Below are 111,125 nucleotides of genomic sequence, written 5' to 3' on the forward strand. Positions count from 1 at the left end.
TATTGTTCATTTTCAATTGTACATTTATACAATATTTGATTATTTGGTTTTCATATCGTCATTTCTATGGTAACTGAACGAGGCGCAATTAAGTTGATCCCCATCTTTGAATAAATATGTTTTCATTTTTTTTTTATTTATTTAATTTCATGTAACAGAAACCTTAGCAAATTAATGTTGTTTTATTTTCAGTAAATTACCAGGTATGAAATAACATGCGGTGATAAAAATACCGAGTTAAGGGGAGAATCAAGAACAGTTGATTTGATCACAGCTTACAGAAGTGGATTACATCCAGAGTTGAGAGAGTAACAACATAAAACTGAAATCTACATACATTGTATGCAAAGCTTTATAACTTTCATCGTTTAAATTCCGAATTTACACAGACCAGAGGTTAAAGATTTTGATACTTTAAAGCTGTATTATGAGTATTGATTTCGTGGTAAATATTTTATTTGGAGGCAAGAAAATGGACGTTTAGTAGGACACCTGTTACAGGAATGTGTCCTTATACTTGATTGGCTGTAAGTACGGGGACAAAGACTTTAAACACCAACGGATTATGTGTGTCGATCTGTAAATAAGCATATTTAAAAATGAGTCTGCTACAGTAACATAGTTGGCGCATATATGCGTGCACATCGAATCCCATACAACTTTCACCTCATTATATATATTAATGTCTGGTATAGTATGTATACACATACCTAATTAATGCCCGCCATTGTATACATATACCTAATTAATGTCTGGTATCGTTTCTTCAAAATTTACAGCTTTTTTAGACCGATTTTTTTTTTAATATGTTTTTTGTATTTTCTTTTTTTTTTCTTGTTGTTTGTTTTATTATGTAAATAAGTCACCCGCTATATAAGAATTCAAATGTATTCTTACAAACTGTGGTAAACCAAAAATTATGAAATATATTACTTTCTTAACTCATGTGTGTTGTTTATATGTTCTTATCTTACATTTCCTTTCCTACCTTTGACATATGCTTTCCTGACTTCTCTCAACCTCCCCACGAGACTGAGTGTTCAAACTATTATTACAAATATGCTATGTTAAATGTCACCGATTGCCCCTCTACATGTAACGTGTTGTTTGATGATCATGGGTAATAATTTAGTTCAGTATCGGGCGGCTATCGGTTGCTTTTACCAGCGTACTCGTGGTTTATTGATATCACAAAAGTTTGTTTTTTATACTAAAACGTTCCATGGTCTCGGTGGCTGCAGAGCTAGCGTGATGTTTATGTATGTAAAATCTACTTTTAGTACTTACGTGTTTTACTATGTAGCATAATAGATAACTCTAGTTTTTCTTGAAACATGTACTACAGCCCCTCCTCCTAATATCCTGTGATGATGTCCATCAAAACCCAGCCCCAGCCCCCTCCACCCCCCCCCCCCCCCCCCCCCCCCCCCTCGCCCCTTATAAAAAAATCTTAAATTTAACTGTATATCTATTTTCCACTTGAATATTCGTAGTCTAAGAAATAAGATATCACCTTTAGAAAATTTAGCTTATTCTTATGATATTGTTTGCGTCACCGAGACTCACCTTGATCCCTCTATTTCTGACGCTGGTATACTCCTTGGGTGGTTATGAGTTAAACCGCAAGGTCCGGGAACCCCGGGAGGGGGGATAGCCGTGTATACATCCAGTCTCTTGTGCACCCGTCGTAGAACTGACTTGGAATATTATATAAAAATACTTCTGTGTACTCTGTATAGACCTCCTAACATCGCACATTCCTTTTGGAATCATCTACGGAATTCCATAGACACAGTTATCCAGGAAACTCCACAAAAAGTATTAGTTGGTAATACAAATGTTGATCTTTTAAATGTAGAAAACACACACGTTGTATATGATATTATCCACACCTTTCACCTAACTAATGTAATCGACAAACCGACACGCGTAGGCCGCACGAGCTCTACCTTACTTGGCCCTATTTTACTCTCCGACACGTGCACATCTGTAGGCACAGTAATTACCAGGACGTTTAAACGAACCATAAGATGTTATAATGAAGCTAATTACGAACTGTTTAATAGTAAACTAGACGATACAGACTGGCTAGATCTATTATCTACGGCGCACTCCCCAGACAGCTTATGTGTTTAGTTTACAGAAAAAAATATTTGGACATAGCTGAGGAGTGTGTACCTACTAAAACCGTTACAATCCGACCTAATGACAAGCCCTGGTTTAATTCTGAACTTCGACGTGAATTAGGAAAAGAGACAGACTTTTAATTTCTTGTAAATCCAATAGCTCTATAAGAAACTTCACGAATGTTCGGAGACAACGTAATCATGTCAATAATCTAAAAAAAAAAAAGCACATCAAAGAACATTTTTATGCGGACATAAATGCCATTTTATACCGTTTTTCTGATTCAAATCCCATATATTTTTTTTTGGGAAAATTGTCCGCAGGTTAATAAAATCGACTGAAAGTGCTAGACTAATACGTATATTATACCACCCTTTGTAAATAATAACGGAAATCTTGTAATGACAGACGTAGATAAAGCCAATGATTACTTTGTTTCCATTTCTATATTGACGCTACAAACATCGACGAGCCAGGGGGTCGATCTTATGACGGACGCTACTATATCAGACATACAATTTGAACTCAATGGCATAATCGACATACTTAAATCTTTAACTACATACAAAGCTGTAGGCCATGATGGAATTAGTTAAAGTATATTAAAAACAATAACACTACAGTCTCTGTAGCGTATCCTTTACCTGATCCCTGATACCGCTTCTTCGACGTCACTGGTTAGCTGATGTCAGTTAATTTTGACGCATCTTGTAGGATTAACTCACTGTTATCCGGTTGCGCATCATAAAAACTTGGGTAAAACTTAAAAAGGTACTTTGTGCCAGTGTCTATTTAGACGATTTTTAAAAACATTTAGAATGGAGGTTTCTACTACTAAACTGGGGAGTAAATTCCACGAATCCACCACTCGTCGACTAGAAATTCCCTGTGTGACTGTTGTTCTGCTCTGTTTTTATACAGTTTTTTAATGTCCTCTGGTGTTCATTTGTGCCAACGTGAATAGCATGTTTTTATCTAATATGTCTAAGGTCTTTTTCTTTTACTACTTTCTGAATTTGCTTACTAGGAGGAAAGTGGTAAATATCATCATTAATATTTAGATACTCATTGGATACTGGTGTCTTTCCAGAACATTGGGAATTAGCAATAGTTATTCCACTCTACTGCCTCCTTTAGTATCTGAAAACTCTTATTATAACTTCCGTGACACCAATAAGAAGCTTTTCTTCTCTCCACCTGTGCCTTCGCTATCTTCTAAGTCACGTGGGTCAGAAACCGGAAATACGTTTATTACGGAAATACGTCATGATGATTGTGACGTCATCTGTTGATATCACGTGTCATCCCTTATCAACAGTACACGCGATCGACTTCAGGCACGATATATTTCGCTCTCATCTTTTTCTTTGATATTTGAAGTTTTACTTTAAAGAATTCCTCAAGAATTGTCACAGATAGAGATTACAAGGTGAGTGACACGTGTAAGCACTTTAGTGCCAAGTTTGACTTGAAATAATTTTTATTAAAACTGTCTTTTTAAATGATGTCGGGGAGTCCACGGGAACGGTCGGAAAGAGAAGCAAGACAGCATTTTAACATTTTTTGTGCAGCTTGATAAACTATGCAATAAACATGCAATTTTAGGCCAAAACCTACTACAAATTAAGTTAAGTTTAAATTTGTTTTTAACTTAAAAAAGACACACATAAAGCAGTGGCGAATACATGATTTTGGGAGGGGAGGGGGTTCTGATCACCATTAGCTGAGTCTTGACGTTTTGTAGGGGATGGAGGAAACACATTTTATTTTTATGAAGTCGTTGTGGTTTGCATGATCTGGACTAAATATTGCCTGCAAGAAAAAGATATATACCAGGTAGAATTCTAGTAACTTTATTTGCTGAACAATAATGAGCTAATTACCACCGAACAGTATATTTATCAAGTGACGTGATTCTAACAAATAATAAGATAATAGACTAGTACAACAATGTAATCACTTATACGTTGCAGCGTTGTAAAATACAAATTATTGAATTATTTGACAATGTATTAAGATTAGCCTGAGTTTGAATATCTTTATTGATTTGCAAAATATCAAAGAGAACGGATGCTGGATCCAAAGATCTGTGAAAACTGTATGAATGTCAAGCAAACGCCAATTACAATACCTTGACTTGACCCTCCATTTCTTTTTATATCTGTCAGTAAAGAATCATTTGATGTAATTCCGTTGACGAATAGTGTTGTGAAACAGCATTGTATTTTACGTACGGTTCCGAGGATGGATTCCGGGTAGTTATCCTCCGGAAGGCCTCGTGCCTTTATATTACCTATGTTTTAGTCCTCAGTTATCGGTTAGACCTCAGAGCAATAAAGACGTTTATTCCTGTCGTTGCTCTTCTGTCTGACAATATCGTCATACAGATACGATAACTCAATCCTGCCATGTTACACCACTCGATTTCACAACAATAGCTATACATAATTACAGTAGGCTAATTATTTGACAATATTATATGTGCATATACTTAAACATATTACTTAAATTCTACAAACATTCCTTTTGAAAATTAATTAAATACCAAGCTGTTATCAATTAATTTGATAAGAGATAACCTTAGCCTTGGAGAAGCACCGCGTCCCCCCATCCCAGCTGGTCACAAAAAAGTACTAACGTCAGTTATGATATGACCTGCTGTCAATCCTTTGTTATTGTTAGGCTAAACAATGTCAATACATACTAGGATTAATACTCAGTAGGAACAGTTACAGATAGAATAGCTTCTTGCGTACGATTTCAGCCAACAACAGTTGATAAACTGATAAATGAAATATTTCATCACAGTATTTTCGACAGAACATTAAATCATAAACATCAGTACTACCATCAAGTAAGCGGAGGATAATATACACGTAATGTTTAATCTCTCTAGTTAAATAATATCCTTAAGCTTCTTATTTCGTATTTCTTAATTCATTTGCTTTGTATTTTTTTTATATACATCCGGGCTCCCCTCTGAATCCACCACTGCAAAGAAAAAAAAAGGAAAAAAAATATTAAAGGAGATAAAAAAATTATGATTTCATGACGCTGGTGTTTTTCTGGAGCCACTTATTTCCTTGTAGCCGTGTCGCATGAGGAATTAAAGAAATGAGATTTTGAATATAAACGTGTAACAGAGCGCATGGTTAATATAATTTAATTCATCGTCTCCGCTACGGATCGAACTCGTGACCTCTGGCTTACTAATCTAACGCTCAACGATCGAGCTTAAGAGAAGATACCAGGGTTACATACATCCCTCCAGGAAAGAACTCGTCCTCGGGTTTCAGGGGTTACAGCGATGCTTTCTCAAGCAACGCTAAGTATAATTCCAGAGTCCGTATATGGCGCCAACGTAACAGGGCGCATGATAAATAAAATCTAAATCGCTGCCTAGGATCGAACTTGGGACCTCTAGCCTGCCTGACAGTCTTATGCTCAACCGATCGAGTTAAAGAGAAGATTCCTCTCTAGCCGAGCGGTATATTGCGACTACTAGTATTTGACAGGGTTACAAATCCATCGCCAACATTCTATCTATGCGCGAGGACGAAGTTGGCAGGGGTGTGGATGACCTATCACGACCTTGTACATTTTGATTTAATATTTTAGATTTACGATGAGATAAGTACGAGTTAAGAAAAGACAATGGCAACCAAAACCCACGAATGCCCCACCAAAAACCACGTGGAAAGATTCGCTTACCCAGACTGGAACCAGTAAGTAAAACAATATGTTGTCAACACAGGCGCGTTGCACACACTCTAGTTATAATGTAAGCTTAATTCGAAAAGGGGAACACGAAATAATGTTTTCGTGTAGATTCAAATAGAATAGATAACATATATGCAAATCTATAGGATGTGTGTCGTTAATTATTCGAGATTATTCTATAATTTTTATTTTTATCATTTTTAACAGATATAATCTCCTAAACAAATACGAATTTCCTTGTGTTTCGAATTTCTCACTGTAGTAAGAGTTACATGTATAAATGTATATATGTTTACAGATAAGTCACAAACAAAACCAGACATATCTCAGCTTGCTGGGTTCTTAAAGGTTAATTAGCGAGTTATTTTCTACAGACAACCTTAAAATTTCATTTATTTGATCCATGCAAGTCTTCGACAAAATGTTTCCCACAAGCGCTTATGAATTATCCATTCATATAATGTATTGACTTTTGTAAAGCATTTCCATCAACACATATATTTCTTGCACCACAGATTACTCAATTTAATCTATACCCTTCTAAATTATATATTCCGTAGAGTTGTAGTTCCTTAACGCAAACATCAACCTGATCTGAATTTGTTTTTGTGTAACTTATTTGTACAGAAATGGTCGTCTTCTGAGACTACCACGGGAACAAATGGGACGAAACCCACCGCTAATAACATGTCCTTGGCAACCAGACCTGAATCACATGCCTCTAACGTCACCATGGCAACCACTGTTACACGTGACACATGCACACCTAGTAATGTGGTCCACACCTCACCTCAGGTATATTTTTAGAGATAAATTTTAACATCACTTTTACTTAATACCCGTCCCATTTTTTTCCACTTTTCATTCTATTTTATTCTTTCAATTCTTCCAATCTTTCATTTTAATTCTATGTACACTCGTTTCTTTCTATTCTATTTTTCCATTCATTTGTTCCTTCCATTCTTCAAAGGCGAGTTCTGGCACCAAAGCAGCATCCGTTCTGAACACGGAACTGACCTTGGTCCAGACACCAAACATGTTGTGTAAGGGTCAAGGTTCATGAGTCGTGTACTTACCTGTTTATTAAACATACAAATGTTGTTGGTTAATTTTGATGTCATATTTTCCCCATTTGTACTGTGATTCCAAATACATTGATACCAAAGTGATTTTAGTTCCTTCTTTCATTTTCTTTTGATTGTTTATTACATTCTACTTTTGTTTTAGCAGTGTGAAAGCTGACAAGAAGTTCTTCCCACAGATCGAACTCGACGGTGATTTTGACAACAGTCTCGATCTCATGGTAAGTGTTTTACATAATGTCGAAGACAGGTCCATGTTCCTCTAAACAATTGATATTTTATTGAGAGAGAGAGAGAGAGAGAGAGAGAGAGAGAGAGAGAGAGAGAGAGAGATGTATTTATTACTGAATCTTTACATTAAATTACACTGTATATATTGCTTTCGTTCCAGGGAGATTACACGCTCACGATAAGCGTCGGCTCCAAGAAACCAACACCGTTTTGCTACCAATGACAGGGTACAAATGTAGCCGTCAAACAGTCTTCTCCGGACAATCTCAATAATGACCATAGCGGTCATTTCGGACTCTACCAACTTGTCAAACACTTCTCTTCTGAGCCGGACCTAATCATGAACATGGTGTTTGGCAATAGTACATGCAGACACAGAAGCGCCAAGAGAAAAAAAATTTGATGTCGATTATTTGGTTCCGGTGTTGTGTCAAGGACATGCTGACTCAAATCTATTACCATCTTTTGATAATTCAGAGATACATATAATTGATGGACGTGGCCATGTTGCTTTAACATACTCAACGAGGCGGTGTGAATGTTGCGTGGTCAGTTTGATTGTGGTCATGAGGATACCCAATGCATTTTTAGAATGTCCATTCACCCATGGTTATTTTGTTTTGCATGTTGCTTGTCTAAGGAAGAAGCTTGTGAAAGTCTCTTGGTGGTTGTTGACACTCAGAGCGGTACCCGTATCGTTTTGATTGTCAGAACGTTCGCCATTTGGCTGAAGCTCTTTCTTACTCTTACGTCAGATATATTTCACTCGCCTTGTTTGTCTGTCCATTCGTCTCTCTGTATGCTTGATTTACTCAGCATGAAGCTCATTTCATCTCTTACGTTCGATATATTTCTGTTTGCCTGTGTGTCTATCCATTCGTCTGTCTGCATGTATGTTGCACTCTGCATGTCAATATTTATATCAGTTTGTTTGTCCGTCCTTTCGTCTGTCTGAATGTTTGTTGTTCTACTCTGCATGTTAATATTTCTATCGGTTTGTTTGTCTGTCCGTTTGTCCGTCTGCATGTTGCTTGTCTAAGGAAGAAGCTTGTGAAAGTCTCTTGGTGGTTGTTGACACTCAGAGCGGTACCCGTATCGTTTTGACTGTCAGAACGTTTGTCATTTGACTAAAGCTCTTTCTCATCTCTTACGTCCGATGTATTTCTGTCGGCTTGTGTGTCTGCATGTTTGTTGTAATGAATGTTTCCCATTTGACTAAAGCTCTTTGCCATCTCTTACGTCCGATATATTTGTCTGCTTGTGTGTCTGTCCAATCGTCTGTCTGCATGTTTGTTGTTGTACTCTGCATGTCAAGATTTCTATCAGTTTGTGTTTCTGTTCATTCGTCTGTCTGCATGTTGCTTGTCTAAGGAAGAAGCTTGTGAAAGTGTCTTGGTGGTTGTTGACACTCAGAGCGGTACCCGTATCGTTTTGACTGTCAGAACGTTTGCCATTTGACTAAAGCTCTTTCTCATCTCTTACGTCCGATGTATTTCTGTCGGCTTGTGTGTCTGTCCATTCGTCTCTCTGTATGCTTGATTTACTCGCATGTCCACATCCGTTTTCCATTTGATTGAAGCTCATTTTATTTCTTACGTTCGATATATTTCTGTTGCATGTGTGTCTATCCATTCGTCTGTCTGCATGAATGTTGCACTCTGCATGTCAATATTTATATCAGTTTGTTTGTCCGTCCTTTCGTCTATCTGAATGTTTGTTGTTCTACTCTGCATGTCAATATTTCTATCGGTTTGTTTGTCTGTCCATGTGTCTGTCTGTATGTTGTATGTCTAAAGAAGAAGCTTGTGAAAGTCTCTTGGTGGTTGTTGACACTCAGAGCGGTACCCGGATCGTTTTGACTATCAGAACGTTTATCATTTGACTAAAGCTCTTTCTCATCTCTTACGTCAGATATATTTCACTCGCCTTGTTTGTCTGTCCATTCGTCTCTCTGTATGCTTGATTTACTCAGCATGAAGCTCATTTCATCTCTTACGTTCGATATATTTCTGTTTGCCTGTGTGTGTGTCTATCCATTCGTCTGTCTGCATGTATGTTGCACTCTGCATGTCAATATTTATATCAGTTTGTTTGTCCGTCCATCCGTCTGTTCTGCATGTTGCATGTCTAAGGAAGAAGCTTGTGAAAGTCTCTTGGTGGTTGTTGACACTCAGAGCGGTACCCGTATCGTTTTGACTGTCAGAACGTTCGCCATTTGGCTGAAGCTCTTTCTCATCTCATACGTCAGATATATTTCTCTCGCCTTGTGTTTCTGTCCATTCGTCTCTCTGTATGCTTGATTTACTCGGCATGTTCACGTCCGTTTTCCATTTGATTGAAGCTCATTTCATCTCTTCCGTTCGATATATTTCTGTCTGCCTGTGTGTCTATCCATTCGTCTCTCTGTATGCTTGATTTACTCGGCATGAAGCTCATTTCATCTCTTACGTTCGATATATTTCTGTTTGCCTGTGTGTCTATCCATTCGTCTCTCTGTATGCTTGATTTACTCGGCATGAAGCTCATTTCATCTCTTACGTTCGATATATTTCTGTTGCATGTGTGTCTGTCCATTCGTCTGTCTGCATGTATGTTGCACTCTGCATGTCAATATTTATATCAGTTTGTTTGTCCGTCCTTTCGTCTGTCTGAATGTTTGTTGTTCTACTCTGCATGTCAATATTTCTATCGGTTTGTTTGTCTGTCCGTCTGCATGTTGCTTGTCTAAGGAAGAAGCTTGTGAAAGTCTCTTGGTGGTGGTTGACACTCAGAGCGGTACCCGTATCGTTTTGACTATCAGAACGTTTGCCATTTGACTAAAGCTCTTTCTCATCTCTTACGTCCGATGTATTTCTGTCGGCTTGTGTGTCTGTCCAATCGTCTGTCTGCATGTTTGTTGTTGTACTCTGCATGTAAAGATTTATATCAGTTTGTGTGTCTGACCATTTGTCTATCTCATGTTGCATGTCAAAGGAGGAAGCTTGTGAAAGTCTCTTGGTGGTTGTTGACACTCAGAGCGGTACCCGTATCGTTTTGACTGTCAGAACGTTTGCCATTTGACTAAAGCTCTTTCTCATCTCTTACGTCCGATGTATTTCTGTCGGCTTGTGTGTCTGTCCAATCGTCTGTCTGTATGTTTGTTGTTGTACTCTGCATGTCAAGATTTATATCAGTTTGTGTGTCTGTTCATTCGTCTGTCTGCATGTTGCTTGTCTAAGGAAGAAGCTTGTGAAAGTCTCTTGGTGGTTGTTGACACTCAGAGCGGTACCCGTATCGTTTTGACTGTCAGAACGTTTGCCATTTGACTAAAGCTCTTTCTCATCTCTTACGTCCGATGTATTTCTGCCGGCTTGTGTGTCTGTCCATTCGTCTCTCTGTATGCTTGATTTACTCGCATGTCCACGTCCGTTTTCCATTTGATTGAAGCTCATTTCATCTCTTACGTTCGATATATTTCTGTCTGCCTGTGTGTCTATCCATTCGTCTCTCTGTATTCTTGATTTACTCGGCATGAAGCTCATTTCATCTCTTACGTTCGATATATTTCTGTTTGCCTGTGTGTCTATCCATTCGTCTGTCTGCATGTATGTTGCACTCTGCATGTCAATATTTATATCAGTTTGTTTGTCCGTCCTTTCGTCTGTCTGAATGTTTGTTGTTCTACTCTGCATGTCAATATTTCTATCGGTTTGTTTGTCTGTCTGTTTGTCCGTCTGCATGTTGCTTGTCTAAGGAAGAAGCTTGTGAAAGTCTCTTGGTGGTTGTTGACACTCAGAGCGGTACCCGTATCGTTTTGACTGTCAGAACGTTTGCCATTTGACTAAAGCTCTTTCTCATCTCTTACGTCCGATGTATTTCTGTCGGCTTGTGTGTCTGCATGTTTGTTGTAATGAATGTTTCCCATTTGACTAAAGCTCTTTGCCATCTCTTACGTCCGATATATTTGTCTGCTTGTGTGTCTGTCCGTGCCTCTGTCTGCATGTATGTTCTACTCTGCATGTCAATATTTCTATCGGTTTGTTTGTCTGTCCATTCGTCTGTCTGCATGTTGCTTGTCTAAGGAAGAAGCTTGTGAAAGTCTCTTGGTGGTTGTTGACACTCAGAGCGGTACCCGTATCGTTTTGACTGTCAGAACGTTTGCCATTTGACTAAAGCTCTTTCTCATCTCTTACGTCCGATGTATTTCTGTCGGCTTGTGTGTCTGTCCATTCGTCTCTCTGTATGCTTGATTTACTCGCATGTCCACGTCCGTTTTCCCATTTGATTGAAGCTCATTTCATCTCTTACGTTCGATATATTTCTGTCTGCCTGTGTGTCTATCCATTCGTCTCTCTGTATTCTTGATTTACTCGGCATGAAGCTCATTTCATCTCTTACGTTCGATATATTTCTGTCTGCCTGTGTGTCTATCCATTCGTCTGTCTGCATGTATGTTGCACTCTGCATGTCAATATTTATATCAGTTTGTTTGTCCGTCCTTTCGTCTGTCTGAATGTTTGTTGTTCTACTCTGCATGTCAATATTTCTATCGGTTTGTTTGTCTGTCTGTTTGTCCGTCTGCATGTTGCTTGTCTAAGGAAGAAGCTTGTGAAAGTCTCTTGGTGGTTGTTGACACTCAGAGCGGTACCCGTATCGTTTTGACTGTCAGAACGTTTGCCATTTGACTAAAGCTCTTTCTCATCTCTTACGTCCGATATATTTCTGTCGGTTTGTGTGTCTGCATGTTTGTTGTAATGAATGTTTCCCATTTGACTAAACCTCTTTGCCATCTCTTACGTCCGATATTTTTGTCTGCTTGTGTGTCTGTCCAATCTTCTGTCTGCATGTTTGTTGTTGTACTCTGCATGTCAAGATTTATATCAGTTTGTGTGTCTGTTCATTGGTCTGTCTGCATGTTGCTTGTCTAAGGAAGAAGCTTGTGAAAGTCTCTTGGTGGTTGTTGACACTCAGAGCGGTACCCGTATCGTTTTGACTGTCAGAACGTTTGCCATTTGACTAAAGCTCTTTCTCATCTCTTACGTCCGATGTAGTTCTGTCGGCTTGTGTGTCTGTCCATTCGTCTCTCTGTATGCTTGATTTACTCGCATGTCCACGTCCGTTTTCCATTTGATTGAAGCTCATTTCATCTCTTACGTTCGATATATTTCTGTCTGCCTGTGTGTCTATCCATTCGTCTGTCTGCATGTATGTTGCACTCTGCATGTCAATATTTATATCAGTTTGTTTGTCCGTCCTTTCGTCTGTCTGAATGTTTGTTGTTCTACTCTGCATGTCAATATTTCTATCGGTTTGTTTGTCTGTCCGTTTGTCCATCTGCATGTTGCTTGTCTAAGGAAGAAGCTTGTGAAAGTCTCTTGGTGGTTGTTGACACTCAGAGCGGTACCCGTATCGTTTTGACTGTCAGAACGTTTGCCATTTGACTAAAGCTCTTTCTCATCTCTTACGTCCGATGTATTTCTGTCGGCTTGTGTGTCAATCCATTCGTCTCTCTGTATGCTTGATTTATTCGCATGTCCACGTCCGTTTTCCATTTGATTGAAGCTCATTTCATCTCTTACGTTCGATATATTTCTGTCGGCTTGTGTGTCTGTCTGAATGTTTGTTGTTGTACTCTGCATGTCAATATTTCTATCAGTTTGTGTGTCTGTTCATTCGTCTGTCTGCATGTTGCTTGTCTAAGGAAGAAGCTTGTGAAAGTCTCTTGGTGGTTGTTGACACTCAGAGCGGTACCCGTATCGTTTTGACTGTCAGAACGTTCGCCATTTGGCTAAAGCTCTTTCTCATCTCTTACGTCAGATATATTTTGATCGGATTTTTTTCTTTCAATGGTCTGTTTGTTGTCTTTGATGTATTAGATGGTGCTGGGTTGTGATGTATGACATGTGTATTGTTTTTCCCCATTGAGTCTGTCAATTTTCCGTCTTTGACCGTCCCGAACCCTTGTTTCTATTCTGTACAATGACGTAGCTTTCAATGTTGTGTATCATCATGACACATTCAAGTTTGGTTTGAAAACATGCAACTGTCGATATGGTGTGAAGGTGTTAATTTGGGTGAAAGTGTTAATTTGGGTGAAAGTGTTAATTTGGGTGAAAGGGTTGATTTGGGTGAAAGTGTTGATTTAGTGTGTTAGAGTATACTTTTATTCTTATTGGTTAAATCTGATTCCCCCCATTGTCTGCTGTGCAGATATATTATGACATAACTATACAATAAAACATCTTAATTGCTATTTGGCGTCGTATCTTGTACATCGTACATGTATATTATACCCCCGCAATGAAGCGGGGGCGGGGTTGTGCTGAAATTTCAAAACTACACAGGCATATCAGAGCCGTAACATATGTATATGTTATGCAAGATTTTTCGCGGAAACTTTGGTTGCCATGGTAACCAGGTCACAAAACATGTTTTTGTGCAGTATCCAGTCTCACCAGTCCTTAGATCGATTCCATTGATTTAAACTCAGTCAAGTTGTGTAGCTTATCAATGATAATAATTCGAGGCTTTTTTAGAACCGTTTGTAAGGAACTTAATGGTGGCTTCTGATCGGTCAAACTAGAGATTTTGTCTGATTGGTCAAACCACAGGTGCCTGACTCGTTTTATAAAATAATCTCATTTATATGTACTCTATATGTTATTATTTTATAAAACGAGTCAGGCACCTGTGGTCAAACTAGAGATTTTGTCTGATTGATCAAACTAACGTTAGAGATTTTATCAATCATATTAAGTTAGTAATTGGTATATAATCCATATTTTTTAGGATAGCAACATTGAATGTCATTTGGTTGCCATGGTCACGAAATGAAGACCTACGATTGGACAGATTTCGTCCAGACAAGTCGTAAACATGCATTGATAACTACTTGTGCCGATTCTTCGTCTCTTAGTCTTTTCACCCCATAAAGACGAAAATTAACATGTTTGAAGATGGACAGAATGCATATCACAACGTAAACTTGCATGCCTTTTAGACTGTAGTCTGAGTTTCTATTTGTCCGACAGGTGCAGGGGCCCTACACCAGACATGGTGTCAGGGCCAGAGGAAACTTTGGCAAAGCAGCATAAATATTGACGTATGAATTGAATCAGAACAAAGATCTACCAATGACAAGACAAAGAATTTCCATGCTGAAACATTTACCTTTATTTCCATTATTTTCCAAGACAATGGCTAGATATGCATTTTTGTTCTATGATATATATGGCCCATAAGTGTATCATATAATAAAGGGAGATAACTCTACTGATATTAACAATACAGGTACAAGCTGAGTACATAATGAACACCTTTTGAATTTCAGTAACCAGCATGAATGTGTTGGCGAGATTCTGATACTAGGATAATTTAATGATTATCAATTCATTACATATGTAACAACAAACATATTGAGTTTCGGTACAGGATATTAAATGTTTAACACAAGACTGCACAAACACATATTTCACAAGCCATACAGATAATTACACTATATATGTTCTAAGTTAATTTAATTACATGATATTTACCGGTAATCAAATTTGGCAAATTCTATATCAAACTACAAATGACAGTTTCAATAAATTCTTTGATACATATATTTTATTTGCTTGATATTAAGCAACATCAGAAACTCAAATTTCTTCAAATTTGTAGAGTGTGCTACACTCAACAAAGACTCAGTACAATGGATTAAGTGTAGTCACATGCTTTATGAGCTACAGGTTATAACATTTTTAATCTCAATTTTAGGAATACATAGGAGTATATTGGAATCAGACTATGATAATTTTACAGATGCAGTCACATGCTCAAGATTTTTTTTCATTTGTTAATATCAGCAATAAAAAGAAATACATGAAGAGAAAGAGAGAGAGACAGAGACAGAGGGAGAGACAGAGACAGAAAAAAAGAGCGAGACAAACAGACAGAGTGAGAGAGAGAAAGAGAGGGCAGAGAGACAGAGACAGAGAGTGAGAGAGGACAGAAAAATAGAGAGACAAACAGACAGAGCGAGAGAGAGAGAGAGGGCAGAGAAATAGAGAGACAAACAGACAGAGCAAGAGAGAGAGAGGGGGCAGAGAAATAGAGAGACAGAGAGACAGAGCGAGAGAGAGAGAGAGAGGGGGCAGAGAAATAGAGAGACAAACAGACAGAGCAAGAGATAGAGAGGGCAGACAGACAGAGACAGAGAGTGAGAGGACAGAAAAATAGAGAGACAAACAGACAGAGCGAGAGAGAGAGAGTAGAGAAATAGAGAGACAAACAGACAGAGCAAGAGAGAGAGGGGGGCAGAGAAATAGAGAGACAGAGAGGGAGAGAGACAAATAGACAGAGCTAGCGAGACAGAGAGACAGAGAGACAGAGAGGGGAGGGGCAGACACAGAGAGTTATAAGCATGAAGGAGGGAACTAAAAATACTTCAAAATGTACATGCATGAAATTTCCAATTTGGAAGTAGCTTCACTGTACCAGGCTGCAAGTTAATATATTTATATATTAACTGACATTTTACATTGACTAAGATCATAATTGTGTATAAGTAAAGAAAAATGACTCATATGATATTGGATGTGACTGTAATGAGGATACCCTTCACTTGGCACAAACGTACATAACCAACATATTAATCAATATACGACAATTAACTTTCGTAACCAGGAAGAATTGTGCATACTTAAAACTTTCTACTGTGTTTTGTCAGAACCTTTAGTAAGATAGCGAAATAAACAAATGAAGAAAACATGTTATCAATCTTAGCATTAAGGTTTAAATATTAATTTTGTCAAATGTCATTACTGTATTTGACCTAATAAATGACCTTCCTCTCTAATAAGCACACCCCTGCCTTTTTTCAGGGAAAGAGGATGGGCGTGCTAATTGTGTTTTTGTGAGCACAGTGTGCTTATCAGGTGAAATACGGTTTATGCAAAATACTTCTCGAGTTTTGCTTTCACCATTTCAAATTGTTTTAAAATGTTTTGTAAATGAAAGACATCATTGACCATGTGTATTGTAATTGGCATAATCTTTGTAATTGGCATAATCTATCATGAAATATTAGACAAAGTGTAAACTTTCAAATAATTAAGCTTTCCATTCATGAGCTAATCATCACACTGTACAACAAGTCTTATGTGTCTATATTATTGAAATCTTTAACGAAATATATTTAAGTACAGTATAATTTTATCTCTTAATAGGAAGAAAGAATAATGGGGTTGAGAGAATTTGCCCTGATTAATTTATATCTTAAAAAAAAAAAAAAAAAAAAACATGGTTCATAATGTCCTCAATCTACTTAAAATTACCTAATAACAGCCAGGGTCATTTAAGGACCTACCAGGTTTTGGAGGTGGAAGAAAGCCGAAGCTGGCGAAAAACCACCGGCCTATGGTCAATACCAGGCAACTGCCCCACGTAGGTTTCAAACTTGCAACCCAGAGGGGGAGGGCTTGTGAAAAGTGTCGGGACACCTTAACCACTCGGCCACCGAGGTACCTGCCAGTATCATTAGTCACTGAAGTTTAAATTATCATCACTAAAGACATAAATTCAAGGACTTTTCAATACATTTTTATGCAAAATGCCAAGACTTTTTGAAGGCTGACACTGAATTACAAGACTTTTCTAGGCACAGGCTGAAATTCACGGGTGAACCATGTAAAATTGTGAATTCGACACATGACTAAAAATCTTATGTATACATGTATACTGTATATTGTCGGTAGTCCTACTAGTAAGTATTCATGGGTAAATGCAATACTGGGAATCCTTCCATCAAAATCTTGACAGAAAACTTTGATGAGGCCAAAGGTCTTTTAATTTACGACACTGTGCTATTAATAACAGAAGCCTTGATCATGATCACAGAAAAACAATAATCTTATAACCTTTCACACAACAGAGCATTCACTTTAGAACCCTACAAGGATTGACCATGAGCATGAACTCAAGATCAACACTTTACATTCAATCTTTGACTAATTAATCTAATTAAAATCATATATCACATTACAATTCTGTGTATTTTTGTAACATATATCAAATTACAGTGGAAAAACGAGCTGGAATGAGAGATCTGACTTTCATTAAGTTTACTTCTTTATCTGCCGATAAAACCACATTTCTGACAACTTTTGATTGACAGATTTTCTGACAACTTTTGATTGACAGATTTTCTGACAACTTTCAATTGACAGATGTCTGACAACTTTTAATTGACATATTTCTGACAACTTTTAATTGACTGATTTCTGACAACATATGATCGACTGATTTCTGACAACTTTTGATTTGCAGATTTCTGACAACTTTTAATTGACTGATTTCTGACAACTTTTAATTGACAGATTTCTAACAACTTTTGACTGACAGATTTCTGACAACTTTTAATTGACAGATTTCTGACAACTTTTAATTGACTGATTTCTGACAACTTTTAATTGACAGATTTCTAACAACTTTTGATTGACAGATTTCTGACAACTTTTAATTGACAGATTTCTAACAACTTTTGACTGACAGATTTCTGACAACTTTTAATTGACAGATTTCTGACAACTTTTGATTGACAGATTTCTGACAACTTTTGACTGACAGATTTCTGACAACTTTTAATTGACTGATTTCTGACAACTTTTAATTGACTGATTTCTGACAACTTTTAATTGACAGATTTCTGACAACTTTTAATTGACAGATTTCTGACATCTTTTAATTGACAGATTTCTAACAACTTTTGATTGACAGATTTTCTAACAACTTTTGATTGACAGGTTTAAGTTAACTTCATATGACATTCTCATATCAAATTCTGACTTTACCTCAACGGTTAATACAATACACCAAATAGGTGAAAACAACATTTCAAACACCTAAATTGAACTGGCCAACAATCACAAAAAACATGGCTCCTCATGAAATCAAAAACATGATTAGCTACAATTGAAGGATGACAAACCATTAAGCATGATCAACATACATGTAGTTGTTTTAACTTCAAATGACAAACGGGAAATTTTGTTAAACATTAAAATAACAACTAGATAGACATTTTAATCCTGAAATAACATTTCATAGAATTTTGTACATAGTACAAACAACACTTTACATTCAAATATTCGTATAACTTCACCTAGCCTACTACCATCATCAGAAACCCACCAGACGATGCTCCGTCAGAAACGACAGAGCGCATCGTGGGTTTCTGACGATGGCCTGCTACAAACATAGTATAATCAATTGTACTTATAACAATCTTTATACAATTTCATCAGTAACAAAAACAGTAACTTTCAGAGTCTTTAACTGAAGACAAAAAAAATTAACACAATATCCTCGTTAATAGTCGCCCTACAACATCTTCTTAACAAGTAACAGTCGATCTGCTTCAAACTGTACCCTGGTCATTTCAAATGACATACCTCTAACATGTACACATCTTGGGTAATTCATAAAATTTGAAAACAAGTAAACTTATTTGTAGCTATTACACATATTGAGGAAAAAAATTAACCAACAGGAAAATATAACTAAATATATCTTAGATGTTTATCATGGAACACCTTTAAAAACATATTAATCATTATCTTAATAATTAATGGTAGTTAAATTTCTAATCATAATTCTGTATGACATTCAATTCAGTGGCCTGCCTATTTAATCTCACCGACGAGGGATAAGATTTATACTCTCCAAAATTTGGGGATGTTTTCACAGAACAGCCAAAATGGTTGAAAGATTGAACATGAACCAGAAGTATAGGTCGGGATTGTGGCCATATGGCGAGTAACAGTTACCTATATTTCTGCGGGTGCAGATTTTTTGGATTCAGCCTTGCCTGTCCAAATCTATTTTTCAAAATTTCTATTCAAAGCAAGTTCAATACAGATATATTCTTAGACAGTAAACATGAAACGCAAATATGAAATTTTGAATTTAAATGCTAAAACTTCATTTCGAGCTTAACATTTTTTTAACCAAAATCTAGTACAGGTATACGCATAGTGTGTATTCTTATTACAATTCCGAGCAATCTTTTACCAAATACAAGGCATCGCACAATAACTAGGTATGAACAGCACAGGCTAAAAACAATTAATATTCATTTGGTCCTCAGGCCAATTTTTCTGAAGATAGGGGAGGGACTTGAATTTTTTTCATCATTTTATTGGTAAAAAAAAACAGATGAGAGAATTGTTCTTTAATCTAAACCAAGCATTATACATTTTCAAATAAGCTTCGAAATGTGGGAAACAAGGATTAATTATCATAGTTCTTGATTACTGGATATAGCAGAAGAAAGGTTGGTCAGTGATGTTTTTTCCAACACAGTCTTCTCCGAAGAATAACAAGGGGCTTTTCTTTTCTTTTTTAACTTCAAAACAAATGAGAGGGCCTGAGAACCAAGTAATTTTTATCTTTGGCCTTAAATATTTCCATCTTCATACATATATACACAGTATTTATTTATTTGAATTTTTTTACATTTTTTTTTTTCGTCTATGGGACAATTAATATTTTCAGGTAGTTTTGTTTATAATTTTTAACAAAGATATTGAACAAAGAAAGCCTACAGACTACGTTTAGACTTTAACAACAGATAAAATACAGTTACTCCATAAATATGTACCACTAAAATTACTGAAACAAATCAACAAGTCCCTGATCACAATTTCACCAGTCATACAAATCTTTATACACATGTAGTAACATAGAGGTATTCATTATATATTGTTATCATACAAAATACTTTACAGTATGATCCGCTAGTAGTCAAACCAGCTTCTGGTAGTCAAATATGTGACTAAACATTCGTTTTACCCCAAAGAAGGATAACATTTTAACTTACAAGTAAATTAGTCAGACTCTCAAATGACATAGATGAAGCTGTTTTTTTATAAACTACATCTGTATTCACAAAGATCAACCATGATCAACAATCCAGTGCTTCTCAAAGAAAAGAAAAAAAAATTTTTAACACATTTAACAGCTAAAATCAAAGATGGCCGACAAAGATGTCCTGTCAGACATTTTTTTTCTGATCTTGCAATCTCATGTTTCAACATGCAAAACTAGAGGCTAAGAGGAAGTTAAGAAGCATTAATTTGTACTCGGATGAAAAATAAGAATCTTTCACCTGCTAAATATACTATGACTGCTTGTTCGCCATTTTGCTTAAATCCAATCAGTCTCGGATCTATGCACCACTTCCTGATAAATTGCACTAACAATATTTAACGGTCAGAATTCAACATGCCGTCTATTGACCCTTTAATTTTTCTGATTAGTCTTAAAATTAGACATGCACCATCAGAGTCTTAGGCCTGGATAATCTATAAATGAGTTGAAGGAAAGTAGGATTCAGATTGTCCGAAAAATAGTGATGACGATTTACCACCTGTCAAATGGTGATTCTAACAGCACACCATCTTATGGGACCCTTAGTGAAAAAAAAATAATAAAAAATATGCAAATTACGAATTATTAGCATTTAGACAGATTTGGGGATAAAATCTGTAATTTTGCTATTTCTAAATCTTTGATGTTCTGCTGAATAGGTAATTCTAGAATTAAACCCTTCATCTCCACCCCAGGCCTGAATCCATAGTACCGGAAAAGATTGAAGAGAATTAGTGAAGATTCTGAAATATGCTTAATCTGATAGACACAGACGATTCAATCAATATTACGCTGGTCAGAACATGTCCAATTTCATCACACGTTTCTTTCCAATATGTTAAACTGTTATGTTACATCACGTCGAGTGAAAGACAACGATGTCCTGGTTAACAAAACTGACTAGAAACCCCGGTCATAGTTTTCCTCTTTTTTCTTTGCTGAGTGCTATTATGTTCACAGATATGGCTCTTACGTCGGCATTTGTCTCTGGATTCTCGATCATCTGTTGGAGAATTTCCGAGCCACCTTCCTCTTCCAGCATGAAGCAGTAGCGCTCCCCTACAAAATGAATAGTTTAAAATAAGAAACTCCCCTTAGTATTGATATTGTTTTTCTCTGTATTTTAATTTCTTCATTTATTTCCACAGTAAATTTCCGGTTAAGATGCACTTTACATGCCAACAGATTTTTGGGTGAATTCACCAGGTGAATTTATTGTATTGTATATATGTTATATGTATTGATGAGCTGTAAAGCTTAAAGTCAATAAAATGAAATGAATTAAATTGAATTGAACATAACAAGAATTCATACTGTCAATGTACCTAATTTGACGCACTCTAAATTTAGCACAAAACCAAATTAAAACAGATTTAATAGTCGAATAATGAATTAGGGCACCAACAATGATTGCTATAGAAACAAATGTACAAGATTAGTGTAGATAAAACTACAATTAGTGCAATCATAGCGGAATGCTTCCAACAAGGAAAACACTAAAATAAGATTACCACTAAAATATGCACATTTACAGTACACTATTATATATTCTGTCTGAATTCAGCCAGAAGCATAGAGACATTATAGTTACCTAATATCCATAGTTCCTTGTTAATGAATGAATATTCAGAAATAAATTTTCAACAAGAAATATGTTGGTGAAACATCAATCCATTGTTCCTTGTTTTATTTTGAGCCCAAATAAAGGCTTCAAAAATTTGTACAAATTTTTACCTTTATCTATATTGTGGCAGGGTAAACAGATTCAGGGTAAAACTTTATACTCGCAACTAAGTCATACTGGAGCATAATAGTAATTAAGTCATCACAAACAAATTTTGAGACATACATGTATGTTGATTTCAGATTTTACTGTTTAGGTTTTGCCTTGGACCAGAGAAAATAATACTTGCACATTATCAAAGTACGTAGTTGCACTTTACAGAAAAAAAGTATTTTAATGTAAAGGTTTACATTCATGAAATTTAATTTGTAGATACAGGCAATTCATGTGAAAACAGTCTTTTAATAATCTCAGCATGCTAGAAGTCATTTAATTAAAGGATTTCAGGATATTTGTTTCCTGTGACCATGAAGTGAATGCCATTAATTTGAAAGATCTTGGTAGATCTTCATTTCAGCATGCTAGCATATTTGTATATTGTATCTTATTCCACCACAGAACACAATTTGAAGTGCAGCTTTTTTAGTTTTTACTACATACATGGCCTTACCGTTTTTTGTACAGACATGCTGTATCGCCCAGACGGCCCAGAGTTGTACTGTCGGCACAGAGTAGCACCTCAACAATGGAAAGAATGGCTTGAAAGACCTGTGTTACAAAGAGACAAAGTATATATAAGACTCTCTGGAGTTAATCAACTTGACATACTACGGAAAAGGGCGAGAAAAGTTCAGAGTTAAAAAAGTCTGAAATACACTTTATTTTTCAATTTTTTAATGGCGCAGGCAACATAACAACAAACATCAGAAAAAAAAGTCTAAAATAAACTTTTTAGTTTGTTATGGGAAATTTAAATCTTAACTTACAATTAACATATAGGATGAGTCTGATATAAGATTTTTAGCTGAAAATGCTCATGTCTGTATATATAAATCAGTTATATATTTCACAGGATTCACGTCAGCTGAAAGGTCGCAAGGCCGTAATAGCGGACGTAAAACCCGTTAAATAAATAAATAAATAAGCACAGGATTCAGGCCATCTGCCACATGAAACAACTCTTAGGCTTTTAGAATGTTTTCAAGGATAGACATTAATATCCTTTGCGAAAATTATTAAAAATCAAATCTTTAGTTCTGACTCTGATCTCACCTGTGTATGCAACCATTTTAATTATCCAAATTCTACAGGACTTGATAATTGAAATTCTGATCTCTCTCTCCTCTATGCGACCATTTTAATTATCCAAAATCTAACTGTACATGATGAATTAAAATGTTGATCTTACCTGTAGGCAACCATTTCACCCTTTGGCTGCTCCCACTTTAAAACAACTTCTCCCTGTAATGATAAAGATAATGGTAAGGGGAGATCACTCTCATATTTAATCCTGTAATGAGCCCAAGGGGCCAACACATCAATTTTGAACCAATGCACATGTTGGGTTCATTGCAGGACAATGAAACAGACTATATTTTTACAGAACTTTATTAGACATTGGTGAGCTTACTATCAGACATGGGCTGATAGGGAGATAAATACACTATAATAAGTTATATAAGTCAACTTATGAAGGTGGGCTAAGAATTAGAACTCTTCTTTGTTTGAAATACAGTAAAGACAATTGGGGCCCTTTTCCTTTACAAATACTTAATTAAGAATTGTTTGTTTGTTTGTTTTGTTTATCACCCTTTAACAGCCAGGATCATTTTGAGATGAGGTTTCCTTGTAGTAGTTGGTGACTACCTCACTGAACAACAAACGAGGTAAAGTGTCTTGCCCAAGGACACAGCCAAGTAAGCACAAACAAGTCTATTTCTCAAGTTTCCCAGAAACACAAACTGATAGGGAACAGCAAACCACGCATCTCTAAAACCTTTCACATGAGTTTAAATGCAGCACACTAAATGACTGAGCTATCACTATATTAAAATATCATAAACTAAACACTTCGATAATTTTACAACAAAAGTGAGGCAAATTATATCATCACATTTTCCACTCTTAAGCTTGTTGGCCCTGATGGAAGCATGTAAGGGGACTGACGGGAGGAAAACTTTGAGAAAACTCATGTGGTTGGGCAGGTTATAACCCGATACCCTTTCATGTCCGATCAGGGAATAGAGGCCCAGTCACCTAGTTAGGTGATTTTATTACCACTGTGCCACCTGATATTTACTGAGTGTATAGATGGTAATACTGGCGTGAATGTAATTTCGCTATATCTATTAGTAATCAAATATAGCGTGAAAATAATTACCAACTAAATATTTATAAAACACACAAATGTATATAGGTTTTAAACGCAGAATGCTTAGGGCTATTTCATTAAAATATCAACCTGACCCCAGGACTCCAAAATAAATCACTTCTATCCATGGTTGGATGTCCTTCCTATATTAAGTTGTATGTAATTTATAAAATAAATTCTATGGGTGGTACCCCTTAACAATACCTGGAGTCCTGGGGTGGGGTAGATGTTTGACTGGAAAAGCCCTTACGATGCAAGGCGGTGTTGCAGGATATTTAAGGATGTGATAGGTATTCTTACCAGCTCATAGAGTATTTCCTCTCGATCTGTCGAGGACACGAGCCAGGCCTCGGCCCCATCGCTGGCTAAGTGAGCAATGATTCCAGCTGCAAAGTAGCTCACGTCAATCTGCTCTGCATGGATCAGTTTCTTCAACAGGATTAACGAATCTGTCCGCATCAAAAATCCTCTCAGTTCTCGCACCTCCGCTATATTGTTCTGTGATCAATTAAAAAAAGATATTTTATTTATTTGAATTTTTGTTAAGCTCATCTTGATTTTCCGAATTCCTGGATTTCTACATTTTTGTATTCTAGTAATGATGATGAGCATTAGAAGGACAAAACCGGTCGTGTATGATACTGTTGTACATGTATATTTATTATTCAGCATAAACCGGTACTTTATTGATCGAGATACTTTATTCATCATTTCATGCTGTTCATTTTTCTTTAATAATCATTCTGATATTAAGAAAATGATTCATAAATTTTCATAATATCGGAATGCATCATGAATACAACTAATCTCCATTTCTTATAGCAAACATAACAATTTCCTTAAATATCAAATTAAAGCCATTTTTTTTCTCTCTTTCGGTTCCACTTGAATAATATCTGTATAAACCTACCATACTAAACAAACACCATGTACAATGTACATGTACTGGTGATGGATTGAGGCCGAATTGCCAAAAAACCTGGCACGTCCTTAGAGACACTGGCTGTTAATAGGACGTTAAACAAAAACAAACAAACATAACAAAATTGCCAAACGATAACATTGTCTCCATTTAAGATAGAATATCTATCTTTCCTTATACAAATGTAAACAAAATGTCACGGTTTGTTTTTGTGTACAATTTCTAATTAACTATAAGTATATTTGTCTTCAGCTGAAAGAAAGGCCCAGTTAAGTTGCCTACATTTAAAAAATGTCCAAAATATTTTGTCCCCATCTACCAAAAGTCCACACCGCATCTCTAACTTAGTATCCACTTACCAAGAGTCCCAAGATCTTTGTCTCCACGTGAACCCTGACATCTGTTTCCATGTCCATTACAACCTAAAACCAACATATTCAAATCACTGTTATGAATATATAACATAGTAACACAAATGAGGAAGGAAGACAATTTTTATGAGTCTTGCCCTGACCAGACCTCGAGTTCACGATGTATATCACCCAATCGCCTAGCCAGAAATACCCACAGCTTATACTGCTGCGCCACATCAACATTCTTGATAAAGAACATTTCAATGGCACAGTGATGGTTGGCCCGATACCCTGACACTCAAACGCAGAAGACGGCCGTTAGGCCTGAAAACAATTGCCGTGTTGAATTTATGTACATAACACAGTAAGTGGGAACTCACATAATTAGTGCCAACCCCTTAATTTCAAATTTTTTTTTTTAACAGTGGTCATCTGTGACCTTCGACCAATTTATCTTCATAAAGTTGATTAAATTCCAACTATATATAATCTGGAGTAGAATGGTAGTTTTGTGTCAGAAGGTGAAGAAAGCCATCTGGATGCATGAATATGCTGCAGTGGGCAAGTTATAAAGCAGGACGAGGGGGCCCATGAACTCTCTCACATCTAAGATCAGGTTATCAACAAACTGTAGCCTATAGCTAGTCGCCTTCTACACTGACACTGAGTAGTCTAATATTGACTTGGAGACTCTTAACATCCTCATATAGTATAAATGAAAAGATCTGTCGATTTGATATTACAACACCTTACACATCAGTGTACACATGTTGCAATGGTCATCCATCTGATGAAGGTGACTGAGTGTAGTCATCTAATTAACATCACACTGTAAAATCTAATACTGGTTGTGATATACAAAAATCTGTTCATATCTGTCTCGTCTCTCTTTCCCAAAATAAATCTGCCATCAAAATACCATAAGTGTACTTACCATCAAGGTGTCCATGAACAGGTCTAGCCCCTTCTCCTTAAGGAACACACGGCAGGTAGGAGGAGATTCATCTATAAACCAACAAGTAAATAAATGGATTGGAATATGATTTAATTAAGAGGCTGTGGAACGGACCAAAAGGGTCCAATTCCCTGAAATATCAACAATCTGCTTTTTTAGACTAAGAAGTACTTGAAATTCATAGAAGGTGGCCTCTTGATAAATTAAAGCTATAATTACTAAATAAATTAGACAACCGGTAATTCTACATGTAACGGTATAGACTACCGGTAATTCTACATGTAATGGTAGAGACTACTGGTAATTCTACATGTAATGGTAGAGACTACCGGTAATTCTACATGTAATGGTAGAGATTACCAGTAATTCTACATGTAATGGTATAGACTACCGGTAATTCTACATGTAATGGTATAGACTACCGGTAATTCTACATGTAATGGTATAGACTACCGGTAATTCTACATGTAATGGTATAGACTACTGGTAATTCTACATGTAATGGTCTAGACTACCAGTAATTCTACATGTAATGGTAGAGACTATCAGTAATTCTACATGTAATGGTCTAGACTACCGGTAATTCTACATGTAATGGTATAGACTACCGGTAATTCTACATGTAACAGTATAGACTACCGGTAATTCTACATGTAATGGTATAGACTACCGGTAATTCTACATGTAATGGCAGAGACTACCGTAAATTCTACACGTAATGGTAGAGGCTACCAGTAATTCTACATGTAATGGTACAGACTACCGGTAATTCTACATGTAATGGTCTAGACTACCGGTAATTCTACATGTAATGGTATAGACTACCGGTAATTCTACATGTAATGGTATAGACTACCGGTAATTCTACATGTAATGGTATAGACTACCGGTAATTCTACATGTAATGGTAGAGACTACCAGTAATTATACATGTAATGGTAGAGACTACCAGTAATTCTACATGTATTATGATAGAGATGACTGGTAATTCTACATGTAATGGTAGAGACTACCGGTAATTATACATGTAATGGTATAGACTACCGGTAATTCTACATGTAATGGTACAGACTACCAGTAATTCTACATGTAACGGTAGAGACTACCGGTAAGTCTACACGTAATGGTACAGACTACCGGTAATTCTACATGTAACGGTCTAGACTACCGGTAATTCTACATGTAATGGTACAGACTACCGGTAATTCTACATGTAATGGTACAGACTACCGGTAATTCTACATGTAATGGTACAGACTACCGGTAATTCTACATGTAATGGTAGAGACTACCGGTAATTCTACATGTAATGGTAGAGACTACCAGTAATTCTACATGTAATGGTAGAGACTACCAGTAATTCTACATGTAACGGTAGAGACTACCGGTAAGTCTACACGTAATGGTACAGACTACCGGTAATTCTACATGTAACGGTCTAGACTACCGGTAATTCTACATGTAATGGTACAGACTACCGGTAATTCTACATGTAATGGTACAGACTACCGGTAATTCTACATATAATGGTAGAGACTACCAGTAATTCTACATGTATTATGATAGAGATGACTGGTAATTCTATATGTTATAGTACCTGTTAGGTTCCACAGAGCACTGAGAGTGAACTTAAGTGTTATGTCTATAGAACGTGCGTCCACTTTCATCCTGACTAGATCCAGCATTTTCTGCATGTATTTTGTCTTGGCTCCTAGTAGAGATGTCTGGCTTGTGGAGATTTTGGCAGCGAGAATCGAGCAAATGGCAACGGACATGCGATTCATGGAAGGATCATCAAACTGACAAAGGCATTCCATCACTAGCTTGGCACACCGGTAACGATCAAACGACTGGAAACAGAGAAATTAAATTCCTTGGAAGTCAATACAATAAGATAGTAAGGATTATTGATGTTAATTTAATATTGAGAAATGTCTATTATCAACATTCCAAGAACAGTTTTCGCTTGAGTGAATTAAAATCAATTTTGTGAAATTGTCATCCAGAATTAAAACTTCAAAAGAACTATAACACCAAAGTATTTCTGCTTATATTTGTTTGATAATCAAAATTAAATGGGCAATGATAATATATCAATCTATTCCTTCCGTTAATTTCCACTATAAAATTATCAGAATTGAAGAGCTATGCAACTAGGACAACATATACATCTTGTTTTTAAGAGATAATTATAAAAAGTAACTGATAGTTACTGTAATATCAATAACTTTGCCCTCGATGAATTACAGAAACTGTTTTGCTTACACATCAGTATTTTCAATTCTCTTTTTTTAACGATGATCTGTCTGAGAATTAATGAGACTTTCTAATTAACGTATAATTACCACATCTTGGAGTATTCTGTCACTACATAGTGTGAGCAGAGCATTCTTCTGTAGCTGAAATACAAAATAAACACAAAAATTCTTAACACAATGACATCTTTAATATTGTTCTGAACATCATTATGAAAGTTCTTGATACAAGATGTTAGCAATTATGTCTTTAATTCATCACCAGAATGTAAATAGTTATTTTCAACTGTAAATAATTTGGATACAGTATTTTTAGATAGAATTTACAGGAAATAAATTCCAGGTATTTGGAAAACCCAGTCAATATTTAGCTGTATACTCATGATAAGACTCAACAGTTTTATATTGAAATGATTGACTTGAAATGATCAGCGGGTTACCTTTAACACAAATAAATAACTGAAAGTTGTTTTGCAAACTTTTGAAAATGCCTCATTCCTTTTTCATTCTACCTCTTAATAAATCATCTTTGTGATCCCGTTTACATCTAGTAAGAGCAGAATGGACAAAACATCACCAGCCCCTCAGTTATAATGCTCGCAGATTACAGCGTCGGAACAAACATGCATCCTGATAATTTGACTACACATTTTCAAGTCATTAATGAAACGTGAACCATTATCATGATTCCGACGATCATTTTCGCTCTTTGCTTGGTCAAGGAAACAGATGAAGTCAAAACCTCACAAACCTCTGTTTTAAAAGGTTGAAACAATTAAAAATGAACATTTTTCCATGTGTTGTTTACCATATTTATCTACACATAAGCTCCTGTCCACAGTTTACAGAATCTTCAACTTTTAAACTGTCACAGTAACTAAATAGTGGGTCCCAAAGGAGCCCTACCAAAACATCAGAACTACAATTTTGTATGAACTGAATATCAAAGTCAACCAGACAAGGAAACAGATTTTATACCGAGTGAAATTTTGATCTAAAGTCTATACTGAGTGAAATTTTGATCTAAAATCTATACAAAGTTAAATTTTGATCTAAAATCTATACAAAGTTTAATTTTGATCTAAAATCTATTTATATACATTATGTACACCAGGTAAAATCTAAATGTCTATTGTGATATACCTGCTGGTGGTTTGGAAAGTTATCCATGGACAGTAAGGTCAAGTTGACCACATGCTTGAGACAAGCTGGGTGTACTTTGTTGCCGATCTCACCCTTGGACAGGTTATACAAACAGGCTGTGGCGGCCATTTGTACGCCCAGCTGTTTAGGATGGCTCTTCATGGCTGGCAGGACAAGCTAAGATAACAATAAGAAAGTTTCAGGTATTTTATGGAGAACTATAGAAGCCATTTCACTAATTCTTTCATTCATTCAATATATGATTTTGTTTTTGCATTACAATGATAGGTGATAATACTAAATGATTTGATAAACCAACTCAGAACAGTCATGCCTTGTTGAATTATAGCAACTGCAATTGTTCGGAAAAAAAAGAGTGATATTTCAGCAAACTTTAATCAACTTGACCCTAGTTATGCTTTCACAGTAATCAAAATCCTTCCTGATGTGGAAAATTGTTAACTAAGAAACTCTTACCAGTTAATGGCTTATGAAATAAACAATAACCTCCTAGACCCTGTGTGGGCCTGAGGTATAGCCTTGACGATATCCTCGCCAGGTTTTGTGCGAGTCTGAGGGATGTATTAATCATGAAGATGTCCTCCAGAGGCCCTGTGTGACCCTGATGTATATACATTGTACTTGCATTGATGATGTCCTCCCTGGGCCCTTTGTGGGCCTGATGTGTGTACCAACCTTGACAATGTCCTCCTTAGGCCCTGTGTGGGCATGAGGTGTGTACCAACCATTGACGATGACCTCCCTAGGCCCTGTGTGGGCCTGATGTGTGTACCAACCTTGAAGATATCCTCCCTAGGCCCTGTGTGGGCCTGAGGTGTGACCCAACCTTGACGATGTCCTCCCTGGGCCCTGAGTGAGTCCGAGGTGTGTCCTAACCTTGATGATGTCCTCCCTAGGCCCTGAGTGGGCCTGAGGCGTGTACTAACCTTGACAATGTCCTCCCTAGGCCCTGTGTTGGTCTGAGGTGTGTACTAACCTTGACGATGTCCTCCCTAGGCCCTGTGTGAGCCTGAGGTGTGTACTAACCTTGACGATGTCCTCCCTAGGCCCTGTGTTGGTCTGAGGTGTGTACCAACCTTGATGATGTCCTCCATAGGCCCTGTGTTGGCCTGAGGTGTGTACCAACCTTGACAATATCCTCCCTAGGCCCTCTGTGGGCCTGAGGTGTGTATTAACCTTGAAAATGACCTCTTTAGGCCCTGTGTGGGCCTGAGGTGTGTACTAACCTTGACGATGTCCTCCCTAGGCCCTGTGTGGGCCTGAGGTGTGTATTAACCTTGTCTATGTCCTCTTTAGGCCCTGTGTGGGCCTGAGGTGTGTACTAACCTTGACGATGTCCTCCCTAGGCCCTGTGTGGGCCTGAGGTGTGTACCAACCTTGACAATATCCTCCCTAGGCCCTGTGTGGGCCTGAGGTGTGTATTAACCTTGTCTATGTCCTCTTTAGGCCCTGTGCGGGCCTGAGGTGTGTACTAACCTTGACGATGTCCTCCCTAGGCCCTGTGTGGGCCTGAGGTGTGTACCAACCTCGACAATATCCTCCCTAGGCCCTGTGTGGGCATGAGGTGTATACCAACCTTGATGATGACCTCCCTAGGCCCTGTGTGGGCCTGAGGTGTGTACTAACCTTGACAATGTCCTCCCTAGGCTCCACCATGGACTGTGTTAGTCTGAACAAAGTGTAAAGCGACTTCTGTACATAGACGACGCGATGGACATACCGCCTTAATGCCTCAAGTACCTGTCGTTCATTAGCGTCACCACTGATCTGCAAACAAAGACACATGTGAAGTACCAGTTGTATTTGTAACATACATGTACACTTATTGTGTTATTCAATCTCTAATACTTTCATATAAAAATCTATTCTGTGTTTTGTATAATTTTATTTGAGAATTATAATTCACTGAAATGTCAAGCATTGATAAAATTGATCATAAATTTCAAGTCAGATATTCTGTTTCTCCAATAGTTGAAACAAAGTACGCAGCTATACAGATAATTAAGCCAAAGAAAAAATGGCTGATCAGAATATCTATACTGTTAAATGAGCTGTTATTGAGAAGCATGCACTTTAAAGAGAAAAGATTCAAAATTCATGGATCAGACACAAATCTAAACATATATTAGGCCAAGAAAACAATAATATTTCCTGTTTACTCTTCTGACAATAATATTTTGACTATCCTTTCATTTTTCATTTTCAAGGAAGCACTGTTAAACTTAAAGACATAATCACCCTCAAACTTTTAAATACTATATCTTTCAAATATTTTAAAAGAAGTTTTCTCTATCCAAAGTACATATAGCCATCTACTTACAGACCTACATTTTTCAAACATGTAATTATATATATAGTATGCAGCAGGAATCAAATATTGTTTTTTTCAGCCTTATCATAGGAAGGAAATTCGAACATACTACAACATCACAGTAGAAATCAACACATTCGTCATCACAGAACATCGGCATCTCACAATACGTGGTCCTCGCCAAACCCAGGAATTTCATGTTTTTATGTTCAGCTATAAACCTCCTGCAAAATATAGCGAAAAGATATCTGAAAGTGTTAAAGATGTGTATACACATATACATATATTATAAAGCACAGTTAACTGTAGTTTTAAATATAGAGGGACAATCTGAGATTGATAACTGGCTATATATTAGCTACCTTATATAGTCTGACATTTGTCCGAAATTGCAGCAGCACTTGTTTGTAGGTGTTTTTTATTTTCTCATCTCTCATTCTGATGAACCAGTCGGAAACATTTGTTTGTTTTTGTATATAACAGCCAGGGTCATTTAATTATAAGGACATGCCAGGTTTTGGAGGTGAAGAAAAGCCGGAGTACCCGGAGAAAAACCACCGACCTACGGTCAGTACCTGGCAACTGCCCCACGTAGGTTTCGAACTCACAACCCAGAGGTGGAGTGCTAGTGATAAAGTGTCAGGACATCCCTAACCACTCGCGCCCGGCCATCCCGAGTAGCAATTCTGTATCTGACATTTTGTTTACTTTTCTGTATCTCAACACTTGGGTGCTAAGGTTAACGTTGTAGCATGATTTTTTTCAAAATTTTCTGATGACAAATATCAAAACATGTAGTGACCAATTCAACAACAAAATAGAAATCTTCATATCGATTAATACCCGTGTGGTGTAGTTTATGGAATGAAAGTTCACAATGGTATACCCAGTAAAAACACAATTTTTTATCAGTCAATGTATGTACCTGGGTATATTATGGGTAAACTGCTTAATTTTTGAAGTTATTCCAAAAGTGAAATTAATTTTATTCCAGTAAATTTTGCTTAATTACAAAAAATGTACGAACATTTTTATAGCAAATTTTAGATTAACTACTTACCTGATCAGAACTAAAATACATAACTATAAAATCAAAATTAACAAATCACACATTTAAGCTATGAATATTTGCCTGTTGTATATTTAAGCATTGAACGGCTTTCAGTTGGCATTCATATAGTCAATATGAATGCCAACTGGACAGAGGCTAATTCCATGTTGAATTTGCCTCTGTCCAGTTGCATTCATATTGACTATGAATGCCAACTGAAAGCCGTTCAATGCTTATATTTACCATCTGCGATTTTTTATTTGTCGTGCGATTTTTGTTTTGAAATTTTCAAATTCAAATTTCAGTTGGCAGTTCATAAGGTGGTGAACTCGCATAAATATATATATATGTAGATAATGCTATTAGCCTATATATAGTTTACCTTAACGTCTTTTCGACAGCTCCTTCTTTCCCAGAAATATCCAGCGATGTCAAGTATGGTAGACAATTAGTTCTTTCTAGGAGATCCTGAATGGGGAATTTAGCTTGTGAGTCACCTCCCATGAAGGTATGCTGGACTGGCGTTATCACGGAATCGTCCGACACATCCAAGTGAACAAGTTTGGTAAGGTCGTACAGAACAGGAACTACATCGTCTTTGTTGGATGCTCGTAAATTGTACATGGACAGAGATTTTAGTCGGTCTCTACACTTCCTGAGTGGTGAAATATCATTTATCTGCGTACACGAGATGTCCAAGCTCTCTAAGCAAGGCAAATCCTCAGCTATAATCTCCAGACCATGTTTGTTAAATTCAGTTCGACTTACATTCAAACTATGCAGATTTCTCAATTTTGACAATGAAACGACTACACAGAATTTTGTACTGTTTAGGAATGTACTATTGCTTACGTTGAGAGATCGTAAATTACACAACGTCCATTCTCCTAAACACCCTATCGCATCGTTGACTGTCACAGTTTTAAGTCCCGTAATTTCTAATTCTGATATACGATGCGTTTTCAACGTTCTCAAACCTTTGGTCGTAAGCTGTTGTGCGTCATGTATACAAACCCGCTTCAAATTGGTGACGCTTGGGTCGAATAAACTCAGAGTTTCATCCGTAAGCTTTCCCTTCTCGCACAGACTGTACAATAGTTGTTCCGAAAGGTCGCCATGGAAATACACCTCTGAATCTTTAAATGTAAGTTTTGGTGGTGTTTCGGCTGAAGCCATGCATAGTGTTGACAAATTATCACATATGAAGTCAACACAGCAATTTTGTAGGCTCACTGGTGTGTCGTACATCTTTGAAGTTGGTGTAGATTTTAAAGGTAAAATCTGCAATAAATAAATAAAACAAATTTGGAAATACCAGTCAATGGAAACTTCATCAATTAAGAATTTATCTTAAATCATTATTAAGCTACAAACACATTTATACAATAATGTATACAATACAATATACTCTTACCTAGTCTTTATCAGTAAGGAAGAAATTGATTTAGATTCCAAACTGAAATATCTACGATTCTCCTAGGAAGTTAATAAGAATTAATTATTGCTGTTCACTCTGAAATCTAACGCCAGGTAATAAACACATTTGGTTTATTTTTATGAAATCTTAATCTCACCTTAACGGTGACAGTACTTCAGTTCTTCAACACTTACATATTAGCGAGACAATTCAACTTAACATACATAGCATATAAATTTGTAGTTAATAGCTATATAGCAAACAGAATACATACATGTACTGGTCTCACCACACCAAATTTTCAGCCATTTCAAAGCATTCTTGAGTCTCTTGTCATATTTTTCATACAGAATAAAATGTTTTATATCAATAATTTCTTGCAATGCCTGATGCGCTTCACTTTTCATGTATTATTTCATGTAAGATCCATCAGTTTTCTTTAGGTATATGAATTTAAGCCAGAAAATGCAATTGACCTTTGACCTGTCACTCTTGAATTTGACCTTCGACCTATGCCTGTCACCCTGAACGCCTGTTGCTTCACTTTTTTTAATTTCATGTACTATTTTATGTAAGATTTGCCAGTTTTCTTAAGGTCTATCAATTTAAGCCAGAAAATGCAATTGATTTTTGACCTGTCACTCTTGAATTTGACCTTTGACAGGTCTATATATAGCTATAGGCCAGCTGTCTCCCTTGAAATTACTGAACCAGCTGGTTTAACAAGTTTATGTAAGATTTTGTTAAATAGACTCACGCACAAACATTTTGTATATATGACCATATATATACCCAAGTTATTTCCGTCCAATTACAAAACTACAGCAGCTAGTATTGTAACACTTTGGTTTGGTTTGGTTTATTTTGTTTAACATCCTATTAGCAGCTAATGTATTTTAAGGATGGCCCCCCGTGCATGCGACATGCATGCGTGTGGTGAGTGCATATGTGTGTTTTGGGAGGCTGCAGTATTTTCGTGTTAAGTCTCCTTGTGGTAGGCCAGAACTTTTGCCGATTTATAGTGCTACCTCACTGAAGCATACTGCTGACTAGGCACCCAGCAGGATACCCCACCCGGTCACATTATACTGACAAAGGACGAACCAGTCGTCCAACTCCAAATATGCTGAGCGCTAAGCAGGAGTAGCAACTACCATTTTAAAGACTCTGGTATGTCGCGGCTAGGGGACAGAACCCAAATAAAGCCTTCCTCACAGCGGCGAACGCTCCAATAAAGGCCATAAGTGAGGCATTGTCAAGGGAGACATTAGGAAGAAGAAAGTTGTTCGGAAAGAAGAGAAAATATAAGATCCCAAATTTAGTCGCCCCCTACGATCATTCAATGGGGGCAGCAGGTACAATTCTTACACCTTACCTGCAGGGTATTGTAACACAGCAGCACAGTCCATATCGATATCGACCTTCGAACTTGTACACATTTTATACCTTTGTGTACACATGCATATGCATGCGGCCCTAGCCTGGTCATACTAAACTAATCATCGAAATCTCATGTATAATCATGTATTGGTTGCATTTGTGTAACAAAATTCTTTTAACATATATATATATATAAACCATATATACTTTCCAACCTGAAGAAAATGTTAGAAAAAAAAGGTTCAACAAGTCACTAGAAGTACATGGGTACCTATATTGATATCCATATCTCTGCATTAATTATATATGATAACCGACAAATACATTACTATAGAGCTGAAGAAGCATGCTTAGTCAGAGTGAGAGAACGTATTTAACAAAATGTACATGCTAAATCAACTGGTGCCTTTTACACTTCTCGCATATTTTCTTGAGATTTTAAACCAGATTTTCTAAATATCAACCAATACTAAAAGAGATGCTGTGAGGTTTCTTTTGGACACAACATTCCTATATAGTGCTGTATATATGTCCTCACAGGAATTTATCAGGGGTCTATCAAGTACTCAACCACGTAATTAACCAAAGAATCCAGGGCATCCCCACTAGACCATTGAGAGTATGTTTTTGACTCCCCTAAATGAGATCTGACTCTTGGGTTTGAAGGGACTGGTCTAGATCTATTGGGCACATGCAGGGATCATTTTGGAGGGGGCCATTATATATACAAAATGTATATATTTATATGCATCGGGCAATTGACCCACAATTTTCCTGAATTCCATAAATTATAGGTAGTTCTTTTTCTTGAAAATGACCCATCCATTTGGTAACCCAAAATAATCCCTATGTTGTGACCCTTTTGACTTCTGATATTTTCAAAAATCAAGGGTCAACTGCATGCATATGGTGCCCTGAAATAAATTTGCAGTATAATTCTTTATCTGAAAATATATATATAAATATGCATGTACATCACCTAAATAGGCTATATAGCTATTAAATCACCTAAATAGGCTATTAAAATGTAAGGCAACAGAAACTTTTACATGCATTAAATAACATTACACTACAGGTGTAAAAGTAGAGGATTAGGTCACGTTATATAATTGGTTTGTTTTGGTTTATTTTGTTTATTGTCCTATTAACAGCTAAGGTCATTTAAGGACGGCCTCCCATGCGTGCGACATGCATGCGTGTGGTGAGTGCGTATGTGTGTTTTTGGAGGCTGCGGTATGTTCGTGTTAAGTCTCCTTGTGATAGGCCGGAACTTTTGCCGATTTATAGTGCTACCTCACTGAAGCATACTGCCGAAGACACCCAGCAGGACACCCAGGGGTTAATCCAGGATTTGGGGAAAACTACCCATTATGAAATTTAGAGGAAATGAATGGCCGCAAAGTCTTGAATTATTCTTTAAGTTTTAACATTTTACGGCTATTCTTTGCTATTATTCTTACATATTTCATAAAAAATTGGGGGGTTTCCCCTGTTTCGGAGACTTTTCCCCCTGTTTTATGTGATTTTTTCTTGATGGGGAATTTGTTTTTGTTCAAAGGGGAAACACCATCAGTGGGGAATACTACCTAATTACGGTAGTAAAATCGGACTAGATTAACCTCTGACACCCCACCCGGTCACATTATACTGACAACGGGCGAACCAGTCGTCCCACTCCAAGTATGCTGAGCGTTTAGCAGGAGTAGCAACTACCATTTTTAAAGACTCTGGTATGTCTCGGCTTGGGGACAGAACCCAAAGCCTTCCTCACAGGGGCGAACGCTCAACTAAAGGCAAAAAGTGAGGCATTGTCAAGGGAGACATTAGGAAGAAGAAAGCTGTTAAGAAAGAAGAGAAAAGATAAGATCCCAAATTTAGTCGCCTCTTACGATCATGCAATGGGGGCAGCAGGTACAATTCTTACGCCCTACCTGCAGGGCTCCGTTATATAATTACTGGCTCAGGCTAGTGGGGGGGGGGGGGGGGGGGGGGGGGGGGGGGGATGTTTGCCTTGAAAGAGAGAGGTTGCTAGTTTGAGCCCCAGAGTGGACTGGTTTTTTTCATTACTCGTTCCTATATATAGAACACACATAATGTTCATGTCATTTTTGCATGATATGATCACTTATAAGTAAGCTTCTCATCTTGTGCTAGAACAGGCATTCGTAACATGAATTCAAGCTGGTGTTAGATGGTTGATATGTATGGAAGGCACAGAACTCTCTTTCCAGTTTTACATAGATAATAATATATTGACAATCTTTTACACAATAAAGAGTGTTGACCATGCATGGATATGGTAGTTTGGTACGTGATAATCTATAATCCTACTTAATGTTCAAGCTATATAATAATTAATATACACCGTTAGTTCACAAATCACGATCGTTTCAGGGAATTTATTTATTGGATGAATCAAGCAAACTTGATAATATTATGGGTACGGTGCACTGCCTGATGTACTTGTGTATTATATATACAAATGTTGACAGACAAGACCATGGCCAGTAATTATATGTAAGCGAATACTAAATTATACAGCTGTTGTTGAAATTACTTTATTTTCATGCTGTTATTGCTTATAACAAGCATTCATATATTATAATATCAACGGTAATATGCATTACGAATAAATACTGTGTGTATGAATCGATCATAAAAATACTTTCAGTTTCACAACAAATCAGAAACTGTACGACATCCATGACAGTTCCTATGACAGATAGACCCAGTACGGGGAAATGAATACAACAACAAGTGGTCGTCATTACCTACTTCGTTATGTTTCAGCTCAAATCAGTGTTGTTGGATCCTATATCTGATGAAATCCCATCTTAGTTTCTCAATCGAACGACACATTTCTATAAAAACAGGATAAATTTTAGAAACGTGACCTTTTTTCCCCTGACCGGATGTGTTCGGTGAAGGGAGGTAACTCTAAACATTATTGCTAAATTTCCCGTTTTTTTTCCCGGGCTGAAGAAGGTTCAGCCGAGGGTTTTACTGCTATATTTTAATATCGATAGCAAATCAATAAAGTGAATTCTCACATGTATGTTGATATAATTTCTTGATTATGCTACATATTTGTGCAGATAATTTCAATTTGCAATGAAATCAAGCACAGGGACTTGGCATTATTTATGTATTAGATGGACCGTACCATGGGTACATGCGTTAATATTTTTTTCTGACGTTATTGGAAAAGAAACAGATTAACTATAATTTAATTTGTAGAAACATGTATTGCAAGGGAGTATTTAGTTTTCTGTTTCACTTATGAAAAATATGCTTTAGCTTGATGCAATATTTACGGCGCTTTAATTGTTGCAGATGCTTTTTTTAAATGATATTCTTAATAGACTATTGGTAGATAGATGTACAAGATATTACAGCATTGAGATCTTCACTTGTATTTATGTCATTATAACATTTAACATATTGACGTAGATTACCCCCCCCCCCCCCCCCCCTTCGCAATTTTCATTTTAAAAAAAAAGATCAATCACTGAAGCTCGAATGAGGAACCTGTAAAAACCGAATTTTTGATTTGGTGACAATTAATTGGATGATACACGTAGTTATATCGTTGTTAACGAGATGAAAATTCAGGTGATACATATGTAGACCTTTCATTTGTAATAAATGTTGTATTTGTAAATATATACAGTAGATATGCACATGTATTACGTTACAAAATGGTATACGTTTACGCTGATACTAGGAAACAGATATTTTTTTATTTAACTTAAATTTATCAAATATCTCGTTTACACTGGATCTAGATATGAATTTCCATAAATGACCCTTCGGGGACTCCGTTAATGCGGACAAGGCGATACCACTCCGTTTCCTTTAGAGAGCAAGTCGGTATTCCCATACCGGAAGCTACAATTTTGTGAAACATTACGAAAAATTTCTAAGTTTTATAATTAAGAAAAAAATCTCGGACAATATCATTAACGTATTTCTTTGATTCAATCCAGAATAAAATACAAATTCACTCTTACTGAAACTTTAACAAGACAATTTAAGCGTGAAATGAAAAAAAGAAAGAAGAAACAAAATAAGGAAGACATTGCATAGCCATAGAAATCCTATCTCTCTTCAATTGCTCTAATTTTATTCAAAGATCCGGACGTGTTTTTCCACTACAGTTCTCTTCAAATTGAAGACAGTTACAATTTTTGCGGATCATTATTAAGAATTTTCAAGCGTAAACTACTTTTTGAAAAAAGAAAAAAAAAATCTCGGGCACGATCATTTATGGTGTTCCGTTAGGGCCAAATTTCCAATATCGCTCTAGGAGGAACACCATAGCCATTACCTTGTTTTGTTAACTTTATTGTAAAATAAGATTGCAAAAGCAGTATCTCAGCAAAATGGTATATACCAGGGACGTATATAAAATATATGTCTCTGTATATATACGTACTGGTTTTGAGTAGATATTTTGTAAATATTGACATTATGTCAACGTGTCTCAAACATCCAAACTATGGTATGGTCACAACACGAACAATTATTATCAATTCCAATTTCTGTACAAGCACCCTCATTTGAAGCAGGCCTAAACTTTATTGTACATCATAGATCGATAGACTTAAATTGTTGGATATGGAATTTATTTCACACGAGTAAGTTATTTTTTAAAAGTTGCAAAAAACACTCCCTAAAGCGCGTGTCTTTTGTAACTTTTAAAAAATAACTTACTCGTGTGAAATAAATTCCATATCCAACAACCACTCGTTGTGTAACCTCTATTTATCTAACACTTTCCATTTATAAATAATCGCCTAAATCATAATCATTGACGGTGTGTGTATGTCCGAATACAGAAAATTGGAGATACTATCCAATTTGCATATTTAAATTGCTCATTTAAATATGATGTAAAATTTGGGCATAGTAACATCTAAAATAATTTTGTGATGTCGGTTCTAGCCCACCTTCCTCCCTTCAGTTCCGTTCTCATAAAGAACTGCTCAAGCCGGAAAACTCTGTGATGGGTTCATTTGCACAGACACACGTATTTGTTACTGTTATTTGAAATTAAATTGTAAAATATTAATCAAGAAGTACAGGTCCAGAGTTAATTATGTGAAAAGAGAAATAAGGACACTAATGGACTTTTACTCTCTATCTGAAACTTATGGAGAAGCAGAAATCAAATGATATTTTTACGGAAATCGTTTACTTTCAAACGTATGATGAACGTTAGTATATGCATGCTAGTGAATTATATTGAATATATTGAACATATTTTCTATCTAAACGTACATAGACACAGAAAATTAATTTCTCAAATTACAAAGTTTGCTATAATATAGATATCCCCTCTCTGATTTTCAATAGAATTTGTAAAATGAGGAATGTTTAGATCGACAGGTTTGCAATTCCACCGCACTCACTGGAATTTTCCGTAATATATAAAGACTGACAGAGAGTGCTCTGAAAACGAGGCCAAGTGTGATGTTCCTAGCTAGCCTGGGTTTTCACACAAACAAAGCTCCCTAATGCGAAAGCTTCTGAACCCTGACCCCTCCTCGTTTGCAGTGAATACTTCTTTGCTGAGTCACTAACACAACCCGTTAGTTAGTGTGAACTAATTAATGGTGAAAGGCCATGGCCCAATGTTCTGTCCGTGATTGTTAATATCAAGGTAAAGTGATTCCTTTTTAAGGTTATGATTTCCTCAGACACTCGAGGAAAAGCTGAATAAATTTATATTGTCAGAACGGTTTGATATTGGCGAAACAAAGAATATTCTTCTCATTGGCCGCATAATCACACGTTATCAAAAGAATATTTAAGATACAATTATAATCCTATCTCCCTTCAATTGCTATAATTTCATTTACAGAACAAGACCTTCTCCCACTACGCTACTCCTGTTGACATTCAACACAGTAACATTTGTTTTGGAACACTACTTAGAACTTTTTTTTAAAGTGCTATGATAAAAAAATAATCTTGGACATGGCCATTACCTTGTTTTTATACTTTAATTCAGAATGAAATACAAATTCACTCTAAAAAGGATATGGTCTTGTCCGACATTTTTTTATATTGGAACACTTGTAAATTCTTAATAATGGTTTCACAACCATTGTGCCTGTCTTGAATGTCAAAGGAGGAACACACAGAAAACACGTTCTGCTCTGTAAAAATATTAGAACAATTAAAAAGAGAAAGGAATTTTATTGTACCTTCAATATTTGTTTAATAACATGTGATTATATGACAAGAATTCTTTGTTTCGCCAATATTAAACCGTTCTCACAGCGTAGATATCTTCAGCTTTTTTTAACCGTCTGAGGCAATGTTATCCTTACAAATAACCACTTTACCTTGATATTAACAATCATGGACGAAACACTAGGTCTTAATCTTTGGCCATTATTCAGTTTAAATCAACAACGGGTTGTGTTATTGACTCAGCAAAGAAGTATTCACTGTAATCAAGGAGAGGGTCAGGGTTCAGAAGCTTTTTCATTAGGGAGCTTTGTTCGTGCTTTTTTTTAAGTTTCATACAATTTTATTCAATATTTACAGATAAAAACGTCATTCAATAATTGGAAAGTAATATGGAATCAACATTTTAATTATTATCAATACATAACTCCTTTAAAAAAAACATTTTAAATAAATAAATAAAGCACAAAACCATCGATGTAATTATAAAAGAAACAGATCGGATACCAGTTTACCCTCTTGGATTATAACCCAGGCTTTTTTTAAGTTTCATAAAATTTTATTCAATATTTACAGATAAAAACGTCATTCAATAATTGGAAAGTAATATGGAATTAACATTTTAATTATTATCAATACATAACTCCTTTAAAAAAAAACCCATTTTAAATAACTAAATAAAGCACAAAACCATCGATGTCATTATAAAAGAAACCGATCGGATACCAGTTTACCCTCTTGGATGGAGCTTTGTTCGTGCAACAACCCAGGCTAGCTGGAAAAATCACACCTGGCCTCGTTTTCAAACCAGTAGCAGTCAGTCTTTATATATAACAGAAAAATCTCGTGATCACGGTGATGTTGCAAACCTACCGATTTAAAAATACCTCAATTTACAAATTCTATCGAAAATTTGACAGAGGATATAAAAACTTTATCAAACTTTGTACATTTGAGAATTAATTTTCTCTGTCTATGTACGTTTATAAAAAAGAGTTTCATTATATTCAATACCATTCCCTTGCATAATACGTATAGTAACGTTCACCATACGTTTGAGAGTAAACAATTTCCGTAAAAACAACAACTGATTTCTGATTCTCTCAAAATGTCAGACAGAGAATAAAAGTCCAGTAGTGTCCTTATTTCTCTGTTCACATAATTAACTCTGGACCTATACTTCTTTATTAATGTTTTACAATTTATTTTTAAATAACAGTAACAATTACAATGGTATGTGCAAATGAACCTATCACAAAGTTTTCCAGCTTAGATAGTTCTTTATTAGAAAGATACTGAAGGAAGGATGGTGGGCTAAAACCGACATCACAAAATTATTTTAGACGTTACTATGCCCAAATTTTACATCATATTTAAATGAGAAATTTAAATATGCAAATTGGACATTATCTCTATTCGGTCGAACACAAACACTGACAGCCCTCAATGATATTGATTTGGCGGTTATTTTTGTTGGGGAAGTATCAGGTGAATTCTGCTATAAGTCTCATGTTATTAGTGTTTCGTGAAATTCACACCTCCGATTATATATACGCCAAACTGTAACAAGTCAATACTTGAGACATATTACAGAATTATAGATATTTTTATGACCCCATGTAATAGAGAATATATATGAAGAAGGTGTACTGAAATAGGACAGAGAGTCAGGGTGTTTGGAGATAATAGTATGCAGTAATTAATGCCCATCGATTGATGCTGTACAGTATAGTTTGGTCCAGTTTTAAATTAGGGTGCTTGTACAGAACTGATAATTATTATCGTATTATATGTTTGAGACACATTGACATAGTGTCAATATTTACATAAATTTACATAATATATACTCAAAACCAATACAAATACATGTATATATCATCTATATACGTTCCAGGTACATGTATATAATGTCTCGGTGAGATATAATATATAGTGTAGTTACGACCTGTTTCAAATGATGATTCTTGTATGGAATTGATAATAATTGTTTGTATATTGATTTTTGGCAATATTAAGTTCTAAAACACTTTGTCTTGGTCAGAGACAACTGACATTAGCTTAGTTGTTCCGGAAGCATTTGATTTCAGTCAGTGCAATCATATTTAAACTGGTAATATATTCATTAGTCTGATATAAACGCCAGATTTCGGTAACCAAAACTTATTAAAGAATACGAAAAATATATAGCAAGATGTTTGGTTATATTGACATATACATGTACTGTTAATCTATTAATCTCCAGGAAAAAAATCACTCAAATGGCTAGCTGTATGTATACATATATACATGCGTGTATATGCAATTCAAAAAAAAAAATTGAATACCATCCACCTTTAATATTTTATTTATATATACAGGGAATATACAACTGATATATTGGTAAGAAAATAGAAACACATTTACTTTAACATGTAATAACATGAGTTAGACCTGATCAACAGGTGCAGTATTAGCCAGATAAGTTAGCGAGACTTCGATATGAATGTTCTCTTGTCCTATATCTACAGCTTAATTGGTTAAAAAAGTTCCTGCCACGTCAATGTTGCAGCCAGTAGGGTAAGAAACCAACAGGCAAGCCCGATAGACTTTACACGTGTCCCTACAAAGAAACAAAAATGAAATTTTATCACAACCTTGCTAATCTCTCGTTGGCGAGGTTTACTTTACCAAACCATACAGGTGTAGATGTTCTTATTAAACGGGTTTAATGGTGTGCCACACCACCAGCTTTTATGCTGATTTTGATAAATTTCATATTGCATTAATACGAGTGTAAGATTATGTTTATCATTTAATCCGATTTTGTTTGAATAAGCGAAGACTTAATTTCCCGCTAAACCTTACTATTTTTTTTTCAATTTCTTTTCTTTTTTTTTTCTTTAAAAAAACACGAAAGAGAGAGAAGAAAAAAAAAAAACCTTTCTAATTTTAATTTGGACGGTAAGATTATCACTGCCAGGACAAGCATGTGAAGTCATTCGAACGTCAGTTATTGATGATAACGCTGATGACGTTACATGCTTTTTATTATTATCTTGTACATACATTTGATAAAATATGTTCTGATACTATATCTTAAACCTTACTCATGATTTATTTCATTTATTACACTTTGATATGATAATGTAGTAAGCATATTGCAATTTAATATGATAATAGTAAGCATATTACAATTTTATTTGATAATAAGGTAGGAATCTTACTCTTTGATATGTTAATGAAGTAGGAATATTACAATTTGATATTATAATGTAGTAGAGATATTACAATTTAATACTATAATGTAGTAGGACTAATACAATTTGATATGATATTGTTGAAGGAGTATTACTTTTTGATATAATGTAGTAGGAATTACAACTTGTTATGATAATGTAGGAGAGATATTACAATTTAATACTATAATGTAGTAGGAATATTACAATTTCATATGATAATTAATTAAGTATTTATTTACACTAAAATATGATGATGTAGTAGGAATATTACAATTTTGTATAGGGCGCTACACAACACATATTAGTGAAAAGCCAAGTAATAGATTTAATGTTTTAATATTGGTATATTCAAATTTTAGCATAAAACCAATGAGGAATCGGCAGTACCACAATGATTTCCTCAGAAATCAACTGTTAAATAACGCAATTATACTTCAATAAAATACTCCAAACAAGGGAACGTTCAAATAAGGTTACCGTTTAGATACGTTCATTAATTTTTGTTGGAAGCAGGAAATTAAAATGAATTCTAAATACTATAATATTTATGATTTTTTGTTTTTGTTTTTTAGCATTATCTTCCAGTCTTTCTATAACTAATAGTGTGTTACACTGTATTTAAGGAATTTATTTTAAAAGCATCATTCGTTGAATAATATTAAAATGTTTATCAAAATGAAGAAAAAAAATCATAAAGATACCTCCATTGTTGCCAAGGTCATCATTCTCAATAATGCAGAGCCCTGACCCGGGAAGACATCCTTCAACAACATGTATCGCAGTCTCACCAGTTGTAGAAGATTCGGCTGCATCTGATGGACTTGTCGTCAACGATATCCTCAACGAAGAAAGTTCAGAGGTAGATGTCAGTTTAGTTGGTGTCCATGTACCCTGTGGCGTCGAAACTGATTGTTTTGTCGGCGAGTTTGTTCGATGAGTTTGCTTTGTCGGCAACTTTGTTGAATCCGTCGTTTGTTTTGTCGGCGAGTTTGTTGAATCCGTCGTTTGTTTTGTTGGCAACTTTGTTGAATCCGTCGTTTGTTTTGTCGGCGAGTTTGTTCGATGAGTTTGTTTTGTCGGCAACTTTGTTGAATCCGTTGTTTGTTTTGTCGGCAACTTTGTTGAATCCGTCGTTTGTTTTGTCGGCGAGTTTGTTCGATGAGTTTGCTTTGTCGGCAACTTTGTTGAATCCGTCGTTTGTTTTGTCGGCGAGTTTGTTGTCGGTTTTGTCTGGGACTCTGTTGAATGAGTTTGTTTTGTCGGTGACATTGTTGCAGGGGTTTGTTTTGTTGGTGGTTTTGTATGATCCGTTTGTTTTGTCAGTGATGTTGTTATATCAGTTGGCTTTGTAGGTAACTTTGTTATATGAGTTGGCTTCGTCGATATCCATGTTTTATCAGTTGGCTTTGTCGGTATCCATGTTTCATCAGTTGGCTTCGTCGATATCCATGTTTTATCAGTTGGCTTTGTAGGTAACTTTGTTATATCAGTTGGCTTTGTCGGTAACTTTGTTACATCAGTTGGCTTCGTCGATATCCATGTTTTATCAGTTGGCTTCGTCGGTGACCTTGTTGCATCAGTTGGCTTCGTCGATATCCATGTTTTATCAGTTGGCTTTGTCGGTGACCTTGTTACATCAGTTGGCTTCGTCGATATCCATGTTTCATCAGTTGGCTTTGTCGGTAACTTTGTTACATCAGTTGGCTTCGTCGATATCCATGTTTTATCAGTTGGCTTCGTCGATATCCATGTTTCATCAGTTGGCTTTGTCGGTGATTTTGTTACATCAGTTGGCTTCGTCGATATCCATGTTTTATCAGTTGGCTTCGTCGATATCCATATTTCATCAGTTGGCTTTGTCGGTATCCATGTTTTATCAGTTGGCTTTGTCAGTAACTTTGTTAAATCAGTTGGCTTCGTCGATATCCATGTTTTATCAGTTGGCTTTGTCGGTGACTTTGTTTTATCAGTTGGCTTTGTCGATATCCATGTTTTATCAGTTAGCTTTGTCGATATCCATGTTTTGTCAGTTGGCTTTGTCGGTGACCTTGTAACATCAGTTGGCTTCGTCAATATCCATGTTTTATCAGTTGGCTTTGTCGGTGACCTTGTTACATCAGTTGGCTTTGTCGATATCCATGTTTCATCAGTTGGCTTCGTCGATATCCATGTTTTATCAGTTGGCTTCGTCGATATCCATGTTTCATCAGTTGGCTTTGTCGGTATCCATGTTTTATCAGTTGGCTTTGTCGATATCCATGTTTTATCAGTTGGCTTTGTCGATATCCATGTTTTATCAGTTGGCTTTGTCGGTAACTTTGTTTTATCAGTTGGCTTCGTCGATATCCATGTTTCATCAGTTGGCTTTGTCGGTATCCATGTTTTATCAGTTGGCTTTGTCGATATCCATGTTTTATCAGTTGGCTTTGTCTGTAACTTTGTTACATCAGTTGGCTTTGTCGATATCCATGTTTTGTCAGTTAACTGCGTCGGTGATCTTGTTACATCCGTTTGCTTCGTTGGTATCCATGTTTTATCAGTTGGCTTCGTCGATATCCATGTTTCATCAGTTGGCTTTGTCGGTGACCTTGTTACATCAGTTGGCTTTGTCGATATCCATGTTTTATCAGTTGGCTTTGTCGATATCCATGTTTTATCAGTTGGCTTCGTCGGTGACTTTGTTACATCAGTTGGTTTTGTTGATATCCATGTTTTATCAGTTGGCTTTGTCGGTGATTTTGTTACATCAGTTGGCTTCGTTGATATCCATGTTTCATCAGTTGGCTTTGTCGGTATCAATTTTTTATCAGTTGGCTTTGTCGGTAACTTTGTTACATCAGTTGGCTTCGTCGATATCCATGTTTCATCAGTCGGCTTTGTCGGTGAGTTTGTTACATCAGTTGGCTTCGTCGATATCCATGTTTTATCAGTTGGCTGCGTCGGTGACCTTGTTACATCAGTTGGCTTCGTCGATATCCATGTTTTATCAGCTGGCTTTGTCGGTGATTTTGTTACATCAGTTGGCTTTGTCGATATCCATGTTTTATCAGTTTGCTTCGTCGATATCCATATTTCATCAGTTGGCTTTGTCGGTATCCATGTTTTATCAGTTGGCTTTGTCGGTATCCATGTTTTATCAGTTGGCTTTGTCAGTAACTTTGTTAAATCAGTTGGCTTCGTCGATATCCATGTTTTATCAGTTGGCTTTGTCGGTGACTTTGTTTTATCAGTTGGCTTTGTCGATATCCATGTTTTATCAGTTGGCTTTGTCGATATCCATGTTTTGTCAGTTGGCTTTGTCGGTGACCTTGTTACATCAGTTGGCTTCGTCGATATCCATGTTTTATCAGTTGGCTTTGTCGGTGACCTTGTTACATCAGTTGGCTTTGTCGATATCCATGTTTTATCGGTTGGCTTTGTCGATATCCATGTTTTATCAGTTGGCTTCGTCGATATCCATGTTTTATCAGTTGGCTTCGTCGATATCCATGTTTCATCAGTTGGCTTTGTCGGTATCCATGTTTTATCAGTTGGCTTTGTCAGTAACTTTGTTACATCAGTTGGCTTCGTCGATATCCATGTTTTATCAGTTGGCTTTGTCGGTGACTTTGTTTTATCAGTTGGCTTTGTCGGTGACTTTGTTATATTAGTTGGCTTCGTCTGTATCCATGTTTTATCAGTTGGCTTTGTCGATATCCATGTTTTATCAGTTGGCTTTGTCGGTAACTTTGTTACATCAGTTGGCTTTGTCAATATCCATATTTTGTCAGTTAGCTGCGTCGGTGATCTTGTTACATCCGTTTGCTTCGTCGGTATCCATGTTTTATCAGTTGGCTTCGTCGATATCCATGTTTTATCAGTTGGCTTTGTCGGTGACCTTGTTACATCAGTTGGCTTTGTCGATATCCATGTTTTATCAGTTGGCTTTGTCGATATCCATGTTTTATCAGTTGGCTTCGTCGGTGACTTTGTTACATCAGTTGGTTTTGTCGATATCAATGTTTTATCAGTTGGCTTTGTCGGTGATTTTGTTACATCAGTTGGCTTCGTTGATATCCATGTTTCATCAGTTGGCTTTGTCGGTATCCATTTTTTATCAGTTGGCTTTGTCGGTAACTTTGTTACATCAGTTGGCTTCGTCGATATCCATGTTTCATCAGTCGGCTTTGTCGGTGAGTTTGTTACATCAGTTGGCTTCGTCGATATCCATGTTTTATCAGTTGGTTGCGTCGGTGACCTTGTTACATCAGTTGGCTTTCGTCGATATCCATGTTTTATCATCTGGCTTTGTCGGTGATTTTGTTACATCAGTTGGCTTTGTCGATATCCATGTTTTATCAGTTGGCTTTGTTGGTAACTTTGTTATATCAGTTGGATTCGTCTGTGACCTTGTTACATCCGTTTGCTTCGTCGGTATCCATGTTTTATCAGTTGGCCTCATCGATATCCATGTTTTATCAGTTGGCTTTGTCGGTGACCTTGTTACATCAGTTGGCTTTGTCGATATCCATGTTTTATCAGTTGGCTTTGTCGATATCCATGTTTTATCAGTTGGCTTTGTCGGTATCCATGTTTTATCAGTTGGCTTTGTCGGTAACTTTGTTATATCAGTTGGCTTTGTAGGCGACCTTGTTACATCAGTTGGCTTTGTCGATATCCATGTTTTGTCAGTTGGCTTTGTTGGTATCCATTTTTTATCGGTTGGCTTCGTCGATATCCATGATTTATCAGTTGGCTTCGTCTGTATCCATGTTTCATCAGTTGGCTTTGTCGGTAACTTTGTTACATCAGTTGGCTTTGTCGATATCCATGTTTTATCAGTTGGCTTTGTCGGTGATATTGGTACATCAGTTGGCTTTGTCGGTAACTTTGTTACATCAGTTGGCTTTGTCGTTATCCATGTTTTATCAGTTGGCTTTGTCGGTGATATTGGTACATCAGTTGGCTTTGTCGGTAACTTTGTTACATCAGTTGGCTTCGTCGATATCCATGTTTTATTAGTTGGCTTTGTCGGTGATATTGGTGCATTATTTGGCTTTGTCGGTAACTTTGTTTTATCAGTTGGCTTTGTCTGTATCCATGTTTCATCAGTTGGCTTCGTCGGTAACTTTGTTTTATCAGTTGGCTTTGTAGGTATCCATTTTTTATCAGTTGGCTTTGTCTGTAACTTTGTTACATCAGTTGGCTTCGTCGATATCCATGTTTCATCAGTTGGCTTTGTCGGTATCCATTTTTTATCAGTTGGCTTTGTCGGTGATTTTGTTACATCAGTTGGCTTTGTCGATATCCATGTTTTATCAGTTGGCTCTGTCGGTAACTTTTTTATATCTGTTGGCTTTGTCGGTATCCATGTTTTATCAGTTGGCTTTGTCGGTAACTTTGTTACATCAGTTGGCTTTGTCGGTATCCATGTTTTATCAGTTGGCTTTGTCGGTAACTTTGTTACATCAGTTGGCTTTGTCGGTATCCATGTTTCATCAGTTGGCTTTGTCGGTAACTTTGTTATATCAGTTGGCTTTGTAGGCGACCTTGTTACATCAGTTGGCTTTGTCGATATCAATGTTTTATCAGTTGGCTTTGTCGGTATCCATGTTTTATCAGTTGGCTTTGTCAGTATTTTTGTTACATCAGTTGGCTTTGTAGGCGACCTTGTTACATCAGTTGGCTTTGTCGATATCCATGTTTTATCAGTTGGCTTTGTCGGTAACTTTTTTATATCTGTTGGCTTTGTAGGCGACCTTATTACATCAGTTGGCTTTGTCGGTATCCATGTTTTATCAGTTGGCTTTGTCGATATCCATGTTTTATCAGTTGGCTTCGTCGATATCCATGTTTTATCAGCTGGCTTTGTCGGTATCCATGTTTCATCAGCTGGCTTTGTCGATATCCATGTTTTATCTGTTGGCTTTGTCGGTAACTTTGTTATATCAGTTGGCTTTGTCGATATCCATGTTTTATCAGTTGGCTTCGTCGATATCCATGTTTTATCAGCTGGCTTTGTCGGTATCCATGTTTCATCAGCTGGCTTTGTCGGTGACCTTGTTATATCAGTTGACTTTGTCTGCAACTTTGTTGGATAAGTTTGCTTCATTGGTAGATTTGGTGAATCCGTTTCTTTTACTTGTGACTTTGTTGGGTCTGGAAGTTTTGTTGGTGATTCGGTAGAGTCTGTCTGTTTTGTGAATAAGATTATAGGTTGAGTTTGCTTTATCAGTGGATTTGTTTGATCGGGTTCTTTTGTTGTTGACATTGTCCGGCGAATATGCCTTTTCTCCTTTTCAATGATTTGCTGAGGCGTGGTCACGTGATCACTTTTCACTTGTGTTGGAAACGTCGTTTTTTGTGGTGAAAACGACACTGAAATGCCTGAAATGCCTGAAATGATATCAATGATAAATATCACGGTTGTGAAAAGCTGAAATTGAATTTATATCTAAATTTCATAACGGTAATCACAAACTGGTGTATATTGGGTGAACTGTCTTACCGCAACCAATGAAATTAATCTGATGTGTTAAAGTATTAGTTCCGGATCTCAGTGTCTTTCCGGCTGGAGTTGTGGATGGCTGTATAATATTAAACACGGCGTTAACTTCGTCCATCGCTGGTGGGTAGTTGCATGCTTTAATGGAATCATCCCAAATCGTTCCTTGATTGCAACAGAATCTGATGTCAAGGCCGGTGGAGGAACATTGGTAGTAACAATGAGGGACGCAAGGTTCGGGCAGAAACTCAAATGGTGGACACACTTTAGGGCCTGAAAAATGTCGAAACTAGTAAGTACATGTTGAAGTATGATAGATTTTTACAGCGAAAATATGAATACTCTTAAATGGAGAATGTTGTTTATTTGTAACATCTCTAAGAACTATATATGGTTTGTGAATCGGTTTCGATAAATAATTTAATGTATTTAACGTGCATTGGTATTTTTTATTTTCAAAATATTTTTTATTAACAATACATGTATAATACATACATATATTTATGCATGCAATATTACAGCATTGTTAAAAGAATCAGACAACAGGCTAAGCCTATATAAGTCTTCTTCCAGAAAAACTTCAGGTGAGACCTGGCAGAAAGATGTTACACTCCCTCTTTTGATGCTAAAGTATAATTGTAAAGAATCGAAAGTAAATGTATTTATACAAGAGTAAGACGGTGGGAGGAACCAGATACGTCATTCCAATACATAAATAGAAGGTTTACTAAATAGTCCAATGGCATTGCTAAGATTCATAAAAGTAGCATTAATCTTTAGTGAAGAATGGGTATTGATGTTTGATGTATTGACGTTAAATGTATTGATATTTTGGATAGGTAACAATGTTTAAGATATACATGTAGTTGGTTGACAGTGATGTATACGTTGTATCACTGTGATATGTCTAACAAACGTAGCTTTATTTTGCTAGAAAATGTCAAATGTTTATGCAGCTGTTGTTATGATTCAATATATTAAGTTTATTCAGCCGTTAATGAGGTACAGCTACTATTGTTGATTTCAGATGACTAAAATGGAAATCCTTTTGATAAATTCGCTGATTATGTCATCAATGAAATTAATATATTTATATACATGTTATTAATTTTTTTACCTACATATCAAGAATTTACAAAAGACAAGTGAAATAGCATCATTATAAATGTATAGATTAATATATAAGGCATGTGTACCTTGTCCATCAAGACTCATCAGTAGACTCCATATAAATATATATATATATATATCTTTTATCGTATATAACAGTTCGCGGGAATGGGGTAAATATTACTGCAAAACCAGATGCTAAACAAAATTTAACATTCACTTACGACAATTGAGGTCATCCTGTATGAGTTCAGGATAGTTACAGTCCTTGATATAGTTGTCCCACACTCTGCCAGTTGCACAGCATTGGTGATAGGAGATTCCATGGCCACAGTTATAGAAGCATTGGTCATCACAAGGATCAGGTGAGAACTGGCCATGTGTACAGCTGGATGGGGCTGAAATGTGTATCATCGAACGGGCTTAATATAAACAACATGCCAAAAACGAGCATAAGATGCCAACGTTCTCAATATAGACAGCATGTCAAACGTGTTGAATAAAGACATGTCAGATGTGTTTAATATAAAAAAAAGGTGAAACATGCTTAATAAATAACATGCCTAACGTGCTCAATATAGACATGTCAAACGTGCGTAATATAGACAAAATGTCAAACATGTTTAATATAGACAAAATGTCAAACAAGCTTAATATAGACAGCATGTCAAACATTTTTAACATGGACAAAATGTCAAACAAGCTTAATATAGACATGTCAAACGTGCGTAATATAGTCAAACGTGCTTAATATAGACAAAATGTCAAGCATGCTTAATATAGACAAAATGTCAAACAAGCTTGATATAGACAAAATGTCAAACGTGCTTAATATAGACAAAATGTCAAACATGCTTAATATCGACAAAATGTCAAACAAGCTTAATATAGACAAAATATCAAACAAGCTTGATATAGACAAAATGTCAAACGTGCTTAATATAGACAAAATGTCAAACATGCTTAATATAGACAAAATGTCAAACGTGCTTAATATAGACAAAATGTCAAACAAGCTTAACATAGACAAAATGTCAAACGTGCTTAATATAGACAAAATGTCAAACGTGCGTAATATAGACAAAATGTCAAACATGTTTAATATAGACAAAATGTCAAACGTGCTTAATATAGACAAAATGTCAAGCATGCTTAATATAGACAAAATGTTAAACAAGCTTAATATAGACAAAATGTCAAACGTGCTTAATATAGACAAAATGTCAAACATGCTTAATATCGACAAAATGTCAAACAAGCTTAATATAGACAAAATGTCAAACAAGCTTGATATACACAAAATGTCAAACGTGCTTAATATAGACAAAATGTCAAACATGCTTAATATAGACAAAATGTCAAACGTGCTTAATATAGACAAAAAGTCAAACAAGCTTAATATAGACAAAATGTCAAACGTGCTTAATATAGATAAAATGTCAAACGTGCTTAATATAGACAAAATGTCAAACGTGCTTAATATAGACAAAATGTCAAACATGTTTAATATAGACAAAATGTCAAACATGTTTAATATAGACAAAATGTCAAACATGTTTAACATAGACAAAATGTCAAACGTGATTAATATATACAACATGTCAAACAAGCTTAATATAGACAGCATATCAAAGATGTTTAACATAGACAAAATGTCAAACGTGCTTAATATAGACAGCATGTCAAACATGTTTAATATAGACAACATGTCAAACATGTTTAATATATACAACATGTCAAACATGCTTAATATACACAACATGTCAAACATGTTTAATATATACAACATGTCAAACATGCTTAATATAGACAGTATGTCAAACATTCTTAATATATACAACATGTCAAACATGATTGATATAGACAACATGACAAATATGTTTAATATGTCAAACATGTTAAGCGTGCTTAAAGTAAACAACGTGCCAAACGTGCACGTTTGGTAGACATTAAATGACAAAAAGTCGGGGTCTCCTAAACAGCACCATCAAAGATCTGTATCCAAGTTCAAAGTCATTATTGAATAGTCAGTAACTCGTCCTGGTTGGACCAACGATCTTTAGCTTATTACGGAATTCTGAACAAAACATCCTCCATGGGAACGCGTTATCGGAATTTAAGACAAATTCTAAAGAAGTTTTCTTTGTCTCTATATTACGTTAATGTAAGAAGTTTTAAAGAAATGTCTTAACTTAGGAATATTAATGATTGGGCCAGAATATCGAAGAATTGTATACAATATCAATAATCTTATAAAGACCGACTTGAATTGTTTTAATTCGTGTAATATGTCCATAACTTAACAAACAGGGGTTGACTTAAGAGTAGTTGAAGTTATGTCATATACATGTAAGTAAATCTACATTATTTAATGACATGACATGTACATTTCATTTAACCGACTCATTTCTGTAATTTACTATGCAGCACTTCTGACCAATTCAAAAAAAGCAGGTTACAAATAGCCACGTCGTTTGTTTAGTTATCGGATGATAATGTAATATTTAGCCAATAGACGTGCTTGCTTCCGACCGGATTAAATTCAGAAGTATATTCAGAAGTATATAGTATTTTTATTATTATTAAGTAAATAATACTAAAAAATATTTTATACAACGTACTTCCACTCGGATATGTTTTTGTCTACCATATTGTATATCACTCACTTGAATTACATGTATTTGTATAATCTACGAGTTCTACTGATCTAAAATGTGTGACAAATCACGTTTTGGTCAGTGTTGGCATTGACACCGTTGTCAATGCGAAGTGAAGACTAGTTCTATAAATTCTTGGTATGACATCATGAATGATCGGCCATGTAAAACTAATATTCGGTTCAGTGAATACACATATATACATACCTTTCTATTGCCATATTAACCCTATCTTTGTGTCGGTTAATATCAATATAATAAATTCACGGCCAAAGATGTTAATTCACAACTTTAGCATTATAATTACCATCACAGTTTATCTGGGTTGAAACTATGGGACGTGGTGTGGTGGTCGTCTGTACAGTCTTTTGGCAGTTTTTGTCCCTATCGTTCCATACATAGCCATAATTGCAGCAATACTCAACGTGACTTCCATTGCAGCATTGGAATACACAGGCAGCATCGCAAGCAGAAGGGACTATCGTTGAATCAGGACACAGGGTTGGTGCTACAAAGGTAAAATGTCACCAAATCTCAAAAGAAGCATAGCAAGCAGAAGGGAAATCATGGATTCAGGACTCAGTGTTGGAACTACAACGGAAAATGTCACCAAATCTCAAAACAAAGTAGCACAAGCAGAAGGGACAATCGTAAAGTCAGGACACCTGATTGGAGATACAACGGAAAATGCCACCAAATTTGAAAACAAGCATAGTATTGATTATAAAGGTAGTTCAGCATTTTCTATATCTGGTACCACTAAACACAATATAACGTAAAGTAATACCATTTAGACAATACTTTGAATGAGTACCTACCACACGAAGTTTGAGAATTAGACGTGGTCTCCGCATTAGAACTGGTCGTCGTACGAACAACCGCTGCTGTAGTAGTTTTACCTGGATGCGGTGTTGTAGTAGAACGTGTTACAGCGTCTGAAACAGGAGTTAAGTTTTTCATGTGACAAGGATGACAGCGTCTAAATGCAAGATTTTTAATTGATGAAAATGTCACATACAGGAGACTAAACCTTGGTGTGCTCAAGTTTATATAAATCAATCCGAATCGTCAGAAAAAGCCTGCATAACTTATATGAAATATGTATCATGTATGATATTACTGTAAACGTTGAAATTTGCGCGATGGGAAAATATACGCTAATTACGAGGAATCCTTTTGGTCGTGAAAATTCACCCCACACGTATTATTTTAATAACAGTTTGCGCAACCTCGAATTACAAATGAAGGTGGATCGATCGCGAAAATTATGGTTTACAAATCGAAATCGCTAAATTAACCCCCCGCGAAAATAGCCACGTTTTACCAGGTTTTTCGTATATGATTATCAGCTATAGTATCATCAATACCTGTAGTCGGCCTCGCACTAGGTGGCGCTATGGTCGGGGTGATTGTAGATCCGATGGTTGGCGAACTCAGTATTTTCTTTAATGCAGACATCATTGGGTTAATTCCTAACCCACACACATTGTTGAAGTCGTCCAAATCCATCGCCCACACCATGGAGCCTCCTAGTCCACGTGACTTGATGTAATGCGCCTGCGGTTAAATGTACATGTATACAGTGTAAACATAGGTACATAATATATATAGGTAACTTAGGGAACTATAAACCGTTTCATGTTTGCCATTATAACAATATAGACTTTTTCGCTGTGAGATAACATCGGAAAATGACGGAATATCTTATATTTAGCTTAAATTGATGATAGCAACTGATTTTCGTCAAGGTCCTGATACGACAGATATTCAATAAACCAAAACCAAAAAAATTTAAAACAAAAAAAAAGCAAAAACAAAAGAAAAACAAGAACAAAAGTCAACATCTGTTTTTTAAAAGTATATATGTATCAAACATGGATCTGTCAAGTATATGTAGGTAGTATACAATATACCAATACCACTCTTAACATTGATTCGAATATTTTAATAGCATGTGAACTTGTATTAGTTACGAAAAATCCAAAGCTATAAGTTCTGCCTATGTAATCATCAAAGTCCATCTGAAGATGCTGTTTGCAAAATAAAGATATCCGTTTTCATCCACGAATTTATTGACAAGATTCATAACCAAAATGCTAATACGCGAAATTTTGAAAAAAAAAAAACAAAAAAAAAACAATACAAGTCCTTTGTTTTAACTCTTAAGTCCTCGCGGTCGCTCCGTTTTAAGATACGCGCTACTTCATGTCAAACTGATTTATCATGTGTGGAGTATATTTGGTTGAAAACTGTGAGACTAGTTACGGTCACAAGAATCTGTAAACAGATGGACGGACGTCCGGGTGAACGGACGGACGGACGCAACATAACAACACAGGATATCAGTGTGAGCGTATACAAAATGAATTTTTAAAATTTTACTTTTACAAACAATACATATTATTATCTAGCACAAGATAATTTGTAATATTCCAATAGAACCACGCAAATTATCAAAATAAATTGTACCTTAACGGTGAAACTCTCAACATCGTCATAACCGACCCACTGGTTTCCACTGAAGGCGAAGGGGATCTGATGTTCATTGTCCCATACTCGCGTCCAACCTTTATTTTCCACTCTATCACACATCTAAAAACAAAACCCCGAAATCAATTTATGGTTACATTCAAAATAAATAAGATGAAAACCATGACAAAAAAAAAGATAAATAAATAAATTCCGACCTACCTCGTAATATCCCATATATCCAGATTCCCTAGTGTATTGGCCAGGCGATCCACCTCCAATCACGGAAGCATTCAGACCAACATCATTTGCAGAAGCAAGAGTAAAAGATCGACCATACAATGCCAGTCCCATCACCAGTTTATGTGGCGGGGTGCCCCCGGATATCCAGTATTGTACGGCAGCGTCCTAAAATTTACATATGTTAATGAAGTCAGCAGTAACATTTACATACATGTATGTTTATGATGTCAGCACTGAAAATTACATATGTTAATGAAGTAAGCACTAAAATTTACATATGTTCATGAAGTCAGCTAAAACTTACATATGTTAATTAAGTCAGCACTAAAATTTACATATGTAAATAAAGTAATTACAAAAAAATACATAAGTTGATAAAATCAGCTATAAAATTTGCATATGTTAATAAAGTCAGCCCTAAAATTTACATATGTTAATAAAGTCAGTCCATAACACATTTATTTATCTATTTATTTTTTATTTTTTGTTAATGAGTTTCTTTTAGCTAACCGATTGGAGGACGACAACTAACTGTTTTAACTATAGTCTTTTACTGCAGCTATCTAGTTAAATAATAAAACCCATAACAACAGAGTTATAGAGACAATGGTAGTTTCAGGCTTGTTTATACACGGATGCATTACATTAGTACATGTAATATGTAGTGACAACTGATGTTAAGTTGTAATAAATGTACTATTTCCATTATATTTAACTCACGTTACCTGGTTCAGTGATTTCTGGAATGTCGTTTCACTCTGTCTGGCATACAGTGGGCTATTATGTCCGGTAGTGTCATCCCAGGTACCATGGAAATCGTACGACATCAGATTAATAAAATCAAGATTCCTGTAACCAGACAATGTCAGAATAGTTTTATGAGATAATAGGCATTTCTTCAAATAAAATTTACAAAAGACAAAAATGAATAAATAACATCTTTATACATAAATTAAAATTAGATGAAATATTGAGTACAATGCTGCATGAAGTTACTATATCGGTTCTTTAAGAATCAATCAGTGAAGCTAGGGACCGAAAGTTAGAGAAAATATATTTTAGATGTTGTTTTCTTTGGCGCAACTTTGTAAATATTTTCCAGTAAACACTTCAAAATGTTTGTTTGTAAATATAGATATTTGAAGGTTTTTATTTTCGTGATATTTTCAGCAAAATTAAATTCCCGCGAATATTAATAATTATACAGTATAAGCATATTTGTAAGTTGTCGATTCTTTCGTTTCATAGACCTACTGTGATATAATGTCAATCTCGTAAGCGGCGTCAGAGGTGTTCTGGGACGCTGCTACTGCTGCGGACAAAAGCAATGTCGGGCGATTGCTAGATGTACCTTCAAGATCGAATTCACGACGTAAAATCTGGAACAAATTGAGAAATCCAACTCTTTGAAAAAGATACAAGTATCTGATATATTCCAACAATATTATAAGGACATTAACTTTAATTTTCTATTGTTCTTTAGAATGGATTCTGACCTGCGTTAATCTGGTTTATCTGAAATGGTAATTCCAACATTTCATAAGGGTTTTGGACACCCGTGTGTCCGAAAATTCTAAAATGGTAAATCAAAACATTTCTTAAGAGTGTTGGAATGACTTCCGTGAGTCGGGTAAATCTTAGATAGTAAACAAAAATATATCTAAAGAGTTCAAACTGACCTGCGTAAGTCGGGTAAATCTAAATTTATCGTTCGGTTCACTTGTATCGTAGGCAGGGATACTCCCAATCAAGGTCAAGGCCATCGAACCCGTAACTCCGTAGAAACAGTATCGTGTTAGCGGCGAACTGTTCTATTGATTTGTCGGTTGAAACCATATCAGAAAATCTTTTCACCCCATGGTTATAGCCCCCTACTGCTAATAACACCTTCAGTGCGGAATTGGTTACTTTCCAGTCCATCACCTTCTTGTATATTGCTGTGGAAGACACAATGGGACTAACAAATAAGAAAAAAATATGTTAAAGGTGATAGATCGCTGACAGAGTGTTAATGGTTGACTGAAGACTGTTATATGTATTTCTTGCAATACTAAAATATATATATATACTTTATTCTGTATAAGCCATCTAAAACTGAGTTCTACTTTTTATCTTATAATAAAATAATAATTTATTGCAGCACGAAGAATTTCTGCCATGTCCATCTATATTTTATGTCACTTTCTGTCTTATAAGCGGTCATTGTATGGACGTTGTTTTTCCACGTTTGTTGGTTTTAGATATATTTTTATACCGTGGTGCCATTTCATAAACATTTGTAAGATGTATTGTAAACATAGTCGTCGGTGAAACGTCTTTAAACTAAGTCGAATGCCTTCTATACTATTAGTATTATGCATCCTCTGGAGTTTGAAAACCAACAACACATTCTCTACATCAATCGCAACCTTCCATCTTACTACTAAGCAGGACGTATTCCTCACAACTCTTTTCTTCGTACTTCGTTCTTTTGTATTTGTATATCACAGAAAAAATAATTTCGAAGGAAAATTTTGTATATACAGTTTTGAGAGATAACGGTTGACAGAAACTTTATCAATGTCGTTTCGAGTACAATGAAGTGTGGTCGTGTTATAGGTTGGTTGATTACTTCGATTCCATTTAGATTAACAGAAAAAGATGATAAACGCGGCAATAAAAAGGTCACATATGAGACCGAAAATCAAAAATATATCTCAGTAAAGAACTGAAGTTGATCTGTTTACAAATTTGGCAGTGGAATATACATGCTGTCGTCCATGTTTGTTTTCTAATACGGGAACCAATATTCGGACATAACATTCCGGAGGTGATTATTGTATCTATATATAAAGGTGGAATATGATATAATTTCTTCGGAATACAATACATTAGTTATTCGCTTTAGATTTAAAGGAATTTTTACTATTGTATCAAATACACAGTTGTCGGTTCTTGCTTTCAATCATTAATATTAAGTCTTTGTCGGAAGTGTTGCATCTTTACGTACAAATGCTGATTACTTACTACACTTACTAAATCTAGTCAAAACTTATAAAAGGCTGTTTGTCTTGATAATCCAAACTAACGATATCTCCACACCGCAAAAGTATTTCATATATGTAAATTTACTAACTTGATATGTAGCACTTACAAAATTGCATGAGTGCATGAAATGCTGATTGACTCTATCGATGCAGTGTACATTATCAACATGACCATACCGGATTCATTCCATTCATGTATACATGCAATGTATGTGTAGTTCCACATGTATACATATACGTACAGAGGTCATTCCACTCGACCGTAGTCATGTCGTTGCCGTTCAGCTGTGAGAAAGCATATATAATGTGAGTGCAGAGGAACGGGTCGATGTTATCAGCGGTAAACGTCATAGGACTTCCTCTATACTGGGCCCAGTTAGTGAAATAACACACCCTCTTGAACGCAGGTATATCTAAAATAGAGATTAAGATATTAAAAAAAAATAATTAAATCGCCGAAATCTGCCTTATGATATTATAAACCAAGGTTGCTTTAAAAAGGTATCCTTCAGTAGAAGTGTCAACCAATGTTCTTTTTCAGTCAGGAATTCCCTTTTTGTTTTTCATTTATTTTTGTTTTATTTTTAATTTCCGATTCATTAAATGACGATCACCTTCGATAAACAATGATGTTGATAATCTACCTGGTGGGTTGTCTGTTGTAACACTGGTGATAGGCTTTGGTGTAGTTGTGGTTGTAGTCACGGGTATTGGAGGCAGTGTTATTGGGTCGACTGTTTGATATTCAAGAGTATTCTTTAATACAGACATGAGCGGGTTTACACCATTTCCACAGACGTTATTAAAGTCATCAAAGTCCATCGACCACACCATGGATCCCGCCAGTCGCGTCGCTCGGATGAATTCAGCCTGAAGATATGAACCAAAAGCTTGACAATACTATAAATGTAATGCATACTGTAAACATCATATTTTAGCGGTAATCTTATCTTAGCGTTTTACCCGTTGGATGCATTCAGCTAAATTAAAATTGCGCTTATTGTAGTTTATATACATTGGTTTCTATGACAATCATTATTGGCGCGCTAATTCATCACCCGAGACATTCTGCTAATCTGTTTCAATTTGATTTTGCGCTAAAATATGAATGCATTGAATTACGTAAATTTACAGTACTCAGATTTTCGATACATTTAAACACATTAGCGTTATGATGAATTGGCGCATCTACACCACTGAAAAAGGGAAAAAAATATATATAGAAACTGTTCGTAGCGCAATTATAGTATAATGAAATGGTTCCCCCGCGAAAAGGCGCGGAAATAAATGAACTTGACAATTATAGTCGTTGTAAATACCAATTTCGTTGACAATGTACCTTTGTAGTGAAACTTTGGACGTCATCATATCCGACCCACTGGTTTCCGGAGAATGCATACGGAACTTTGTGTTCATCGTTCCAAACTCTTGTCCATCCTTTCTCCAAATTTTTACACACCTAATAATATCAGCATATTTATCCTAAATGTTTGCTTCATATACCTTTATATGCAGTCTCACGATCACAACGAATAGAACTGCATAAGTACAAACTGCAGGCGCATATTTTGCATTGATAATGATAGCTCTAATGATCAGTTTAATTTATCATTACTTTACGTTTATTTCTTTCGAATTGTTCCTTAAAAATTACACACTCTCTCTGCTGACAAAATACGTAATTAGTTGAAGCTGTTTCTTTCAATGCAGAATACGTTTTAAATTCCTAAACACATGATGGACTTAATGTATAACGGTATAAATTGTATTAATTAATTTTTAAAATAAGTTTATTGAAAAAAAAAATCATAAAAATAGCAATGAATAAGACCAAAACCTCATAATATGCTAGCGTGCCTGGCTCCTCTGTGTATGGCCCTTGGTTTCCTGGTCCCGTTGTAGGGGCACCGAGACCAACGTTTCCGGTGTTAGCTAGAGTGAATGTCCTGCCGTACAAGGCCATCCCCATCACGATCTTGTCTGGTGGGGCACCCAGGGATATCCAGTAATGTACGGCTGCCTCCTGTAAGATTTTTCATTAAAGATCTGTCTGTTGGCCATACATATAAACTTAAAAGCGTATTTGAACACAGTAACCACTGGTAGTTTGCCGATTGAATACAGTATATAATTATCAAATCTTACAAAATGTGTATCAAATTTATGTAGAAAAGTATCGTGAAATTGATATGTTATTGAATGGTTGTAACACATACGCTAAAACATAATCTTTACTACTAATAAAATCGACATAAAACCATACACTGTAAACGTACTTATTTTAGCGCAATCAAGTTTAAGCGCATTTGCAGATTTTAGCCAGTTAGCGCAATGATGAATTAGCGCATCCACAGAACTTTCTATAGAAATAGAACGTACAAAAAGTAATTAGCGCAATCATAATTTAGTGCAAGGCTTCCAGCGCGAAAAGCGCTAAAATAAAATTACCGCTAAAATATGTACGTTTACAGTAAGCTAATGGTCAATTTAGACTTGCATGATGGAGGTCGTCAATGAAGTAAAAGACGCTTTCCTCATTGTCTTATTATTATTATTATATTTCAATTTCTTTAAATGTGTCCTTACAAATCTCTATTTTGCTAAATTTTGAAGATAGGGTTTAAACGCTTAAACACAGAATTCCCCATAGGAAAACTTTAAATTTCTCTCATTTTAAAATAAAAATATTAGAATTTAATGCATATACATATCAGGAAATATAATGACAAACCTGATTCAGTAACTTCTGGTCCCCTTGTTCGTCACTTCTGGGGTATAGAGGACTAGTATGTCCAGTAGTTCCCTCCCAAGACCCGTGGAAATCGTAAGACATTAGATTGATGAAGTCCAAACCTCTGTAAACATGTTAGGCAGTATATATCATAAAGGGCATTAACTAGCTTTATATGAACGGTGTTAGATGGAACATACAAAAACAAATGTGGAATTTTGTCTACTAGAAATCATCACGAAGAAAACAATGAAAAATTGCATTGATATCATAACCAAGGATGGTGCCAATATAAGTATTGAGAAATAAGTATCAACCAATCTTAGTGGTTTTACATTCCTCTCTTGATAATTATCTAAGAAAAAATATTACATTTGGCTCCTAGCATCACTGACGAGTCTTTGAAGGACTGTAAAATGCTTGTGTATGATATGATCAAATATTGAAATAAATATCAGTTACATTATTTGTGATAAGTAAATTTCGACCTGGGTAATGAATGATGTTGATGCTTAGTGGTGTGTTTGAGATACTCAATGATATAAATGCTTTTAATTTACTCACTGTGATATTATATCAACTTCGTAAGAGTCGTCGATATTCCATTTTCCTGCTGAGACTGCTGCAGATAGCAACAAAGGTGTCTGCATGGTTATCATGCTATCTGTGTCGAATCTCACCCGTAAAATCTGCAAGGAGAAACAAACATTTATTGCGTATTATATTTGGTGATTTCCCTTTTGCGTATTAGGACATATGTTATTGTTTAGAATATAAATAACACTCCTAGATATCCTTCACATCTTTTAAAAAATGCAATACTTTTACATGTAGATAATCATTGAAATTACAGAAATACACAAAAAGAAAAAGTGTAAAAAAGCGTCAACAACAACAATAATAACAATAATAATAATAGGACATATGATATTGTTTAGAATATAAATTACACTCCTAGATATCCGTCACATCATTTAAAAAATGCGATACTACAATGATAATAATCTAATGTATTGTACAATCATTGAAATTAGAGAAATACAGAAAAACAAAAAGAAAAAGTGCTTCTCTGTTACAGCTGCAGCGGCAACAACAACAACAATAACAACAACAACAACAATAAGGAAAAAGTAATAACAACATCATACAATACGTAAACGATACACCATAGCAATATTAACATTGGTGATATAATACACGATACTTGTAATACAAAATGCATTACCTGAACAAGCCTTGTAAATCGAAATTTGTCTTCTTTGCTATTGATGCCGTAGGCAGGGAATTCCCAATCTAGATCAAGACCATCGAACCTATATTTTCTCAGGAATTTAATTACACTTGTGGCAAACTCATCGATGTTCTGATCTGACGAAGCCATCGCTGAAAACCTGTCCACCCCGTGGCTGTATCCTCCAACTGCTAACACTACTTTCAAACTGGGATTCAGTGTCTTCATATCTACGATCCTGCTATACATTGCTGGAGATGAATTAAATCATATTCTATGTTTTTGTTTACCTGTGTATATATACATAAATGTATATATATCTTCTTAAATCAACAACTGATAATACTTATTTGTAAAAATGCTCTAAGTTATAACGCTATATATTTGACTTATTCTACACTACTTGGACTTAACGTTTGCTTCTTCGTATGCCACTGGTTCTATTATCATCATACGTGATCTTATTTCAGGAAGTGACGTAATCTGGATTTGACCTAGATTTGTATGGTGGGTATCGTACATGAAACAGAAGATTATACTTCCTAACGTCTTATAAGACTTATCATATTTTCATATCTGATAAAATTTGAAGCGCATTTAAAGATGTTTACCGTCATTTCTCTACTGAAAACATTTTTAAGATACCTCTTTTGTTCAGGTATAAGTGCATTACTTCTAATATGATACAGTACACTGTATGTGAAGTTTCACTTGCATAGAAATACGTACAGAGATCATTCCACTCGACCGTAGTCATGTTGTTGCCGTTCAGCTGTGAGAAAGCATATATGATGTGAGTACAGAGGAACGGGTCGATGTTATCGGGGGTGAACGTCATAGGACTTCCTCTATATTGGGCCCAGTTCGTGAAATAACACACCCTCTTGAATTCCGACAACCCTGTAATAATCATTTTAACAGGAGAGATTTAGAAATTCATTTCAACACATATTTTAACAAGCTATGCATATGGAGATGCGATATCTTCAGCATTTTGATTTTATCTTTGTCGAAAGGCTTTTGATTGGTCAATCAAAATAAATTTCTGCAGTATAACCACGATTCGCCGTTGGCATTTTTATTATTTGAATATGACGCCCGTGTGTCCATAGTTCATGACGTCAGAGAGCCCGAATGCCCCCGAAATATCATGAAAATTACATTTAAATCACGGCGTGAAATTACGATATATATATGCTACTGTAGTCAACAATTCTATTCATTTTTTTAATCGCCGAAACAACCAAACGTTGTCGTGTGTTTGGTTTAATATTTTTTATAAACGAGAAATTATACTGTAGTATACCGATATCTCTGGCACATATGACCAGTACACGCAGACACACAGTACAATATATTTCAAAAGGCAGGGATATTATCCTCTTATCGTAGATGCATTATATTTAAAATATGTTCGGCAATATGCATGCTTTCCTGGAAATTGTGAAGACATGGGTTGCCTCATCTAGTAACCGAATCCTATTGAATCAATTGGCAAGATTTAATGAAATATAAAAGTGTAATTCATACTTGTTATATAAAGTTAAAAGCACGAAAAATAGTCATTTATATTGTTTCGATGATAAACAAATAATAACAGATTATCAATTTCATTTTAATTACATACCTACGATATTTGCGGACACCATCGTAAAGGCGGCCATCAATACCAGCAAACAAACCATGCCGGTCATCTGAAAACATGAGTCTTTTGTTTTTACTATGAAATGGATTCAAATGAAATTCAGCTGAAGTGTACCAGTTATCTCGTTTTATGTCTGTATTCCCTATGAATTTAATAACTCTTCATCGCCAAAATCGTTTACACTGCTTGTCATGTAAAATGGCATTACGGACAAATATATGCAAATATTATCAGCAAATAAAACAAATAATAACAACGTCCTGAACATGATCACTTAGAAGATCGAAAGATCCGAAACAAGTAATGTCGCTAGAATTTCCGCCGGATAAAATTAATAGTTTCCTCGCTTTAAATGATAGAATGGCAGGCTCAAACTTTTGGATAGTGGTAATAGTGCAAAGTATGTAATGTTTAGTATTGCATACGCGATCTCGTATTTTTATCTTTTTTCCCTACCTAGTATTAACTTTTAACATTTTATAAAATTATACAGCAATCTCGTGCATTCATCCCCCTATCAAAGTATGAAACGTTTAACATTGTATAAAACTATACAACAATATCTCATTTCATATGCTATTCCTGTCAAAGGATGCACATTTAATATTGTATAAAAAGTATACAGCAAGTCAGTGTTTTCATCTTTTTCCCTTTCAAATTATGTAACATTTAGTATTGGATACAGCAATTCCGTGTTTCAATCTTCCCCTATCAAAGTATGCAACCTTAAGTATTGTATACAAGTATAAAGCAATCTGACGTTTTCAATCGACCATAATTACTTTTTGTCGGAGATGTAACATCTCGAAGTAATATATATCAAAAGTACAGTTATAAAAATAAGAGGGTTATTTTACACTTTTAAACGCTGTTGGATAAGTAGTTATTTTCGCCTGTTGGTAAGACAAATACAAGATTAAAATGAAGTTATCAAACAGGTAATTGGTTTAAACAAACCGACATTGTTCATCAAAATGAGCTGTTTTCTTTTGGACGCGGAATGAGAGTGACCAAAATCATGAATTAATTAAATACAATGGTGATAGGGCTAGGTTTTATATTTACTGAGCTTAGACACACTTTGTGTGAATGATAATGATTGAATAAAATATTAATGCTTTATAAAACATTAAAATTTCTTTGGTTGTGTTTTACAATTTTTTAATGGATAAGAAGGAATACAAGTATAATCCATTTTATGATATTCTATTCACTTGGGTTATAGAAGTTCTTCAGATTTCAAAATAAAGAACTTCTATCATGTATGATATACACATACACAATGTGCTTAAATTCATCAATGACATTGCTCATCACTGTAAACTAAAACGTTTTCTTATCAAGCAGACGAACAAAAAGAGAATGTATTGAAGCAACAAGGTACGAAATATCAAAAAACATGCCTGAATGATATGAAATTATTATGAATTTATATACAAAATAGCATTTCCATAGAAACAATATATAAGATACGAAAGATATTTTCATCTTAAACCATTCATGTCTACGATCTCTTATATCCTATTAAATATTATATTAAAATGTTTTGCTATTAAATTATCATCCTATGAATATTGCCATTATATGAAATTGTATTTTTAGAAACTATATACATATTTCTTATACTTTAGTTTATGGAAGCATTCATACTTCATAATTAATTATTTCACCCGATTCAACACGTTGGATTTTATATCAGGTATATATATATATATATATATATAATGCATTTTAAGATAACAAACAATAACAGACAATTATATCTATGTTGTATACATTACCTTTGTTGAAATATCCAGCTAGTACGTATATTCCATAGGTATCTTACCTCTAAGCTAATTACAGGTAGGATGTACCATAACGCGTGGTGTTGTGTACGCTATCGCGGCCAACTGGTGTTCTACCACGGGTACAATAGCTAGGTAAGGGTCAAATAAGGTACGTCATATGCATGGGTAATGACAACAACTATATAGAATAATACTGTGTATGTTTGTATTGGAAATGTCCACGTATACAGTAAAAGCTAATAAGATTTTAAACCGTTGAAAAAGTTTATTCTTTATATTGTATTTTAAAGAGAATAATATAATGTTGAAAAATTAGAATTGATTTATAAGTCTCATTATATAAAGTGGTTTTTAAATAAATATTTAAAAAGCTTATAATGATTTTTTAAGAATCGGTCGGATGATATGAAATGAACACATATGAAACTTGGACAGTTTTATTATCTTCAATGTTCTTTGCATTACAGACATTTTTAGTTAACTAATTTACAAATGATCATCCAAGCATGGCCACCATGTCTATGATTATTTAAAGATATATATGTATATATATAACATGGAAACAACTGAAGATACATATTTTGATCATCATCACTGATATCTTGTCATGAAAGCCTCAGGTAAGTTCTGGTCAAGGATAGGCCAACCTGCCATTGTTAACTGTGTATTTATATATTTGAACAAATAGCCACGGTTGATTAATTTTGTAATTGTGTGTAGATGTCACTGTTAACAGTGGTCGTCAAAATGTGCCCTTAAGTGACATATATAAGTAACCATAACATGTCGGTTTCATATTAGATTAAACTCTAGTAAAACGTATTAAGCGTGATTGAGACGAAATATGGTCTTACGCAATAATACATTTGTCATGAAATGTTACATTTCTTTTTACAAACAAACTACAGTCAATATGTGAAGTATAAAGCAGAGGCAGAAAAAATGTTATTTTTGTAAATTTCACAACCAACAGCAAATAATATCTGGCACTTAACGGGTTAAGAGACAGCAATTAATATCTGGCACTTAACGGGTTAAGAGATTCACAGGAAGACTTTTCAAGAAATGATTTAACAATCCCGCTTATATAGAAAGTTATTTGAAACACACATATGGTGTAAATACGTTCTGAAAGGCAGGATATGCAGCAGCAAATACAAATAAATGATAAACATCGTCACAACGAGAAAAGCCACACATCACAAAAGGATCCCTTCGATATTCATCGAAACGAAGAAAATGCTCGTGAATACGATCAACGGCAATCTGCAATTTATGGTCAAGGCATTGTTCAAAATATATACTATATGTCCACACCTTCCAAAACAAATTGGTAGTTAGACAGTTGAGTGCCAAAATCACTCATCAGAGGTGCTAAGAGTCTAAAATGTGGATACCTTTGATACGACAGAGGAATTTCAAAATAAAATGATACAACAAAACTGTCAATATCTAGCAAGGGATGAATTGCTATTTCATTAAATAATTTTCATTGTTCAATTTCACGTTTTCAAAAGAACACCAACTACCTACGGGTTTTGTTTGTTTACTAGGTTCATCGCCCCATGAGCAGCCAAAGTCATTTGAAGCGGGCTTTTCTTGGTAGTAGTTGGTGACTACATAACTGAACAACATACGGTATACCCGTCGCATGTCATCCGGACAATCAAGGTAAAATGTCTTGCCGAAGCACACAACCACGACAACGCAGACTGACCTGTTTCTCAGCTTCCGGAGAAACATAAACCGACACGGATAGGGAGCGTCGAACCACGGACCTCGGATCTTCACCTGAGGTTACGTGAACGGTGCTTTAATCGACTGAGCTCGATTCCTCCTATGTTCTAACGCGAAACGATAACCAAGTGAATTAAAACGTGCCATTTATGTCAAATCAAATAGTGAACATGAAAATAATTCACAATCGTTGGTTTTAACGTTTTCTCTTTTGTACTTTTGGGTTAGACCACTAAAAGACAAAAAACGAACATCTATAACGAAGTCACGTCATGATAATTCCCAACAAGGGGACCAACATATCATATTTGCACAGAAAATGAACAAGAGTTAAATCGACGGAAGGCAATGCTCTACTGAAGAAATACCACAAGCAGCATATGTATGCCCCAAACAACATTGCATGAAATGACTGCATTGACCAAGGAAATTACTAATGGATACGTGATTTGCATGAGAGCTATCAGGGCCTAGTTTCATGGAAAATGGCGAACAACAGAGGCATCAACATAAGAGCCATCAGAATATGGGAGATAACTCTCATTTACTATTTTTATCTATGCCTATTATAGAGTAGGTAATGATTGGAAGAATTGTTGACCAATGGCTGTCCTATCTACATTCATTCCATCACGATGTAGACATTAATGGTGACATGATTTGACAGCCATCTTTGACGCTCTCACTGTTCTTATATACCTAAAATATCAGGTTGAAACCGGTTTTGATATTTTTAAACGTGATGCAATCTTGGAAATCCCTGTCAGCCGGTGACGGATGACGTGGTTGTCACTTAAATAAAAGCTTTTGATCACCACGTGACGATATTCATCTTTTTTCAGGTGGTATTTTGGGAGGTGGTTCTCGGTTGGTCCCCAGGTTCCCAAGTAGTGGTTCTTTTTATGGTAGCAACATGACCCCGCGCCAAAGTCGGCATTTTCCCAACAAGTTTTTTAAGCCCAGCGACAGTTATCGAAACCAACAGATAGTGCGTAGTCATCTGTAAAGGAACGGTTATAGTATGTAACTGTAATTATAAATACTGTCAAATTATTTGGCTGTAATCATAAATACAGTGAAATTATTTGGCTGTAATTATAAATCCAGTAAATATTACTTTGAATGTAATTATAAACACATTGAAACTAATTTGCTGTAATTATAAATACAATAAAAATATTTGGTTGTTATAGATACTGTGATTTTTTGTAATTATATATGCTGTGAACAGTTTTGTAATTACAAAAAACTTTGAAATTATCAGAATGTTATAAAATTTCAGTTGATAGTACAGTGAACTAATTTGTCTCTTTGATTAATAAAAGTTATTGTTAGTGTTTGGCTTTAAATATAAAACTGTCCTTTGACCGTAATACTACGGTATATGTTTTATGTTTGTCGCTTTACTTCTACAAGTTTGGATTAATTAGATAGCTATACGGAATATACGTGTCCTTAACTTTAAACATCTTTGTAACGTAGCCAAGTTTGGTTTAATATAACATACACTATTTGTAAATATTATTTTTCAATTTTGTTTTGAGTTCCTTATACTTAACACTAACAAAAGACGTAGAATTCATTTTGACACCTATGTACATATTCTCCTATATATTTGTCTATCTCTTCTAATATCATTCCATTCTCACTCCTAAGCTCTCACCAACATTCTCAATTAGTTGTTATTTTATGGTTAAAAACCTAAAATACACAAAACGGTTAGTGTAAAGTACTATATGCAGTTAGACTCAGTACACAACGGCTTGTCTAAATGATCTCTGAAAATCAAATATTTTTCTTTATCGAGTAATGAGACATGGCACGTTTCCTATTAACTGCTGACCTATATTTCTTTCATCATAACTGGGTGAGTATCAATTTATGTACTTAAAGGGACTTAACGGTAAGATTGGTGTAAGAAGTGTTATGATTTTAACTTTTGAAACTTTTGACCTACTTTCAAATGTTATAAGACTCCTTATCGAACTTAAATGGACATCTAACCGAGGAGTTCCTTTAAAACTTTATTGTGAAAGTGTAAACTTGTCTGACATTGGTAAAAGTGTGATGGTGTACTGTTTAAATGACAAAGTTGTTTGAAATAAAAACATTGTATGACCTTTATAGTCTTTGTAAATATATATATGATACCTTGGTTCATTTCGAGTATGTATTGAATACTTTAGTGACGCAAATCATTTTTCATATCACTTTTCTGAATAATACATTGAATAAAAATCGTTGCTTAAAGTCCTACAGAAGGGTTTAAAAATAAAAACAAAACATAACAATATATATTTATAAATATATTTCAGTCCCTCTAATAGATTAATTTCACATAAAATATATAAACACTAGTTGGAAAGAACTACAATGGTTATAAAAATATATTTTGTGAGTCATTATATTCTTATCCGAATGAGTTCACTTTCTGAACACATCAATCAAAAGCATGTTTCTTTTTAATTATATTTATCAACTTTTTCTCTGATCTAGGATATAGAGCATCCAAAGGATTGGTAAGGAAAAGCAGAAAACAAGACCACTCATCGCGCGTGATTTAGAACCCTACATCGTCATGGACCAAAAGGGAGCAACTAAATGAACTGGTTAACTTAAGGGTATAAAACATATCAGACTAGTTTCCAAGCTAAGGAAGCAAGACAGCCTCTGTTGGAAAAGATAAGCTTAAATCAAACGTGATAACCTGTATATTTATGGAAAACTCTATACAGACATAGCAGAATTTTTTCGTATGGAAAGCTTTACCCAAAAAACGTCATTATGACTGATTAACGGCAAAGGATACAACAATACAAAATATCATATTGTATTATATCTAATATGGATGTTTGGGTTGCAATAACAATGAGGTATACATTGTTGTATTAGTACTTATATTATACCTAGAATGTGTACTGACCCCTTACACAGGGAATATGTGAATAGAATGTGACTCTTAAGTTTGACCGAGAAGTAAACAAATGTTTCTATGATATGTCTAAATCCCTCCTGTGGGTTCTCAATATGATTACCAGTACAAGTGTTATATATATTTTGAATTTGAAACTAGTTTTAGCCTGTACTTCAACAAGTGTGAAGCGAGGTCTAAAGACGACTTCAACATTTGCACAGTTATACAGCCGATAACTATTTTCATTCCAAATACCACAGTAACGTCGACATACTTCGTTAAATTATATTTTTATAATAATTCGATGATAAAGTACAGACCCGAGTCAACTCGAATACAATTGGGACTGGTTTGCCCGTTGTCCGGTTAATGTGACTGGATGGGGTGTTCTGTTCTGCTTGGTGTTATCGGCGGTACGCTCCATTGAGCTAGCACTATAAAGTCGACATTGGTTCCGTGCTATCACAAGAACAACTTATTAGCCCTCTCCTTAAGTTTACACCTACATAGGTGGGGTGATAGTGAGTTAAGGGGAAGTAACTCCTAGACTTTCTAAATATATAAGATAGTCACTATTTTAAATCAATTTTAGATATTCATTATAACCTTTTGATTGAGTAAATATTTTCGATAAACATTTAAGGTAAGCTATTGAAAATAGATATTTGTTGACATTGGTTTTATTCCTAAATAGATGCAGGATATATAGTCTACAACGCACTAAGTATTCTGATCAAGGTCACGCACAGCGATAGTCCGAGCTGAAAATACAGGTAAAATACCATGTGACCTATTGTGATTTCCACATCACATCAAAATAGATCCGTTGCTGCACTGTGCATCGTAAATGCTTGCGAAAACAGTAATCAACACCATCAATACCACATTAGATGAAGTAAAATTGACATATTAAATAGGAATTGTACATGCAATTCTCATCAACGTATGTCTCTTGCCCACGCTGCTGCAATTTGTTTACATTTTACTTTCAATGATGCATATATAGATTTTTTTATCTAGTCACCCATTCAGTGGTGTGATGACGGTGTATACACTCCATACAAATACTTTATCTAGACACCCCTCCAGTGGTGTGATGATATGGTGTATACACTCCATAAAAATATTTTTATTTAGTCGCCCTCCAATGGTGTGATGACGGTGTATACACTCCATACAAATAGTTTATCTAGTCACCCCTCCAGTGGTGTGCTGATGGTGTATACACTCAATAAAAATATTTTATCTAGTTCTCCCTCCAATGGTGTGATGACGGTGTGTATATACTCCATACAAATAGTTTATCTAGTCACCCCTCCAGTGTTATGATGAAGGTGTGTATATACTCCATACAAATATTTTATCTAGTCACCCCTCCAATGGTGTGATGAAGGTGGTATATACTCCATAAAAATATTTTATCTCGTCACCCCTCCAATTGTGTGATGAAGGTGTGTATATACTCCATAAAAATATTTTATCTCGTCACCTCTCCAATGGTGTGATGAAGGTGGTATATACTCCATACAAATATTTTATCTAGTCACCCCTCCAATGGTGTGATGAAGGTGTGTATATACTCCATAAAAATATTTTATCTAGTCACCCCTCCAATGGTGTGATGAAGGTGTGTATATACTCCATAAAAATATTTTATCTCGTCACTTCTCCAATGGTGTGATGAAGGTGGTATATACTCCATAAAAATATTTTATCTCGTCACTCCTCCAATGGTGTGATGAAGGTGTGTATATACTAAATAAAAATATTTTATCTCGTCACCTCTCCAATGGTGTGATGAAGGTGTGTATATACTCCATAAAAATATTTTATCTCGTCACTCCTCCAGTGTCGTGATGGCGGTGTATCCACTACACCTCTCAATAGAAACATTTTTGTTGCTACCTTTCCTGTGGTTTGATGAGTGAAAGAATCCCAAAACTTAATGCATTCGGTTAATATAACATCTATTTTGTTTCATTGCCCAAATAGAACATAACCTGATGTTAATATCAAGCTGTAGATACCGGTTGAGCATGTTCTGGGGGTGTATAAACCCGTCACGGTTTGTAGGTGGGAAAACAACTTTAGATTATGTAATTGTGTATTTTTACCGAAGGTAGATAACAAATGTATACATTTTAAAGTCAGATCATACGCCAAAAAGAAAATAAAGTTAAACATATACATTCTGTCGCTATGAGATGAATCTGACTCAAACGCCTCGGCGTCTGGGAAATGAAGCCATACGAAAAAGATTCCAGAGACTGGGATATTTAAGTTCTGGACGCAGGTTTGTTCCTGTGGGGCTCATTCAGTCATTTTAGTATCCACTATATCTCTTAGAATTGGCACTAATAACAATTTTTAAAAGGTGTTTTGAACTTTTTGTTTCATCAAGAAAATCCTGCAAAATGTACTGCGTCGGATGCGAACAGTGGTCAAGTGTGTCCTTCTTCATAGAGCGGTGTGGAAAGATTTTACTTTGAAAGTGATGCCAAACAATTACTGACGCTACCTCTATATCATTAATGATCTGGCTAGTATTTCACGGATTTTATTATTATATCTTCCGAAATTAATTATCACAACAATCACCAGCTTCCATAAACTCGAAAAGAATTGAAGGGTGGCAGAAACGTAACCCTTCCTTATGACCGTATCAATGTGTAAATATGCAGATACAGGAAGCATTCAGGGTGAACAGATGGAAAAGGTAAGGAAATGACGTCACTCTTTCTTATATGTTTGTTATTGATTTTTAAATTGATTTCCCGCAATTATTCTACAGGGATACTTATGTTACATCGCGTGCATGGTTAACGTACGAATTCAAACGCCGCTGGTCATCATTGTTTGCAAATTTCTGGACTTGTCAACAACGTAATTGTAAACAATTAAAAACATAATCGTGAGGTTTTTTTTTTTGTCTTTTGTTTTATTGTTATACACAGCTGTTTATCATGCAAATTTCTGGAGTATGCCAGAATATCGATATCGCACGAATGAAGTTTTTGATATACGAGAGAAATATATAGAGGATATTGAATGGTTTCCCGTTTAATATAACATATATTTCACGAGTATGACAGAATATTGATATTTTCACGAGTGCAAAGCACGAGTGAAAAATATCGAAATATTCTGTCATACATGTTACGGTGAGTGATTACTGTCATAGCTGCGCTCTTCTAAGGCTTTGCCTTCATTCAAATTACATTATCGCATAGGTAACGCTCGACACTCGACACTGGAGCAACATGTTTAGCGCTGCAAATGAAGCTCATATCGTGCATGTTCTGGCATTCTGTATCACCGATACGCTTCGTTTGACATGGCGTATTAGAAGCAAGCGTCTGAAGGACCGTTAGTGTAATGTTCTAATTTTCATCCGGAAAAGAGGAAAATATCCGGAAAATGTTAATTGCGTTTGGGAAATCAAACAAATAAAATTCTTTTAGAAAAAAAGAAAGCACCAGTAACAATAGATTACAGTATAATTCATGGAAGAAAATGGTAAAGATTTAACAAAAAAATTCATCAATCTCAGATTCCAAAATAACTGCTCTAATTTGGTAATTTGAGCCATACTTGAAGCAAAAGTTTTGGGGTACCAGCAAAGTAAACGGCCATAGTGTGAAAAGTAATATGGTGAGGTGTTATTTTTATTTTTTTTATTAAAGCATACATATGAAATTTTTAATTAAGCAAACAAAAGGGGGGTAATTTTTCTGTTCATTTTTTTAGGAAAAAAATAAATGTGTATTTTTTTAAATCAATTTTTCACTAAAAATAACAGGTTTTTCGTATAAAAATAGCCATATTTTGTTAACCACCCAAAGAATCTTATCTTTTTTGATAATTATGAATGATATTTCTCATACTGATGATATAAATAGGACAAAACTTCTTTTTATGCTTGAGGTGAATATTATCGGGAAAAGATAAAATCTACCAAAATCCTTAAAAATATGGTTCAGCTATTAATTAATACGTATCTTTATGTGGCCCTGGTAGTAAAACGAACGTGGTGACATATGTTTTTTATGTGCTTTTTGTGATATGAGCATAATTAACATTGAAATAAAAATAAAATTAAGGAGATCTATCAGAGGAAACCCGAAGGGTCGGTCTACCTTAAGTTAACGATAAAAACAAGAATTATTCCTTAAATATTGGCAGTGGCACAGTGATCATATACAACTTTTCACACCTTATACTGTATACATATAGACATTCACTACAGTTTTGCTTCATAATGTTTTCATGCAATGTTTACCTTTATGATGATAATAATTCAGATATATGACCTTGACCTTTTACTTTCCTTTACGTCATTCTTATATATGGCACGTGAGCTTTACGACCTTGACCGTTAACATGGTAACATTATTAAATCCTTATGTATTAGTCTTAGCAATAATGTATCATACTGTCTCCATTTAGGGGATACGAAATGGGATATCTCTTACCTTTATCCTTTACTATTTGACCTTGAACGAGTGCAAATTGACTCTTAGTATTGAATCAGACAACATTGCTTCATAACATTATCATACAGTCAGTTCACTTTTAGAAAAAAAAATGCAGTTTGGCATTCAGCCTTTCACCATTGACCTTATGACCTTGAACCTCAGAGGATTCCGTAAAATAACGAGTCTACGAATAAAATTTGAACTGTTATTTTGAGGTTTATTATATTAAGCGTTGTTGATACAATAAAAATGGCAACATACGGCTATCATTTAACATTGACCTTCAGGTACAGTGTAAGAATTGAACCTGCTACCCATATTCCATGATCGTAAGAGGCGACTAAATATGGGATAATATCTTTTTCCTTTTCCTACACTGTCATCTTCCTAATTTCTCCCTTGACGTTGCCTATCTCATGGCCTTTAGTTGAGTTCCCGGCCCATAGGGTTCTGTTCCCTGGTTGAGACATAAACCAATGTTTTTAAAGAGGTTGTTGCTACTCCTGGGTTTATCGCCGAGGTTGTTTTGAGGCGGGTTCTCCTTGTAGTAGTTGGTGACTACATCACTGAACAACAGACAGGAAGCCCGTCGCATACCATCCAGTATGGTGGCTGTTATGTGCCATTTCCTTATTTCGTTAGCGGGGCGAAATACGATAAACAGCGGGGCGAAGTATTTCTTGTCGCTAAACAGCGACTTTAAAATTTAGTTATTTCGCGTTTCTTTTTTTCATTAATTCGTTCTGTCGGTGAGAAAAGACGATAATTAGCGGGGCGAAATAACGAAATGGCACAAATCAGCCACCATAATCCATAGCGATAAGTGAGTCTTGCCAAAGGACACAGCTACGGCAGCAACGACTGGCTCGTTTCTCAGCTTCCCGAGAAACACAAACCGACACGGGTAGGGAGTGTTAAACAACGACCCTTATCAGCTGTAAGACTAAATTTTGTAAAAACATCAGATATTTTTGGTCAAATTTCGTCATTCTGCTCCCCTATGACATCTAACAAATCGGCTCTGTGTCTCATTTTTAAAGAGCTAAATAGTGATAAAGGAAAATAACTCAACATAGTTGAGAGTTCACCATCGAGACTGCTGCACATGGTACAGTGCGGTAGATCTCCCTTCTTTCTACCTTAGCAGTTTCTCTTCTTTCTCCATATTGGTCTCCCTTCTTTCTCACTTAGCGGTCTCTCTTTTTCCCCGTAGAGGTCTCTCTTTTTTCACCCTAAGCGGTGTTACTCCTTTCATCCTTAGCGGTGTTATTCCTTTCATCCTTAGCGGTGTTACTCCTTTCTCCCTGAGCGGTGTTACTCCTTTCATCCTTAGCGGTGTTACTCCTTTCATCCTTAGCGGTGTTATTCCTTTCTCCCTGAGCGGTGTTACTCCTTTCATCCTTAGCGGTGTTACTCCTTTCATCCTTAGCGGTGTTACTCCTTTCACCCTAAGCGGTGTTATTCCTTTCATCCTTAGCGGTGTTACTCCTTTCTCCCTGAGCGGTGTTACTCCTTTCACCCTTAGCGGTGTTACTCCTTTCATCCTTAGCGGTGTTACTCCTTTCTCCCTAAGCGGTGTTACTCCTTTCTCCCTGAGCGGTGTTACTCCTTTCACCCTTAGCGGTGTTACTCCTTTCTCCCTAAGCGGTGTTACTCCTTTCACCCTAAGCTTTGTTACTCCTTTCACCCTAAGCGGTGTTACTCCTTTCTCCCTAAGCGGTGTTACTCCTTTCACCCTTAGCGGTGTTATTCCTTTCACCCTTAGCGGTGTTATTCCTTTCATCCTTAGCGGTGTTACTCCTTTCTCCCTGAGCGGTGTTACTCCTTTCATCCTTAGCGGTGTTATTCCTTTCACCCTAAGCGGTGTTATTCCTTTCTCCCTGAGCGGTGTTACTCCTTTCACCCTTAGCGGTGTTACTCCTTTCATCCTTAGCGGTGTTACTCCTTTCTCCCTGAGCGGTGTTACTCCTTTCTCCCTGAGCGGTGTTACTCCTTTCACCCTTAGCGGTGTTACTCCTTTCTCCCTAAGCTTTGTTACTCCTTTCACCCTAAGCTTTGTTACTCCTTTCACCCTAAGCGGTGTTACTCCTTTCTCCCTAAGCGGTGTTACTCCTTTCACCCTTAGCGGTGTTATTCCTTTCACCCTTAGCGGTGTTATTCCTTTCACCCTAAGCGGTGTTACTCCTTTCACCCTAAGCGGTGTTACTCCTTTCTCCCTAAGCGGTGTTACTCCTTTCACCCTTAGCGGTGTTATTCCTTTCACCCTAAGCTTTGTTACTCCTTTCACCCTAAGCTTTGTTACTCCTTTCACCCTAAGCGGTGTTACTCCTTTCTCCCTAAGCGGTGTTACTCCTTTCACACTAAGCGGTGTTACTCCTTTCATCCTTAGCGGTGTTACTCCTTTCACCCTTAGCGGTGTTACTCCTTTCTCCCTAAGCGGTGTTACTCCTTTCTCCCTGAGCGGTGTTATTCCTTTCATCCTTAGCGGTGTTACTCCTTTCTCCCTGAGCGGTGTTACTCCTTTCATCCTTAGCGGTGTTATTCCTTTCACCCTAAGCGGTGTTATTCCTTTCTCCCTGAGCGGTGTTACTCCTTTCACCCTTAGCGGTGTTATTCCTTTCACCCTTAGCGGTGTTATTCCTTTCATCCTTAGCGGTGTTACTCCTTTCTCCCTGAGCGGTGTTACTCCTTTCATCCTTAGCGGTGTTATTCCTTTCACCCTAAGCGGTGTTATTCCTTTCACCCTTAGCGGTGTTATTCCTTTCACCCTAAGCGGTGTTATTCCTTTCACCCTTAGCGGTGTTATTCCTTTCATCCTTAGCGGTGTTATTCCTTTCATCCTTAGCGGTGTTATTCCTTTCACCCTAAGCGGTGTTATTCCTTTCTCCCTGAGCGGTGTTACTCCTTTCATCCTTAGCGGTGTTACTCCTTTCATCCTTAGCGGTGTTACTCCTTTCTCCCTGAGCGGTGTTATTCCTTTCTCCCTGAGCGGTGTTACTCCTTTCACCCTAAGCGGTGTTACTCCTTTCTCCCTGAGCGGTGTTATTCCTTTCTCCCTAAGCGGTGTTATTCCTTTCTCCCTGGGCGGTGTTACTCCTTTCATCCTTAGCGGTGTTACTCCTTTCTCCCTGAGCGGTGTTACTCCTTTCTCCCTAAGCGGTGTTATTCCTTTCTCCCTGAGCGGTGTTATTCCTTTCTCCCTAAGCGGTGTTATTCCTTTCTCCCTGAGCGGTGTTACTCCTTTCTCCCTGAGCGGTGTTACTCCTTTCTCCCTAAGCGGTGTTACTCCTTTCTCCCTGAGCGGTGTTATTCCTTTCTCCCTGAGCGGTGTTACTCCTTTCTCCCTGAGCGGTGTTACTCCTTTCACCCTAAGCGGTGTTATTCCTTTCTCCCTAAGCGGTGTTATTCCTTTCATCCTTAGCGGTGTTACTCCTTTCTCCCTGAGCGGTGTTATTCCTTTCTCCCTGAGCGGTGTTACTCCTTTCTCCCTGAGCGGTGTTATTCCTTTCATCCTTAGCGGTGTAATTCCTTTCTCCCTAAGCGGTGTTATTCCTTTCTCCCTGAGCGGTGTTACTCCTTTCATCCTTAGCGGTGTTACTCCTTTCATCCTTAGCGGTGTTATTCCTTTCTCCCTGAGCGGTGTTATTCCTTTCTCCCTGAGCGGTGTTACTCCTTTCATCCTTAGCGGTGTTACTCCTTTCATCCTTAGCGGTGTTACTCCTTTCTCCCTGAGCGGTGTTACTCCTTTCATCCTTAGCGGTGTTACTCCTTTCATCCTTAGCGGTGTTACTCCTTTCACCCTAAGCGGTGTTATTCCTTTCATCCTTAGCGGTGTTACTCCTTTCTCCCTGAGCGGTGTTACTCCTTTCACCCTTAGCGGTGTTACTCCTTTCATCCTTAGCGGTGTTACTCCTTTCACCCTTAGCGGTGTTACTCCTTTCTCCCTGAGCGGTGTTACTCCTTTCTCCCTGAGCGGTGTTACTCCTTTCACCCTTAGCGGTGTTACTCCTTTCTCCCTAAGCGGTGTTACTCCTTTCACCCTAAGCTTTGTTACTCCTTTCACCCTAAGCGGTGTTACTCCTTTCTCCCTAAGCGGTGTTACTCCTTTCACCCTTAGCGGTGTTATTCCTTTCACCCTTAGCGGTGTTATTCCTTTCATCCTTAGCGGTGTTACTCCTTTCTCCCTGAGCGGTGTTACTCCTTTCATCCTTAGCGGTGTTATTCCTTTCACCCTAAGCGGTGTTATTCCTTTCTCCCTGAGCGGTGTTACTCCTTTCACCCTTAGCGGTGTTATTCCTTTCACCCTTAGCGGTGTTATTCCTTTCATCCTTAGCGGTGTTACTCCTTTCTCCCTGAGCGGTGTTACTCCTTTCATCCTTAGCGGTGTTATTCCTTTCACCCTAAGCGGTGTTATTCCTTTCACCCTTAGCGGTGTTATTCCTTTCTCCCTGAGCGGTGTTATTCCTTTCATCCTTAGCGGTGTTACTCCTTTCATCCTTAGCGGTGTTACTCCTTTCTCCCTAAGCGGTGTTACTCCTTTCTCCCTGAGCGGTGTTATTCCTTTCATCCTTAGCGGTGTTACTCCTTTCATCCTGAGCGGTGTTATTCCTTTCATCCTGAGCGGTGTTATTCCTTTCTCCCTGAGCGGTGTTATTCCTTTCATCCTTAGCGGTGTTATTCCTTTCATCCTTAGCGGTGTTACTCCTTTCATCCTTAGCGGTGTTATTCCTTTCATCCTTAGCGGTGTTATTCCTTTCATCCTTAGCGGTGTTACTCCTTTCATCCTTAGCGGTGTTACTCCTTTCTCCCTAAGCGGTGTTACTCCTTTCTCCCTGAGCGGTGTTATTCCTTTCATCCTGAGCGGTGTTACTCCTTTCACCCTAAGCGGTGTTATTCCTTTCTCCCTAAGCGGTGTTATTCCTTTCATCCTTAGCGGTGTTACTCCTTTCTCCCTGAGCGGTGTTATTCCTTTCTCCCTGAGCGGTGTTACTCCTTTCTCCCTGAGCGGTGTTATTCCTTTCATCCTTAGCGGTGTAATTCCTTTCTCCCTAAGCGGTGTTATTCCTTTCTCCCTGAGCGGTGTTACTCCTTTCATCCTTAGCGGTGTTACTCCTTTCATCCTTAGCGGTGTTATTCCTTTCTCCCTGAGCGGTGTTATTCCTTTCTCCCTGAGCGGTGTTACTCCTTTCATCCTTAGCGGTGTTACTCCTTTCATCCTTAGCGGTGTTACTCCTTTCTCCCTGAGCGGTGTTACTCCTTTCATCCTTAGCGGTGTTACTCCTTTCATCCTTAGCGGTGTTACTCCTTTCACCCTAAGCGGTGTTATTCCTTTCATCCTTAGCGGTGTTACTCCTTTCTCCCTGAGCGGTGTTACTCCTTTCACCCTTAGCGGTGTTACTCCTTTCATCCTTAGCGGTGTTACTCCTTTCACCCTTAGCGGTGTTACTCCTTTCTCCCTGAGCGGTGTTACTCCTTTCTCCCTGAGCGGTGTTACTCCTTTCACCCTTAGCGGTGTTACTCCTTTCTCCCTAAGCGGTGTTACTCCTTTCACCCTAAGCTTTGTTACTCCTTTCACCCTAAGCGGTGTTACTCCTTTCTCCCTAAGCGGTGTTACTCCTTTCACCCTTAGCGGTGTTATTCCTTTCACCCTTAGCGGTGTTATTCCTTTCATCCTTAGCGGTGTTACTCCTTTCTCCCTGAGCGGTGTTACTCCTTTCATCCTTAGCGGTGTTATTCCTTTCACCCTAAGCGGTGTTATTCCTTTCTCCCTGAGCGGTGTTACTCCTTTCACCCTTAGCGGTGTTATTCCTTTCACCCTTAGCGGTGTTATTCCTTTCATCCTTAGCGGTGTTACTCCTTTCTCCCTGAGCGGTGTTACTCCTTTCATCCTTAGCGGTGTTATTCCTTTCACCCTAAGCGGTGTTATTCCTTTCACCCTTAGCGGTGTTATTCCTTTCTCCCTGAGCGGTGTTATTCCTTTCATCCTTAGCGGTGTTACTCCTTTCATCCTTAGCGGTGTTACTCCTTTCTCCCTAAGCGGTGTTACTCCTTTCTCCCTGAGCGGTGTTATTCCTTTCATCCTTAGCGGTGTTACTCCTTTCATCCTGAGCGGTGTTATTCCTTTCATCCTGAGCGGTGTTATTCCTTTCTCCCTGAGCGGTGTTATTCCTTTCATCCTTAGCGGTGTTATTCCTTTCATCCTTAGCGGTGTTACTCCTTTCATCCTTAGCGGTGTTATTCCTTTCATCCTTAGCGGTGTTATTCCTTTCATCCTTAGCGGTGTTACTCCTTTCTCCCTGAGCGGTGTTATTCCTTTCATCCTTAGCGGTGTTACTCCTTTCATCCTTAGCGGTGTTATTCCTTTCATCCTTAGCGGTGTTACTCCTTTCTCCCTGAGCGGTGTTATTCCTTTCTCCCTAAGCGGTGTTACTCCTTTCACCCTAAGCGGTGTTACTCCTTTCATCCTTAGCGGTGTTACTCCTTTCATCCTTAGCGGTGTTACTCCTTTCATCCTTAGCGGTGTTACTCCTTTGATCCTTAGCAGTGTTACTCCTTTCATCCTTAGCGGTGTTATTCCTTTCTCCCTTAGCGGTGTTACTCCTTTCATCCTTAGCGGTGTTACTCCTTTCATCCTTAGCGGTGTTATTCCTTTCTCCCTGAGCGGTGTTACTCCTTTCTCCCTGAGCGGTGTTATTCCTTTCATCCTTAGCGGTGTTATTCCTTTCTCCCTAAGCGGTGTTATTCCTTTCTCCCTGAGCGGTGTTACTCCTTTCATCCTTAGCGGTGTTACTCCTTTCATCCTTAGCGGTGTTATTCCTTTCTCCCTGAGCGGTGTTATTCCTTTCTCCCTGAGCGGTGTTACTCCTTTCATCCTTAGCGGTGTTACTCCTTTCATCCTTAGCGGTGTTACTCCTTTCTCCCTGAGCGGTGTTACTCCTTTCATCCTTAGCGGTGTTACTCCTTTCATCCTGAGCGGTGTTATTCCTTTCATCCTGAGCGGTGTTATTCCTTTCTCCCTGAGCGGTGTTATTCCTTTCATCCTTAGCGGTGTTATTCCTTTCATCCTTAGCGGTGTTACTCCTTTCATCCTTAGCGGTGTTATTCCTTTCATCCTTAGCGGTGTTATTCCTTTCATCCTTAGCGGTGTTACTCCTTTCTCCCTGAGCGGTGTTATTCCTTTCATCCTTAGCGGTGTTACTCCTTTCTCCCTGAGCGGTGTTATTCCTTTCTCCCTAAGCGGTGTTACTCCTTTCACCCTAAGCGGTGTTACTCCTTTCATCCTTAGCGGTGTTACTCCTTTCATCCTTAGCGGTGTTACTCCTTTCATCCTTAGCGGTGTTACTCCTTTGATCCTTAGCGGTGTTACTCCTTTCATCCTTAGCGGTGTTATTCCTTTCTCCCTTAGCGGTGTTACTCCTTTCATCCTTAGCGGTGTTACTCCTTTCATCCTTAGCGGTGTTATTCCTTTCTCCCTGAGCGGTGTTACTCCTTTCTCCCTGAGCGGTGTTATTCCTTTCATCCTTAGCGGTGTTATTCCTTTCTCCCTAAGCGGTGTTATTCCTTTCTCCCTGAGCGGTGTTACTCCTTTCATCCTTAGCGGTGTTACTCCTTTCATCCTTAGCGGTGTTATTCCTTTCTCCCTGAGCGGTGTTATTCCTTTCTCCCTGAGCGGTGTTACTCCTTTCATCCTTAGCGGTGTTACTCCTTTCTCCCTGAGCGGTGTTACTCCTTTCATCCTTAGCGGTGTTACTCCTTTCATCCTTAGCGGTGTTACTCCTTTCATCCTTAGCGGTGTTATTCCTTTCTCCCTGAGCGGTGTTATTCCTTTCATCCTTAGCGGTGTTATTCCTTTCATCCTTAGCGGTGTTATTCCTTTCTCCCTGAGCGGTGTTATTCCTTTCTCCCTGAGCGGTGTTACTCCTTTCTCCCTGAGCGGTGTTACTCCTTTCTCCCTAAGCGGTGTTACTCCTTTCATCCTTAGCGGTGTTATTCCTTTCATCCTTAGCGGTGTTACTCCTTTCTCCCTGAGCGGTCTCCATTCTCTCCCTTAAACATTTCTGTAAATTCTTCAATACCTTGTACAGTCAATTTTACAACTCTTTGTTTTGCTATACCTTTCATGCGTATTATCATTGAAATATGTGCAACAACGAGTAACCCTTATAAAACCACCTCCTTTCCCCTACCCCGCCTCTACCTATATGGCGGTCGCCGACATGCCGTCCACCGCTGGATCACACCTCTTCCCAATCTCCCTCAATGTGTGTTGTTTACTCGGTTACAGTGTAAGGGTAACTTTTACCTAAGTTCTGCTACGTCGGATACCTGTTAGTGATTCGTATAAGCCTAGGCGAAAGCTAATATTACTCATATATCTTATACCAACCCATTTCCTTACAATATATACAAAATTATCAATTTTGGTGTAAAATATGATTCTCAAGCAAGATAGCTTATTTGAAAAACATGAACATAATTTGTATTGCGGCTATGAATATTATGTATTACCATATCATCCGAGGAACGTGTAATTTCTTTTTCATTTTCTTTGCGTCCATGAAAAGCAATATCTGTAGCGTTCCGCTCGGGTATACACGAGACGCTATTAATAAAAGTTCGAGATGGAAGCTGACTACGGCAGGGACAACTATGACACCAGACTAAAGTTCACATAATTTTATTTACACATCTATGAAGTTCAACATATCATACATTAGGTTCACATAAATCCCATTCAGACGTACACATGTACACACTTCGCATCGAATATACACTGTTTCACATAATATCCACGGGTGATAACTTCCAGTAGTATTATGTATTCCATAGTGAGAATAACATACTTAGTAAATCCCATAAAAGTGTAAGTTAAATCCAAGTATCAATATCTTATCACAAGTTGCGTGGAGTATTTCCCAAAGTAAAACTTTATCTCCTTGTTTTCGTCACTTTCACCCCTTATAGATCACTTTCATACTGCATTTTCATTGGCTAACATCTGCTCCTCCGACCTAGATTTGGCTCCTCTGTCGCTCCTCACTCGCGCTGATTGGTTAAGACCTGCTCCTCTCGCTCCTCCGACCTACTTACAGCTCGCTCCTCACTCTCTCTGATTGGTCAAACACTAGTTATAAATAGGAACCTGTTACTTAATTTGCTAGGGCCTTATGCAACCTGTCAATCAAGTTGGGCCCTAATACACAGCTCCATGATGCTACAGAACGTAAACAACTCCTTATAAGGAAAACTAGCTCCCTGCTGCCCCGTATATACACATACATATATAGACCCTATACACACCCTATGTAATACATATACATAGCCCACTACTATATTACCCTAAACAATAATACAATTAACCTACATTTCTAATTTAATAAACATAAGCGTGAAATATATTTCCACGCTACATATCTATTTTGATGCACGCCTCGGAGGATTTTTAGATAGCTACTGCTGTTCATAGCCGCAATGAAAATGAAAAAAAAACCAATCAATTCAATTCATATATTTATATTGGAATAAAACGAAGAGATGGCTATTTTAATATTTTTATTTAAAACAAAAAACATCAAATACAATAATTCATGTTAAATTAGATTTATGTAAATAGATTGCAAAGAAAACACAATTTACAAAATAACACTGGGACTATTTTCTCTGGCGTAACATTATTTAAGTGAAGTATTGTGTAGGAAATCAGCAAGTGAAACAATGTTTTCATGCTATATTCATCAGGTCTCGCACAAACCTCAAGTGGGGTATATAACCCCAACTGACGTATATTACCTCAACTGGAGTATACACATATACCCCAATTGGTGCTATTACAAGGTTATTTCCGTACAGTATACAAAGCGTGCATAATCGAGACACTAGGCCCGTTTCGCATGAAAGGACTTGTCACCATTGTCCGCCGAGCATGTTTTTTTTTATTATTAGTTCCAGACAAACATATACATCAATACTCTCTTAATTACGTACATGTAATCAATTTTTATGAATACTCATACATTTTTGGTGTATTTTAAATCTACTAATAATCTACTATTACATTCTTAATTATTGGGCAGTATAGTTTACAGTAGTAGAGTTGAAAACAATCAACCAATGAATATATTGACTGGAGCCAATTGAAAAATGGGATTGGGGGATAGTTTGGATAAAAAGTAGAAGCTGATTTAGAAAAGGAAATACAAAGATAAGAGAGAAAGGAAACATAAAAGGAAGAAGAGAAGAAGGAATGAGATTTCCGACGAAAGCAAAGGCAATTTCTGAAAGGATGACAAAAAAATAACTGACTATTGCTAATAAAACATTTAATGGAAAAGAAACGAGTCCAACAAAAACACAAGCAAATTGAAAAAATATATAAATTAATTACGTTGGTAGATTGAAATCTATTTCATAATGAAAGACACTACCTTATTGTAATGGTTATATTTATTTTCTAAAAGCTGAATGGTAAGCACTGAAATTCTCAATAAAAGTAGCTTCCTTGTCACATTTTTTTACTAAGTATCTTTCGATGTTATATGAAGTTTTAAGGTTACTAATTGGAGTGGGTAAGTAAAGAGCTTTACCTAAACACTTTTGACAATAAATATAGTGCTTCATATTTAGTATTATAATATTTTCTGCTCTGTTATTTCTAATCCATGTTGATTTCAAATAAGTGTTTGTAGCTAAGACATGATGATTAATTCTAAATTGCATCCATTGTAATATTTACTTTAAATGTATCGCAAAACACTTAGCGATACCGTTCTTATTTATTTGTGCTGCGTGCGTTCTAGTACTAGGCCTATATAACATGTCATTTTTTTAAAACACCGTCATTTACCAGTCAAGCTTAAACCATATAATGCCGAGCATGTTAAGCCGGAAGTTACTGACGATCAAGTAAGTGTAAAACAAAAGCGGGCTATCAAGTCCGGGTATGCAATTTGGGTGCTTTCCTACAGTAAACAGCAAGGACCACACATCGTGTTTTCTAACTTTTACTAAAACAAAATTTGCCGGTACTTAAAACTACCATTTTTTTTTTATTTCTAATCATTGTGTTGATATATATGTGAGCGTTGGTTACCGAACATTACCTCTCTTCAACATCGTTTTTTGTTCTGCTTCAAAAGCCATGTTTCGGGATCATAGTTTTTTCAAGAAACTATCGTCTTTATACTGTTCTTTTGATAATGAGGCGTCCAAAACAACCTTGGAGCTGAGGAACTGTGCAACTGTGTTAATTAATTTAATCATGTCATTCTCCGGCACAACATTGTTTTCAATCATTTCCACCACTTTGGTTAAATGCACCTGATGATAAATGTAATCGTTTTCATTGATGGGTTTTACAAAGTGTAACTCAGAATGTTTTGCACACAACATACACAAATATGTTGAGTTTTACACAGACATTGTTCCGTAATCAATGCCCGAACAACACATTTTCGAAATTTGTTGGCAGAGATTTTAAAGATTTTGTTAGAATCGTCGTCCTGAGGAACGAATTCCGTATGTTTTCTACAGCTACATTTTGGTTTCATCCTGCTGAAAAAAATATTAAAGTAGGGCTTTATGTTTTTAAATGTAGTTAATGGACAAGTATCTCCACAAGAACGTTTTTTGTCTTCAGTGGTTTTTTTAATGTTGTTAATTTGTAGAACCTGCCTAGTCATGTCTTGCAATATATCAATTATTTTTGTGTAATATTGTCAAAAGTCTTTCAGGTGAATAAATATATTTGTATATATTTTTTTTGTTTTCTATTCTTATTATTCACTGTCATAATATGGTTTACTTATTTAGAATAATTGATAGAAGTGTGTGTCTGATTTCAGAAAATAATTTTTAAGTACTTTGTTTACGTGATATAATTCACATGTGATACGTCAGTTATAGGCGACCATACTTTTAAGATGAAATTACATACCCGGACGTAACAGCCCGTTTTTGTTTTACACTTACTTGGTTGAAACTGTCGATGTGTGGTGTTTCGGGACCAGAAATGAACGACAAATGGAGTTTCCAGGGCTTTTATTGACGTGTATTGGTGAAAATGCAGGTAATTTTACAACTTAAACATGATTTTCGAGACAAAGTTCACAATTCTGTAAAACGTGCAGCATGTTCGGCGGGAAAAGGTGACAAGGCCTTTCATGCGAAAGGGGCCTAGTGTCTCGATTATGCACGCTTTGTATACTGTACGGAAATAACCTTGTAATAACACCAATAGGGGTATATGTGTATACTCCAGTTGAGGTAATATACGTCAGTTGGGGTTATATACCCCACTTGAGGTTTGTGCGAGACCTGTTCATAGTGGTTCGCTTGGTATATTCATATAAAGAATCAATATTCAGAAGGTACATATAATGTATAAGATTATGTTATAGAAGATTCGGTATGTTTCGAAAGTGTAGATATTACCAACTACTATAATGCAATTACTTTGCAGTTCTTATCGATAATTGCGGAATGATATAGAATTTGACAATCATCTGCATTGTGCCCTAGCGTCGTGTCTTTTTCAGCATGAATAACTGCTGGTTTTTGTTTCTCAAATTCCTCTCCCTGACTATACATTTAGAGGTTTATTTGTTTCATGGGGTCGCGAGGGCCGAGTGGTCAAGGTGTCTGTCCCGACATTTTATCACTCACCCTCCACCTCTGGGTCAAGAATTCGAATCCCACGTTGGGCAGTTGCCTGGTAATGACCGTAGGCCGGTGTTTTAATCCGGGTACTCCGCCTTTCCTCCACTTCCAAACCTGGCACGTCCTTAAATGACCCTGGCTGTTAATAGGAAGTTAAACAAAAAGAAACCAAACTAAAAATAAAAGTTTATCTTATTCCAGTACCCTATGTAAAAGTTGTGAAGTGTGTTGCTTCGTTCGACATTGTTCTCTCTTTTTTTTTTTACACCTTCCGATTACGAAATATGTAAATGGCTATTGGTATAGATTTATATAGGGTGACCACTGGGACGCCATCTGAAAACACGTGGATATGTTTACTTCTCGCCTGTGTTAAATGACATTTCATATTTTTTTCATTTGCTTACCTGATAAGTGATGTGACGATGTAGAGAATATATAGCAATAATAGATTGCTCGGGCGTCTGACTGAAATTGCATTATTGATATAATAATTATATTTAGATGTCATTATCACAATACAGACTTACTAGATAGGCAAGTGATTTATTAGACAATAAATGACACCTAAATCGCGAGATGATTTTATCGTTTCATGAATGAATGATGAAAAATTAGAGATACTACGTGTTTACACCCATCCACACAAACCTAATCATTTCTCCGGTCGTGTGTACATACCCAATCATTGAACGGTACACCTTAACGCATCCTCCCCTACAAGCTCCTCTGGTCCCAATCAAAATCTTACACATTGAATTAACAATCTTAAAATTGAGCTGTCTAGCAACTACCAAATATCTACGGGTCTCTATGTTTTCAACGAATAAGTTCACACCATGTTTTTTCTTTTTTTTTTTTTTTGTAAAATCAAACTACTCAAGCTGAATTTTCAACTACAATATTTACGGAGTCGTACGCAAATTACGGCTAGAAGTGAATTTATATATGCACGAAATTTGTTCCGGTTGACAATCTAACAATTTGAAAAAATGCTTCGTGGTAAACTACATATGATGCAATGGATTTGTGATACTGCCGTACAGGACCGTTATAGAATATGTGACAAATGCCATTTTCATCATGGCGTTTCTGGCAGGAAGCGGTGTGACTCATATTGAGTCATGGAAGTGTTCCAGTGCTTTACTACATTTGAATTTTTATCATTTTTGAAGCGATATCAAGCTTTTTTAAAATATGATATATCGTTACTAACGTTTATTAATAATTGTCTTTTCCTTGCTTTATTTCAGGCTCATTGGTTGCTGAGAATTAACCATTCGTAACGAGGAAAGTATTCGGCCTATTAAAACCTTTCTGAACTCCTCGCGATACGTCATTTAGTCAGTAATAACTCGAAAGACTCCGTCGACTATAGTTCTCTATGACGCTTGAGAAACAGAATGATTGAAGGGACATGGACGTATTTGATTGACAAAGAAAAAAAAGGAAAATAGAAGAGCGATGCATTTTCATTTTCCATTGTTTACCGACAGTATTCATTATCAAGACTTACGTGTCTTTAAGAAGTTTTTACTAGCAGTGTGATCGCTGTTCTTTGCAGAGTAACAAAAAGAATTGTATTTCAAGCGGCCATACAGTTAAATATCGTCATGCGATTCCGACATGTTAGATATTGGAGAGTGCTGGTTATATTGTTTGTTGTATATCTTTTTTATATTCGGTTTACTGCTGAGGAAAATCGAAGGAATATTTACTGTCTTAATTTCTTGCAAGAACATTCAATAAGGAAATTGCTTCCTTTCCGACTGTTTCATTACCCTTTGGACATCGACTTCAAGAAATTAGAGGAAGATATTACCAACAAGGGTACGGCAGATGTTGATCCTATCAATGAGTTTCCATTTTCGTACAAGAAGCCGATTGAAAATATTTGTGATTCAACGGAAAATATATTTCTATTGTTTATGGTCAAATCAGCACCTGGAAACTTCGATCAACGACAAGTGATTCGAGAAACATGGGCTAATAAGCTGTACTTTGAATACGATATAATCAGACATGTGTTTTTGCTTGCAAAAACAATGAATGAAACAATATATGACCGTCTTTCACATGAGGAAGAGATGCATCATGATATCCTAGAAATGACTTATGTTGATGATTACTACCACAGTGCATACAAAACAACAGGAGGCATCAACTGGTGTGTCAAATATTGCCCTACAGCCAAGTTCGTAATGCTTGCGGATGACGATCTTTATGTTGCAACTGATCACATTCTAGATTACCTACATGGATTGCCACACGAGATCTATCGGTCTCTCTTTGTTGGTAAGGTAGGGTTTCCGGAACCACAGAGGTGCCCAGAAGATAAATGGTTTATGTCCATTGGAAATTATTCTTTCGAAAAGTACCCAAATTTTGTCAGCGGAGGGGCGGTAATCATGTCAATGGACTTCGCTAAAAGACTGAAAATTGCTATTCCGTTTACAAAACAGTTTAAGTTTGATGATGTTTTTCTAGCAATTGTTGCTTATAAACTTGGTGTTAAGCCGATTAATCATTCGGGAATTCACATCTCGCCCGCTGTATCCTGCAATGACGACAAATTCGAAACTGCGTTAGTCTCTCATGGGTATGAAAACCCAAATAAGCTACGGGCCGCGTGGGCTTTCCACATACATCCACATACGACAAATTGTAGCATTTTAAGCCAGAATTAACGTGTAAGAACTGCTTTTGCTCACCTCCTCTGGTTTCAATAACATCGGTCTGGCCCGGTTTCACTAGCTTTCCTAAACTCATTAAAGCCCTTAACTCATACTCAACCAAGTTAAACATTAATTGATTAATATCTTAGCTAAGTAATTTCTGTATTTTTTACTTATAAGAAATAATGCTAGAGAATGTTGATAAAACTGGGCGAGGTAGTCTATCAAAGGCTAACTGTCCAGTTTGAATGCAAAGTATATAGGCAGATAACTGCCTTTTATGTCAAACAATGTCTGCTGTGTATGTTAAAGCACGAAGGGTATTGATACAATTTATAACTGCTGTATAGTGTAGTATGCTTTGAATGCTTTGCACAAGTACATTAATTACAGTTGTACGAAATACGAGTATAATTTGGTCTCATTTGAAAAAGGACAAAATCATTTTGAATTTTAATGACAACGTGCCTTGTTTTCCGAAGTTGACATTGAAGCTTGTAATATAGATTTTAAACAACAATTTACCAATGTCTTTTGTTGATTTGTCCGTGAGTATTTCCCAAAAGGTGCACTTTTCCCAGCCATCAGGACTTCGAGTGTCTTCGAGACACCTTCCTCCTGTTTCTTCTAGTTTTCCTAACTCTGGTGCTATGATGCCTACTTTTGGCCTTAGTTGAGCGTTTGCCCCTGTGAGGAAGGCTTTGGGTTCTGTCCCCTGGCCGAGACATACCAGAGTCTTTAAAAATTGTAGTTGCTGCTCCTGCTTAGCGCTCAGCAAATTAGGAGTGGGACGACTGGTTCGCCCGTTGTCAGTATAATGTGACCGGGTGGGGTGTGCTGCTGGGTGTCTTCGGCAGTATGCTTCAGTGAGGTAGCACTCTAAATCGGCAAAAGATCCGGCCTATCACAAGGAGACTTAACACAAACATACCACAGCCTCCCAAAACACACATACGCACTCATCACACGCATACATTTCGCACGCACGGGAGGCCGTCCTTAAATGACCTTAGATGTTAATAGGACGTTAAACAAAATAAACCAAACCAAACCAAGCCTGCTAATATGGCTATGCCGATGTCTATGCCGTTACAAATGTTACCAATGTTCCTCAGCCTTGTGTTGCTCTGTCTGTCTGTCTGTCTGTCTGTCTGTCTGTCTGTCATGATATTACCCGCGTGGCTTTAGTTAACAAGGCTACACTGTCGGACGACACCAGTTATATTGTCATGAAAGCGGTGGCTCCTTTTCACGTGTAAATTCATAGAGAAAATCAGGATCTCCGTCTGAAAGTTGATGAACTGGAACATCATAGCCTAGGACCTCTGGTTCGTTTTCCTAGAATTGAAAAATTGGAAGGTTAAGATAACACCTCACTAATTCTTGAGGTTACTACGTCGGAAATGTGGGTGCCATTATAATTTGCTAATTAAGGTACTTTATAGCTGTAATCAAAACAAGTTGTTGATTACTGATAGTTTATTGTAGGCAATGGTTAATGCCAAAACTCTGTCCATCGTGTTTTGATCGCGATTATTGGGTATTTTTGACAAAAATCATAGCAAATTCGTTGTTTGACAGTAGGGTAGCCGGATAATATTGAGCATCAACCAAACACGGTAAGTTTATGAGATTAACGAATTACTGATATGTATAAAGGAAATAGCGTAGAATTCCGTGGGTATCATCATATTCCCGATAGTATGTTAAAATGCCATGTATCACTACAAAACATACCCCAGCCATGTCCTTACGCCCTTCGGGTAGATACTCCCCGTCGGATTTGTATATACTCCCCGTCGGATTCGTAACTGCCGGTATCACCCGGTGAGAATAAACAGCGTCTGGAATATGCAGAGTTTATTAACTATGAATAAAGAAGGGATATTTTGGGACGAAATTATTTGGCCGGTTTTGGCAAATATCCGGATTGGACAGAATCCGGTTTGGAAAGATTGCACTGTACATAAAATATTGTGCCTTCGGTAGTACTTACATTTCTATCTTTCCTTACCTCACCTCCATTTCAGGTAGAGTTATACCATTCGAATGTTACAGCAGCATAATATAATTCCTTTATTCGTCAATTCTTTAAATGATAATTTACACCTTGTGCCCATGAATTCATGTAGCACGAAATACAATGTTACGAAGCTTAAGATGTGCTTCGAATATAATTATACTCTTACTGTTATTACAAAGTCTTATTGAATATTTTCTGAATTATTGTTTGAGCGCGTTAGGATACACTCATATGAAATGTGTGTGTACATGAATGTGTAAGGGAGTGTAGCTGTGTCGGGGTGCCTATTCTATGATTTTTCATGTAGTAACACCTGTAAACTCTCGCTTGGTTTATTTGAAGTACTGGCTGCAATGTGTTCATATTATGATGGTGTTAAATACATGTGTATTGTGGTATTAATATTTTGCTTTGTCCTCACTCTGAAAATATTGCATACAAGAAACCTCACTCGAGCAAATAGTTTTTACATTTTTGTACCAATTACTTTTTGTTAGTTTTCTGTAAAATCAATATGTCACTGCTATCATGTTTATGTATTTTGGTTTTGTTTCTTCATTACGGTAACCTATAGTTAATTCCTTGACCACTTCGTCCAAATTATAAGCATTTATTCTTCCGGCTCTGAGCATTCAAAATTTCAACTGGAAGAAGTTCTCTTTTGTTCATCTTAACGTTCAAAGCTACAACATTGGATGTGATGTATGGAGAATTACATTCGTAAACTGTCCCTGTAGCATTTACATGTTTTGTACTTCTATTATCTTAGATTAATATGACATTTAAATATATATCTACAGCTAGATGGAAACAGCAAATCCCGCATTCATGTTTCTCTCCCTTTTTATTACATACAATGTATTTCATTAATTGGTTCATATTTCTTTCAAGGTTAATAAAATAATGCCTCGACCTCGTCAAAAGGCAATGACTGTATAACTCATATCTACAGTGAGATATAAGCATTGATTCAGGTTATGTGTAAGCTATACTGTAATCATTATGTAATACTAATCAACTGTAAATCACTTACATTTCGCTTTTTTTTCGCAAACTTATCTATTCAGATATATTCGCGAATATATGATTTCGCATGAATTGAACTAGAAATTACTTTTACTTCGCGAATGATAAGATATCATAGTCATTGACTCTGCAAGATTCCTGTATCGGTAACCGATAGTTTTGCCGTCATCCAAAGGTCTTATTTTCGTAAACATGGTGACGAAGGATTTGAATTCACGATTGACTCTCCTCGCGTCTTAACACGAAAATAAATCCCACGCGAAATATAAGTTATTTACAGTATCACCCCGATTGTCATGTATACTGTTTTGTAATATTGATCTTTTGTAACACATGTTAATCTAGAAAAGTAATAAAGATTAGGGATCTGTCTGCCATGTTTATTATGAATTTGTCGCTATTTAAATATAACAAATCTATATATAATAATGTATACTATAATCAAACATGATTCACGCTAGGTTCTTTCTTTATAAAGGATATAACTCGTTAAACAAAGTAATCCTCTATATAAAGGATACCTCTATATAAAGTAATCCTCTATATAAAGGATACCTCTCTATAAAGTAATCCTCTGTATAAAGTAATCCTCTATATAAAGTAATCCTCTATATAAAGTAATCCTCTATATAAAGTAATCCTCTATATAAATTAATCCTCTATATAAAGGATACCTCTCTATAAAGGATACACCTCTATAAAGGATACCTCTATATAAAGGATACCTCTATATAAAGGATACCTCTCTATAAAATAATCCTCTCTATAAAGGATACCTCTCTATAAAGTAATCCTCTATATAAAGTAATCCTCTCTATAAAGTAATCCTCTCTATAAAGTAATCCTCTCTATAAAGTAATCCTCTCTATAAAGTAATCCTCTATATAAAGGATACCTCTCTATAAAGTAATCCTCTATATAAAGGATACCTCTCTATAAAGGATACCTCTATATAAAGTAATTATCTATATAAAGTAATCCTGTATATAAAGGATACCTCTCTATAAAGTAATGCTCTATATAAAGGATACTTCTCTATAAAGTAATCCTCTATATAAAGGATACCTCTCTATAAAGTAATCCTCTATATAAAGTAATCCTCTCTATAAAGGATACCTCTCTATAAAGTAATCCTCTCTATAAAGTAATCCTCTCTATAAAGGATACCTCTCTATAAAGGATACCTCTATATAAAGGATACCTCTATATAAAAGATACCTCTCTATAAAGTAATCCTCTATATAAAGTAATCCTCTCTATAAAGGATACCTCTCTATAAAGTAATCCTCTCTATAAAGTAATCCTCTCTATAAAGGATACCTCTCTATAAAGGATACCTCTATATAAAGGATACCTCTATATAAAAGATACCTCTCTATAAAGTAATCCTCTCTATAAAGGATACCTCTATATAAAGGATACCTCTCTATAAAGTAATCCTCTATATAAAGGATAGCTCTCTATAAAGGATACCTCTCTGTAAAGTAATCCTCTATATAAAGGATACCTCTCTATAAAGGATATTGCTTCCTTTTCCCTTGGGTCTTTATACACAGGTTTGATTGTAGACTGTAATATTGACATCGAATGCACACACCTAAGTCTCGAGGGATCTGTTCTAATCTCCTTTTTGCCCGTCGTCGTGGGTTGTGCGCCGTCCGTCGTGCAATTTACATTTTCGACTTTTTCTCCCAGGTTAATGTATTAACCTAGTTAAATGAAAGTGTGCAGAAACCTTCCATGACCAGATATCAGCCAAAATTGTGAATATTGTGATCCCCAACCCAGAGGGCCTGATGGGGCGGACATGAAGGTATCAAATTGACTCAAGGCTCAAATACATTGTAATGTAGAATTAAATGGGAGGGGGTAACATTTATTTTAGTTTATATAAGGAAATCACATTTTGAGCTTCATTTATTGATATGACATTGGAAATAATTTAAAATTGTTTAGAATTATCAGCATGGGATACACAATCGTTCTCACAAGAGGGGTATGCGCTTTCACAATATTAACTCGAGCAAGTATAATATGTGGTGATCAAACGAGATTTAGCCTCGGTCCCTCACTCAGAGTACCTCGGCCGATGCTCTACGGTCATCTATAAGGGCCGAGTAGTTACGAATGTCGGTCCATAGCACAGTAAGAAATGAGTGGTTATGTACAACGTTTAGATAGAATAAATATGATATAGATGATAGACCTGTTATGTAAATCACGCCATTATATATTCTAGCCAAACATAAATTTGCGTCGCTATTAATAACTATATCTGGGTATATTTCACATAATTTTGTATGGAGTACCACATGCGTGTAAAACGTGTATCTTATATGTTTTGAAATCTAAATTACCGACGAAATGCGTCGATATTTTAATGAATAATTTACTATTAATCGGCATGTCGCACAATTGAAGTATTTTCTTTATATTGTAAAGCTGCAGACCTGCCAACCTTTCAAATTCAAAAATAGTAATTTGGCCCATTTTTGAGCAAAAAAAGAGTAATTCTTAACAATTCTTGCCAAATCTATTGCATCAAAAAGAGTAATTTGCTACTATTTCGAGAGAAAAAAGAGTAACGACCACAACAAAATAGTAAAGATTACTATAAAATAGTAGTAGTTGGCAGGTCTGAAGCTGTTCAGTACCGGTTCAGTACTTTTAGAGAAGGATGCTATATTACTTTAAAAAGTTTTATGTTTTCGCTACCTGATAAATGATGCTATTGTATAGGTTTGATGGCAAATAAGAGCACACAGGTACTCGAAAGACACTAGCCCTGATATTTATAGTCCACTAGTGAACTCCCACCTGGGGAATTTCCGCATTTATACACCTGGAATCCTACGTCATTCTATTTTTAGTAGTGAAACAATAGGTGATTGGCTGATTTAGTTGAGCGATGACCCCTTATAAAACAAAGTTTACTCTCGTATCCCATTCGACTAACTTCGGCTGATTCCGGCACCCTTCAGAAGTACATGTAGGTACGGAATCTGTCGAGATGTGACGAGTGCCTCATACCCGACAGCTAATGGACATTTCTACTTCTCCATCATCGACTACCCTCAATCGATATCCCCGTATTAGAACGGTGCAAAACTCATATTAATATATCGGTATTTAAGATAAAAATCCATGATAATCAAATCTTCAAGATTATGGGAAATTGTGCATTGGACATTTTAGATATGCTTAAAATGTAGTTACCGGTCATGAAATTTCCAAAAATTGATTCTTTAGAAAGTATATATGTGTGGAAAGTTTTTAAAGTATCAGATATAGGCTATAATTACAACTATACTAATTCAAGTTGATAATGTTGGCTACATTTAAATTTTGTTAAAATTTTGCATGTTTTTTTCTTATTTCACTACGCTTACCACGTGTATGTCAATACGAAATATTTGGTATCAATAGTAAAGAGTAAAATTTTACACTGTAAACTGTAATAATGATTTTGAAATCTACATTAGCCTGTGAAAATTATCAACCATTTTGTAAGGGTAACCCCTCATTCAACTTTGTGTTATTCAGGGAGATCCACTTCGACTATCAGTAGAAATAATGACTAATTATATATGTGGTTAAGGTTCAATTTTTCATACATCAACAAATGGTTAGAAAATAAAAGAAATTGAAGTGGGGGCCATTTGTTGACCCCACCTTTCAACAAAACAAGCGAAAAATGCACGCTTCAGGGAGAACTATTTGTATCATTTATTTTGCACAAAATAGTCATGCCTTTTAGCTCACAAGTGTCTTCAGCACACAGCAGGAACATTGGTTCGACCAAATTTGGCTTTAAAATACAGGTATGTATAAACACTGATTATATTGTGAATAATGTCGCACAAATATGGCATATAAGGAAGTTTTTCCAAATGCTCCTATTGCATGCTTGGACTCTAGACATGGCAAGAAGACTGTTTTAGAAGAAGAAAAGGTTCAACCGAGTTTTGGGTAAAAGATGCATATTCCTGAAAAAGGTTCCAAAATCACCAGTTCAGCAATTTGTATTTAAAACGTCCTTCTTACTATATTCAGATAATTTTAAACGTATGATATAGGAGCATTTTTTTTAATTGAAATGCCTCCTTTTATGCCATATATGTGTACTATTTGTATTACAAGGTCAAAACAAAATAAGTGATAATACGTATATAAAGTCAAATCCGGTCAAACAAATGTTTCTATCGTGTACTATAGACACTCGTGAGCATAACAACGTGGCTATTTTTCAGGTTGGATTATTTTTGTGACCTGGAATTATTCCATGAAACATCTTACCACAAAGTAACTGAGAAGCAACTGTTAGCATCTACAGTAAATTATCAATAATTTTGAAAAACTACATGTCCTCACAAACATTTTGGTATATTACATGACTATTTTAGTGCAAACTTGTAGATATTTATTCGTGTTTGAAATTCAAAATCATTTTCCTATATAGATGATTCTTAACCCTTGGTTATCAACGTACAAACTAGCCAATATGGACTCTGCTGGTTTCTTTATTCTGATAAGCTCGTTAGTTAATAATTCTACAATGGACATTATGATAAACGTTGAAGATCGTAAGGTAATCAAAGGGAAATAACTGTTACTGATCAGCGGCAATGAAGCCAACCCCATCATTAGTATTCAGAAGCACAATAGTGGAAAACAAAAGCAATAAAACTAGAGAATGGAAATATTACTTAAAAGGAAACAATGGCGTGCTGACGACAAAGGGAAAGAAATATCCTAAATTGATGAAATAACATGAAGGCAATGGCAGAAAGTTATTGTAATAGAAGACTGAGACATTACGCGAGGAAAAAATAGTACCAAACTTCCAGAGAATATCGGGAAACTAATTATCAGCGAACATCCTGACAATTTTAAGAAGTGACTTAAGTGATTCTGAAAATGAAACTGATTGTCTTCTTTTCATATTGGAGAGGTGAGCCTATTTGATGATGCTACTAGCTCATGTGCACTCGTATTAAGGGTCATCTATATAGCAGAATAATGTTGAATTTCAAACACGAATAAATAGCTTAAAAATTGCACAAAAATAGTCATGTAATATACCAAAATGTTTGTTTGGACATGTAGTGTCTTAAAATCACAAACAATTTGATGTAGATGCTAACAATTTCTTCTATAGAGTTACTTTGTGGTAAGTTGTAACATGGAATAATTCTAAGCCACAAAAATAACCAAACCTGAAAAATAGCCCAGATGTTATGCTCACAGGTGTCTATAGCACAGGGTAGGAGCATTTGTTTGACCGGATTTGACTTTATGTAGGTATAAACACATATTTAGTTTTGACCTTGAAATGCAAATGGCGGCTGTGGATGATATTACACAAATATGGCATAAAGGGAGGCATTTCAGCCATTAAAAATGCTCCTATATAATACATTTAAGACATCTGATTATAGTAAGAATGACCATTTTAAGACAAATTGTCAAACTGGTGAGTTTTGGGCCTTTTTTCAGAAATATATATCTTTTACCCCAAACTCAACGGATGAACATTTTTTAATAAAAACAGTCTTCCTGCCATGTCTAGAGTTCTCTATAGTATCTAATATGAGCGTTTTTGACGTTTAAAATACCTTCTTATATGCCATAATTGTCTGATTTTATTCACAACCGCCATTTGCATTTCAAGGTCTAAATAAAATCAGTGTTAATACATATCATAAAGTCCAATCTAGTCAAACCAATGCTCCTGTTTTGTGCTTTAGACCCTTGTGAGCCAAACGACATGACTGTTTTGCACAATAAATGAGATACAAATGAGTTAATTATGTCCCCCTGAAACATGCATTTTTCTCATGTTTTGTTGAAATTTACGAACTACTGAACAAATTGAATGTCAACAGCAAGGCCCACAGTTTGACATGATACATATCAAAATTTTATCAAGTTATTTCTATTACTTAACACCCTAGTAGGGATGTATAGCCTTGTAAAATATGAACTGTTTTGGCTGGATTTGCTGTTTAGATGCCCCTTAAGACAACATGTAATTGAGCTAACAACGCTGAATGATGCTTTGAGAAATGTTTCTCCAATCATAAGTTCTCTTCTGAAGTTTGCAACTTAAACAGCTAATGTGTTGACAAATAGGCAACAGTTGACAATACCGTGTATCTGAAAAGGTAGTGGTAGGACAAAAACAGACAGGAACGATACTTATTGGAAAGACAAATACATGTGTATCTGCCTTTATGGAGTTAAAACCAGGAGAAAAGAAAGACGTACCAAGCATTTCTGTTGAGCGACGCCAACAAGGAAGTGTTCTTTTTAGGCTTAAGGAACATGTTAAATAAAGTATAACATAACAACGATTTCAGAATAGTTTAAGGAGATACTTGGCGATGTTCAAAGGGCATGTGAAGGAAAAGTGTTAGGTGGAGGGGTTTCCCGTAGACATCAAATGTTAAGGTTCATGACCACACTTCTGACAAAAAATCTCCGTTCAGATTTATTTTACCTGTAAACACATGGCTTCTTACGGAGCGACTACGGTAATCACACCTTGCCGTATATGCACATGGCTACCGAGATGACGCATTCGGTGAATCACATTGTAACACCGTCATGCATGACAGCAGACACTATACTGCCTTCCAAACAGGTTTTGCTGGTAAGGTATTGCTTTGTGTAATGAAACTGAAAACCGTTGTTATGTAAGATTCCATTGAAATGTATACTGTACCCGTAATGGACCCCAGGTTACCTTGCACTTTTACAATCCAAGGACATACTATCTGTGTATTTCACCCATACATTGCTCAATATTAGCAAAGCAAGTTAATGGCAAAATTTATTTCCTTTCAAAAAAAAAACTTCAGTCATTTCTGGAACTAGTATCATTATAAAAATAAAACAAGTTGTTTATCCATTTGTCTGAAAGGTAATGCTATCAATATTTTAAATGAGTATTGATTATAAATACAAAAAAAAAATCATTGACACATGTACCTACCCCCTCTGAAGCGGTATGTTGTTACAAAGGGTAGGTGAGTTTGAAACACTGAAATGTATTTTTAGAATTCAAGTATAGGGGTACCTTTGTAAATGTTATGTGGTTATTCATAGAAAAGTATAATTTCGAACCTGTTACCTGTTTTGAGAAAGGTTCTTTTAATTTCTTCTTATTCTCGCTGTAAACCAACCAACCAGCTTGGTTTATTAGGAAGAGCTGGTAGGCTTTTGTGAATACAAGGATGTTTCATTTTCAAAAGAAACACATGTAAAACTATAGCTAATCTTGCAAACACCCTGGTGTTTATACAAGCTATTTTAATATTTAGTGGAAGTCTGGTCATAAACCTAAGCAACATACACAATGTTGTATGTTTCATGCCCGATCGAGAAAAAGTTAATCTTTCTTTCATAGACCTTGTGCAGTAGTACAAGAGTGGAATTCTTTCACAAATTATTGGCAGAGAGAGTGAACTTTCAGATAATAATAAATTATTGGGTAGCTGAGATGACCTCCTACGGGGTATTGTTAGATAATGTATTGCAGTGTATCGTAGAGGATCGGAAATTAGTCTAATTTTACTTATATTGATCAATGGGAAAATAATGCGTGTACAAGTCACGGGAAATAGATTCAATATAATTTTCCTAATGGGGCAGGTAGTGTACTATCACAAAGGAAATATCTGTGCAACTCTCTCAAATGCTGTTTGTGGATTTTACAATCTAACAACCACCACAGTAAAGGAACATATACCGATGGGAGCGGACAGTGACCCCTCTGAAGAACTACATGAACAGAGCAAAGTCGAGATTTCACATAACATCATGAGTAAACGAGTTTTTGGTATGTTGGACAGGTTCACGACCTTATGCGTCAACAATTACAAATGATGCGTTTATCATGTTTTCTTTCAACAGTTTAGTGGTTGGAAAGGTTGCCAAATAAGGGAAACCCTGACATCTTGAATTGCAGCATCAAGGCAGATAGTCGAGGAAGCAATATAAGGAGAAATGTTCAATTATATCTGAGCAGGGAAAAAAAAGGATGGAAAAAGAAACATCTGGCACTAGAGACAAATGGAATATGCTTTCACAAAGAGAAACACAAAAAGCACACAATTATTTTGGTCTATGGCAAAGTATTGAACGTATTGAGACTGCTCTTGCAGAAATCAGCAAACATACAAAAGAAAGGCAATGAATTTGCAAATAAAATTCAGACAGGACACGTGGAAATAGCCCTACAAGGAAGTTTTGAAGGAATGAAGCACACAGTACCACAACTGAAGGGTAACTTGACAAAACTAATTAAGGCAGTATTCCATGGACCAACAAATTTGAGAAAGGACAGCCAAGTACTTGTGGGAAAAGAGTAAAACATCACTTCGAGAATCAGGGTTACCTGGTGGTCAAAATAGAGTTGTTCCAGGATTAATAACATTTACACCATTGTTTATGACAAGAACGTTGTGCTCTTTACAATAGCGGATTACAGACATGGCGACCTGGTAATAATTCAAGAAGTAATAATGAAGTTGCTGTTTGAAGTTGTTACAGTTCCTGATGAACTTACGCAGTTCCGGTTGGAGAGTAATATGTTTTTTTTTAGGAATGCTTTATAAAAAGATTATTGGATGATCAGTATGTCCTTTCAGTTCTTCAATACTTGATTTAATTGAGCAGATGCTAAAGACACAATTAACACAAATGTTGATTCTCTAAATGACGTCATAACGCATGTACCGAAATAAAAAAAACATGTTCAGAATCAGTAAATAGCACAGTATTGAATAATATTTCTTTGCAGCATTTACATTGAAAAACAATATTTTCTCTGTCAATTGAAGCGTGTATTCCTTTTCAATCACATTTTAACATCTTGTTCAAACTAACATGTTGTGTTCAACTTTCTATGTTAAGCCCTAATGTATATAACTTTCCAATGAAAGACTTATCTTTTTGTACCAACCTTGTTTTAAAAATTGTATACATTAATATAAAAAGAATTAAAATTATAATATACATTTTGATTTTGATGACCATTATCTTCATAATTGTACAATATATGTTTATATGACATCATATTTTAATGAATTAGTGTAAGCTTAAACATGCACATGTATAAGTTTTGTAAGGCTATACATATATTTTTACTGTGTTTCATCATTTAAAGCTTCGGTAGAAATAGTGTATGTGATTTCGAACACATGCTATCAAGTCATTTAATAAATAAAGGTTTGATATTAACCTCAGCGTCAAATTAATTTGTTTGTACAGGGAAGGTCCCATAATCAACCCTTGATTAATTCCGTTTCTAATTTCAAAGTAGCAACGGGTTTGGCAAGGTTTTCTTTAAATCGATTTAATACGAAGATAAATTATAGTGATATGTCAAAACACTTCCAACACAACAAACCAAACTAATATCGATTAATGGAATAACGTCAAAAGCCACAAGCCACGTATCTGGACTCGATAATCTGTATGAGTGATAGGCCTAGATCATAAATAGGCTCATTTTGTTGTGTCATCACAGGGATCTAGCAATACACATACATCATACACATATATATGGACCGTTGGCTGTGAAATACTGCCTGTCCTTGCGTACTTGTTCTCAGCCTTTGCCGCCAACTCTGAAGCCGATCCTCACCAAGTAAGGGTTAAAGTGGTTAAAAGATTCTATAGACTTTGGTTTGTCTCGGTCTGGGGCCAATGATCGACCTTTCATGCCGTGCCAAGCTGAAAACGAAGTTTGCACAATAAAGGATTAATCTAAGAAACAAGCACTAAATAAGTATATAAGATTCATATTCAGATAAGCAAAAAAAAAGATTTAATTACCTCGATTCCGACTCTCCAATGAGAGGGCCCAAAAGTTAAAGTGATATTCATTGACGATGAATCATTTTATAATTTCTCGTTCTATATAAGTGCTCTCCCTTCCACCGCTACTCTTATACGTACGGCCGTGTATCCACATCGTTCTCTGTGGCATACAAGGTATTCACAGACCTCTTCCACCTCTATCGTTCTGCTGCCAATGTCCGCACCTCGTCCCATGATATTCCAACCCATTTCTTCTGTCTTTCTCACCAATCGCCTCCACGCAGTGTTTGGTTACCCGCTTTTCTGTTTCGCTTCTAGGGCCCAGGCCAAAGCCACCTTGCAGTAACTATTATTAACTTGCTTAATACTGTTTCTTGTCATCTCCAATATACGACAGTTTATCTCCACGCTCAACGGTTTCATATGTACCCTTTCTGATAAGTTCTTTGTGTGAGTCACATATTGTGGGAAACATCAACCATCTTGTCATTTCATTCTCCGTGCCTCCAACCGTATAAAAGCTGGTATTACTAACGCTCTACATAATCTTATCTTTGTTCTTCCGCGGTGGCCGAGTGGTTAAGGTGTCCCGACACTTTAACACTAGCCCTCCACCTCTGGGTTGCGAGTTCGAAACCTACGTGAGGCAGTTGCCAGGTATTGACCGTAGGCCGGTGGTTTTTCTCCAGGTACTCCGGCTTTCCTCCATCTCCAAACCTGGCACGTCCTTAAATGACCCTGGCTGTTAATGGGACGTTAAACAAAATAAACCAAACCAAACCAAACTTCTAGATGTATAACACGAATTCCACTCGTATAAATGCACTTCCGGCTTTTGACAGTCTGTTCCTTCTGTTTTGTTCTTTCATGGCACCAACTTCTTTGCACTCCGTCGCTCTCAAAAGTACTGTCAGTACTCGTATACGTAATTGTGATATATTTTCATTGTCAAGAAACTCGCTAAAATCCCTGTTAGTAATCATTTCAAAATAATGCCCATCAGGATTATGTACTTTAGTGTATGCTTCATGAGTTAGGGAGAACATTTCAAGTATAATATGTATTAATTAATAGATTCAATATGATGATTTGTCCTCTCGGGCTTAACAATATCAGAAATGAAAATGAATCCTGAAATGAAATTGGTGTCCTAGCTATGCAGAGATCGATAGTTATATGTGGGATAAAACCCTTGCGGGATGTCTCATTTTAATGAATCGTCATCATAAATAAAAAATAGTCTTCAATGCAAACATATCGATTGACAATTAGAAATAAAATTACTACGGTTCTGAACATTTTATTCTGAATTCAAGAGACATTTCGATCAATACATTCCTATTACAGCCTCCCGAGGTTAAATTTGTTTTAAAAATTACCTGGAGTTTTCATGGACTTACAGAATGAAAATCCATATTATAAGCTATGAAATATTTTTTTATTTATCTAATTGTCATCGTTTATTTAGAACGTTTTGTTATACTTTGATGCGTTTTGACAGATATAGGTCTTCAGCCTTGTTAGGCTTCAAATTTATTTAGTATCATATTTTAACGGATTTAAGAACACAAATGTTTCGTGTATACCTGATTTTGTGGGTTGACCGCAACTAGAAAATGCACTAAAATCCCTCTATAGATGCTATGTACTAGTACGTGTATGTGTATATCCATTTTAATTGCAATTCGCAAATAATCCCCGCACACGAAAATTAATTATTTTACAGTATAAATGATTTCACATCTGTACAAAATATCGTTATATACCCTTTTATAAATAATGTGGTGTAAATGTATTCAACGCTAATCTGAAAAGTAAACTTGTTTACGAATCACTCCCATTTCATGCGAAAGGTTCTTCACTACGGTCTTCTGCGAGCAAAATTCCATCGCTTTTGGGAATTGTGAAGGAAAAACATATTGGAAAAATTCATGATAGTGACGTGTTATGTGTTTTATCGTAATCAACTTGGGAATTCGCTGGTATTAACACATCAAAATATGCGGAACGCAATCAATAAATCTGCAATTTACACTGCTAGTAAACACGAGTAGATAATGAGGTTATAAAAATGGCAGTGTTTCATAACTCTACAGTTCTGTATGTTGTATATGTATGTATATTAAATGTATCAAAATCAAAGTATTTTTCTTAGGTAGGTTATTTGATGTGGAATTTATATGCCATTATTGTGAAATACAAAATTGCTTCTTACGAAAAACATTATATAGCCTTTCTCGTACAAGCGTTCTATGTGACATGCATCGCTATGGCACGCCAAGTTGTCATTTATTCACGGAGCAACTATGATCCAGGATTTTACCCAATTATATATCTGATATAATTACGTCAGTTATCTTATGAACTTTATAAGATGTCTTTTAAACATATATGTCGTTACCGCATTTTTATTCGAGTTTTTCATTATTATTTTATTTATCTATTGCAAAAGATATTATCTTTGATTATTCCAATGTTAGATTTTATTAGAAAATCTACAACATTTTTTAACCGATCTCCTTGTGACAAAAAAAATAAAATAAAATGCTGTCACAGCTGATAAATACACCAGAAAAATTAATGTTTTGTTAAGATACTGTTACCATATTTGGTCAAAACATTCTAGGTGGGGCGAAACAAAAATCAAATTTTCGATTGTGACAAAAAGTATCAAACCACTCCTTTTTCGTGACACAAACAGGAAACGCCTAACGGTTACATAACTGAAAGGCAAAAGGAAACCTTACATACTGTATATGGTAGATTGATGTTATAGACAACAATCCCCACAACTAGCGGAAAGGTGAGAGAAATTAAAATGGCATTATCGTGACCACCTCCTGCTGTGATATATTTTCGTTCCATTATGTTTCAGACGATCAATAATCATAATTTTTTTAAGATGACTGTATTTGATGCTAGTAGCACTGCTTAGTACATATTATTAATATAATTCTAAGAATTATCTACCATCTTGGTACAAAACGTCATTAAAGACTGTCTAATAAATTAATGAGAAATTATTCCGCATTGTCTCGTGGTATCCTGAGCAGATGCATGCAAGTACCCTTTCTCCATTTGACAAAACGGTATCTTTTTTTCTCTTCGTTGTTCAAATATTACTTTATTGATACATCTAAATGATTGAGCAACAGGCCTTGTCTATATAAGCTCTCTCCATAAGGTCAAATAGTTGTAAGTTGAGATTGATGAAAATTGCATTATCGTAACCTCCTCGGCCCAGTTGTTCAAAAGGTGATTATTCTAATCACAGTTTAACAACAATATTAGAATCCTGATATAATAATTTCCAGTAAAACAAACTTGACAAAATTTCCTGAGACTATACCACTTGTCTGTCTCTTCCTACCTGCTTATTTTGAAGAATGTAAGCACAAAGGATTTAAAGTAAAGGAGCAATCAGATTTTCATTAATCAAGTGATTAAGCTAATCACCTTTTGAACAACTGGGCCTGGTGTGTTATTGCAATATACGTATACCTTTTAGACTTCTACCCTGCAAATATTTCCTTGTGTTAAAACATAAGACATCTAGCAGGAAGACCTCTATCTACTAGATCAACACCAGATATCCATAAACTTCGTCTTCACATGTTATGCTACATGATTTGTTGAGAATGATGAACGTGACTTGAATCGGTTTTCTCGTGGTTGCTGCGAGACTGAGCCATTTAGATACACCTTATGTATACCTTAAATGACATGTATCGAGTGGGAGCAATTAATTGCCTGTTCAGCATGCATGATTCCATTACAGGCTAGTACTGGCCCAATTAGAAATACGAAGACTTCATTCCGTATGGATTATCATCATGCTTGCTAGTCTATCGTCAGTACAGTGTTACTGTCACAGAAATCCGAATTATTTTGGTTTTCTGCTCATATCAGTCTATGCAAACAATATATCTCGTGACAACTGTTGTAAAATAGATGTTTTTTGTAAGCTGTTTGCTTCAGACAACAAATATGACACATTCTCACACAGATTACTTCAAAGACAAGAAGGACGCGATAACGAAAATGTCAAATGAATGTCTTGATTTCGGGTCAAACTGCCTTTGTAAATATATCTTGACGATGTTAAGTACGAGGGATTGTGGGTAACATATCACGCGAATGCTCATTAAGGAATAACTCCGATGAAGATGATAAAAACACCCGAATCGAAAATCAGGTTTTATCATTCCTCGGTACACGCTCTATCACGTAAAGTTAGCTGTCTTGCAAGTATAGGGGCGTAAAAACTAATGCCTGCTACCACCACTGCATGATCGTAAGAGGCGACTAAATTAGGGATATTATCTTTTCGCTTCATTCTAAATAACATCTTCCTGACCATTTTTACCATTGGCCGACACATACAAGAGTATACAAAAATGGGTAGCGCACAGCATTTTAGGAATGGGACGAGTGGTTTGCCCGTTGTCAGTATACTGTGTCCGGGTGATGTATTATTGTGAACGTCTTCGGCAGTATGCTTCAGGGAGGTAGCACTATAAAGCCGACAAACACAAACATGTCGCATCCTCCTAAAACACATGCACTACACACGTACATCTCGCGCACAGGGAGGTGGGATTTAAATCACCATGGCTGTTGATAAGACGTTTAAGAATACAGAACCATTCATAAAGATAGGATTTAGTTATGAGAAGTATCGGAGCAATAATCTTGTAAACGCTTTTTTGAGAATCAGATTTAACAGTCGGACAACTGTCCTGATCTAGAGACTTAGTCCTCTTGAATTCTTGAGGAACATAGTTATTAGTGCCGCACAATGTTCCTCCAAAGGTCTCGACTCTCTGAAATCCTCTTTAGCTTCCAATCCCCCAAAGTCGTTCTGGCTGTATTCATCTCTGTGTCAATACTCCAGCGCTAAATCCGTTTCGTTCGGCGTACCTTCAGATTTCCTTGTTGGTTCAAATCAACGCCTATCTGGTGCCATTTGAAGCAGGCTTTCGAAGCGTGTGGCCCGTACAGGTATATCCAAATGTTCTATTCTTCAACTCTGTCTTTCTTGGCGCCTGTCTTGTCCTGTCCCATAGTTGTTGGTTAGCAACTACTTCTTGTCACCTGATGTTGAAGATGTTTCCGAGACGTCTGTTGAGGACTGACTTCACGTTCGTATTGAAGATCGATGTCATATCGAGGAAACAATGGGTTGTTGATATTTAGATTGGTCGTA

The 111,125-nt window shown here is 36.3% G+C and overlaps 4 protein-coding genes across 6 annotated transcripts; 1 reads left to right on the top strand and 3 right to left on the bottom strand.

Moving 5' to 3' along the window:
• Positions 1–19,523: 19,523 nt before the first annotated feature.
• Positions 19,524–38,713, bottom strand: LOC117326303 (protein zyg-11 homolog B-like). 2 transcript variants are annotated; one of them, XM_033882988.1, is made up of 13 exons: positions 38,567–38,713; positions 33,377–34,275; positions 32,053–32,167; positions 31,259–31,399; positions 29,612–29,788; positions 28,559–28,612; positions 27,811–28,063; positions 26,193–26,263; positions 25,265–25,327; positions 24,284–24,481; positions 23,021–23,073; positions 22,283–22,380; positions 19,524–21,107 (listed from the first exon to the last, which is right to left on the bottom strand). In XM_033882988.1, exons 2-13 carry the CDS (start codon positions 34,240–34,242, stop codon positions 20,962–20,964), a joined length of 2,235 nt encoding a protein of 744 aa, XP_033738879.1. In that variant the 5' UTR covers positions 34,243–34,275; positions 38,567–38,713; the 3' UTR covers positions 19,524–20,961. The 2 variants fall into 2 exon arrangements, with proteins under 2 accessions (XP_033738879.1, XP_033738881.1); XM_033882990.1 differs by having other exon boundaries at positions 38,563–38,713.
• Positions 38,714–49,344: 10,631 nt separating this feature from the next.
• LOC117326594 lies at positions 49,345–68,688 on the bottom strand. The gene is given in 22 exon segments (XM_033883352.1): positions 49,345–51,579; positions 51,692–51,961; positions 53,023–53,196; positions 55,763–55,963; positions 56,274–56,390; positions 56,823–57,012; positions 57,925–58,047; positions 58,147–58,332; positions 58,893–59,016; positions 59,422–59,546; positions 59,847–59,891; positions 59,893–60,104; positions 61,436–61,606; positions 61,838–62,063; positions 62,533–62,652; positions 63,031–63,216; positions 63,925–64,048; positions 64,489–64,613; positions 65,150–65,406; positions 65,885–66,055; positions 66,783–66,849; positions 68,582–68,688. Coding segments are annotated over 21 exon segments (5,343 nt in total). The 5' UTR covers positions 68,582–68,688; the 3' UTR covers positions 49,345–49,450.
• A 6,769-nt stretch (positions 68,689–75,457) lies between these two features.
• Positions 75,458–93,569, top strand: LOC117326304 (beta-1,3-galactosyltransferase brn-like). Of its 2 annotated transcripts, none has more exons than XM_033882991.1 (2): positions 75,458–75,957; positions 91,624–93,569. In XM_033882991.1, the coding sequence occupies exon 2, from the start codon at positions 91,984–91,986 to the stop codon at positions 93,055–93,057; it is 1,074 nt and encodes a 357-aa protein (XP_033738882.1). In that variant the 5' UTR covers positions 75,458–75,957; positions 91,624–91,983; the 3' UTR covers positions 93,058–93,569. The 2 variants fall into 2 exon arrangements, with proteins under 2 accessions (XP_033738882.1, XP_033738883.1); XM_033882992.1 differs by lacking the exon at positions 75,458–75,957 and adding an exon at positions 89,624–89,780.
• LOC117326595 (serine/arginine-rich splicing factor SR45-like) lies at positions 80,269–81,395 on the bottom strand. The gene is made up of 2 exons (XM_033883353.1): positions 80,859–81,395; positions 80,269–80,436 (listed from the first exon to the last, which is right to left on the bottom strand). The coding sequence occupies exons 1-2, from the start codon at positions 81,393–81,395 to the stop codon at positions 80,269–80,271; spliced, it is 705 nt and encodes a 234-aa protein (XP_033739244.1).
• Positions 93,570–111,125: the final 17,556 nt, after the last annotated feature.

The sequence above is a fragment of the Pecten maximus genome, chromosome 4, assembly GCF_902652985.1.
Source record: "Pecten maximus chromosome 4, xPecMax1.1, whole genome shotgun sequence".
In the NCBI taxonomy this organism is placed as follows: domain Eukaryota; kingdom Metazoa; phylum Mollusca; class Bivalvia; order Pectinida; family Pectinidae; genus Pecten; species Pecten maximus.

Bases quoted from the DNA above. Each gene is read 5' to 3' on its own strand.
- LOC117326595 (XM_033883353.1), bottom strand. From the start codon at position 81,395: ATGAAAGGAGTAACACCGCTCAGGGAGAAAGGAATAACACCGCTCAGG. The intron at 80,437-80,858 runs GTAACACCGCTC...AACACCGCTTAG, and splicing joins CACCGCTTAGGGAGAAAGGA to GGTGAAAGGAATAACACCGC.
- LOC117326303 (XM_033882988.1), bottom strand. From the start codon at position 34,242: ATGTACGACACACCAGTGAGCCTACAAAATTGCTGTGTTGACTTCATA. The intron at 22,381-23,020 runs GTAAGATCAACA...TTTGTAACACAG, and splicing joins GGTGAAATGGTTGCCTACAG to GTCTTTCAAGCCATTCTTTC. The intron at 21,108-22,282 runs GTAAGGCCATGT...TTCATTTTGTAG, and splicing joins GCATGTCTGTACAAAAAACG to GGGAGCGCTACTGCTTCATG.
- LOC117326304 (XM_033882991.1), top strand. From the start codon at position 91,984: ATGCGATTCCGACATGTTAGATATTGGAGAGTGCTGGTTATATTGTTT.